The 144,179-nt window shown below is 44.9% G+C and overlaps 2 long non-coding RNA genes across 7 annotated transcripts; one reads left to right on the top strand and one right to left on the bottom strand.

The window, feature by feature from the left end:
- Positions 1-5,882: 5,882 nt before the first annotated feature.
- LOC140458926 (uncharacterized) lies at positions 5,883-58,944 on the top strand. Of its 6 annotated transcripts, XR_011953769.1 has the most exons (7): positions 5,883-5,946; positions 7,729-7,835; positions 16,422-16,530; positions 22,851-22,957; positions 52,822-52,891; positions 55,562-55,654; positions 57,781-58,944. It is a non-coding gene; the product is annotated as an uncharacterized lncRNA (long non-coding RNA). The 6 variants fall into 6 exon arrangements; XR_011953767.1 differs by lacking the exon at positions 55,562-55,654; XR_011953766.1 differs by lacking the exon at positions 57,781-58,944 and having other exon boundaries at positions 55,562-56,229.
- A 22,511-nt stretch (positions 58,945-81,455) lies between these two features.
- LOC140458928 (uncharacterized) lies at positions 81,456-102,435 on the bottom strand. Its single transcript, XR_011953772.1, has 3 exons — positions 102,386-102,435; positions 101,226-101,332; positions 81,456-82,191 (listed from the first exon to the last, which is right to left on the bottom strand). It is a non-coding gene; the product is annotated as an uncharacterized lncRNA (long non-coding RNA).
- Positions 102,436-144,179: the final 41,744 nt, after the last annotated feature.

Consider the following 144,179-nt stretch of genomic DNA (forward strand, 5'->3'; position numbering starts at 1 on the left):
ACTAGGGCCTCCAAGCCCTCCATTTGTTCCTCTCCAGACGTCCCCAACAGTAACCTTCAACCGATACTCTCATTCGTTTGGCTGAACTGGTCCTCATCCTGAACAATTTCTCCTTTGAATCCTCCCACTTCCTCCAGACCAAAGAGGTAGCCATGGGCACACGTATGGGTTCCAACTATGCCTGTCTCTTTGTTGGCTACGTAGAGCAGTTGATCTTCCGTAATTACACCGGCACCACTCCCCACCTCTTCCTCCGCTACATTGATGACTGCATTGGCGCCACCTCGTGCTCCCGCGAGGAGGTTGAGCAATTCATCAACTTCACCAACACATTCCACCCTAAAATTAAAGTTACCTGGACCATCTCTGACACCTCCCTCCCCTTCCTGGACCTCTCCATCTCTATTAATGACGACCGACTTGACACTGACATTTTTTACAAACCCACCGACTCCCACAGCTACCTGGATTACACCTCTTCCCACCCTACCTCTTGCAAAAATGCCATCCCGTATTCCCAATTCCTCCGTCTCCGCCGAATCTGTTCCCAGGAGGACCAGTTCCACCACAGTACACACCAGATTGCCTCCTTCTTTAGAGACCGCAATTTCCCTTCCCACGTGGTTAAAGATGCCCTCCAACGCATCGCATCCACATCACGCACCTCTGCCCTCAGACCCCACCCCTCCAACCGTAACAAGGACAGAACGCCCCTGGTGCTCACCTTCCACCCTAACAACCTTCGCATAAACCAAATCATCCGCCGACATTTCTGCCACCTCCAAACAGACCCCACTACCAGGGATATATTTCCCTCCCCACCCCTTTCCACAAAAACCGTTCCCTCTGCGATTACCTCGTCAGGTCCACGCCCCCAATCAACCCACCCTCCAATCCTGGCACTTTCCCCTGCCACCGCAGGAACTATAAAACCTGCGCCCACACCTCCTCCCTCACCTCTATCCAAGGCCCTAAAGGAGACTTCCACATCCATGAAAGTTTTACTTGCACATCCACTAATATCATTTATTGTATCCGTTGCTCCCGATGCGGTCTCCTCTACATTGGGGAGACTGGGCGCCTCCTAGCAGAGCAGTTTAGGGAACATCTCCGGGACACCCGCACCAATCAACCACACCGCCACGTGGCCCAACATTTCAACTCCCCTTTCCACTCTGCTGAGGACATGGAGGTCCTGGGCCTCCTTCACCGCCGCTCCCTCACCACCAGACGCCTGGAGGAAGAACGCCTCATCTTCCGCCTCGGAACACTTCAACCCCAGGGCATCAATGTGAACTTCAACAGTTTCCTCATTTCCCCTTCCCCCACCTCACCTTAGTTCTAAACTTCTAGCTCAGGAACTGTCCCCTTGACTTGCCCGGACTTGTCCGACCTGCCTATCTTCTTTTCCACCTAACCACTCCATCCTCTCCTCCTTGACCTATCACCTTCATCTCCTCTCCCACTCACCCATTGTACTCTGTGCTACTCTCTCCCCACCCCCACCCTCCTCTAGTTTATCTCTCCACGCTTCAGGTTCACTGCCTTTATTCCCGATGAAGAGCTTTTGTCCGAAATGTCGATTTCGCTGCTCGTTGGATGCTGCCTGAACTGCTGTGCTCTTCCAGCACCATTAATCTAGTATTTGGTTTTCAGCATCTGCAGTCATTGTTTTTACCTCGCAGTAATACCACTCGGCCATCAGCTCCCTCCTGTGATCTTCATTATTTGTTGTTTTCAGTTCTCAAGAAATATGTTCTGCATTAATTTTGAACTCTGTAAAAGCATCCACAGTGAACACAAAAGCCCACCTCCAGTCATGATGTTTGAGTCTGTATGACTCAGTCAGACTGGCTAATGAGGCGGAGTTACGCATTTTAATATCTGGCAGTTTCGGCTGGCGTTGGGCTGCTCTCATTCCTTCTGCGATGAAATGAAGAAATGACAGTCGATACTCCCCACTAAGTGTCTAAATTCAGTTGCACCACAACCAAAGTAATTCATTTTAATTCAAAAATGTTTCAGTGAAAGGCATTCCAGGAAGCTCACCACCACCTGTCTCAGTTTAATGGGAAATGGGATCAATTTTGTAGCGCCTACTGTCCCAGTGGAAAAGGCCACTGGTTTAAGCCCTTGAACAGGTTATCAGCTGATCTGAGTTTTCAATCTTGTTCTTTGACAGATTGCAACATGTTTTGCACAAGGGGGCATGCAGACAGGACAAACTTCAATTATATTCAACACAAGAAAAGGCAATTCCATTTAAATGAGGCAGATTAATTGAGATCAGGCCTCAGGTGAGGATACAAATCAGTCAAGTTTGGAATTTTCAGAGACCATCAAGATTGTCCATTCAATTACTGAAGTTTGTCTCAATATTGCTTTCCCAATCAAACTATTTCAATGCATTATGACACCTCTGGAGCAGGTGGGACAGTTCCAGGCCTTCTGGCTCAAAGTTGGAGTCACTACCACAGAATCACAAGAGCACTGTGTTTTAGGCTGAGTAACTGGTGGGTTAATTTGCCCAATTAACTTACTAATCCGGAAGATACTGTTACCATCCTAATGCTGGGAAATAAGCAAGGTATTAATGGGAGCAAAGATGTTACAACAGACTCTCTGACAAGGGACAAAATATCTCCCATCTGTTGTTTTGTTCATCCTTCGATAGTTTGAAATTTTTAAACTTTCTTGTCTACCATCATCTTTGCAGTTTTGTACATCTTTTCTTTCAATTTGATGTCACTCATAATTCCCTCAGCTATGTACCGCTGTTCATCGTGCATTTCTTTTACAAGTTAATATATATTGTTGAGAATAATAAAATAACTGAATATATTCTTCTGCTTTGACATTCTAACTAGAGTCCCATTCCAGTTTAGCGAACTACTACCGTGTGGGCGGCACGGTGGCACAGTGGTTAGCACTGCTGCCTCACAGTGCCGGAGACCCGGGTTCAATTCACGCCTCAGGCGATTGACTGTGTGGAGTTTGCATGTTCTCCCCGTGTCTGCGTGGGTTTCTTCCGGGTGCTCCGGTTTCCTCCCACAGTCCAAAGATGTGCAGGTCAGGTGAATTGGCCATGCTAAATTGCCCGTAGTGTTAGGTAAGGGGTTGATGTAGTTGTAGATGTAGGGGTATGGGTGGGTACGCTTCGGCGGGGCGGTGTTGACTTGTTGGGCCGAAGGGCCTGTTTCCACACTGTAAGTATTCTAATCTACCTTATCACCATGTCACTGCCTTTAAGTTTAGATACCAGTTGAAGAGCCAAATTCCTCACCCTAAAGCTAAATTCTATCATGCTGCATTGCATCTTACCAAAAGGGTCTTTTACTTTGAGCTCATTAATCAATCATATTATCAGGTCTAAAATAGCTGTTCCATGATTGGTTCCAGAGCATCTGTTCTGTAAAATTGCACAGAGCAGTCTACCTCAAACTGCTTCAGAAGGTAACATAAGCTGAGTGCACAATACTATTTTAACTAACAGAGAACCCTCTGAATACCAGGATTCTGTTAGATCCCCAAAATTACTCATAGCAAGGAATCCCTACGTTGTGGAAACACACCCTTCAGCCCAACAAATCCACACCAACCCTGCAAAGACTATCCCAACCAAACCTATTCCTCAATGTTTACCCCTGATTAATGCACTGAAACTGTGCATCGCTGGACACTATGGCAATTTAGCATGACCAATTCACCTAACCTGCAGTTCTTCGGATTGTGGGTTTGCAGCCCTGGTTCGCAGTTGCTTCGTGAAGTCTGACTGTTGTTACCTCTATTAGTCCAACAGCACTGTCACTGACACAGGAGCTGTTCCCCCAAATCAGTTTGTGGCAGTCAGAGATCCTGCTACAACCTGCGCACATGCCAACCCAGTCATCTCAATCAGAAAGAATGAGGACAGCACAGATTAGAAGACAAATTGGATCACATTGTGCTTTTGAAATCAGAGGCTTTTGAAATGTTACAACAGCCTTTGTTACAAGGGACAAAGTATTGACCAACTAATAGGACTAAAGGCAGACAGGACCTAATGGCCTGGATCAAACACTTTTAGGGCAACTGACTGCAGAGATATTCAAGGCATCGATTGGAATATTCCAGAATCAGGGGATACAGGAAAAATCCAGTGGATTGATGCACCTGTTCAAGAAGGGAAGGGAGACAGAAATCAGGAAACTATAGACTAGTTAGTTTAATATCTGTTTTTGTAATAAAGCAGAGTCGAATATTAAAGTAATAAATAGCACGACATTTAGAAAAGCTTATCATTAAACATGGTAGACTGGGTTTTGTGAAAGTGACACTATGACGAATTTGCGACAGTTCATTGAGGAGATAACAAGCAGGGCTGATAAAGGGCAATCCAATGATATTCTGTATTTGGATTTTAAAAATGCAAATGATAAGGTGCTACAGAAAAGTTAATTGCATAACACAGGAGCTCACTGTGTCAGGGGTGACGTATTTGCATGGAGTGAGGATTGGTTTACCACACCGGCTGTTGCCGAGACCTCACTTGGAGTACTGTACGCAATGTTAGCTCCCATATTTAATAAGGGATAAACCAGTATTGGAGACCATTCAAAAAAAGATTCAGCTAGCTACTTCGATGACAAAAAGGTTGACCTATCAAGAATAGCTAAACAGGTTAGGTCATTATACAATAGAATCTCAACAAACAGATTACATACAGTGTGGAAACAGGCCCTTTGGCCCAACAAGTCCACACCGATCCGCCGAAGCACAACCCACCAAGACCCATTCCCCTACATTTACCCCTTCACCTAAAACTACAGGCAATTTAGCATTGCCAATTCACCTAACCTGCACTTTTTTTTGGATTGTGGGAGGATACCAGAGCACCCAGAGGAAAGCCACGCAGACAACGTGCAAACTCCACACAGAGAGTCACTTGAGGCAGGAATTAAACCCAGGTCTCTGGCACTGTGAGACATCAGTGCTAACCACTGTGCCACCCACATAATATAAGGGGTGATCTTATGGAAACAAGATTCTGAGGAGCTTGACAGGGTAGATGTTGACGAGATCTTCTAGCACCAATGAAGTCTCAAACCAAGGGACATTACATAAGGGAACATTCATTTTCTAGAAAATGTAAAGATTTATTTTCTCTCAGTGAATGGCTAGAATTTTATACCCCAAACAATTATGAAAGTTAAATGTGGTAGGGGAATGGATCTGGTTGGGTTACTCTTCAGAGGGTTGTGTGGCTTGTTGGGCCGAAGGGCCTGTTTCCACACAGTAGGGAATTTATGATTCTATCTCAAATTATTCTAAAAGAGGGCAGATAGATTTTTGAAGTATTGAGCAGTTGAGGGCTCTGCAGATCAAGCATAAAAGAGGTGTTGAGATCTGGGTTGGCCCAGCCATGATCTGATAGAATGGGGGAACAAGCTGGAGGGGATGAATGCCCTACTCCTGCTCCGATTCCTTGAGGCTCCATTTCATGCTTGTTTTATCTCCAAAGAAGAGTGTGATACAATGTGCTGAACATCTCAGATGTTGTGAAAATGGGGTGTTTATGTACTGGTTCATTTGGCATTGGTTCATCAATCACAGCGATACAGTCATGAGTAGGAAGGCAATTCCCTCCATGAATAAAGGAAATCTACTGCAGAGCTCACACAAAGGGATCCTTCCCCTCAGTGAACTGACCCATCACATTACCCAACATATCAGCAAAAGCAGGACGCACTGCGCATGCTCTAGCCTACAAAGGGATCCCGGTGATTGATGTCAGCACCGGACCAATGAAAGGACGGTGAGCGGAGCTGGAGGACCTAGCGAGCGGTTGGTCCTCCAACCAATCAAAGTGAACGAGGGGCAGAACTAGACTAAACATGTGATCACCCTCGCGCGCGGCCTAGAGTAGCTGTAATGAATGCTCGGGAAGTTATGGAGTGAAAGGAGACGGTAAGGAAAGAAATAAATAAACAGAGGGAAACGTGAGAAAGACTGTTGCTATGAGCGGAGAGTTTTTACAAACATGTTGTGCACGTCGGAAAACACAAATTTGAACATCCCAGTCCCGTGTTTGGAGTAAACGGGGCTGCAGGCCTGAGTGAGTGCTGGCATCTTTATGTGGGGCAACGATTCAGTGGACACGTGCGCAGCCGCCATCTTTGTAGGGGGCAAGGTGCAGCCAGGCGGATGTGCAGCCTTTCTCTGGAACAGAGTCATTGGGCAGAATTTATACAGAGCACATTCAATCTCAGAGAATTGGATGTTTATTTCTAGATTTGTTTCGTCATTCATTTAAATGGCTTGCTGTCGTAACTGAGTTTGCATGTCATTCAAAATTGGAGGTATTGTGCATAGTGAAGAAGGTTACTTCAGGTTCCAGTGAGATATTGATCAGATACGGATTAATTTAGATAAATGTGAGATGCTGCATTTTGGAAAAGCAAGTCAGGGCAGGACTTCTACACTAGGGGAAAGTGAAGACTGCAGATGCTGGAGATCAGAGCTGAAAAATGTGTTGCTGGAAAGTCACAACAGGTCAAGCAGCATCAAGGGCTCATGTCCGAAACGTCTATTCTCCTGATCTTTGGATGCTGCCTGACCTGCTGTGCTTTTCCAGCAACACATTTTTCAGCCCAGGACTTATACACTGAATCGCAAGGCCATGGAGACGCTTGCAGAACAAAGAGACCTTGGACTGCAGGATCATAGTCTTTGCAAGTCAAGTTGCAAGTAGATAGGATGATGAAGAAGATGTTCAGTGTATTTTCCTTTATTGGTTAGAGCATTGAGTATAGGATGTGGGAGGTCATGTTGTTGTACAGGACATTCGTTAGGTCACTTTTGGAATATTGTGTGCAATTCTGACCTGCCTCCTGTCGAAAGGGTGCTGTGAAAATTGAAAGTTTTCATAAAAGACTTACAAGGATGTTGTTAGGGTTGGAGGATTTGAGTTGTAGGGTGAGGCATAAAAGGCTGCGGCTGTTTTCCCTGTAGTGCCATAGGCTGAGTGGTGATGTTATGGAGGTTTATACAATCATGAAGAGCATGAACAGAGTAAATGAACAAGATGTTTTCCCTGGAGTAGTGGTGTCCAAAAGTAGAGGACATTGCATTAGGGTGAACGGGGCAAAAATTCAAAGGGGCCTAAAGGAAAACTCTTTTATGCAGTGGGTGGAATGAGCTGCCAGAGGAAGTGGTGGAGGCTAGTACAATTAAAACTTGTTGAAGGCATCTAAATAGACACATGATCTGATTAGGAAGCGTTTACAGGGATATGGGCCAAGTGCTGGCAAATGGGAATAGATTAGGTTCGGATACTTGGTTGGCATGGATGAGTTAAACCGAAGGGTCTGTGTCAGTGCTATACATCTCGATGACTGTGGGATCATAACAGCTTCTACAGCTCTACTTCATCTCTGGGCTCCCTTATGAGCACTTTGTCAATATCTAACTTGCTCAGTATCGAACAATGGGTGTATTTTTGGTCTGTTTAGTATTTTACGATTACTTTTACAGACGTTTTTGTAAGTTAATTTTTCACTGCCGCCCAGCTCCTGACCATGTGCTGCTTATTAGTTATTTTCTGGAAAATCTTTGACAGTCAAGAATTCTTTTTTTCAATAAGCAAGTGCATTTTCCTTCCATTTCTAACTATCAAATTCTGCACAATTTTCATTCCCTGTAATCCATTTTGCACTCCCTGAAACATCAACTGTGTTTCTCCTTCCACAGAAACCAGTGATTAATGTCAAAGCCCTGCTGTCTGTGGAGAGGGTGATGTTTGACTTTCTTGTACAGCTGCAGTTTGTGTGGTGAAGGTGCTCCCACAATGTGGTTGGGTAAGAGACATTACAGAGTATTCATTACAGCAACAGTGATGATTTGAAGATAATGTCCAAATCAAGAACAGTTTGTAGTTTTATTATCCTGCCTATAATTTCACAAAAATATTATTGGGAACTTTAGACATAAGGCCAGAGAAGGATGATATTCAGTCAAGTGACCAAAAGCATTGCCAAATAAGCAGGTTTTGAGGAATGTCTTAAAGGGGGAAAGCAGACCTGTGAGGTTTTAGCTGCGAATTTCAGACCTTGTTGCTTTGGCAACTGTAAAAGCAGCCACACAGGTGCAGTAATGAATTAACAGGTCATTGAGAGTCTCGAACAGAATGGGTTGTCGAGGTCTCAAAGGGTTGAGATGCATCGAGCTAGGGATGATCACAACCACGAATTAAATCAAGAGTGAGAATTTTAAATTGAGGGATGTGGGCCGGATGCTGGCAGGTGAGACGAGATTGGGTTGGGATATCTGGTCAGCATGGACGGGTTGGATTGAAGGGTCTGTTTCCATGCTGTACATCTCTGTGGCTTTATGTTGTTGATTATGAATAGGAGCCTTTTGATGGATCAACAAGTTTTGGTACGAGGGAGTACTTGGGCACCAGAGATTTAGTTTTTCTTGAGATTACAGGGAGGTTGAATGTGGGAAGCTGGCCAGGAGTATGTGTGGATAATGAAGTCTGGAGATAACACAAGATGGATGAGAGTATATGAGCTGAGACAAGGGTAGAATCAGCTAGAATTAGTGATCTTGGAATGGGACTGGGCTGTCACCCTCACCTCGCCTCTGGGATTCAGCTGGTTGTCAGGTTGTGAATCAGGGCCGTAACACAATCCGGAGCTGAGTGGCCCTGGTGGAGCCTAAAATGAGTGTCGCTCAGCTTACTGTTGCTGAGCAGCTGCTGGTTGGTAGCCCTGTTGATGACATTTTCCATCACTTTACTGCTGATCGAGTGTGGACTGATGGAGGGAAATTGGCTGGGTTGGATTGCCCTGTGTTTTTGTGTTGAACATCCCTGGGCAATGTTCCACATTGTCGGTAGATGCCAGTGCAGGAGCGGTACGTGACTTGGTGGGTGGCAAGTTCTGGAGCACAAACTATCAGTATTATTGCCAGAATGTTAGCAGGACCCATAGCCTTTGCACTACTTAACCATTTCCTGATGTTATTCAAACTCAACCGAACTGGCTTCAAACTCACATCTGTGATGTTAGAAACCACTGGAGAAGGCTAAGATGGATCATCCCACTTTGCACTTCTGGCTGAAGATTGCAGCAAATGCTGTTGTCTTATCTGTTGCATGGGTGTGTGAGGCCCCTCCATCAGTAAGGGTGGGGATATCTGTGATGCTTCCTCCAGTGAGTTGTTTAATTGTCCATCACCGTTCACAACTGGGTGTGGCAGAACTGCAGAGCTCCGATCTGTTCCGTTGGATGTAGGATCCCTTAGCTCTGTTGCTTGCTGCTGATGCTGTTTGATATGCAGGTAGTTCTGTTTGGTAGCTTCAACAGGTTGGCACTTCATTTTTAGGTCTGCCTGGTGCTGCTCATGGCATGCCCTCCTTTCCTGTCCATTGTAATGGGTGAGTGCGGGATTTACAAACCCATGAGATTACAGATTGTGCTGGAGTACAGTTCTGCTGCTGTTGATGTCCCACAGTCCCTCAGAGATATCCAGTTTGAGATCCTGCATCTCTTCAAAGTCTGTCCCAATTAGAACGATTATAGTATCACTCAACACAATGGAGGTTTTTCTCAACTTTAAGGCAAGACTTTGTCTCCAAGAGGAATGTGTGATGGTCGCTCGTACTGATACTGTCATGGCCAGATGGATCTGCCGCTGGTCAATTCATAACAATGAGATCAAGTATGTTTTTCCCTCTTGTTGGTTCCCTCACCACCTGCTGCAGATTCAGTTGAGCAGCTATGTCCTTTAGGACCTGGCCAGCTCAGTCAGTAATTCTGTTGCAGAGCTAGTCTCGATTGTGGACATTGAAATCCTGTACCCAGAGTACATTTGACACTATTTTATTGCCTCAGTGCTTCCTCCAAATGTTGTTCAACATGAAGGAGAAGTGATTCATCAGCCAAGGGTGGATGGGACGTGGTAATCAGCAGGAGCCATGAGACTTCCTGGTCTCTGGAGTCAATGCTGTGTCCTCCCAGGACAAATCCTCCCTGTCTGTACACCACTGTGCCACCACCTCTGCCTGGTCTGTCCTGCCTGTGGGACAGGACATATCCAGAGATTTCAGGAGAAAGTGAAGACTGCAGATGCTGAAGATCAGAGTCAAGAGTGTGGTGCTGGAAAAGCACAGCAGGTCAGGCTGATGAAGTGTTTCGGCTCGAAACGTCGATTCTCCTTCTCCTCGGATGCTGCCTGACCTGTTGCGCTTTTCCATCACCACACACTCAATATCTTGGGATGGTGATGGTGGTGTCTGGTCATTGTCTGTAAGTGTTGATTTCATGTGTATGAGTATGTCAGGCTGTTCCTTGATTGTTCTGTGAGACAGCTCTCCACATTTTGGCACCAAACTCCAGATGTTAGTGAGGAGAACGTTGCACCATCGAGAGGGCTGATTCTGTGGTTGTATTAAATGGTGCCTTCTGAGATGCCGAGTGGTCCATCCAGTTGCATTCCTTTGTTGAGACTTTGCAGTGATTAATACAGTGAGTAGTTTGCTGGGCCACTGTCAGGTTGGCAGGATGTTTTTCACCATTGACAATGGTTCTATAGAGATCAGGAGATTCCTAATTCCAGTTATTTTTTCTTGAATTCAGATTCCACCATCTGCCAAAATGGGATTCAAACCAGGACTTCAGTCGTTTGTTTTAATATTTTGGTTAAAATTTAAAGACATTAGGTTTGTTCACTCACTTTAAGTATCACTTACCCAGGTTTTGTTTCTTTGTGAAACACTGTCCATCATTCTGTCTCCTCCATCCTTCTCTCCAACAACAAGAGTTTGGAGCGCATGGAGTTTCTCTGTCACTAAGACTGAGATAATCCGATCTGGAGCTTCCCTCCCTCCCACTAGCCCGCCAAGCCTAACTGCGTCACGTAGTGTTCCTAGTTTTTGTCCTAAACCTACATCTTCCTCCAGTCTCCTGTCAAGCCTTATCAGAGCTCACCTTGACCCTTTACCCTAATCTCACTAAACTACAGACTTTCCAACTCTCTTTCCTCCTCCTCATCAGTCCCCCTCACCGATTCACAGACATTGTTCCTTGTTCTGTCTTTTCTGGTTATGTCCTTCTCTTCCAAGATCCTGCTACATCTCCACTCTCCCTTTCCTTTCTGAATTCCTTGTATTTGGTGTCCTTGGTCCCTTCTGTATCTCACGTACATACTGCCAGGAGGTGACATTGTGCAAAAGTACCATGTTGAGTTTCACATGTACACTGACGATGCCCAGCTTACCCTCCCCATCATCCCTCTCCACTACTCCACTGTTATTCAGTTATCAAACTGCTTACCACATTCCCACTACTCGATTAGGTGCAGTTTCCTCCAATGAAACATTGTAGTGGTTAAACCCATTGCCTGACAAATTCCTTTCCCTAACTGCTGAGCCTCTCCCTCTCACTGGGAACTATGCAGCAGATCTACACCCTTCACAGTATTGCAGTTATATCTGACCCCAAGCTAACCTTCTGATCAGACATCTACACAATCCCAAACACCAGGAATTCCAATCTCTTAAACGTTGCTTGTCTCCACCTTACCCCAGCTCCATTGCGACTGAAACCCCTTACCCGTGTCTGTGTTGCCTTAAACGTGACGAATCTGAAACAGAACCCTTGATTCTGTGACTGACTCAGAATCTGGTTTCAAACTCCCCTCTCAGTATTTACCCTCAGACACATCAGTATTTATTCTGTCAAACCCCTTAAGAATCTGGTGGTGTGGTCTGATCGTAGATGGTGGAAATGGCAGAGGATGATGTGTTGTATCTGGGTGGAAGGTAAGGACTGGGGGGGGTGGGGGGGGAGGGGGGAGGTGTTCTATCCTTGTTGCAGTTGGAGGTGTGGGTTTCAAAGGCAGAGGTGCGGGAAGTGGAGGGGATATAGTGGATGGTGTTGACCACATGGGAGGGGAAATTGCAGTCCTTGAAATACGGGGCCATTTGGTATGTTCTGGCCTCACTGGCATACTGCAGTAAGCATGAGACAGAGATGTTGGCCAGGGAACAGGCTCGTGTGTTAAAGTGGTAGGCAGCTGGAAGCTCAGGGTCTGTTTTTGCAGCAGAACATAGATCATCAGTCGCCATTTCCGCCACCTCCACTGAGATGCTGCCAGACACGGGTTCCTGTCCCCTCCATTAACAGATATGCACCCTCCCAGCCAGATCGTAATCCACTCCTTTGTCTTTCCAAATGTTCTGATCTCTCTTTTGGTTCTGTCCCTGCCTATTATTTACTCTTTAACCCCTATCTCCTGCAGTATAAAGATCTGCAGGTTAGTTGAATTGGCCAAGCTAAATTTCCCATAATGCTCAGGAAATTAGGTTCATTAGTCAGGAGAAATATACAGTAATATGGCAGGGGAATGGGTCTGGGTGGGATACCCTTCGGAGAGACGCTGTGGACCTTTTGGGCCGAATAGCCTGTTTCCACAGTGTCAGGATTCTAATTTTCCCAGCTCCCATCGGTTCTGAGGAAGGGCCACTGGACAGATTTCTGTTCCCAGATGCTGCCAGACCTGCTGAGCATTCCCACCAGCTTCTGCTTGTTGTTCCTGATTGACACCATCCATACACCTTCTGGGTTTGATTCAGACAGGGGGAGGATCCCACCACTGACCTCACAATGGGGTCCAGCTGATTGATGGAAGTTTCGGACCAATAGGAAAAGGTGGTGGGACTGGTGGACCAAGTGGAACCAGCTGGTCATCCAAACAATGGGAGTGAATGAGGGGCGTGGCCAGTGGGATGACACGTCACCAGTAACTCTGCCTGTGCAGCGCCACGTGACTCGGCCGTTGGTGAATGTGGGAGTCGCAAACAGGGAAGGGGAGAGTGGCCTCAGAGACAGGGAGATAATGAGTCACTTTAGACTGGGAAGTTTTAATTACACACTGTGCAGTTCGTAAATCTGAATTAGAAACTCTTAATCCCGCATTTGCAGCAGATGGGAAAATGGCTGCGGCCCTCAGGCGGTGAAAGGTCCTGGGATATGGCCGCTATTTTTATTGGGGGTAAGGTACAGTGAGGCGCATGTGCATGTCCCCTTCCTAGGATTTGTGGGGGAGGGGGCATGCAACTTGAAGAGAGGCATTTACACATCAAGCACATACCAAGAAAAAAATATGTCTTTATATTCTTCCTGCACTGACTGAGAGTTTTGTTTTGTGAATTCATTGCATAGGATATTAAATCAGAATAATTGAGGCTGGGATATCAAAAGCAAGTTTTTACAGTCAATGGAGTCATCAGGATCTGAAAACCATTGGCATTTAAGTGTGGAAGGAGAAAGGTTTATCTGTTCTGTTTGTGAGAAATATCTCCAATATTTTTGTTAAGCTGAAAGATGTACAAATTCGTGGTTGGATCATCCTTTGGATGTGTGCTCTGTTCTGGGCCCTGCAGCTGAGGAAGGAGGTATTGGCCTGAGAGGGAGCACAGATTTATCCAAATTCTCTTTGTAAGAACACTCAGATTTAGACCTAATCACCCACTTCATGATGTTAACCTGTAAACTTCATATTTTCAATTACCTGCCAACTTCCCATTAAAGGTCCTTTTGGACTCAAATTCCAGTACCTTTTCATTTGGAATGTTCCAGCTTCTGACAACTGTCTGTTCATCCAGAAACTGCTGAGGTCCATGTTGACTCTGGGGTTACAAAGGGCTGAGCTGAAAGATGAGGTGCTGTCCCTGAGCTCCCATTGAGATGCATTGGAACAGGACAGGAGGCTGAGGGCAGTGTAGGTGTGAGCAGACAATGAAAATGACAGGGCTGCACTGTGAGGGCTGCTTGGCTCAATGAGAGTGTTTTGGAGTTGGGTGTAAACAGAGTGAGGTGAGACAGGGAGAAGGTGAAGCTGAAACTCCGTTTTAGTTCAGGCCGCTCAGAAATTCACAGTCCCAATGGGAACAGCCAGTTTTTAAGTGATACCTGCAGAGTATTTGTTAACAGATTTTAAAGTACTTTTCTTGAGGGCAGTTGAGAGTTAACCACATTGCTGTGGGTCTGGAGTCACATGTAGGCCAGACCAGGTGAGGATGACCGTTTCCTTCCCTACAGGACATTAGTGAACCAGATGGGTTTTCTAACAATTGACGATAGTTTCATGGTCATCATTCGCCTTTTCATTCTAGATTGTATTGAATTCCGATGCCACCATCAGCCATGTTGGGATTCTAACCCTAATCCTCGGAACACTGTACATATCACCCATTTGGCAGGAATACCATTAAGCCATTGCCTCCCTTTTTAGCAATGTTTAAAAGAATGTACACGTAGAATAATGGAACTACGTGAGATAAAATACTGCAACATCCATGTGTCAGCCTCTCCAAAAGGTCAATCAACAGAAATTTGTTTGGGGGCGAAATATTTCATTTTTTGGGGGGGGGGAGGGGTTTATTAAACAAAAATGAATCCAAATAAAAATCTTACGTCACGGCCATGTAATTTCTGAGGGGGATTACAGAGCCGGAGGGGGATTACAGAGACAGGGAGGGTTGTGGGGCCAGAGGGGGATTGTTGTCCAAACATCACTGTGGTGTACATGGACTGCAGCATTTCAGGGAGGCGGTTAACCACCACTTTCTCCAAGACAAATAAAGTTGGCCAATAAATACTGGTTTGGGCAGCAAAGGCAACCCCCAGTGAATAAAACCAAGCAGTGACCTCTCTGAGCTGACTGGCTGTGAAGTTAAAAATCTCTCTGGAAAATGTAGTGGGCAGAGAAGAGAAACAGTGACATTTCACAGCTGCCCTCAGAGAGACCTCACCCTTGGAAGTACTCAGAGCCGGGGATCAGCTCAGTGAGGTTCAGTCTATTCAAATATCAATCTTAGTCGGTTTTATTTTATTCAATCGACAATAGTGAGGAAGGTGAGGATTTCTTTTTAATGACTTAGGGTCTCTTGATTAAATGTTTTAGATATAAAACATAAGCATTAAGTTATTCTCGGGCAGTATTTTTCGAGCAGTTAGACTGTGCCTTTGTCTTGGTCTGTAGATTGTTAAGGCGGAGAGCTGGCCTGTTGTAGAGTGGCGTGCTGTTCCTGACGGATGTGGGAGATTAGGGAGAGTTTTGATGACCCTGATGATGATGTCTGCAGGAAGTGTGATTGCAAATCCTATTGGAACGCATGGATTGGTGGATGAGTGATTAAAGGCAGTGAGGAATTGACAGGAGCCTGGGGGTGTGATAAGGGGCAGTCTCAGGATTGCAGGATATTGCAGATACAGTCAGGTAGATGGGTTACCTCCAGGAAAGCTTGGAGGGGTAGGTCGGTACTACAGGAGTCTCCTGTGGCTATCCCCATCTCAGACATACTGTTTTGGAAAATGTAGGTGGTAATATACTTTCAGGGGAATGTAGCACTGACAGCCAAGTTACTGGTACAGAGACTGGCTTCGAACATAATGTGAGGTATATCCAGTTCCACAGGATTAATGGTGATAGAGGATTCTCTAGTCAGGGGCACAGTCTGCCATTTCTGCAGCTGACAGTGAGAGATCAGAATGGGTGGTGCTGCCCTGGTGCCAGTGTCAAGGATGTCTCACAGAGGGAGAATAATATTCTCAAAAGGGAAAATAACCAGTGGGAAGACATTGTACATTGGTACCAATTTCATAGGAAGGGGAAAGCCTGGGGTCCTGACGAGCAGGGAGATTTGCTCGTGCCACTTGGGAGGCATTAAACCAGTGAGGGAGTCGGGGTAATCCTAAAGAGATAGCGAGAAAGGAGGTGAGTCTGAGGCTGGAACTGTTCACCAGTCAGACTGTCAAGGCAGGCAAGAGCAAGTCACAGAATGAGGTGCGACGGACCAGTTACACTGCATTTATTTCAGTGCAAGAGACCTGACAGGTCAGGCAGGTAGGCTCAGAGTATGGTTTTGAATATGGCAGCAATATTACAGCAATTACAGAGGCATCACTCAGGGATGGATAGGACTAGCAGCTTAATGTTCCAGGGTAGATGCTATAGCAAGGATAGAAAGGGGCCAACAGAGCAGGGAGAGAGGTGTTTTTGATTAGGGATAACATTATGGCTGGGCTTCAGGAGGATATTCCTGGGAGTACATCCAGACAAGTTATTTGGTTGGTACTGAGAAATAAGAAAGGGATGACCGTCTTACTGGGATTGTATTAGAGATTCTCTCCCAATCGTCAGCGGGGAATTGAGACACAACTTTACCAGGAGACCTCAGTTATCTGTAAGAATAATATGGCTGCAATGACAAGTGGTTTTAATTTTACCAACATTGCCTCGGAGTGCTGTAGTGTTAAGGGCTTGGATGGAAAGGTATTTGTTCAGTGTGTACGAGAACATTTCTGATTCAGCTTGTAGGATGTACTTACTAGAGAAGGAACAAAACCTGACCTCTTTTCTTTATTCATTCACAGGATGAGGCTGTCACTGGCTCGGCCAGCATTTATTGCTGCGTTTACCCAGAGGGCAGTTAAGAGTCAACCACGTTGCTATAGATCTGGAGTCCCATGCAGACCAGACCAGGTAAGGATGGCATTTTCCTTCCCTAAAGGTCATTAGTGAACCGCATTGGTTTTTCCAACAATTGACAATGGATTCCTTGTCGTCACTAGATTATTTTTTCCAGATATTTATTGTATTCACGTTCCAAAATCTGCCATGATGGGATTCAAACCCGGGTCCCCAGAAAGTTATCTGGATCTCTCGATTAACTATCTAGCGATAATTTCACTCCGTCATCACTGCCACTTCGGAAATGAGGCAGGGTGAGTGACTGAGGTATCAGTGGGCCAGCGCATTAACACCAAAGATCCCACAGTCTTGTGGCTCAGTGGTTAGCGCTGCTTCCTCAGCACCAGGGACCTGGGTTTGATTCCAGCCTCAGGCGACTGTCTGTGTTGGAGTTGGCACATTCTCCCCAGTGTCTGTAAGGGTTTCCTTCAGGTGTTCCAGTTTGCTCCCACAGTCCAAAAATGTGTAGGTTAGTTGGATGAACCACGTTAAATTTCCCATAGTGTCTAGATGCAGTATATGAGGTTTTGGGATGTGCAGGCAAATCTCTGCCTGATGTGAAAAGATCCTTTTGGGGTTTTGGACAGAGGTCAGAGGGAGGTGTGGCCGCATGTTTTACATCTCCCATGGCGGTAAGGGAGGGTCAAGGGTGTGGAGGGTGGGTTGGTGGGAGGGTGTGGACCGAACAAGGAAGGCGCAGAGGGAATGGTCTCTGCGGAACACAGATAGGGGTTGGAGAGGTAAATATGTCTCTGGTGGTAGGGTCTGACTTTAGGTAGCAGAAATAACAGAGGTTAATGCGCTGTATCTGGAGATTAGTGGGGTGGAAGGTGAAGAGCGCAGGGTTATATTCTTTATTGTGGCTGGAGGGGTGGGGTAAAGGCGGAGGTGCGGGAAGTGGAGGGTATGTGTTGGAGGGCATTGTTGATCAAGTCAGAGGAAAATTATGGTCCTTGAAGTAGGCCGTTCTGGGATGTCCTGGAGTAGGATCCAAAGAGATTAAACAAATATATCACAGACAAAAGATTAACTGGACCAGAGAATGGGACCCCTTAAAGGTCAACAAGGCTGTCTATGGAACCACAGGGGGTGCGAAAGATATACAAATATTTCACGTCGTTTTTACTGGAGAAGTATATGGAAGCTCGAGAGTTTGGAGAAATAAACAGTGATAACTTGAAAAGTGTCCATGTTACAGAGGAGATGGGACTGGATGTCTTAAATCGCATCAAGGTGGATAAAGCCCTGGAACCTGATCAGGTGTATCCTGGAACTTTCTGGAAATCCAGGGAAGTGATTGTTGGGCCTCTCCTGAGGTATTTGTATCATTGATAGTGACAGGTGAGGTGCCATTATTTTTAAAAGGTGGTAAGGAGAGGCCATGGAACAAGAGAACAGTGAGCCTGAAGTCAGTGGCAGGCAAGTTGTTGGAAGGGATTCTGAGGGACAGGATATCCATGTGTTTGGAAAGGTAAGGAATGATCAGGGAGAGTCAATGTGGCTTTGTACATGCACAATTGTGTCTCACTAACTTGAGTGAGTGTTTTGAAGTGACAAAGAAAATTGATTAAGCCAGGCGGTGAACGTTGTTTATATGGACGTTCAACAAGGTTCCACAAAGCAGACTGGTTCGCAGGGTTAGATAACATGGAATGGAGGGAGAGCAAGCCATTACAAAACTACCTTGATGGTAGGAGACAGAGGATGATAATGATGGAGGGTTGCTTTGCAGACTGGAGGCCTGTGAGCAGCAATGTACTGCAAGAATGGATATTGGGCCCTGAAATAAATGACTTGGATGTGAATATATGAGGTATGGTCAGTAGGTTTACAGAAGACACCAAAATTGGAGGTGTAGTGGATAGTGAAGAAGGTTGGTTCAGAATACAACAGGATCTTGATCAGATGGACCATTGGAGCAAGAAATGGCAGATGGAGTTAAATTTAGATAAATGTGAGCTGTTGTATTTTGGAAAGGCAAATCAGGGCAGGACTTATACATTTAATGGTAAAGTCCTGGGGAACATTGCTGAACAAAGGGACCTTGGAGTGCAGGTTCATAGTTCGTTGAAAGTAGAGTCACGGGTAGGCAGGGGAGTGAATGCAGCATTTGGTACGCTCCCCGTTATTGGTCAATGCATTGAATGCAGTTGTTGTGATGTCATATTGTGGCTGGACAGGGCACTGATTACAGCTCTTCTGGAATTCTGTTTTCAGTTCCCTGTTATCCCTGTTCTTGGAATAATGTTGAGAAACTTGAAAGGGTTCAGAAAACATTTGCAGGGACTTTGCCAGGGTTGGACGGTTTGAGCTTATTGGGCAAGGCTGAATAGGCTGGGAATATTTTCCCTGGAGGGTTGGAGACTGAGAGGTGATCTTATAAAATCATGAAGGGCACAGATAAGGTGAGCAGTCAGGGACTTTTTCCCAAGTTCGGTGGGTCCAGAACTACAGGGTACAGGCTTAAGGTGAGAGGGAAAAGATTTAAAAGTGATCTAAGGGGCATCTTGTTCATGTTGAGGGCATTGCATTTATGGAATGAATTGCCAGAGAAGGGGTGGAGGCTAGTACAATTGCAGCATTTAAAAGGCATCTGATTGGGTACTTGAAGAGGGAGGATTTAGAGGGATAAGGGTGAACCGCTGGCAAATGGGACTCCATTAATGCTCTCCGTTATTGGTCAATGCATTGAATACAGAAGCTGGGGCGCCATATTGTGGCTGGACAGGACATTGATTAAGCCACTTCTGGAATTCTGTTTTCAGTTTGAATTACTCTGTTCTGGGAAGGATGTTGTGAAACTTGAAAAGGTTTGGACAAGATTTACAAAAACGTTGCCAGGATTGGAGGATTTGGCCTACAGGGAGAGGCTGAATAGGCTGGGGTTAATTTCTCTGGAGAGTCAAAGACTGAGAGGTGACTTCATGGAGATTTATAAAATCACGAGGGGTGTGAATAAGGTGAGCAGCCGGGGTCCTATTTCCTCAGGTTAGGTGGGTCCAAAACTAGAGCACCTGGGTTTAAGTTGAGAGGGCAAAGATTTAAAAGGGATCTAAATGGCAACGTTTTCAAGCTGAGTGTGGTGTGTGTATGGGAGGGGCGACCAGATGAAGTAGTGGAGGCTGATAAAATCACAACATTTAAAAGGCTTCCAATTGGGTACATGAGTAGGAAGGGTTTTGATGGATTAGTGGTGCTGGAAGAGCACAGCAGTTCAGGCAGCATCCAAGTAGCTTCGAAATCGAAGTTTCGGGCAAAAGCCCTTCATCAGGAATAAACGCAGTGAGCCTGAAGCATCGAGAGATAAGCTAGAGGAGGGTGGGGGTGGGGAGAAAGTAGCATAGAGTACAATGGGTGAGTGGGGGAGGGGATGAAAGTGATAGGTAAAGGAGGAGAGGGTGGAGTGGATAGGTGTAAAAGGAGATAGGCAGGTCGGACAAGTCAAGGGGACAATTACTGAGCTGAAAGTTTAGAACTAGGGTGAGGTGGGGGAAGGGGAAATGAGGAAACTGTTGAAGTCCACATTGATGCCCTGGGGTTGAAGTATTCCGAGGAGGAAGATGAGGCGTTCTTCCTCCAGGTGTCTGGTGGTGAGGGAGTGGCGGTGAAGGAGGCCCAGGACCTCCATGTCCTCAGCAGAGTGGGAGGGGGAGTTGAAATGTTGGGCCACGGGGCAGTGTGGTTGATTGGTGCGGGTGTCCCGGAGATGTTCCCTAAAGTGCTCTGCTCGGAGGTGCCCAGTCTCACCAATGTAGAGGAGACCGCATCGGGAGCAACGGATACAATAAATGATATTAGTGGATGTGCAAGTAAAACTTTGGATGTGGAAGGCTCCTTTAGGGCCTTGGATAGAGGTGAGGGAGGAGGTGTGGGCACAGGTTTTACAGTTCCTGCGGTGACAGGGGAAAGTGCCAGGATTGGAGGGTGGGTTGTTTGGGGGCGTGGACCTGACCAGGTAGTCGCGGAGGGAACGGTCTTTACGGAAGGTGGAAAGGGGTGGGGAGGGAAATATATCCCTGGTAGTGCGGTCTGTTTGGAGGTGGCGGAAATGTCGGTGGATGATTTGGTTTATGCGAAGGTTGGTAAGGTGGAAGGTGAGCACCAGGGGCCTTCTGTCCATGTTACAGTTGGAGGGGTGGGGTCTGAGGTCAGAGGTGCGGGATGTGGACGAGATGTGTTGGAGGGCATCTTTAACCCCGTGGGAAGGGAAATTGCAGTCTCTAAAGAAGGAGGCCAACTGGTGTGTTCTGTGGTGGAACTGGTCCTCCTGGGAGCAGATCCGGCGGAGGCGGAGGAATTGGGAATACGGGATGGCATTTTTGCAAGAGGTAGGGTGGGAAGAGGTGTAATCCAGGTAGCTGTGGGAGTCAGTGGGTTTGTAAAAAATGTCAGTGTCAAGTCAGTCGTCATTAATGGAGATGGAGAGGTCCAGGAAGGGGAGGGAGGTGTCAGAGAAAGTCCAGGTAAATTTAAGGTCAGGGTGGAATGTGTTGGTGAAGTTGATGAATTGTTCAACCTCCTCGCGGGAGCACGAGGTGGCGCCAATGCAGTCATCAATGTAGCAGAGGAAGAGGTGGGGAGTGGTGCCGATGTAATTACAGAAGATCAACTGTTCAAAGGATTCAAAGGAGAAATTGTTAAGGTGGGAGGATTCAAAGGATCCTCCCACTTCCTCCAGACCAAAGGGGTAGCCATGGGCACACGTATGGGCCCCAGCTATGCCTGTCTCTTTGTTGGCTATTTTCCTCAATAAGTTCTGAGCATCTGGAACAGTCTGAACGACACAGATTCAGCAGGTATTCTGAAACAGACTTGGAACTTTACTTTTTAAGGAAAGATTTGGGGGGCCGTGGGCACATGGGAGGGGACTTGGGACAGACTTGCAGCATCTCCAAAGGGAGAGAGAACAGCCCCGATGGGCTGAATAGCCCCCAGGCCCTGCGCTCTTTGATACTGCCCCATTCACTGTGAATGATGAAGCTCATCCCAGGGCAGAGAGAGGGATGAGCCCTCCACACTCATCACAATGGGGCCCGGCTGATTGATGGCAGCTCCAGACCAATGGGAGGAGAGTCTGTGTGGTCTTGCAACCAATGGGAGTGAATGAGGGGTGTGGCCAGCAAGACAACACATGTCCATGAGCTGTGCAGGTGCAGTGTCACTGTTTGGGGTTGGGAGAGACAGCAGAGACTGGGACAGAGGCTGTGGGACCTGAATTACAAACTCCCGGTAAATTAAAACCAAAAGAACTGAGGAAGATGTAAATCAGAAACAACAACCAGGAGGTTCTGGAAAAGCTCAGCAGGTCTGGCAGCATCTGTGATGAGAAATCAGAGTTAAAGTTTCAGACCCAGTGTCCCTTCCTCAGGACAGATGTTACTGAGAAAAAAAGTCAGTTTATGTGCAGAAGATAGTGTGGGGAGGGGAGGATAAAAGGAGTAAAGGATAGGTGGGGATAGAGTGAGAAGAACGGTTGGATAAAGGAGTGGATAACGATCTGGCTGGGGGAAGGTGATTAGCTGTTAATGGAGACTGTTAGTGGCTAACCATAGGTAGTGTGTAATGACAGGCTGTGAGAACGAGGCCTGGTGTGTGGGGTAGGGGGGCTAGGACACGAGGTTGTTAACTTATGGTTAGCCACTAACTGTCTCCATTGTAAGCTGTTGCCCACCTATATCACTCCACGATTGGAGCTGCTGAGGACACAAACCTTTGGAATATCTTCCCTAAACCCCTCTGTCCGCCTTAAAGATGTATCTAAGAATCGTTCTCTTTAATCAACGTTTCCATCATGCGTGAATCATTTTAGGAGAATTGTCAATGTGAAAGGCTGCATACTATGCAGGTAATTGTTGGTATTGTCTGACATCAGGAGAAACAGGGATGAGCCCTCTCTCTCTCTTATACCTGATGAACAGCAGCAAAAGCAGGAAGCACTGAGCATGCTCCAGCCCACAATGGGCCTTGGATTATTGATGTCAGCGCAGGACCAATAAGAGTGGGGGAAAGGGGGCTAGAGGTGCGAGTTGGTCCTTCAACCAATTGGAGTAAATGAGGGGCGGGACAATACTCAACCACGTAATAAACTTCACGAACAGCACAGGGTTGTTGTGACCAAGGCATTGGAAATGTGTGAAGGTGAAAGGTAGGGGAAAGGAAAGATATTGACCAGGAAGAGAAGGAAATTTTCATGGTATGGGATGAGAGGTTTTACAGAACTTAGTGCACGTTGTAAAACACAAATTTGAAAATCCAAATTCTGTACCATTTTCCCTCCCTATAATGCATTTTGCACTCCCTGAAATATCAACTGTGTGTTTCTCTCTCCACAGATACCATTGATCAGTGCCAAAGCCCCATTGCCTGTGGAGAAGGTGATGTTTGACTTCCTTGTACAGCTGCAGTTCGTGTGGTGAAGGTGTTCCCACAATATGTTTGGGTAAGAGCTGTTATAGATTATTCACTCAGTGACAGTGAAGAGTTGACAATGTGTGTGCAAATCAACAACATTTTTTTTAATCATATTTATAATTCCACAGAAATACTGTTGAGAACTTCTGACATAAGGCCACAGATGGGGATATTAGGTCAGGTGATCAAAAGAATTGCCAAATAAGCAGGTTTTCAAGAATACCTTAAAGGAGGAAAGCAGGTCTGAGGGCGTTAGGGTGGGAGTTCCAGACCGAGTTGCCTTGGCAACAGTAGAAACAGCCAGACAGGTGAAGCAATGAATAAACTCATCGTTGGGAGTCTGAAAGAAAATGAGTTGTCGAGGTCTCACAGGTTGTGTGGTGCAGGGAGACAGGGATGTTCACAGCCAGGAATTACATCAAGGGGGAGAATTTTAAATTGTTGCTTGTTAATAGGGGCCTTTTGATGGATCAACAAGTTTTGGTACAAGTGAGCACTTGGGCAGTAGGGTTTTAGATACTCTTGAGATTACATGTAAGTTGAATGTGGGAGGCTGGCCAGGAGTGTGTTTGGATAATGAAGTCTGGAGATAACACAGGGATGGACGAGTGTTTCAGTAAATGAGCTGAGACTAGGGTGGAGTTGGGTGATGTCACTAATGTAGGAATACTACTTTAGGAGTTGGGCTGCTCCTCCTCCTCCTCACTCCCCCTCACCAATTCACAGATATTGTTCCTTGTTCTATCTGTCTCTTTTCTGGTTATGTCCTTCTCTCCCTTTCTGCGACAAACTAATATTTGAACCCACCATTGTTTGAAAAACCTACTCCATCCCAACTCTCCCTTTCCTTTCTGAATTCCTTGTATTTGGTGTCCCTTAAGGATCTCTCCTTGGTCCCTCCTGTTTCTCACCTACATACTGCCAGGAAGTGACATCGTCCAAAAGCACCGTGTTAGGTTTCACATGTACACTGACAATGCCCAGCTCCCCCTCCCCATCATCCCTCTCCATTACTCAGTTATAAAACTGCTCATCACACTCTCACTGTGCGATTGGCTGCAATTTCCTGCAACGGAACGTTGCAATGGTTAAACCCATTGCCTTCAGTTGCTATTACAAATTACTTTCCCTTACTGCTGAGCCCCTCTCTCTCCCTAGGAACTGTCTGAGGCAGAACCACACTCTTCACAATATTGCTCTCATATCTGACCCCAAGGTGACCTTCTGATCAGACATCTACAAAATCACAAACACCAGGAATTCCAATCTTTTAAATGTTGCTTGTCTCCACCTCACCCCAGCTCCATTGCTACTGAAACCCCTGACCCGTGTCGGTGTTGCCTTAAACTTGACGAATCCAAAACAGAACCCGTGATTCTGCGACTATCCCAGAATCTGGTTCCAGATTCCCTCATGATGGGGAACATCCTCTCCGTATTTACCCTGTCAAACTCCTTAAGAATCCTACATGTTACAATGAGATCACCTCTCATTCTTCCCAAATCCAGTGAGTAGAGTCCCAACTTCAGCCTTTTCTTAAAAGATAATCCCTACAAACCAGGGTTCATCCCAGTCAATCTTCTATGAAATGCCTCTGATGGAATGATGTATTTCCTTAAATAAAGGGACCAAACCTTCTGTCATTACTCCAGATGTGGTCTCACTCGCACTTTATAAAGTTCCCCTCAGGTATATACTCCAAACAACTCCCTTTAAACTTGCACAGATGTTGTTGGAAATGCTCAGCAAGTCATGCAGCATCTGTGAAGAAAAATCAGTTCAAGTTTCGGGTCTGGTCACCCTTCCTCAGATACGTTAACTCTAATTTCTTTTCACAGATGCTGCTAGACCTGCTGAGCTTTTCCAGAAACTCCTGTTTCTCTTCCTGGTTTACAGCATCTTCAGTTGTTTCGGTTTTCATATCCTTTAAACTTGCCATCTCTCTTCTAGAATTTGTTATTTCCACCTTGGAAAAAAGATGCACATTTGTTTGGACTCCCCTACTCTGGGGAAAAAAGAAACCATGACTAGTCACCCTATCATTGCTCCTCATAATTTTATAAAGTTCAATAAAGCCACCTAAAGTGTCCAGTGCTGCAGGGAAATAGCCTCAGCCTATTCAGCCTCTCCCTATGGTTCACATATTCCAATACTGGAAACACCCTAGTAAAACTTTTCTGAACTCTTGCAAGTTTTCCAACATCTTTCGTGTAGCAGGGAGACTGGAATTGAAAGCACTCTGGGGATTCCAAAAGTGGCCGAGCCAATAAACTGTACAACCGGAACATGATCTCCTGACTCCTATCCTCAGTGCACTGCCCAATAACAACAAGCATACCGCATACCACCTTCACCGACCTGTCTACCTTCAACCACACTTTCAAGGAACTATCAACCCACACTGCACGGTCTGTTTGTCTGTCAACACTTCCCAGGAACTTGTCATTAAGAGGTTGAGTCCTATTCTGGTAACATCTTTCTGAAATCAGGGAGACCACAATTGAATACAGTATTCTAAAACTGGCCTCCCCAATGCCCTACTCAGCCACAACGTGCCCTCCTAATCCCTATACTCAGTGACAGAATCCCTACAGTGTGGAAGTAGGCCTTTCGGCCCATGAGACCATACCAACCATCGGAACAGCATTCCACCCTAACTCTGTAACCTACCATTACCCAAAGCTCATCCAGCTAACCTGCATGTCTTTGGATTTGTGGGAGGAAATTAAGAGCACCCAGAGGAAGCCCACGCAGACACACAGGGAGAATGTGTAAAGACCGCACAGACAGTGGAATCGAATCGAATCAGCGCATTCTATTCAATGTTAGTGTCCCAAATGCCACGTTCAGCACCTGATCTCCCTGAAACCCTACTTTCCAAGAACTATGCAGTTGTTCTGAGCCCTTCAGAGGGAATTAAGGTGAGGAGGAGAAAACAGGAACAGGATGGGGATGGAGTTGTAGATCTAATATAATAACTCTCCATCTTCCCCCTCTGTTTCCCCCGTCTCCCCCCACTCTGTCTGTCCCTCCTCTTCTCCCCCCCCCCCCATCAGCCTGTTCCCCTCCTCTATCCGTCTGTTCCCCCATTCACCCCCCCCCGTCTCTTCCCCCCTTTAGTTGGTTGCCTCCACCACCACCCCCAGGTCTGTTCCCCCTTTGTCAGTCGCACCCCCCCATTCCCCTCCTCTCTAATCCCACTTTCTGTCCCCACCTGTCTCTGTGCCACCCCTCTCTATCCCCCCTCTCTTTCCCCACCCATTTCTGTCCCACCCCCCTCGATCCATCGATGCCCTGTCTGCCTACACTCCCTCCCAGTACTACCCCCCCCCCACCCCACTGCAGGGCAAATATCTTGTCTATTTACCCTATCCATGCCCAACCTGATTTTTAAAATCTCTTTCAGGTCACCACTCAGCCTCTGACGCTCCAGGGAAAACAGCCTATCCAACCCTGGCAACATGCTATAATTCTTTTCTGATCTCTTTAAAGTTTAAGAACATCCGTCTGATAGGAAGGAGAACAGAATTCTATGGAATATTGATTCGGCAACTTTTGCAATGTCCTGTACAGCCGCAATATGACCTCCCAACCTCTATACTCTATGCTCTGAGCAGTAAAGACAAGCAGACCAACTGCCGCCTTCACTATCCTATCTACTTGCTACTCTACTGTCAAGGAACTATAAACCTACAGTCCAAGGACTCTTTGTTTAGCAGCACTCCCCAGGAACTTAGTATTAACTGTATAAGTCCTGCTAAAGTTTGCGTTTCCAAAATGCAGCAGCTCGCATTTTTCTAAACTGAACTACTCAGCCCATTCACCCATCTGATCCAGATCCTCTTGTACTCTGAGGTAATCTTTTTCACTGTCTACTACACCTCCAATTTTGGTGTCATCTGCAAACTTACTTACAATACCTCTTATGTTCACATCTAAATCATGGATATAAATGGCGAAAAGTAGTGGATCCAGCATCGATCCTTGTGAGACTCCACTGGTCACTGGCCTCCAGCCTGAAAAGCCCCCTCTGCCTTCTACCTTCGGGCCAGTTCTGTACTCCATGCGATCTAACCTTGCTGACCAGTCTCCCATGAGGAACCTTGTCAAACACGTTACTGAAGTCCATGTAGATCATGTCCATGCTCTGACCTCAGCAATCCTCTTTGTTACTTCTTCAAAAAAACTGAGTCAAATTCATGAGATATGATTTCCCATGCACAAAGCTGTTATTAGTATCCAGGATTTAACTCTGTATGTTGGGGTCTGCGTTGCCCAGTTATAGGTGTTAATATTCTGGATGAAGTTCAAGTACACCAGCATTTTGTCAGTGAGTCTGTATTGAGTCTTGTTAATGTCACCAATACAGGTGAGTTCTTTTTGAAAGGCAGTCCCTTTATCCCTTGCCCACCAGGAGGGTGTGTCCTTACCTCTGGACTAGGAGGATCAGGCTCAGAGTTGAGTAACAGCATCTTTGAAGAGACTGATTAGTAAACCTGCCCAAGCCACCAGGCCATACTGTCTCCCAGCTGTCCCTGCCTGAGCCTCCAAACAGAACCTTCGTGTAGTTTCTCTCCTGTCAGACTCTCCCATTGCTCAGTTTGTCCAGGATCCCCTCCTGCTGCACTGCTCCTGTCCCTCACTGACCTGTCCATCCCCCAGTGTCCTCCACATTCATTCACTGTTTACAATCCCGTTGTCCCAGTCCTCCAGCCCCCCCCCCTCCTTCTATAGAGACGGCTCAGTGGTTGGCACTGCTGCCTCACAGCACCAGGTACCCGGGTTCGATTCCGGCTATGGGCGACTGTATGGAGTTTGCGCATTCTCCCCGTGTCTGAGCGGATTTCCTCCGGGTGCTCCGATTTCCTCCCACAATCCAAAGATGTGCAGGGCAGGTGAATTGGCCATTCTAAATTGCCCATAGTATAAGTTACATTAGTTAGGGGGAATGGGTCTGTGTAAGTTACTGTTTGGAGGGTCAGTATGGACTTGTTTGGCCGAAGGGCCTGTTTACATACTGTAGGGATTCTGATATATTGGGCAGCAGCTGCTGTCAATCACCCGGACTCCTATATGATCGGGAGCTCGTGCTGTAGGAGGGGAGACAAGTGCACAAGCACAGTGCTGACCAATTGTGGGACTATGTGCAGTATAGGTCAGTACCTGGGAAGGAGGCTGTGGGTGTGAGGGGTTAATCTATCATTAGCAGCTTCATCCCTCTGGGAGCAGGACCCAGGGGAACGGCCCCTTCTCTTGCTACCCTGACATGTGATCAGACTATCAGTGGTGCAGCGTTTTGCAGAAAGTTATCAGAACTCTTTTGTGAAGATTCAGAGTTGTTATGGAAAGGGACAAGGATGGGCCTGCAATTCGAATTCTAATTTGGCTCGTTTTAGTCAGATGGGTCTTGGCCAGAGTGTGCAGGAAGCAGTGTATGCAGGATGGTTCTCATCAGGAGCAAGGAAACGGAATTCGAAGAGAGTGTGTGAGAGAACTGGGTGTGGAGGAAAGGAGTGGGGGGATTGGTTTGGATTTCAGTTCACAGAAGAGAGAAATTGTGAGACTGAGATTTAAATCTTTGGGGGAACAAGGAAACTACAGTTTAATACTACAATTGTTTTATGAATTTCCATCCTGTATTAACAGTGGTAACTTATGTGCTCTGTTGTATGGTACTGAAAGGGTGGATTTGCGGATGAGAAAGACAAATTGAACTTCATGTTCCGATCTGATGGTTACTTGATCCGTGCTGATCTGAATATCATTGGCCTTTTCATCTGGAAGGAAAGGTGTGCATTCTGTCCATGGGCAAATATTTCAAATCTCAGTGTGACTGCAAAAGTACTGAGACACAGCCAAGTCCATGTCAGCATGGTGAGGGTGGAGAGAGAGGTTTCATTTGTTTTTGAAATTCTGGAAAATCATGGCACATTTCCCAGGAACAATGAAGCCACAACTTTGCTTTGTAGAAGGACAAGTCTTTAATTAACCATGCAACCAGAAAGACACAAGGATACCTGCACCATGGGGAACACTATGAAAACGGGATTGTTGTAAAGGAGTTCATTCTCGATCATGGATTGTAATCCATTGGCATTGTCCCGTCGGTTCCAGCCCCGCGGGGAAATACTGGAAATATGAGGAATGTAATGGAGGTTTCAGTTATTAAACTGTAAAAAGTGCAGAACAATTTACAAGGATGTTGCCAGGGCTCAGGGGTCTGAGTTATAGGGAGAGGTTGGACAAGTGAGGATTTTATGTTTAAAGCAGAGGAAACTGAGGGGGTTCTTTTCTAGAAGTGTATAAGACCATGAGAGGCATGGATAAGGTGAAAGCACTCAGTCTTTTTCCCAGGAACTGGAGGATTGGACGGCTTGATTGGATCAGTTTAAGGTTAGAGGAGAAAGAATAAAAGGGAAGCTGAGGGGCAACTGTTTTACACAGAGGGTGGTATGTGTATGGAATGAGCTGGCAGTGGAAGTGGTTCAGGCAGGAATACTCACAACAGGTAAAAGGCATTTGGACATATACATGGATAGGAAAGGGACAGAAGCAAATGGACCAAGTGCAGGGAAATGGGGTTAGCGTGGATGGACATTCTGGTCGGCATGGGCCAAAGGGCCTGTCTCTGCTATTGGATTCTATGACTCTAAGTGCATTTGCTCTTTCTCCCCCTAACTCTGTTGGTATCCTGGGATGTATTCCATCAGGGCAATGAGACTTGTCTACCTTTAGCTCCATTAACTTGCCCAGCTCTAGCTCTTTCACGATAATGGTTATTATCTCGGGCCTCACCCTCCTCAGTCTCCTTATCAATTACTGCCATGTTCTTCGTATCCTCCACTGTGAAGACTGACTGCTGTGTGCTCATATTCCTGAACCCTGCTGGATAGGAATACCCAGGCACAGAACTCTGAGAGGTCTTCTTTGAGTCTTTATTGATGAGACATGGCAGTTGTATGAATAGTGTACATACAAAACACCTCCAGGCAGCATCAGGTAACTCCCCGCCTGTCCGATGTACAGCTCCAATTCTTATACCTTTGTGGTTTGGGACTTTGAATAGAGACTGTCTCTCAGTATTATCTCCATGGCAATGGCAGTTAGAAAGTCTAATTCAGTTCAGCACTTTGTGGTTAAACCACACACCCCTCCCCCACACCCCCGTGGCTCCCTCAAGTATCTGACAGGCACTTCAGTTTCAGTGGGGTATCTATCAGGATTCTGATGTGGAGAAGCCGGTGTTGGGGTGGACAAAGTTTAAAAACCACACATCACCAGGTTATAGTCCAACAGGATTATTTGCAAGTACAAGCTTTTGGGGTGTGCTGTGATTTTTAATTTGATCAGGATTATCTCTATGGTAACAGTTAAATACTTAACAATTACAGAGGCCATATGTTCCCCACACAATAGGTTCCCCTCTAGCAGTGTAAACTGCTATTCTGTCCCTGGGGATAGCTACTCATCACTTTTCTCCCCCAATCCCATCTCGCTTTCTGTTGATCTTTAAAGTTTTTCTAAGCTCCTAGTTTCTCCTTGGTCTTTGCCAATCTGTGTGCATTCTATTTCAGTTTGATAAACTCCCTTATTTCCTGAGCCACCCACAGCAGATTATTCCTTTTCCTACAGTCCTTCCTTTTCCCTGATATATACTTTTGCTGAGCATTTCAAAAAATTGCTTTGATATTCCCGCACTGTCCGTCAACTTTCCCACCATAAAGTCTTTGTTTCCAGTCTACATTAGCCAACTCCTGCCTCATCCTATTGTAGTCTCGTTTTGTTTAAGCACTGGATCTTGGGAGTGGATTTAATCTTCCAGCTTTCCATCTGTGTTCTAAGTTCAACCATACTTCTCAGAATTCTTTTATCAGATTACGATGGGAGGCGATGTTTCCTGGGTGTTTTGGTTTTCATTGTCAGTGACCTTGGCCTTGTAATAAAGTACAGGATAGATATTCACAACAGAGTATTCTGGACACTGCGAATGTACGACACAGTCTAAAACCATAAATCACTGTCTCCCCTCAGTTTAAAATTCCAAAATCATTATCTCCTACACACTTCCTCACTATCTAAGCTTGGAATGCTAATCCACCTGACTATCTGTCATTTTCCGAAAATCTCCTTTGGTGAAGGAGGTGAATTTTGGATTCAGCTTTCCAGTTATTACCGTAAGAAGATAAGCCCTGGGCACAGGAGAACCAGCCCCACCATTTAATACGGTGATGATTGAGCTCACCTCGGTCTCAGCTGGATTTTCCCGCCTGCTCTCTCTCGCCCTTCAACCCATTGTAAATTCAACATCTGTATCTCTTCATTAAATTGGCTCATTGTCCTGGCATCCACCACATTTTCAATAGGGAATTCCACAGATTCACAGCACATTGAGATAAGTACATTCTTCCTCATGAGAATAGAATAGAGTCCCTATAGTGCAGAAACAGGGTATTCATCCATCGAGTCCACACCAACCCTATGATGAGCATCCCATTCAGACCCACTCGTTCCCTGTAACATTCCATTTCCCATGGCTAATTGTCTAACCGGCACGGGCATGGACACTGTCAGCAATTTAGCATGGGCAATCCACCTAACCTGCACATCTTTGGACTGTGTGAGGAAACTGGTAAACTGCACGAAACCATGCAAACATGGGGAGAATGTGTAAACTCCACACAGTCGCCTAAGGTCTCTGACGCTGTGAGGCAGCAGTGCTCGCCACTGAGCAACCTCTGCTTAAAACCAACTGCACCTTATTAACCTCCCTATCCCCCAATTGGCTGAATCTATGTTCCTTACGTCAGAAATCAGGTTGTCTAAGCGGATGTCTCAGGAAATCCCAGTGACAGCCCACATGTCCCATGTGTCTGAATGGGGATCCAATACACAACATCCTCCATCCCACACTTTTCATTCACGTTCCAGAGACAGGGCTCCAACTCCCAAATTCCGAGGCAGGGACCGCACATCTGTGGGGAAACCTGGCACTGCACAAGTACAGAATGTGGGTGAGTTTTGGAGCATGTGCTTTGGGGTAACTAGTGGAAAGTATTTCACACTGTGATTGTCTGGAGTAGGAACATATTTGCTTGTAGTATTAATCTGTTGGAGTGTCAAAGTGTCACCACACCCTCATGGGACCAAGTTCCATCCCCAACTTGTCATAACACAGGAATCGACCAATGAGAAACAAAGGATGTGATCCATTCTCCCAGACTGAAGGTTCCTCTTCTGTCCAGGATCTGCCACCTCCCTTTCTGTTTCCTTTTGTTTCATTCTGCTGTTACATTATTGACTTGCAGCAACTGAAGGGAAAGGCAGTGAATCCAGAAAGGGTGCAGAGTCTAAACAGAGACGGGAAGTGGTGGCATAGACCTGTTTATCAACAACTCCATGAGAATGGGGAGGGTGTACATTAGGGGGTAGTAGAGCCAGAATGGTGAGAGAGAGTAAGTGGGCTGGAGGGTTACAGCTTTGGGGGAAGAAAGGGGAAAAAGACATTTCAGAGAAACTAGAATTGTCTGTTCTGAATTTCTAATCTGTACATATTCCTTTACACTGGGTGTTAAATGGTGAAGATTTGCAAACTGAAATCTCAAAATCATGTGACGATCGTGATTAAGTTACCCAGCATTTGAAGAACCAAAGATGGAGAATCACTCGGCCAAAATCCTGCAACACTCTCCTCCCGGCATTGTCGGTCTCTCTGCGCCAAATGGACTGTGAATGGTTCAAGACAGCAGCTCCCTACCATCTTCTCAAGGGTAACTAGAGATGGGGAATAAATGCTGGCTGAGCCCGTGATGCCCATATCCTGGAAATGGGTTCGATCTCTCGTTGCTGAAACCCAGTTGATGTTACTGCAGGATGATGAGGGACGCTGAGTGCATCCTCCAGGAGGCAGCACCATCACATTACCCCTGCCTACATCCACACAGTAACACCGCAACACCACTGGAATAAAAGGCAGTGAAGCCCAAGGAGGACTGAGATATAGTTCTTCAAGGTAAAGTCATGAAAGAGGATTGGAACAGAGCAGGATCAGGAGACTGAGCTGGATGGTCAGCTGCTTCCCATTGAATGGTGGAGCAGGATTGAAAGGCTGAATGGTCTCCTCCTGCTGCTATCTCCCAGGTATGTATATAGTCATGGAGCCCGGGTAGGAAGGAGGGGGCAGGGATTCTCCAGGAGATTGCACTTCCACAACAGTTCTCAGTGAGGGCTGGTTTGATGGATTTTATTTAACATTTGTCTTTAACACAAGGTTTGTGAATTTGGTTTTAAAATATTGTAGCTATTTATTCCACAATAAATAAAACTAAAAGAAAAGAAATGAAACGATCTGAATATAGCAGTTTTTAAAAATTTCAAATGCCTTTTAAAACAAAATCCTGTCTATTCCTGGACACCATCTCTTTCCAGTTACTCAAACTCCAGGGAAATATTCCCTCCCTGTCTGAACCTTTGGTTAGATTTAACTGCTTTTCAGTTCTCCTTCTGTGAGCTGTGAAGCGTTCTTTTTTCCCCCCATTTCTCCTACCCAGAAGTGTTATCTCACACAGCTGAGCAACCTTCCCACGTTCATCATTATGCCATTTTAGGTTTTGTTAATATATAATCACCAGCAGTAAACCACCCGTGTAACCAATTGAATATTTACAAACAAAACCCATTAAGGGCAAAGCAAACCATTACAAATGACAGAGTGGGAAGAGACCAAATCAAAGTAGAGTTAGGGGTGAGGGGGCAGCAGTGGAGATAAAGCACTGTATCCCCTGCGATGCCCACCTCTATCTAAAGGCATCGACAGCATTGATACATACCACATGCTCCTCTCCAAGGGCACCCTGCTTTATCCTCAATCATAGAATAGAATCCCAACTGTGTGGCAGGAGAGCATTGGCCCATCAAACCCCACTGACCATCCAAAGAGCATCCCACCTGGAGCACTCCATCCTTGTAACACTGCGTTTCCCATGGCTGATCCACCGAGTCTGCACAATCCTGGACACTGTGGACAATTTTGCACAACTGATCCACCTAATGCACAAATATTTGAACTGTGGGAGGAAACCAGAGCACCTGGAGGGGGCCCACACAATCATAGGGGAATGTGCAAACTCCACACAGGCTGTTGACTAAGGCTGGACTCCAACCTTGTACCTGGTGCTGTGAAGCAGCCGTGCTCCAGTCACAATTTAAATCAAAACAGATGATCCCTGCTCATTGTCACATTGCTGTTTGTGGAGACTTACTGCCCAGAGAGACATCCTGAGATTCACAAAGAGACAATATAAATTCAGTCAACTCCAGCTGAGTTAATGTGATTAACAACAACATCAATACTCTAACAGTGCCATCAGACCTCATTTACGATTTTTAATCCATGGAAAGTTTGTTACCAGCTTCGATGACAGCCATAATGCTCTGACCACTTTGACGGAGCCAGTGCAAGTCAGTTCTAATAGTTATCAACAGATTAAACAGGATGCCCCACAACAGGAGGTGCTCTGACACTCAATGCCTGTAAGTCAAGGTCATTTTCCTTAAACCACTCACGTCTGACAATACCATTGAAGATATTTTATACAGTAACCTTTCAGTCTCAATTGTCAGTTCCAGTCCATGAAGCAGCCAGTAACATGCACCAGTGAATTGAAATCTAACAGCAGCATTGCCCTGGCAGGAGAGATTGAGGAGCTTGAAGCTGTCTTCTCTGGAGTATCTAAACATGAAACACTTCAAAAGAACAAAACTCTTCAAGAGCTCGAGAGGATAGATACAGGAAGGATGTGCTCCTAGGCTGGTGTGCCTGGAATAAAATAAACACTAACTAAGGTATCTTTACCCAGCATCCCCTTTAGCTGCAAAAATGTTTAAGATTTATTTGCTGCTTTAATTACACTCCCAGTTTTAACTGCTGTAATGTTGATGACTATGCAAATGTATAAAATATAATTTAATCCATCCCAAAACCTCTCTGTCCCTGTGTCTCCCTTGTGTTCACCGAGACACTCATTCAATCTGACCTCTTTACAAACCCTGCCCTGATATTTCCTTAGAGGGCTCAGAATGAGATATTCACTGTATTATTACCGTGCAAAAGGAGGCTGATTGGCTCATCAGCTCTCCAAAGGATTACCTCACTGAATGCTATTCTTCTCCTTTTACCCCATAAACCTTCCCATTCGTCCCCTTCCAATAACACCGGTGAGTACACAAGTATCCACAGTGATTGGATTTGTTTTGTTTGTTAATGGGATCATGACATCACTTGCTGGGTCAGCATTTGTCATCCATTCTAACTGCCCAAGAGATGGTTCAGAGTCAACCACGTTACTCAGTGTCTGGATTCACATGGAGGTTGGACCAGGTCAGAATTAACAGTTTCCCAGACCCAATGACATGAAGAGTTGATTTCTGGCCTATTATCTTATTTCTGAAATGATAATGAATAATTTTTGCAGCTGAATTAAAAGTGAAAGACCAAAATGGGTTTTATTCTGATTGAGCACTTCCTCCTATTTTCTCAGTTGTTATTGACAGTCTCATTCCCCTCGCACCAGAATCTGTTCCAAAGAGTGTTCCAGAAAAGGCAGAATGGTCAGCTGCAGCTGGTCCCCTGACCGGTCACTGGACCCAAAGGTTCACTCTCCACAGATGCTGCCAGATCTGCTGATTTTTTTTTTTCCCCAGTAATTTCTGTTTTTATTCCTGATTTCCCAGCATTTGCCGATGTTTCGTTTTTGAATATTGATCTTGTCTGTTGCAGAGGAGTTTATTGATGAGTTTAGAGAGTTTTGAACATTGCAACTTAGTCCACAAATCAGCCATGATCTATTGAATGGCAGAGCAGGATTGAAGGGCTGAATGGCCTCCTCCTGTTCCAATGAAAGTGATCCATCTGCAGCTTGTGGTAACATTTCCCGTCACTGCTCCCTTCCCCTCCATGTCTAACACACTGTTACCGACTGAACAAACCTCCTGTGTTTGAACTAAACCTGCTCATGTTCAGTGACTCCCTCTACTGCCACCCGGATTTAACACTCATCATGGGATGCTGTCTCGTGTTACTGCGGGAATGCCCATAAGGAATAATCCTGGAGTCTGTTTCCCGTGGGATCCAAAAATCCCATTTATTTCTTTCTTCTTATTTCATTCTGCCTATTGAACTCTCGGTTTCAATCCATTCTCCTGTCATGCTCTTCAACATGCCCATGTGGGTGGGCTAGAGGCAAATGGCACCTGAGATTGTGGGGGGAAGCAGATTCAATCAGGGATTTGGGAAAACACTCAGACAATGACATATCCATCTGATTGTTGACTCAGACAGATAGGCAGAAAGAAAGATGCACATTTAGATAGCACCTTTGCCCCAGGTTATCAATGAAACATGCTTTCAACCTCAAATCTCTGAAAACACAGACACAAAACTTCCTACTTGTACCAGGTTGTCTCTCAGCCTCCTCTTTTTGTAAGAAAAGAGTTTTAAGCTGTTAAGCCTTTCCTGGTGATTATAGCTACTGTGTTTCTGTCAGATTTGTGACTGAACCTTTATTTTCCTGTTGTGAGTGATGCTTGTTGCAGAAACAGTTCCTGACTTGTGAGGGGTTTCGGTTGGAGTATTTATATTTACACATTCATTCCCTCACATACAGTGTGAAATTGATGTAAAACAGAAGGAAAGGATTGCATGAGCACCCACAGAAACACAAAGGCAGCATGTGTACCTGAGTTGAATGAACCTGGACTTAGGAAAATGTGACAACAATCACAACTAGTTAGAATTACAGAATCCCTTGGGCGCACAAAGAGACTATTCGGTCCATCTAGTCTGCAATGACCTGCTGTCCTACCTTACCTCCATAACCCCACATTTACCATGGCTAACCCAACCCACCTAACCTACACACTACAGGCCATGTTAGCACAGCCAATCCATCAAACCTGCACATCTGTGGGAGGGTCTCAATTTATGTCTAAGTGCTCAGAATTGTGGATGAAGGCTCAAAATACTTGACTCTGACGCAAATCCTCTTTTTTTTTTCAAAACAAAATCTAGGGGAAACTGCAGCCAGAAAGCTTTCTGATTATCTCATGAGGAAGAGAATTCAAAACTCATGCCCCTGACCCGGGGGCGCAGTGAAATCAGAGGTCTGGGAACCATCAGAAATGTAACAGGTTGTGAGCAAGGTGGGAGTGAGACAAGGACAAAAAGACAGTCTGTCACACGGGGGAAGGCAGGAGAGATTAAACAACAGGAATGGTCGTCCCTCAAGGCCATGGGGAATGGAGTTGGGGCTGGGAAAGAAACCAGGAAACAAAGTGTGCAGCTGTCAAAGAAATACATTGAAAAAACAGATTATAACAACATAGAGGGCAGAGTACACAGTCTGAAATTGTTGCTCTCATTGGTGAGTACAGAACGCTGTAAAGCCTGGGTCATTCTATTAAAGCCAACATATGCAGGATAGGCCAAGTGGCCTCGATCTGTGCTGTAACTTTCTGATAAACTTATTCTGACATTTGGAATTCAGGTTGGATGATGTTCATAAATTCTCCAATTGGACTGTAGTTGAATATTCTGGAGAAATGTTAAATAAATCACAATGATCCCATTCTGCAGACTTTAGTCCACAGCCCTGCATGTTCCAGCATCTCAGTTACATCCATGTCCTTTTATTCTAATGTGATGCTGGTTACTGCCTCTACCACCCATCAATGAGTTCCTGCTCCCCACCATCTCCGAGTGAAATGAATTCTTCCCTCCCCTTCTTTCTGAGAATTAGTTTCAATCTCAATCCTCCAGTTTCTGACCTCTCAGTTAATGAATAGCTCCTTCCTATCCACTCGATCTGGATTCCTCAGCATTTTATCACTTCAATTAAATCTCAGCTCATCCTCCTCTGAAATCATCCCCAGCCTATCCAACCTTTCCTCAGAGCAGAAATTCTCCAATTGTAGAATCATTCTGATCAGTCTCCTCTGTACCCTCTCTGGTGTGATCACATCAACCCTGGAATAAGGGGATCAGAAATGTGGGCAGTACTTTAACCGCAGTCAAACGAGTGTCCCTGACATTTCCCATGTCACCTCCGTGTTCTTGTGGTTGTCACTCACACAAGAAGTGTCCTGGTTTTCCCACATGGAACTGGATGTGCATTCCATGGGGCTGGGATTCCCTACCAGGTGTTTATTTGTTAATTAATCCTAAATTAATTTCAGATTAAAACAAGATTATCAGATACCTACCAATCAACTTCTTCCGTTATACTCAAGTCACCTTACTTTTTAAAATCTCTTTAAAATTATTACTATCTAAACACAACAGGCTTTAATTTGCTGATCAAGTATTCAGATGTCTCCGCTGTTACAATCACTTGAAGATTATCTTTACCTTCAGCTACATTTGGTGAATTGAACACTAATTGTAAATATATGAATATCAAACGGACTTGAGTTTTATGGTAATTAATCCAGTCTGACATTCATGTTGGTTAATATCTTGAAGAGAACTGTCCTCAGAACTCCAGCTGTGCTCTGACTTCATTCACAACTGGATGTGGCTGGACTGCAGATCTTAGATCTGTTCTGTTGTTTCCCGGATTGTTTTGCCTGTCTATCACTTGCTGCTTTTGCTGTTTGGAACACAATTAATCCTCTTTGGGAACTTCATCAGGTTAACACCTCATTTTTAGGTATTCATGCTGCTGTTACTGACATGCTCTCCTGAATTCTCTCAGTTGAATGAGGATTGCTACTCAGGTTTGATGGTAAGAGGCAAGTTGGGGGCATGCGGGGCGGTGATTCTGTAAGTTTTGTTGGAGTACAATTCTACTGTTGTTGTTGGAAGGAAAGAGCTAAACCCTTGCACTGTAAGCCATATATGTAAGAAGCTACATGCAGTGTCATGAACACTGATAGGCCAAGACATGAAATACGAGTCACACTGTACAATGATGCAGGATCACATCTGCAGCAAGGGGAGATTAAGATCCAACTTGACATAGGAGTAGGGAAAGAAGCAGCTGATCACATTGTCTCATTCATAAACATAAAGAGACTCTGAGATTATTGTATTGTTGGAGTGAGGATGGAGGAGGTTGGGGAGATGGAGAGGCCTTCAAAAGAAACTAATCTGTCTGAGAGTTATGGGATCGACTTGATTGCCATGCATTTAATAGAAAGCTAATTGAAACTGTTTTTATCCCCAAAAGATAACAAGACAATAGAAACAACCCCCAGAATACATGGTTCAGAGATGGATGTCAATGGCCCATCAACATCCAACTCCTGCAATTATTCAGCAAACGTATGTGTGATTACCCTGTTCTGATGAACCAGAAAACCGCTGTTCACTCTGTGCAGATGGACAGCGATGTGGGGAAGGATTGGCCGAGTGGTATTGTCGCGAGACAGTTAATCCAAAACCACAGATAAAGTTCTGGAGACCTGGGTTCAAAGCCTGCTGCAGCACTTGGGGGAATTTGAATTCAATAAAAAAAGCTCTGGAATTTAAGAGTTTAATGATGACCATTAATCGATTGTCAGAAAAACCCAAGGAAGCTGCCATCCTTCCCTGGTCTGGCCTACATTGTGACTTCAGACCCACAGTAATGTGGTCAACTCTTACCTGCCCTCTGGGCAATTAGGGATGGGCAGTAAATGCTGCCGTGCCAGCGACACCCCCATCCTGTGAATGAATAAAGGAAAATAAAAGTCTCTACCCAGTGTGAATCTGTACATGTTCAAGATGTTGTGAACATTTCCAAAAGAAAGTTCTCTATATGCAAAACTTTATGAGCTGCCAAAACCATTGTTCATTACTTGGTGTGAACAAGAGAAAAGAAATGGGCGGCACGGTGGCACAGTGGTTAGCACTGCTGCCTCACAGCACCAGAGACCCAGGTTCAATTCCCGCCTCAGGCGACTGACTGTGTGGAGTTTGCACGCTCTCCCCGTGTCACCGTGGGTTTCCTCCAGGTGCTCCGGTTTCCTCCCACAGACCAAATATGTGCCGGTCAGGTGAATTGGCCATGCTAAATTGCTCGTAGTGTTAGGTAAGGGGTAGATGTAGGGGTATGGGTGGGTTGCGCTTCGGCGGGGCGGTGTGGACTTGTTGGGCCGAAGGGCCTGTTTCCACACTGTAAGTAATCTAATCTAATCTAAAAGTAATCTAATCTAAAATTCTTCAACTTGTGGTTATGAGTAAATTCACTGGTGTCTCAGCAGGATGGATGCCTGAGTGAATCCCCCCCCCCCCCCCCCCCCACACACACACAGCAGGTGAACAGCTTCTCCCCAGTCTGACTGGTTTGGCCAGTTTCCAGGTGGGATGGGTAAAGAATTCCCTTCTGGCATTCCCCACATTTCCAGAGTCGATCCCTAGTGTGGCTGCACTGGTGTTTTGCCATTTCAGATAAATGCTAGCAGACTGTCACACACACCGTTACACCTCCCCCCCCCCCCCCACCCCCCCCACCCCCCCCAACCCCCAATCCCCCACGACCCCCAGAATCCAGAATAAAGCAGTAAACATTATCTCTTGCTGTGGAGGGACAGCCTGTATTGGTCTGTGTAGGAACACTGAGCAGATTTACCTCAATGACAATTTAATCAGTGACCAGAGCAAGTTAAGCTAGTCCAAATAAAATGCATTCTAGCACAGAAAGAGGCCCATCAAATCCAAGCTGGTGCTCTGTAGCAGAATCCAACATTCTCATTCCCCATCCGTCCCCTAAACTCTGTGATTTTATTTCCCTCAGATCTGATATAATTGTTATTATCAATCATTGATCTTCTCTACTTGCACCACCATAATAGGCAGCATGTTCTGCATATTTCCAGCCAATACAGTCAGCAGAGACACTTACTCATCTCCCGCTGTCTCAAAACCTCACCTCTGATCTTAATTCTTGTGCCATCACCTATCAAATACAGATATTTTTGTCTGCTATATCTAGGTCTGTTATAATCTTATACAGCTCTATCAAAAATATATTTAACTTGTTTATTTCAAAGAAAATAGCAATCTCTTCAAATGAATCCAGTGACTGCATTTTCTTCATCAGTGAACCACTCCAGTAAGTCTGTACTCCATACTCTGAAGATCACTCATATCCTTCCTTGTTAATGTCTGTTTTGTTCCACAAATCCAGACAACACAAGTTTTCTCTACAACAGCAGTAGCTTTATTATCGGACAGCTGGCAAGAATTTCAAAGCATCTCTAAAGTAGCCGAGTGTCTACTTGTACAGACTCATCTTCACGAATCTCTGCCTTACCCCCAGAGATAGTATATTTAATAAGAATTAGACAGAGGCATATCAGTCACATGGGCGATTGCCATTACATAGTTTAAAACTGGTAATTATGAATTTACAAAGCTTGATTTGAATGGCGATGTCCTGTGATAATGTGTGATGGATTACAGAAACTGATTATCGTATTGTCCATGATTATGTGTTGATGGGAAGAGATTAAGGCAGAAGGGTTCTTCTTTCAGTAAATGGGGGATTCACTTACCTGTGCTCATATGGAGGGGAGGTAAGACAATGGGAGCAGGAGGCAGTTTAACAGGATTGTGCACAGGGCTCTCCGTCTTGTCTGGAAAGGGCAAATTGCTCTATCTGGGGTTATGGTGGAATCCACATGTGTGGCTCCAAGAGGTTCTGTTTCAAAGATACGGTCTGCCTCACCCCTACTGAGGTGTTCAGTCTGTATTGGAAGAGTACAGGCCTTGTACTCTTACAATACCACAGCAAGACCTTTGGCAGGAGAATGTTTAACCCTTGAGTCGCCAATGCATCCTGAAAGAGAAGCAAAGTATGGAACAGGCCCCTCTGTGGTATTTTAACTTCCTCATCCTGACCAGGAATCTGTTGACCACAATTGGATGTAATGATTGACTGTGACCTAACTAGAACTTTGTCAACGGTCAGCATCTTTTCCATGAGTATGTTATCATTCCCTCTATTAATGAAGCCCAGCATCCTATATGTTTACTCAAAACACTTTATGTTCTCTCTCCTTTAAGGATTTGTACACATTATCCCCCATTCCTGCTGTCCTGCTCTCTATGTCTGTGCCATTCAAATATATGTTCCCTTTCTACATTGCTTCTCTCAAAATGCATTAACTTACTGTGTGTTCTATAGAAGAGACATATTATACTCAAAATATTATCTCTCGCTCCACACATTCTCCCCCCGGAAAACAGAACAGGACAGCACCGGAATAATCGGCCCACCATGTCTGTGTGGATCATGATGCCATTCCAAACTGATTCCAGCTGCCTGTACATGATCCATATCCCTGCCAACCCAGACCTGCTTATCTGTCTGTCCAAATGCCTCTTAAACATTGTGATTGTTTCTGCTTTTACCATCTCTCAGGCAAGTACATTCTCGTCACTGACCACCTCCTGCATAAGAAACTTGTCTGACACAACTCCCTTTAAACTTGCACAGATATTGTTGAAAATGCTCAGCAGGTCATGCAGCATCTGTGAAGAAAAATCTGTTAATGTTTCGGGTCCGGTCCCCCTTCCTCAGAAATGTTAACTAATTTCTCTTCACAGATGCTGCTAGAACTGCTGAGCTTTTTCAGAAACTTCTGTTTTTCTTTCTGGTTTACAGCATCTGCTGTTCTTTCAGTTTTCATTTCCTTTAAACTTGCCCCCTCTCCCATTAAATCTATGGCCTGTGGAATTGGTAATTTCCACTTGGAAAAAGATTCAGATTATTCACTCTGTCTGTGCCTCTCGGAGCACTCCACAGCCACTGACTTTCCAAAGACAACAATCCAAGATTTTCCAACCTCTCCCAATTCAGGCAACATCCTGGTAAACCCATTTCCACCCTCTCCAAAGCCTCCACATCCTCCTTATAATGCGGTGCCCAACACAGCCCACAATCCCCCAAAGGTGGGCCTAATGACAGTTTTATATTCACTCCCCTGACAGAAGAAGGCAAGCCTGCCATCCACCTCCTTCACCACATTCAGGGAGCTGTGAACTTGCACCTGAAGATCCCTCTGTATATCAATGCTGCTCAGGGCACTTCCTTTTAGTGTATACATTCCTCTTACAATGAGCCGCCCAAAACGCATCACGTCACACTTGTCTGAATTAAAATCTATCTGCAATTTCTCCGCATAACCTTCCAACTGATCTCGTCCTTGATGTTTCCTTTGACAACATTCTTCACGATTCACAACTTCTTCACTTTGTGCCATCTACAAACTTGCTAATTAAATCTTTTACATTTTCAGGCTAATCATTTATATTTATTACAAACGACAGATGTCCCAGCTCTGACCCTCGTGGAACAGAGGCACTGGTCACAGACCTCCAGCCACCAACATACCCCTGCACAACTGTTACTGGGAGAAATATCAAAGAGGAGCCTTGAGTTCTGTGCTGAGCACCACGACCAATGTTTATTCAGAGCTCCTTACTAATGCAGGATGGAAGAGTTCCCTCTCTGGAATTCTGTGGATCCCCCAGCCATGTCCAGCATTTGGATGTGTTTCTTTCATACGTTCCACTAATATTTCCCCCCCCGACCCGATCTCCTGGGTTCGGGATGTCAGCTCGGATGTTTATGAACTCCCTTTCCCAGTCTCTGATTCTCTGTCCGTCTGCAACTTCCCCTCTCAGCTCATGCAGTTGCTTTGCCAGTTCTTTCACAAATTGTTTCCCCCTATCCCTGCCATTGTACATCTCCTGCCCTCCCACTACCATACCCTCTGGCAGCTGCACGGTCCATCCGGTCACTAATTCAAAGGGGGATTGCTCTGTTCCCTTTGCTGGGGTTGACGTCAGTTTCATTAGGATTGTGGGGAGTACACTAACCCATCCCGGCCTGTCTCTGTCAGGGCCTTAGTCAGACTAGCGTTCAGTGTCTGCTTCATTCCTTCTACTGTCCCTGAGCTCTGGGGGTGGTATGTGAGATGGGATTTCTGCTCAATACCAAACTGGCCACAGAGCGGCTTAACTTCGTTTCCTGGAGCATATGTCGCTTGGTCAGAATCTGCAGGGGCATGTTTCCACCCACTGAGTAAACCTGTTTATTAAGACCCAGCAGGATTTCCTTCCCTGGGATTGGGATGGGGGTGTGTGTAAAATCCATCTGTAATTGTTCCCATGAGCCCCTGGGTCCCTGCGGCTGCCTCCATTTTATCCTGATTCTCTTCCCTGGCTCACACTGTGTACAGACTACACCCCTTCGACAAAACCTTCTTGTTCCAGAACACTCCTGTAGTTGATCATCTGATATTGCATTTTATCCTGCTCAATATGGGCCAGCCCATGATATGTTTTTAATCATGTTTGCCTTATACAGTGGCACTGCTGGATCATCCTATGTCCTATTACTGCCCCACCCTTTTCCCATTCCTGTTTCTCCTGCTATGGGACTGTTTCTGGAAATGTCTTTAAACTTTCCTTTCTCGCTTCTGTAGCTACTGCCACTGCATCCTCCTCAAATGTCTGCACTGTTTCAGTAAGTATGCTCACCCATGCTCACCAATTACCACGTTGGTGTGGGGTTTCTACTTTCCTGTGAGCTCTAATCTTCATTATTGCTGCTTCACTGGGAAAGTTAGCTGCTTCCACTAACTCTCTGCCCTGTTCTTTATGCTCAATGTGGCCCCCAGACAGGGTGATGTACTTTCACCGAGCCCAGTCATGAACTATACCAAAGGCATGCTGACTGTGTGCATTTTGCCTCCCTCACCCCTGGTTAATGTCCGCACTTCTGCCAGGGCTCATGATGGTTCTCTATTTCTGGAGAATTCCCCACAAAATTCCCACAATAATTAGACAATCCTAAAGTTTGCCTGATCCATTTACGGTGTGTGGGTAGATAATTTTATAATCATAGTTTTTGTTCCCGCTGGGACTGTTCCCTCTCCCTTCCTGATTTGATCTCCCCAATATGATCTCCCAGTTCCGTCTCTCCCTACCTTCCCAGTTACACTCTCTGTGCGTTAATTTTCAGCCTGGCCTGGCTAACCTGATCCAATACTCTGTCTAATATCTGGATATGTTCTTTCTCACTGCTTGAGGTGATGAAGTGTTGTGGTTCAATCAGTGTGACGAAATCCATCAAACACACATCGGTGGGATATACTGGAATATTGCGGGATCCCTGAGGTAATAGTATCCTGGTGGACTGTTCTCCTCGGTCAGTAAACACCACTCTCTTCTGCCATTCAATGTCCACAGGTATGGACCCAGACTATTTCCAGCTTCTGTCAATCTATCACCGTCACAATTACTGCCTCTTCAGCCCCAGCTTTGATGAGATCCCATTTGTGTGGGGAGTGAGAGGGCCCTCGATCTCTACAGAGTCGATAGACAACATCCCACTTTCCTGTTTGAGTTACGCACACCGCTGAGTGGGTCCGAGCTATAACCCACCAGATTCTCTGACTGTCCCAGTCTCCCTGCAATGTACCTACTCCGGAGAGGTTGCCTCTCCTTTTCTTTCTGTCCCAGTCCTGGCTGGAGCATCCTCATGTTTAAATTCAGGTGTTGATGTCAATAGTTGCCATTTTAGAATAAATAGGAGCAACTCCCAGAATGGTCCCTTCTTGAGTGTCACACCTCCATATCTGAATATATTTTGTCATACTCCCAGTCTACATCGGGGCAGGTTTGCTTCATCCAGCTTCCTAGATTCCCTCTCCGACTGCTCTCATTTTAGTAATTGAGGGGGTGAGGGGTAAATCCTTATCGGTAACTGACAAAGATGCTCCGGTGTTAGAATCATGCAAGTGTTGGCCCCTTAACAGCACGTCAATGAATATTCATGGACTATGCATATACCTACATGAACACAAGCCACTCACAATATGAACACCTATCTCCCACTCTGTGCCTACGTTCATTGTCTATGTGCCCTTTCCTGCTTCCCTTGTAACATTGTGGGTCTGATTACTCTCCCTGTACTGCAGCTATTCCCCTGTGTTTCTGTGTTTGCCTCAGCTCTCATGGCCCAATTCAGAATGTGGTTAGAATTATCTCTCACAGAGAGTTCCATATTTTATAATTACAGTTAAATGGGGTCCCATGTCATCTTTTAAATGCATCAAACCGATTTCATCATCACATGTTAGGGTTTGGTAATCCCCTGTGGTCCTTCCACACCTCAGGCTTCCTCTCTGTATGATCCTCGATATTACCCTTGGGTTGCTGAGTCACCAAGGTTCTTTTAGCCCATTCAGCCTGTCCCCGCCCCAGTGTGTCCCTGTAATATCTGTAAAGGCCACTGATCAGCTGTACTCTTGGGGGGAACCGGCTCACACCCCATCCTCTCATTGCAGGTACAGTTTCTGCTGTACACTTCAGGGCATCTTGGGCCGAGGGAGGGTCCGTACATCACCTTCGGTGAGACTGTGTACCTCTACTAATTCATCCATATTGTCCCAATAAGGCCCATTATTACCATTTCTCTATCAGGCTTGTGTTCATTCACCAACATCTGTTATTCAGCAGGTGAGCGGTTCAGGTTTGGTTTCCATCAGTTCCCTTTGTTGCTCCCTGCTGTCTGTCTAAGTTGAGCTTTGATGCCCAGTTGTGCCATAGACACGACCTTCTGGACCTTATAGGGCGGTGGGTCATCCCACCCATTGCCGTCCCTCTGTCCATACGTGGGTGCTTTGTCATCAAACCCGTTCCAGTCAGTGTCACCATCCTCACTGCCTTCTGAGGAGAGCGGGGCACTAGGTACCTCCCCCACTGTAACTACCACCTGGCCCTTTGGCTTTAAGGCCTCCCGTCTGAGAGTCACCACCTTCACTTGTTCCTGTTTCCCATAATAATTCAACACATCCTGTCATTCCTGGATTCAAACAGAGCAAAATGTGAATTTGGTTTTACTTGAAATATTAATAATTTGACATTCACTTTACATATCTATAGAGGTGAAAATTCGACTGTGATTATTTAAGTGAATTTAAGGTGATCATACAATGAAGATAACTGATAGTTAATGACAATGAATGAACTGAATAATATGTGATTATTTGTACAAGTTCTTGCAATAAAAATTCAATTTTATTTAATGTTTGTCACCTATTACACCATGGGCATTGTTATTAGGGAATAAAGTAACGAAGGATATCAGAGAAAATAAATAGACTTTAATTTTAGCTTCACTGCAATAATGAACCAAAACAATATTTGGAAATATGGTTAAACTACATAACAAAGTTTCCAGTGTCATTATTGACATGAAAACTCTTTTAGTTTGCAAGTTGTTTTGAACTAAGAATAATTGAAAATGAATTGTGATTTGGAATACACCATTTAAAATATATTTTGAAGAGAATAATCAGATACATTTTTTGGAGGAAATTAGGAATGGAAATAAATATATATTCATTGATATTAATAGTTTTAAAATGTTGAGAAGTTGACTGGGATTGTTTTAATTGAGAGAGGCTGCATGATCATAAAGACTAATTCACCATTTTCATTGCACTGTTGGTTTCACTAGAATCTGTTGTGGTCTAAGCTCTTGTTGTGTGCAATGGACTGTCATTAATAGCTTAATTAACCTGCGAGTTCCTGATCAGGTTTCCTTTGTCTGTAAGTCAGTCTGTAAGTGAGCAACACACCTCCTTTTGTGAGGGGAAATAAGTGGCAGTTCACACTGAGAATGGTTTCTAGCACACACCATCAGCAGGGAAGGGTTTTTTCTAAAGATTTCCAATCTCTATCTACAAATCTGATTTGTCAGTTTGTGGAGTTTTCAGCCCCTTTGTGCTGAGCTGTTTTTATACAAGCAGTTGGTTCATTCTGTCTTTGCCAAGAATGTTGTTTACTTTTCCCTTTTACTGTGATTCTGCAGGTTAGAATATTCTGTGAGTCAATAGTGTTCAGTAACTGAACATTGAATGATTTTGACTCTAACAGAGCAGTGGCCTTGTTTTCAGCTAATTATTCACTTTCCATTTCCTGGTTGTATTGAATGTTCCAGAACCAGACTCTGAGCAATGTTTCCATTCACTTGTGTTGGAGTCACTGACAGCCACATGGTCAGTCAGTTTCAGCAGTTTGAATTCAATAATCTTCTAGAATTATGAGTCTATTAATGAAATTATTCTCGATTGTCACGAAAAACCCATCTCGGTCACTGATGTCCTTTAGGGAATGAAGCTGCTATCCTCACCTGATCTAGTCTACATGTGACCCCTGACCCACAGCAATGTGGTTGACTCTTACCTGCCCTCTGGGTAAGAAATGCTGCCCATAGCCAGTGGCACCTACATCTAGTGAATGAATTTTCAACAAAGCTCTTAGTCCGGTGTCATGTGAAAAAGAAGCAGAAGGTGACCATTTGGCCTCTCAAGTCCACTCCATCATTCAATAAGGCCAGGCCTGATCTGTTAGTGATTTATATTCCATCTTCCCCCAACAAGAATCTATCAACCTGTGTCTTAAAAATATTCATTGAGCTCACCTTCTGGGGCAGAGAGTTCCAAAGTTGCACAACCCTCTGAGAGGAAATAAATCTCCTCATCTCTGTCCTGAAGGGGTGAATCTAATTTTAAAGCAGTTCTCTCGAGTTCACGTATGACCCACAAGAGGAAACATCCTTTCAACATCCTACTTAACAAACCATTCAGGATCTTAGACACTTCAGTCATGTCACCCCTCACTCTCCCAAACTCTGGCTGTAACAAATCCAGCCTGTCCAACCGATCCACATTTTATTACTGTCACACCGGGTTGAAATGTTGTGTTGTGTTTATTATGCAGTGAATGTGTCGTTCCACTGTGTGGGGTCTAAGAGTCAACGTGAGCCATACTAGCTTTCCTGTCTCACTGTGTTACATATATCTTACATCACTGTGGTGATCCAATCCCTCCCTACCTCATATAACCAAAAAGAATGGCAGAGACAGATCAAGAAAAGTTGTTCAAAAATTTGTTGTTGCCTAAAAGGTACTTGGTCTGTTTGTAGAGATTGCATTGTAATTGAAGTAACCAGTTAATGAAAAGTTACTGACAAAATATTTGAAGCGGAGTTGCTGCTGGTGATGGAAATGCTGCTGGTTGGTATAAGAGAGGGCTGGGGAATACTGTACTGATGAGAAAGTGGAGCAAGGTAACCTTTTATCATTGACAATAAGAAGAGGCAGAGATTGCAGCTAGGACAGTGTTGGAGCTGTTTTGATCTAACAGACATTAGTTTAATATTTATTTGATGTGATTTGGTTGTCACTGGCTAGGCCCAGCATTTATTGCCCGTCCCTAGTTACCCTTGAGAAATTGGTGCTGAGCTGTCTTCTTGAACCGCTGCAGTCTACCTGCTGTGGGTTGACCCACGATGCCATTGGCGTGGGGATTTCCAGGACATTCACCCACCGACAGTGAAGGAATGGCAACATATTCCCAAGTCAGGGTGGGTTAGTACCTTGGAGGGGAACTTGAAGGTAGTTGTATTTCCATCTAGCTGCTGCCTTTGTCCTTCGAGATGGAAGTGGCCATGGGATCCTTGAGTGTTGTTAGGGCGGCACTAATCCAGGCAAGTGGGGAGTATTCCATCACACTCCTGACTTGTGCCTGGTAGCTGTTGGGCAGGCTTTCAGGAGCCAGGAGTTGAATTACTCTTGTAGCCACTGTGTTTGTGTAGTGAGACCAATTCAGTTTCTGATCAATGATTATCCCCAGGATAATGTTGATAGTGGGTGTTCAGTGATGGTAACAGCATTGAATGTCAAGTGATGGTGGTTAGGTCATTTCTTATACGTGATGGTCACAGCCTGCATTTGTGTGGCAGGTATGTTACTTGCCCCTTGTCAGCCCAAACCTGGATATTGTCCAGATCTTGTTGTTCTTGGGGTTAGACTGCTTCAGTACCTGAGGAGTTAATTGGTTATCAATGTTCAATAATTACAAAATTGTGCAAATTCCTTTTTCTATCAAATGTCATGGACTGTATCTTGTGGTCACTCTGATATTAAATTTCGTTATCTCCTTATTTTCTTCCTAATTCAGACACAAATGTTTGAACATCGATCAGGATAAAATTAAATAATTTAAAAACATACGTTTCTACATGTAAACTAATTAAATGAAATACATTCCTTCTGTATTGTCTGCATTTTGAGCAAAAGTCATTTCTTTTCAATCATTACCGAATGGCTCATTTATTGTCCTCAATCCATCAATCCAGCTGTTAGATTTTAGTCTGCAGTTTACCGATCTTAATGATGTCGAATCAACATCAGAGCAAAGTGCTTTTAAAATGTTGAGTCAACTTATTTTTTCTGATTACAACAATTATTATGAAGTCATTATCCTTATAATAATTACAGAATAATTTGTTTGTCATTCTAACATGTATAGTCAGATCCATATTTTAATTTAATCCATTGTTTCATTTAATCCATTGTAACAATACTATTGTATTCAGGTCAAGTATCCCACAATGGAACCAATGATTTTGCATCCAGCATGCTTTGAAAACTGACTTTTGCTCATTTGAATAATCACAGTAATCTCAGCCTTATAAATTCAGAGAACTGTAATTACTTTTCACTGCAATGATTGCTGTTCTTGTCTACACATTGCACAGTCACATAGCAACATTAAATATCTCCTTCTTTGAAGTGCACTGATATATTTTCAAAAATCTATGTGTTGCTAATATGTAACTATTGTTCAGTTCAGTAAGGGGTATAAATGTGCAATAATAGCTCAGTACGTGAACTGATGTGAATATATTGCAGTGTACAAACTCACAATCATTGTGAAAATCAATTGTTGTTTTAACCATGGAAACACAGTTGAATTAATTCAATTAAATTTCACTTTAATGCTCGCATTCATTGTATTTCTAATCACAATGAGAGTGAACTATTTCATGTGACACAATTATTTAAAATTCATGTCACTTTTTTATGGACACAAACTAGAATTAATACCCGTTTTTGCTTTCCCTTACCTATCACAGTCAAGTTTGAATTGTAGAAAGTTAGACTGATACAGCACGGAAACAGGCCATTCAGCCCAAATTGGCATTCCGGCCAGGTTTCCGAAACTAAACTAGTCCCATTTTCCTGTGTTTGTCCCATATCCCTCTGGATGTTTTCTGTCCATGTAACTGTCCGAAAGTCTTTTAGATGTTGTAATTGTACCAGCCGCTGACTTTCCTCTCACATCTCATCTCAATATGCCAAACACACGTTGTGAAAAGAGTTGCCCCTCAGATGCCTTTTAAAACTTTCCCCCTTACCTTAATAACATTTATACTTTAATCAGTGACCTGAAGCAAATAAATTCAAGATATTGTGACCATTATAATCAACAACAGTTGAGAAAATGTTGGATTGAAAAGTAATTCAATTGACACTTAGATATTTTCTAATCAACTCTGAGGTGCTTTGACACATCTCTGTTTAAGGTAGGAATTGAACGCCTGCCTCCTGGTCTATTAGTACAGACATTACCAGAACCCTCCATAATGTTCCCATGCAGGAAGGGCAGGACTATAATCACATACTTTCTGTGGTTACTCACAGGGAAAACTGCTCAGATATTTATCGTGATAATTGGACTAGGATTATATTAGACACTTCCAGTGTGTTATGGATAAAAAGAATTCCTAATTTCTAATAATGATGGAACGAAGCGACAATGATCTTAAATAAATATAAGTCTCATGATAATCAAATAATTCAATATGTTTGTTGCAGTTATTCATACACATAAATTAACATTGACCTGCTTTGTAACTCACATGATTTGGAAACAAAGCATTCGCCATTCAACGTGACTACTCAGCGAAAGACAACTTTCCTCAGTTTCACAAAATTGTGATTTCTAAGAATTCAAGATTTATTGTAAAAGAATAGATCAAACATTTGTTAATTCTGGTTTGTGTACACAAGAAACACATGAAATTTAAATAATGTTTAATGTGAAAAATAGTTAGCTCTTTTGTAATAATCAGAAATATAGAAATGTTAGCATTGAAGTGAAATACAATCAGTACAAGAACGCAAAAAACTGTGGATGCTGGAACTCAGAAACAAAATCAGTAATTGCTGGAAAACAACACAGCAGGTCTGGCAGCATCTGTGGGAAACATTCAGTGTTAATACTTTGGGTCCAGTGACCCTTCCTCAGAATGTATTTTTGCTCACAGCCAATTCAATCCAACTAAGCTTCTGCACTGAAAATTATTTTGCTAAGATTACGAGATTGTAGAGTGCAATATTGTTTGTCAGTTGATGTATTGAGTCATTGTTCCACATCGACAGCTGGATATATTGCATTTAAACAATGATTACCAGTTAGACATTAGCAATAATTAGTTTTAAAATGGCTGCAACCAAATTTAAGGTTGATAAGAAAATCCTTATTGCAATGTAATTGTGCAGTATATCTGAAAAAACTGAAATATTGAAGTGAAAAATAATTAGCCATCTCTTAATTGATAAGGCTGATTAATAATCCTTCCATTAATACGAGAATTCAAATGAAAGAGAATGAGATAGTTACTATGAGTGTTGGGTGAGAAAACTCTGGTTGATTGCAGGTGTGTTGACCTGAAAAGAATGTTAATATTTCATTATGATACTGGCACGAAGAAATAATGGATTCAACTAAAATGTGAATCTCATGATGGTGTGAGAATTGAAATGATAATCAAATAATAATTAATGTTAGAAATCAACACTTAAAATGATTCAATATATTCAAAGCAGTTTGTACTGGATATTCATTAAGATCAGTAAACTGAGAATTAAAATATTGGGTTAATTTAAAACAAAAATCACAACTTCAGAGATTATTCATCAGAATTGTTTTGTCATTGAAAAAAACACATTTATTCAAGAAATTTCCCTCATTTTCTGTCTTTTTTTCCACAGGGATCTGTACTGGAACCCTTCTGGTTACGACACAAATATATAGAAGTGACATGAATTAAAACCTAATTGGGTGAGTTAATAAGCTTGCAGATGATACAAAGTTCAGTGCAGTTGTGAATAATGTAGAAGGTTGTCAAAGAATGCAGCAGGAAAAAGATAAACTGCAGCTATGGGCAGAGAAATTAAAGGTAAAGCTTAATCCATACAAGTGTGAGGTGTCACACTTTGGGAGCTCAAATATTAAGGAAAAGTAGATAGTTAATGGCAGGACCCTGAACAGCTTTGTTTTTCAAAGGGATGTTGGTTTTGAAGACCATGGCTCCCTGAAAGTGTCCATGCAAGTAGATAGGGTGGTAAGGAAGGCAAATGGCATGCTTGCCTTTATTCGTCAGGGAACTGGTTACAAGAGTCAGGATATCATTTTGCAACTTTGTAAGACTTTGGTTAAGGCATACTTAAAGTATTGTATTCACTTCTGTTCGCCACATTTCAGGAAGGGTATGGAGGCTTTGGAGATGGCACAGAGGGCGTTTACCAGGATGTTGCCTGGATTTGGAGAGGCTGCTTTTTTGTGGAGTGGTGGTGGCTGAGGGGAAGAATTGATTGAAGTCTATGCAATCAGGAGATACATAGGTAGCGTTGTCAGTCAGGAAGTTTCTCCCCAGAGTTGAAACGTCAAAACTATGAGGCATGCATTTAAGGTTGGGGGGGGGGGGGGAGTTCAAGGGGCATGTGAGGGGCATTTACTTTTTACACAGGGAGTGGTAGGTGTCTGGAATGAACTTCAAGGGTTGGTGGTGGAGGCAGATACATTAAGGCTATTTAATGTTCATTTAGATAATTTGGACGGATATGGACCAAGGATAGGCAGAAGGGATGAGTTTCTTTTGCATTATATTCAGCACAACGTTACGGGCCAAAGGACCCATTCCTGTGCTGCACAGATCTTTCAGAGAAATCTAATACCTCACTCATACGACATTTTAATCTAATCAATATTTAGCCACTGGTGTCAGAAATAGGAAGAAAATAAGTAGAGAACAAACTTGACGATAATCTAAAGATAGAGTCAATGACATTTACAGAGGTAATTTTTTGATTTTTTTAAATTATAAGATTAATAACTTTGGAGATGTGTTGAAAATATTTGCAGTTATTGATGTGCTGAGCCAAAATTACCCTTTTTAAATTGAAGATTGGCCTAGAAACCTGTTAGAAAACTTGAAAATATTCAGTAAGGTGTGATGCGCATCATAATTTAATCCATTGATTATTACTGCCAATACTACAATAAAAAAAATTTCAGCTCTACACCAAAAAGCATCAATTTCCCATCCAATGCTCATTGGAAATATTGGAATACTACTCATTTCAACAATCAAAGTAATCACAGCCTCATCGATTAAGAGATATCTAATGACATTTCACCAATTTTGTTTATTTTGTTTATTTTGTCACATTGCTCGTTCAAACGGCAATGTGAAGTTTCTCATTAATATTCAGTTCACTGACAGCATATTAATAATTTAGTTATTGCTAATATCTAACCATTGATCAATCCAGTCAGGGATAGAAAAGTGGAAATATGGCTCAGTACATAAACTGATTATTGTGAATATTGATGTATATTTTGATTTGATTTGATTATATTTTTCTTCAACACAAAGATTTATTGTAATTCTGATCACAGTAAGCTTATTTAAATTTGTGACTTTTTTGTAAACAAAAAATAGAATTTACAGGTGTTTGCTCTTTCCTTTATCAATTAGAATACATTTGGAATTGTTGCAAGTTATACATTTGTGGAAGGAAGAGAAGATGTCTGCAGCTAAATAGTTACAGTGAATGACATTTTCTTCCGATTCCATCCGACTGCTAAACATTCTCATTATAGAACATAGAACATAGAACATAGAACATAGAACAATACAGCACAGAACAGGCCCTTCGGCCCACGATGTTGTGCCGAACTTCTAACCTAGATTAAGCACCCATCCATGTACCTATCCAAATGCTGTTTAAAGGTCGCCAATGATTCTGACTCTACCACTCCCACGGGCAGCGCATTCCATGCCCCCACCACTCTCTGGGTAAAGAACCCACCCCTGGCATCTCCCCTATACCTTCCACCCATCACCTTAAATTTATATCACCTTGTAACACTCTGTTGTATCTTTTTCTTTATAAGAAAAACTGCTTTAAACATATTCAGCAGTTGTATTTTTTATGAATTTTCAATAAGCTCATGCCGATTTATCTTGCTTCCAATTATTCTGATATTAATTTGTAAGTAAGAGCATATGTGCTTAGTACCATTATTATAGTGAATTACTATTTCATTCTCAGTCCATTACACAGAAACAGTCGAATTAATTCCCAGCCCAATTATCGGAATGAACACTGGTTAGTTTTCATCTGAGTAATCCCATTGATTATAATCCCAACCTTCCTTGTTGGGACGATAATGAAAGGCACTTGTGTATCTCTAGTAGTGTCTCTCCTAAAAGACCAGATCACCTGATGCAGAGCCATAGCCTTGAAAGCTAGTGCTTATAAATAAACCTGTTGGACTATAGCCTAGTGTCATGTGATTTTTAACTTTGTCCACCCTAGTCCAATACCGAGATCTCCAAATTATTGTTGCACAAAGGAATTCTCGTAATTTTTAAAAGAAAATATGACTTTAATTAAGATCTTTAACACACGATTATTAATCCCTTCCTATATTCTTAAAATATAGTTGCAATTGAAAAAAATGCTCACTGAACACGGCACACACAGCTGCACAAATGTCTTCCTGGTCATCTAATTACTGCTCCAGAGTTAAACCTGAGTAAGTATCTTATTGTTTCTGAGAACAAGAACCACAATAAACATTTGGTGAGCAGTTTCATCCAATAAATGCACTTGATTTCTTACATATCACTTCAGTAATTGCACATGAAATATTTCACTAAAACCAATAACAATGCTTTATTACAAATGAGCGAGGACGCTAACGTCAGCATACATAGCAGATTTCCAATCCAGTTGAAGTATCGCAAAATAAAATGATGTATTTTGGCTTAGTACAACCTGTAGGTGAAAACATTTTGAGCTTGCACCTTTAAAATCTTTATCTGCTTATTCAGAGAAAATAATGAAAGATGGCACTGTAAATTTATTTTGACTTTCACTCATGAAAATACTCATGTGAATCGCTTCTCATTTTCTTCCGAGTTCTGATACAAATGTCGAAATATTTACGATAATAAAACTTTAGGAATAATAAGAGTGTTCTTTGCAAGAACGACATGAAGATGTTCAAGGTCCTCGAATTCCTGTTGAGTAGAATACCCTTCATAAGGGTCTCATTGTCTCGCGCCGATGTTTTTTGTGACTGGTGACTGATGCGTTTTCAAATCATGTACACTGTAGAATGATTTTTTTTAAATTTTCAATTTGTTATGAGCAAAAAAACTGCTTTGAACATGTTGATTTACTTTTTTTACTCCAAAGTTATTTATCAATGTACAATCATCACAAAATTATGGAAGTTCCCTGTATCTTACGTTCACTGTCATACGTACTTTCACTATCTACTTATTAACATCCTACTTCTGACAGGAATATCGAAACATTGGTCATGATCAAAAGTATATAAATTAAAAGTACGTCTCAAGAAGCAAACCAATGGATGGTAACATGTCATTCTTGTAATCCTTCATGTTTGACCCAAAAACAATTCTGCTGAATAATAACTGAAATGCTCATTTTTGTGAATCCATAAAGCTAGCCATTATATTGTATTCCTCAGTTTAACGATCTTAATGAATATCCAATAATCATCACAGCAAAGTGCTTTTAGAATATTAAATCAATTTATTTTTTCAGATTATAATGTTATTTTTCCAGTCACTGCCATTACGATAATTGCACAATTATTGGAGTTAATCTTTCTAACAAATATAGTGAGAATCGCATTTTAATTGCATCAATTGTTTCTGAGTATGAACCCTACAATATAAAAATCAATTTACTGTTCAGCTGAACGATCCCATAATGGAACCAATGACTTCCCATTCGATGCCTCATTGTAAATATTTGATGATTGCTCATTTGAATGATCACGGTAATCTCAGCCTGAAGCGTTCAGAAAACTGTAATGACTTTTCATTAGAATAATTCCTGGTCGTTTCTCCGCATTGTTCAGTGAAATAATCAACTAAGATTTCTCAGTATTCTTAAATTAGAATTTAATAGAATTTTGACAATCCAATTGCTGCTATTATCTAATCATTGTTCAATATAGTTCAGGGTATATCTGTGGAATTATGGCTCATGCATGAAATAATGTAAAGATTTGCAGTGTGTGTTGTAAATATCAATTTTTATTTTAACCCTAACAAAAGTTGAATTGATTTAATTATGTTTCGCTTACATGTTAACATTTACTGTATTTATAAACACGATACAAGTTAATCATTTTTCATGGAACAAAATAATTTAAAATTCTTGTGACGTTTTGAAGTTCAACAAAAGGAGCTAATATCTCTATTGTTCCATGAAATAGTCACAGTACATTTTGAACTTTGGGAATTTGAACATTTTGGGAAAGAAGGGAAGTTGTCTTCGGATGAATAATCATATTGTGTGACAAATTCATTTATTTTCCTATTCATTTATGTTGCAAAAGCATTTTAATTTTCTTTTTATTCTGTGAAAACTTGCTTTGAACATATGGAACTATTTTATTGATTTTTGTTCATCAGTGTACAATGATCAAATGATTAGGCTTCTTTTCCTCTCATGGATCTTCATGAGATTCATATTTAATTAAAGTCATTATTGCTTTGTTACAACTTTACTGTAAATTACTAATTCATTTTGTCAGTTCATTACACACAGGAAATATGTAATTAATTCCCATACAAATTATTACAATAAACATCTGATTTGTTTTCATTTGTGTTGCCACAGTTAGCATGTGACTATGGTCCTACCCTTCCGGGGTGGGGACATTATGAAGGGTCCGTGTGGAGCTCTAACAGTGTCTCTACGACAAGATCAGGAGGAATGATTTCAATTCCCACCTTCAGCAGAGACGTGTCAGAGCAGCTCCAAATATTCATGAGAAAATACCTGGCAGAGATTGAACTGCTTTTCAAAACAACATGAAATATACTTCAATCTGCAGTGCATTTCAATCATCACCATATCTACTACTTATTTTCTTCAGGTCACTAATAAAACGTATCATATCTGCTAGTTCAACATTCCTTGAAAAAGTAATTGAGAATGTTGCAATCTTAAAGTTGGAAGAGTCTAAGAAATGATACTCACTGATTTTTTTTTTCTCTGTTTGAAAGAACCTAGTTCAGACATTTCAAGCACATAAATCCTTATTCTCTAGTGTTATAAAGATGAAAAAATAAACAGTCAAAATTCCTCTTCAGCAAAATAACCAAATGCAACTTCATATTATTCATTGGTCAGTTGATCACCTACAATTGTAACTAAATATTGCAATTCATCTAAATATTGTTATGTGCTTTGAACAAATTAAATTTCTTATCACTATTCATTCTTGAATTGTCAGGAATTTGTTTTTATTTTCCATCCACCAATTCATAATTCATAAGATTGATATGCTTTCAAAATATCGACGTGTTCATTTTAACATTTAATTTGTCTCTCTCTCTCACTTATCTCACTTCATGCATGATAGCTTCAATGCATTTTGCTAATTAACTCTACAAAACTTAAAAATGTTGTTGACTGTGCTTCTTTTGTACGCAAGAAAACAATGAAGGTACACCCATTTGTTCATTAGCTCAAATAACACTAAATTTTAAATTATTGAAAAGACTACACTGGGGGAAAAAGAACGATTCTTCATCTCAAATATCACATTAAATGACACTTTTTTCAAATCGATACAAAATGATTTGTATTTTAATTTCATTATAAGAAAAAAAACCAGCTTTGGAAATGTTAGAATCTGTTCCTTTTACTTCCAGCATTAGTTGTCAATGAACAGTAATCACGTAATTATCAGTCATTTTGTGCAAAATAATTTTCTGTACCAAATGTCATTTATCTGACCTTTTGTTCACAATAGTACTCACTTTCCTGGTCTAATTATTTTCTTCCTTATTCTGTCATAGATGTCTAAACATTTATCATGATAAAAATTAAAAAAATAAACATGACTCAACAAAAAAACCCAATGTTGAACGGTGTCAATTGTTTGAGTATTTTTTATAATTATTAAAGCGACTTTTTATACATTAATTTCCTGTTTATCAATCTTAATTATGACGCAATTGATGTCAGAACAAAGTGCTTTCAAAATATTAAGTTAGTTTATCTATCAATATTCTAGAAACAATTAACAATTACAATAATTACACAGCACTTTGTGCTTGTTACGAAGTCTAAGTTAGCATGTTATTAATATTTTCCATATTTCGTATTGTGAATGCTACAATATAAAAACCTGTTTGGTCGGGCCAATACACCCAGAAAAGACCAATAACTGCCCTTGCGACATCCTTTGTAAATATCTGACTTTTGCTCATTTGAAAGATCACAGTCATCTCAGGCATTGATATTCAGAGAACACCAGTTACTTTACACTGCAATATTTCTCTTCATTTCTGCACATTACTCAGTGGAATAGTAAGATGAGATACCTCATTATTCTTAAATTCATTAATAGTAGTTTTAAAATCAATTTGTTGCTAATATCAAATAATTGTTCAATTTGGCGAAGGATGTAAGTGTGGAATTATGGTTCCATATAATAACTATTGCAAGAACTTATCAATGTAGAATCTCTCAATCATTGTGAATATTGCTTTTCATTTTAAACTTGGAAACACTCCTGAAATGATTTGATTTTAATTCACTTCAATGTTAACATTTATTGTGCTTCCAATCACAATAATAGTTGAATATTTTTCTTGTGCAAAATTATTTAAATTCCAATGAATTTTTTTGAAGTACACAAAAAAAGGATTGAGATCTTTCTTGTTTCATTAAACAATCACAGGAAATGGTGACTTCTTAGAAATCAGACATTTTCAGAAACAATGAAAGTTGTCTTCAGCTGATTACTCCCATTGACTGACCAAGTCATCATTTTGTTCCAATTTATGTGTAGAACAAACAAAATTTACGTTGCATTTTATAAAATGAGAAACTATTATGAACATGTAGAATGATTGTATTCATTTTTATTTATCAATTTACAGTAATCACACAAATCTGTCAAGTTGTCATTCCACAAATTATCATAAAAATCATATTTAATTAAGACATCTGTTAACTCCCATCATTATTGTAAATTACTATTTAATTTTAAGTACATTACACACAGGATCCATCCATTTAATTCCAATCCAATTATCACAATAAACATCTGATTATTTTTCACTTGAGTAACCACAGTGAGCATGTGATTATAGACCTGCCCAGCCTGGTTGGGAACATTATGAAGGAATGTTGTACAGCTCTGATAGTGTCTCTGTTACCAGACCAGGAGGTACAGTTTCAATTCCCACCTTGCACAGAGTTGTGCCAGAGCAGCTCTCAATGTTGATTAGAAAATATCTAAGAATCAAATGAATTGCCTTTCAATTCAATATTAGATATGCTTCCATCTGTTGTTCATTCCAATAATCACAGTATTTGCTATTAATTTTCTTCAGGTCACTAATAACAGAATGTATCTAATTCCACTCAATCAATATTCGTTGGAAAATATTTCAGAATGTTGCAGTCATACAGATGAAATATACAAAGTAATGATATTAATTTATTTTCTTTTGTTCTGAAGAGCTGAGTTCAAACAGTACATAGAACTTGATGCTCCAGTGCTATAAAAATGAGGAGAAAAAATACATTTCTTGTTCAGTCAAATAAACAAATGCCAATTCTTTTTATTTATTAATTTTTAAGTATTGATGTTTATGAATTGTGTGAAATTTGTTTTTTCATTTTCTACTCACCTATTATTTTTAATGTGAGATTGAACTGCTGTGAAAATATCCAAGTGCATTCATTTGAAATTTGACTTTGCATATTTATCACTGTGGGATACATGTAAAGCACTGTTACTTCTGCAATCATAATTGTTTATTCAAGGTAAATGAACTCGCACCAGTGTATAATTGTTTCAGCCAAGAGCTGAGTTAACAAGAATGAAAACTATGTGAAGGAAATATATTATTGCTTTTGTATTAGCTAAAATGTGCATACAAGAATGAAATGTGTCTGCAAATAACGGGAGATGTTATAGACAAATAGTTAAGGTGCTGCGAGGGGAGGGGTGCAGGTTAAGCTAGATATACCTGTACAAACAGTTACAAGCATCTGTTTCCCGCGTCAGCAGGAACAATATAACACCATAAAAAGGTCATAAGACTCGGTGTAAATAAAGAATAAAAAGAAATTATGCTTTGGTTAGCATGGAAATAGATGGCAGTGAAGAAGGATAAATAACAATAATACCACAGAGGGAGGTGGTCAAACGGCCTTGTGAGGCCAGAGATAAACATTTTGTCAGGGACGAGGCTGGATGAGTTCAGAGATAAACAGCCGGTTTAGATTAGAAATAGTTGTAAACAGGGGAGGAGCAATGGGAGGAGGGAAGAGAAACGAATTACATAAATATTGTGTACTCGTTAAATTCAGTGTGTGTGTGTGCCTTGTGGACAGTGGACACCACACCCCTCTTGCAACAGCGTAATAAACGATACTACTGATTCAGGTCTTGTTCCGGACTGAAGTTATTGAAGTGACTGAACTTCATTTCTCATAATCACTTATCTCATTTATTGCATGATGTCTGAAGTGTGTTTTGCTCAGCAATTCTATCAACTATTTAAAAAGTCTAATCTTAAATAAGATCCTTAACACCCAATTACCAATCTCTTCCTAATTCATGTAAATATCTCAATTTTCTTGAAGTCAATGTTCACACAAAACAGTGCACATAAAGTGACACAAAGATATTCATCATCAGCTGATTACTGTTCAGTGGAATAACCTGAGTATCTTATTGTTCCTGAGACTAATGACAACAGTAAGCATTTGTTTACTCGTCCATGCAGTAAGTGCATTTGATATCTTATATTTCAGTTCAATCGTTAATGACAATTTATGTTGTTTAAACCAATAATTTTAATTTATCATGGATATTGACTGTAATACAATAACACTGGAAACATTTTTTAAAAATATTCTAACAATCTTTAAGCTCCTCTTCTGTTGTGTGTGTGCAAAAGATAATTCAAATTATAACCATTTTTGTTGCAAATTCAACAAATGCTACATTTTGAATTTATGAACTTCTTACAGTTTTGCAAAAAAGTTAGTCCACTGTATGTCATATTAAGACTGCTTTTTCCAATCATGCATGCTACAAAATGATTATTGCTTTCATTGCATTGTAAGAAAAGAAGTGTTGAATTTTTTGTTGTTTCAATTCCAACATTATTCATCATTGTACAATAATGACACAATTATTACAATCGCTTCATATACCACCCAGCAGTGACTTCATTGTTTGTTTATTTTCATGCTCATTTTCATGATCTATTAATTCTCTTCCTAATTCTGACACTTTGATTATAATATTAATCAACGTACCATCTCTACAAGGAATACAGTGAAAGAAATTCGCAATTTGTATATTGCATATATTTTTGAGTTCAGAAAAGAATTTTGTTCAATAATCACTGAATGTCTCATTTTTTCTTTAATACGTAAAGCTAGCTACTATGTTTTATTCCTTAGTTCACTGATCTTAATAAATATTCAATCGACATCACAGTAAAGTGCTTTTGAAATATTGAATCATGTTAATTCTTCATATGTATTGCAGTGTACAATCTCTCATTCATTGTAACAATCAATATTTATTTTACCTGTTGAAACATAGTTGTATTCATGTAAATATATTTCACTTCAATGCTAACACTTAAGACTTAAGCATTTTTCATGCAACAAAATCCAATGAAAAAGCATCAGCATCTCTTTATTGTTTCATTAAACAATGACAATAAATTTTGAATTTTTGAAAGTTGAACATTTTTAGAAAGAAGGAATGTTGTCTTCAGTTGAATGTTCGCATTGAATGACTTCTTCACAGGATCTGCTGTTTATTCTCTTCTTCGGGTTCCCAAGAAAAGAAATTAACTAGTTCTGCTGGTTCTAAATTCCTGAAAAATATTTGAGAATGTTGCGGTCTTAAAGGTAAAAAGCTAAGTGATTAGTTTTTTGTTCGAAAGAGCTCGATTCAAACATTTCGGACATTCACATTTTTATTCTGCTGTGTTACAAGGGTGGAAAACAAGTCGCTTTCTTCGTCTGTAAAGTACACATATGACACTTCCAATTATTCATTAGTCAGCTAATTACCTACATTTGTTATTAAAAATTGCAATTCATCTAAATATTGGAATGACCTTTGATCAAATTAAATTTCTAATTATTTTTCATTCGTGAATTCTTGAAGTTTTTTTTGTTTTCCATTCATCTATTCGTATTGAATGTAAACTTTACATGCTTTGACAATAGCGGAGGGTGTTTATTTGAAATTTGTCTTTGCATACCTTTCACTGATTTTACTTATTGCATGTAATTCCACAGTGGCTCAGTCATTAACAATGCTGCCTCACAGTTCCAGGGATCTCGGTTTGATCCCATCCTCGGTGACTGTCTTTGTGTACTTCACCCATTCTCCCCAAGTCTATGTAACTTTGCTGTGGTTTCCTCCAACAATCCAAAGACGTGCAGGTTAGGTGAGCAGACCATAATAAATTGCACATTGTGTTCAGGGATGTGTATTTTAGTCAGCAGTAAATGTAGAGGAATATGGTTGGGAAAGTGTTTGGCTGGGTTACTCTTTGGAGGGTCATTTTTTTAAACGAAATGACCTGTTACCACACTGTGCTAACAGGGATTCTACAATAGTTTAATTGCGTTTCTCTAAGCAATTCTAACTTTTTAAAAGTTGACTTTAGTTAATACCTTTAACACTTGATTATCAGTGTTCCTAAATCTTGTAAAATATCTCAATATTTTTTAAATCATTGCTCACACAAAACACTAAACATGAGGCCACACAAAGGTCTTCATGACCATCTAATTACTGTTCAGTGGAATAATCAGAGTAACTATCTGATTGTTGCTGAGATCAATCCCCACTGCCACAGTAAGGATTTGGTTATCATTCCCTCCAATAAATGCAGACGTTGTCCTCTGGTATTTCAGTTCAGTAATTACACACGATACTGGTTGTTCAAAGCAGTGGTTATTCTTTATTATGAATGGCAAAGGATTCCAACGGAAGAGGTGTTCATATGTCCTAAAGTGTTGCATGATCACAAACAATTTTCAATCCAAATATTGCACAAAAAAGTGTAAATTTGGTTTTGTTCAACTGCCGAGGCTAACATTTTCAGTTCATGTCCATTACAAATATTTGGAAAGTGAGGAAAGTAGATGCTGGAGATCAGAGTAAAGAATGTGGTGCTGGAATAGCACAGAATGTCAGGCAGCATCTGAGGAGCAGGAGAAACCATGTTTCAGGCATAAGCCTTCATCGGGAATCTCCGGCTCTATGGATGCTGCCTGGTCTACTGTGTTTTTCCACCACCGCACTTTCGACATAAAAAAAAATTTGCTTATTTGGAGCAAATACTCTCTGTTTCCTCTGTAATTTAAATCTACTGTGCTTTCTATTCACTCAAGTTCTCATTTTAATAGCTCCTCGTTTTCTTCTTAATCTGATACAAATCTCAAAACTCTGGGCACAATAAAAGCAATATGAATTATAAAGTAGCATCTGGACAAGAGAACCAATGAACACCTACATAGACCTCTTGAACAACAAAGATATTAGAATGAAAAAGCAATGCCTTCCAAAAAAATCTCTGTACGTCTGTATCCTTTTTCAATTCATTAATCCTGCAAATAGCTTATCATTGTCAGTTGATCTCTCTTAATGACTATCTAATCAATGTCATTGTAAACCACTGATAAAATTGAAACATTTTATTTGTTAAAATGCAAAGATTCATTCTCAATTCGTTATTACAACAATAAGTGAACCATATTTTATCTGTCTGCTAAGGTCAAGTGACCTGTGGCCCATAATTGAACTTTCTAAATATTCCCACAGCTGGGGAAAGCAGAGCTAAAAAGGTCAAATGAAAGGAAACAGAAGACAAAGTAACCAGCTCCAGAAAACAGTGGAAAGCCCAGTCAAAGAGCTCAGAAAGGTTCGGTAGATCCTGTTACAACCAGCCCAAGAGCTGTGTTTTGGAGAGGTTGAAGCAGACTTCCTGGCACCTTGACTTCCAGCCAGTGCCTGAGTCATTAGACACCTCACTTGAGAATGACGACAAGTGAAGGGTGTTTACACAATACTCATTGAATGCTTACAATCCAGAATTTTGGTAAAATGTTGTGAAACATTTCCCAGATCATGGAAATCAGCTCAACATTATTGAAATCAAAGTACTTGTAATGGTCTTCAAGACCACCTAATTACTGTTCGGTGAAAAACACTTTGTACGTGTCTAATTGTTCTCAGGATGAATAATCATAGCAAACATCACAGTCTCACCAGATCCAGACATATGTAAGAGACACCTTATTATAATTTACACACTACGTCTTTCCCAGATTATTGATAACACCTTATTACTTATGCCTGAGGATACCACGTGTAACATGTATCGAGATGAAGCAAGTCCTGAATGTAAGATTTTTTTTCTGATAAATTTCCAATCCAAAAATTATGATAAAAATGATATTGTGGTTCATTACATTGTCAACAGATCCCCATTAAACATATTTAACTGTTTATTCAGAGACAATATTGAAACAAATACGTTGATAAATGCTGTTGACTGTATGCTTCTGTGAAAATAAATCTTCCTTATTGACTTATTTTCATTATAATTCTGACTCAAATGTCTAAATATTGATGATATGAAAAATTGTATGAATTAAACACAATGCAGAATTTGTTCTTATTATATATTATATTTCTCCAGAAGAAAAGTAGAGAAACCAAATATAGAAATCTTGAAGATCTGAGAATGTTGAATGACAAACCATTTCTGATTAACGTTCACTGAATGTCTAATGTCTTTCCATGTCATCATGGCAGAATTTGCATTCTCAGCTGACAGATGAAGAAATATCTAGTCATCATCAGAGCAAATCCATTTGAAAATATTGAATCATTTATTTTGCCAAAGTTCTAAAATTAATTATCAATTCATTGCCATTCCAAAAATCACATAGTAATTCAGTTTAGGTTTTGTAACAAACATCATCAAATTCACATTTTAATTTAATCCATTATTTCTTAGTGTCAATATTAAAAGAAGAATAATAGTTCTCTTATTCCAGGATAACACAAACACAAACTAATTAATGATTCCCTATCCAACACTCACAGATAATATCTGTTCCCTTCTCATCTGAATGTTCCCAGAATTCATTGGATTAATATTCGGCCTTACATATTAAGAGACTTTATAATTAATGAGCAGTCAACATCATTCCGTAAAAGTTAATTCCTAAAACTAGCTAACTTCAAATCCCAGTCTAAATGCTTTTTCCATAATGTTTTTAGTAGGCATTGGTTACATATATCAAACTTATGTTGCAAATTTCCCCTATTATACTCAAGAATCTGTACTTAGAACCTATATTTAATATTCTGAGTAACTGTAAAATAATAACTATATCTGACAAATGAACTTTTCTGTTGTCATGATAGCTGCTTAGTGAGTTAACTGGGCTGTACCCTGCAGCTGCTGTTTTACACTCCAATAAATGCTGCTCATTTTTACACATGACGGGCAGCTATATGAGATTTCTAATCATTTTTAAGTTTGCTATGAAATGTTTTTAAGATTAATTGTTGCTTGTATCTAATATTTAAGAATTGATCAAATCCAGTCTATCCAGCTTTAAGTGTGAAATTAAGGCTCAGAAACGTAAACGTCTTGCATTGTACAGAAACCAATGGAAGTGAATGGTGATTTTTATTTTAATACTTGAATCTTAGTTGATTTACTGTTCTGGGCAAGGCCTGCCCCCACCTGGAATAGAATGGTCCATATTGGCTCATACAAAATGCCTGACATTTAAATACAGGCAGCCTACCTTCGAACTAAAATACAAGGTGTCAGGGGGGTGATAAACTCGACTAACATTCTGTTCCAGCCTTAAATTAAAAGAAATCACACTACCAATGGACCTACTCCAACGCCAGGACGACAGCATTCCTGACATTTCTTGATAAGAGCATGCCGACATACAGATAAATGACCAATCCTGATCTTCATAATTGAAAGGATAATTGTCCCAGTAAATGAATAAACAGCAGCTGCAGGGTGCAGCACAGTTAACTCACTAAACAGCTATTGTCAGATATAGTTATTATTTTACAGTTACTCAGAATATTAAATATAGGTTCTAATTACAGATTCTTGAGTATAATAGGGGAAATTTGCAACATAGGTTTGATATATGTAACAAATGCCTACTAAAAACATTATGGAAAAAACATTTAGACTGTGAGTTGAAGTTAGCTAGTTTTAGGAATTAACTTCACGGTATGATGTTGACTGCTCATTAATTATAAAGTCCTGACAGAAAGAGTAGCTGTATAATTTTACACAATATAACAAACTTTATAACACAAGTCATATTACTAATCTTATAGCAAGTAAGCGAAAATCAACTGTCTTTTCTATTTTTTTGTACATATATAATTAAGACAGTGAACGATATGAGGAGTAATTGGCTTTGATAAAATAAAATTAAATGAATGGCAGAACTCAAAATGTCTCAACTGATACGGTATCCTGAGATGCCCGAGGGAGTTCAGGAATACCTTTGGAATCTAAGTCAATAAGATGCATGGAAAGATCCCAACAGGAATCTGGGGAGGTCCATTAGAATGCCCATCTGCGATTATGTGTTTCAATTGGGTGGCTAGATGAGGAGGGAAGGGCTGTAATCACATTGCACGTGGCCATTGTGATGCAGAAAGTCCATAAAAATGCTGCTTTTTACTGTACATGTTACAGTGTGTTATGGATCTCCCTTCCGAGATTGGCCTCGGGGGACGATCCCTTCATTAACTGGTTGCTGCATGAGTAAACATCTTCCACATGCCTGAGCTCAGATTCCTGAGTCCTCATTTCCTGCCAGTGAAAACAATTCGACAGCTATGATGACATTTCAATTCAACACATACATTTATTGTGTGAAATGATTACATTCAGAGCGATATAATTTTCATGATAAAATTGCTTTACATTTACTTTTTTTGGTGTACAAGAAAACATTTCGATTATATCCATTTGTTCTTTTGTTCAACCAACACTAAGCTTTAAATTAATTTAAAGACTACAATTGGGGGAAACGGGAACGAGTTTTCAGCTCAAATGTCATATGAAATGACTGTTTCCTTTTTTCAAACAAATTGCCCTACAAAATTATTTTTATTTTCATTTCATTATAAGAAAAAAATTGCTTGGAAATGTTGACAATTCTCTTTTTCCTCCCATAGTAGATGTCAGTGAACAATAATCACACAATTATGAGAATTCCTTTCCGTATCAAATGTTAGTGACTTTATATTTTGTTCACAGTAATAGTCACTTTTATGGCCTAATTCTTTTCCTCCTAATTCTGAAATAAATATTGGAACATTTATTGTGGTAAAAATTACACCAACAAAATTGACATGAAAACTATTGGAAGCATATAAATCTTGCATTGCCTGCATTTTTAAACAAAATCATTTTTTTCAGTTGCTGCTGAATGATTTTTTTCACACCATCCAGCTAAGTTTTCTGCTTTAATTTTCAGTTTCTTAATTTTAATGAATATTCAATCAACATCAGAGCAAAGTGTTTTCAAAATATTAAGTCAATTTATCTGTCAGGATTCTAAAAGCAATGATCAATTACAGTAATTGCACAGCAATTTAACATAGACTTTGTAAAAATGCAGTGTTTTTTTGAAAATTTCATTCATTATTTCTTATTGTCAATGCTACTATATTAATACCTATTTGTTCAGGCCCATGCACATACCAAACGACCAATAATATCCCTTGCAAAATTCTTTGTAAATATCTGATTTTTGCTCAGGTGAAATATAACAATTATCTCAGCCTTTGAAATTCAGAGAACTCCAATTCCTTTTCCCTGCGATATTACTCTTCATTTCTACATATTACTCAGTCTAATATCAAGATGAGATATCTCATTATTCTCAAATTCACGAATATATATATTAAAATTCCGTTTGTTGCTAATATATCTTATATCTAATAATTGTGCAATCCAGTAAGGGCTACAAATGTGGAATTATGCTTCTGTACAATAAATACTGCAAGGACATTACAATGTACAATCTCTCAATCATTGTGAATATTGTATTCATTTTAAACTTGGAAACATTTTTGAATTGATTTGATTGTAATTTACTTTGATTCTGACATTTACTATATATCCAATCACAATATCAGTAGATTATTTGGAGGTATGATCGTCCATTCCAATAATCACACTTTCTGCTATATACTTTCTTCTAGTCACTCATAGCAAAATGTATCTAATTCCACTCAATCAATATTCCTCAGAAAATATTTGAGAATGTTGCAGTCATAAAGCTGAAATATGCAAAGTCATGATAGTCATTAATTTTCTCTTGTTCTGTAGATCTTAGTTAAAACAACACAGAATTTTATGCTCCCGTGCTATAAATATGAGAAAAGATCAATTACTTCTCAGTAAAATAAACAAATGTGACTTGCTATTATTTATCAATTTTTGGTTATTGGTCAGTTTATGAATTGTGTGAGATTTGTTTTTAGATTTCCAGTCATCTATTTATATTGAATGTGACATTGAAATGGCGTGAAAATATCAGGGTGTGTTCATTTGAAAGTTCAATTTGCATATCTCTCACTTATCCCATTGATTGCATGATGGTTTAAGAACGTTTCATTCAGCAATCCTGGTAAATATCATAAACTGTCTGATTTTAAATCAGATCATTCACACCCAATTATCACTCTGTTCCTAATTCATGCAAATACCTCAATTTTATCAAACCCAATGTTCACACTAAACAATACACATAAAGCAACAGAAAGACATCCATCACCATCTGATTATTGTTCAGTAGAATAACCTGAGGAAGTAACTTATTGCTCCCGAAACCAATGTCAACAGTAAGCATTTTTTTACTATTCCGTGCAACAAGTGGAACTGATATCTTCTATTTCAGTTCAGTAGTTAATGATGATTTATGTTGCTTAAAACAATGCTTCTACTTTATCACAGATAGTGACTGTAATACAATCATGCAAACAACAAACGTTTTGTGATTCTAAAAATCTTTAAGTTTACTTATTTTAAATTTGTGTGCAATAGATATTTCAAATTGCAACCGTTTTTGTTGTATAATTCAGCAAACCTAAGTTTTGAATTTGGGAAAGTCTCCATTTTTGCAAAATGGAAGTAGTTTTCAGTTTATATAACACAGTAAATGACTGTTTTTTTTTTCCAAATCACGTGCTTTGCAAAATGATTATTGGTTTCATTTAATTGTAAGAAAAGAACTGTTTTAAACATGTTAATTCTTTTTGTCTTTTCTATTCCAACATTATTCATCACTGTACAATAATAAACAATTATTATAATTCCTTTATGTACCAAATGTCATTGACTGTATCGTTCACTTTCATGCTCACTTTCATTATCTATTAACTTTCTTCCAAATTCTGACACAAATGTCTGAACTCTGACCATAATATTAATCATCTAAATTAAAATAACATGTCTCTATGATGAAACCATTTGATAGAAATTCGTATTTCTTGTGTTACCTTCATTTTTTAGTAAAGAATGAAAAAAATTTTCTATAATCACTTAATGGCTCATTTTTTCTTCAATTCATAAAACTAAATTCACAGACCTGCAATTAATTTTCATTGCAATAATTCCTGTTTGTTTGCACATATTCCTCAGTCACATAGCAAAACGAGATTTCTCATTATTTCTAAATTCATTGATCGAATTTTATAAGTCAATTGTTGCTCATACCTAATAATTATTCAATCCAGTACGTGCTGTGAACGTGGAATTACGGCTCTTTACATGAATAACTAATATAGTGTGCAATCTCTCAATCATTGTTAATATTAATTCTTATTTTACCCGCAGAAACATAATTGAATTCATTTAAATATATTTCACTTTGATGCGAACATTTACTGTATTTCTCATCATCATAAGATTGAAGTATTTTTCATGACACAAACTTATGTAAAATTCCTGCGTTTTTTTAAGTCAAATGGAAAAGAGTTAACATTTCTGTATTGTTTCATTTAACAATGAGAATGCATTTTGAATTTTTCGAAGTTGAGCATTTTTGCAAAGAAAGGATGTTGTCTTCAGCTGAATAATCACATTGAGTGACTAATTTACAGAATCTGCTGTTTATTCTCTTCGAGTTTCCAAGCAACCAAATTAACTAATTCTGCTGGTTCTAAATTCCTGGAAAGTATTTGATGTTGTTGCAGTCTTAAAGATGAAGAAGTCAATGTGATTTTACTGATTTTTTTTATTGGGAAGAGCTTAATTCAAACATTTCAGGCACATAAATTGCTATTCTGCAGTGTTACGAAGATGAAAAGCAAGTCAATTTCTTCATGAGTGAAGTAAACAAATGTCACTTCCCATTATTCATTAGTTAGCCCTTTCCCAAATTTGTAATTAAACAATGCAATTCATCTGAATTTTGTTTGCCCTTTGATCATATTAATTTTCTAATTATTGTTCATTCATGATTTGTCAGGAATTTCTATTTTTTGTTTTCGATTCACCTATTCATATTGAATGTAAGATTGATACGCTTTGGCAACATCAGAGAGTGTTCATTTGAAATTTGACTTTGCACATCTCTCACTTATCTCACTTCTTGCATGGGGTTAGACATTGAGAACAGAGGATCAGTGGTTAGCACTCGTGTCTTACAGTGCTATGCACTTGGGTTTGATTCCATCCTCGGCCACATGTTTGCGTGGAGTTTGCATGTTCTGGTTTTCTCCCACAATCCAAAGATATGCAGGTTAGATAAATTGACCATGCTAAGCTGCACGCTCTGTTCAGGGATGTGTAGGTTATGTGCATTAGTCAGGGGTAAATGTCCAGTAATCTGAGAGCAGAATGGTGCTGAGTGGATTATTCTTTAGAACATAGAACATAGAACATAGAACAATACAGCACAGAACAGGCCCTTCGGCCCACGATGTTGTGCTGAACTTCTATCCAAGATTAAGCACCCATCCATGTACCTATCCAAATGCCGCTTAAAGGTTGCCAATGAATCTGACTCTACCACTCCCTCGGGCAGCGCATTCCATGCCCCCACCACTCTCTGGGTAAAGAACCCACCCCTGACATCTCCCCTATACCTTCCACCCTTCACCTTAAATTTATGTCCCCTTGTAACACTCTGTTGTACCCGGGGAAAAAGTTTCTGACTGTCTACTCTATCTATTCCTCTGATCATCTTATAAACCTCTATCAAGTCACCCCTCATCCTTCGCCGTTCCAACGAGAAAAGGCCGAGAACTCTCAACCTATCCTCGTACGACCTACTCTCCATTCCAGGCAACATCCTGGTAAATCTTCTCTGCACCCTCTCCAAAGCTTCCACATCTTTCCTAAAGTGTGGCGACCAGAACTGCACACAGTACTCCAAATGTGGCCTAACCAAAGTCCTGTACAGCTGCAACATCACCTCACGACTCTTGAATTCAATCCCTCTGCTAATGAACGATAATACTCCATAGGCCTTCTTACAAACTCTATCCACCTGAGTGGCAACCTTCAAAGATCTATGTACATAGACCCCAAGATCCCTCTGTTCCTCCACCTGACCAAGAACCCTACCATTAACCCTGTATTCCGCAGTGTAGACCTGTTGGATCAAATGGCCTGTTTCCACACAGTAGGGATGGTATAAACTTAGAATTGTGTTTTTCTAAACAAAACTGAGTTTTTTTAAATGTTGCATTTAAAACTTATCTTTAACTGTTAATTGTCAATCTTGTAAAATATCTCAATGTTACTGAAATCAATGTTCACACAAAACACTGCACATTAAGCCACACAAATATCTTCATGACCATCTAATTACTGTTCAGTGGAATAATCACAGTAAAATTTTATTGTTTCTGAGATCAATCACCATTATCACATAAAGGATCTGGTTATCATTCCCCCCAATAAATGCAATCGTTGTCTACTGGCATTTCAGTTCAGTAGTAATACACCATACTGGTTGTTCAAAGCATGGTTATACTTTATTATGAATGGCCAAGGGTTCTCATGGCAAGAGATGTTGTTTGATCTGATTTGTTGCATGTTCTCAAACAGGTTTTCACTATAAATATTGCAAAAGAATGTGTTAATTTGGTCTTGTTCAACTGCTGATGCGAACATTTTCAGTTTGTGTTCATTAAACATATTTGGAGAAAGTGAGGAAATCTGTAGCATTGGAAAAGGGCAGGCACATCCAAAGAGCAGGTGTATCAACCTGTCAGGCATTAGGCCATCATCAGAAAAGATTCCTGATGAAGGGCTCATTCCCAAAACGTCGATTCTGCTTCTCCTCGAATGCTGCCTGACCTGCTGTGCTTTTCCAGCACCACTCTCTTTTGACATTAGAAATATTTGACTGAATGTTCAGAGATAATACTAAATGTTGCCTCTGTCAATTTAATTTACTGTGCTTTCTATTCACTGAAGTTTCCATGTTAATTCTTCCTCTTTTTCTTCTTAAATCTGATGCAAATTTCAAAATACGAACACATTAGAATTCACATGAATTATAAATTTGATTTCTCGACAAGAAAACCAGTGAAAGGCGATATAGAATTCTTGAAAAGCCTACACATTTGAATGAAAAAGCAATTCCTTCCAAACAATGTTTGCACGTCTGAATATTTCTTTCAATTCAATAAGTCTGCAAATAGTTTATAATTGTCAGTTGATCTCTCTGAATGAGTACCTAATCAATGTCAATGTAACCAGCTGAAACATTAACATCAGATTGATAACTGGGTGTTAAAGACCTTATTTGAATTGAACAAATGTTTGGAATTTACTTGAATTCCACCAGAAAACATTCTTGAATCATAATACAAGAAATGAGATATGTGAGAGATGTGCAAACCTTATTTTTAAATGAACGAACTCCAATATTTTCAAGGCATTTCAATCTTACGGTCAAAATGAACAGGTGAATGGAAAAATAAAAAAAAAACAAGTATCTGACAATTCATAAACTGAACAACAATTACAAATTCACTTTGATCAAAGGACAGAGTAATATTTAGATGAATCACAACATTTAGTTACAAAGTAGGCAATCAACTGACTGACAAGTAATTGATTGTAGAGTTTGTTAGTTTACTGAAGAAGGTATCAACTTTATTTCAAATTTATAGCATGAGAGAACAATGTTTAATGTGTTTCAATTGTTTGGACTTGCCCCTTTGCAACAAAAAAAAATCAATCTAATTACTTAGACATCGTAATCTTGAATTCTGCAGCATTTTCAAATATTTTCCAGGAACGTATAAGCCACAGAATTAGATACAGGTATCCCCACTATCCGAAAGTAAAGCGTTATTATGAAACCTTACATAATCTGAAAAGGCGTCGAAGAAGCATTAATTTATATGGGAAACATGTCCTCTTTTTTCGTAAAAGTGAAAATCCTCTTCATATTTCTTTCAGTTAAAGAAAACAGGGACAGATGAAAGTCTTTTGTAAATGCAAAGTGGCTGAAGCGAATTTTCCAACACATATTTCTTGGTAACCTGGTAATCTGATAAGTATCAGATTTTGTGATGATTGATATAATAGATAAAAGCAGATCTAATGTTGTATTGAATAGCAATTCAGTCTGTGTTTAGGTACTCTCTCATCAACATTCAGATAGCTCTTGGTATATTTCTGTTGGAGGTGTGAGTTGAAACCTTCCCTCGGGTCTAGTAATAGAGACACTACCACAGCTCCACAAGCTCCTTTCATAATGTTCCCACTCAGGACGGCAGGACTGCAATATTGTGTCTCATTGTAGTTTCTCAAATGAAAACTAATCAGCTGTTTATTGTTGTAATTTGAATGGAAATTAATTCGGTAGTTTCTGTGTGTAATGGACTGGAAATTAAACAATATTTTACAATAACAATAGAATAAATGAATAATAGTCTTAAATAAACAGGAATCTCATGACAATTCTTTGAAAGACAAATTGACAAAACTGCGTGATCATTGTACTTTGATTTAAAAATGCATCAGTCATTCAATGTGAATATTCAGCTGAAGACAATTTCCCTTCCTTTCAACAACGTACAACTTCCACAAATTCAAAATGAACAGTCATTGAAAAAGGAAGGAACAAGCAGATGGTAATTCTATTGTCTGTACATAAACGTGCGATGAATTTTAAGTTTTATATATGTAAAAATGAAACTCTTATTGCGGTTTGAAATACAATAAACATTAGCATGATGTGAAATATAATCAAATCAATTCAACTGTGTTTTCTCAGTTAAAATACAGTTCAATATTCAAAGTAATCGAGTGATTACACTGCAATATCTTTACATTAATTCAGTGCTGAGGCATAATTCCACATTTATATCCCTTATAGTGAAGCAAGCTTGTGCCAGGAGTCTGAGAGGGTAGGGGAGGTCTTTACTGAGTGCTTTGCTTCAGTATTTACGAGTGAGTGGGACGTTGTTCTTTGTGAGGACAGCGTGAAACAGGCTGATATGGTCGAACAGGTCAATGTTAAGTCTGAGAATGTGCTGAAAATATTGAAAAGTCATGGGGATAGATAAGTCCCCGGTCCAGAAAGGATATAACTTAGGTTGTTATGGGAAGGGAGGGAAGAGATTACTGTATTTTGGCAATGATCTTTGCATCCTCACTGTCCACCGGAGTCAGACCAGATGATTGGAGGGTGGCAAAGGTTATTCCCTTATTCAAGAAAGACAATTGAGATAATCCTGGGAATCATCGATGAGTCAGTCTTACATCAGTTGTGGGCAATTATTGGAGAGGATTCTGAGAGACAGGATTTATGATTATTTGAAAAAGCATTGATTGATTAGAGATGGTCAGCATGGCTTTATGAGTGGCAGGTTATGCCTCACAAGCCTTATTGAAATATATGAGGATGTGACAAGCACATTGGTGAGGACAGAGTAGTGGATGTGGTGTATATGGATTTTAGCAAGGTGTTTGATAAGGTTCCCCATGGTGGGCTCATTTAGAAAGTAATGAGGCAAGGGATACAGGGAAACCTGCCTGGTTAGATAATAAATTTGCTGGCCCATAGAAGACAGGGTGAGATTACATCGATAGTTTTCAGCTTGGAGCACGGTGACCAGTGGTGTTCCGAAGGGATTAGTTCTGGGACCTCTGCTCTTTGTGATTTTTACAAATGACTTGGATGATGAAGTGGAAGGGTGAGTTCGGAGGTTTGCCAATGACATGAGGGTTGGTGGAGTTGTGGGTCGTGTGGAGGGCATTGGTAGGTTGCTAGAGGACATTGACAGGATGCAGAGCTGGGCTGAGAAGTGGCAGATGGAGTTCAACCGGGGAAAATGTGAAGTTATTCATTTTTGAATTTCAAATTTGAATGCATATTTTCAGATTAAATGCAGGATTCTTGGCAATGTGGAGGAACAGTGGGATCGTGGGGTCCACGTCCATAGATCCCTCATACCTGACATCCAAGATGATAGTGTTATTAAAACGGTGCATGGTGTGTTGGCTTTCATTAGCAGGGAGATTGAGTTTAAGAGTGACGAGGTTATGCTGCAGCTCTATGGGTCCCTGGTGAGACTACTCTTGGAATATTGTGTTCGGTTCTGATCACCTCATTACACATTGGATGTGGATGCTTTAGAGAAGGTGTAGATGAGATTTATCAAGATGTTGCCTGGACTGGAAGGCATGTCTTATGAAGAAAGGTTGAGGGAGATGGGGCTTTGGTCATTGCAGTGAAAGAGGATGAGAGTTTACTTGATGGCTTTGTGTAAGATGATGAGAGGCATAGATAGAATGGATAATGAAAGACGTTTCCCCACAAAATGGCATAATTTTAAGGTGAATGGGGGAAGTTGTGGGGAGATGTCAGAGATAGTTTCTTTATAGATAGTGATGGGTGCGTGGAATGCACTGCCAGTGGTGGTAGTAGATTCAGATCTATCAGGGACATCTAAGCGACTCTTGGATAGGCACATGGATGATAGTAAATGAAGGGCATGTTGGTTAGTTTGATCTTAGAGTAGGATAAAAGGTCGGAACAACATCGTGGCCAAAGGGCCTGTACTGTGCTGTACTGTTCTATATTCTATGGACGGAAATGATCATTTATATATTAGCAACATATAGATTTTCAAAATTGTATTAGCATACTTAAGAATAATGATAAATTTCATCTTGCTATTTGACTGTGCTATATGCAAAAATAAACAGGAATTGTTGCAGGGAAAAGTAATTAGGTTTTTCTAAATTTATAAGGCTAGGATTACACAGATCATTCAAATGAGCAAAAGTCATATTTTTAACAGTGTGTTGCATCAGAAATAATGGATTCTTTTGTAGGTGTGTTGATTGGAAATAAAATGGATTTTTATATTACTTTATAGGTATGAGGGAAGATTGGATTAAATTCAAATATAAACTTCACTGTAGTTGTTAGCAAGATAAACTAAACCATATAATAATTATTGTCATGCAAATTCTTTAATAATTTCTGTTAGAATCCTGAAAAAATGATATACTGTACCATTTTTCAAACAGTCAATAAATTAAATTGTGAACCTCAGTATACTTATTACCCAAACCAATTATTATGCAATTATTGTAATGGCAATGACTTAATAACTAATGCTAAAACCTAAACAGATACATTGGTTCAATACTTTGTAAGCATGTTGCTCTGAAATTGATTGGATATTTATTAAGATCGGTAAACTGAGGGATCAAATAGCTCACTTGATAGAATTGAAGGGAAAAAATGAGAGTGTTTATTGAACAGGATTGTTTTTGTTTAAAAATGCAGTTGATGCAAGAATAATATATTTTCCTCCATTGGTTTTCTTGTAGAGACATGTTCTTTTAAAAAAAATGTCATGAGTCAATGTTGACACTTGTGTCAGAGTCTGCAAAGTGGAGAGTAAGAGAGAAAGGAATTTTTTTAAAAGGAGAAAAGAAAGGAACTGGCGAGAAGAGGAGTTCCAACTGTAGTGTCTCACCCTACTAACATCTTATTGGGTGAACTGCAATGCAGACTAGTCAAGCAACAAGCTGACACAATCATACGCACAGAATCATAGCTTACAATGACCTAGACACCATCGTCACCATCCCTGTACGTCCCATCCCACCAGCAGGACATGGATGTCACTGAAATGCTGGAACATGCAGGGTAATGGACTAAGATCTGCAGAATGTGATCAATGTGATTTATTTGACACGTCTCCAGAATATTAAACTCCAGTCCAATTTGAAAAGTTACGAGCGTCATCAGACTTTAACGACAAATGTCAGAAAAAAAAAGTTATCAGAAAGTTACAGCACAGTTCGAGCCCATTTGGCCAATCCTGAGTATGTGTTGGCTGTAAACACCCCAGGCTTTACAGCTTTTTGTACTCACCATTGAGAGCAACAATTTCAGACTGTACTCTGCCCTCTATGCTTTTATAATCTGTTTTTAACATATTTCTTTGACAGCTGCACACCTTGTTTCTTTCCCAGCCCTAATTCTATCCCCCGTGACCTTGGGGGGGGGGGGGGGGGTCGACCATTTCTGCTGTTTAATCTCTCTTGCCTTCGGCCGTGTGACAGAGTGTCTTTATGTCCTTGTCTCACCCCCACCTTGCTCACAACCTGTTACATTTCTGATGGTTCCTAGACCTCTGTAACTATCACTGCGCCCCCTGGGTCAATGGCATGAGTTTTGAATTCTCTTCCTCCTGAGATAATCAGAAATCTTTCCGGTTGCAGTTTCCCCCTGATTTTATTTTGAAAAGCAGAGCATTTGTGTCAGAGTCAAGTATTTGTGAACCTTCATCCACAATTCCGAGCATTTGGATGTAATTTGTGACCCTCCCACAGATGTGTAACGTTACTGGATTGGCTATGCTAACATGGTCGCAGTGTGCAATTTAGGTGGGTTGGGCTAGCCATGGTTAATGTGGGGTTATGGGGGTACGGTGGGTGAGCAGGTCATTGCAGACACGATGGGCAGAATAGACTCTTTCTGCACCCACTAGATTCTGTGATTCTAACTAGTTGTGAGTGTTGTCCCATTTTCCTCATGCCAGGTTCATTCAACTCACACATATGATTCTGTGGGTGCTCACTCACTCCTTCCCTTCAGTTTTACATCAATTTCACACTGTATGTGAGGGTGGGAATGGATTTGTAAATATAAATACTCCAACCAAAACCCCTCACAGGTCAGGAACTGTTTCTGCTCCTTTCATCACTCACAAGGAACAGGAAAGTAAAGGTTCAGTCACAAATCCTACAGGAACATAGCGGTTATAATCACCAGAAAAGGCTGAACAGCTCAAAACGCTTTTCTCAAGAAAAGAGGAGGCTCAGAGACAGCCTGGTACAAGTAGAAAGCTTTGTGTTTGTGTTTTCAGAGATTTGTGGTTGAAGTCATTGGGTTGGAAGCATGTTTCATTGCACTAGATCATCAAAGCTGCTATCTAAATGTGCATCTTTCTATCTATCTATCTGAGTTAACAATCAGATGGACAGGTCATTGTCTGAGTGTCTTACCAAATCCCTGATTGAATCTGCCTCCCCCCACAATCTCAGGTGCCTCACCACTCACTGTGTCACGGAGAAACTCTGCCGTTACAATGAGAACTGTCTTTGCTGTCACCTCTCCTCGTGTTTCCGCCTAATCCCCACTTCCCTTCATTAAATCCCAGCTGCCTCTAGCCCACCCACATGGACATGTTGAAGAGCATGACAGGAGAAAGGATTGAAACCGAGAGTTCAATAGCCCGAATGAAAGTGGAAGAAGGAAATAAACGGGGATTGTGGATCCCAGGGGATACAGACTCAGTGATTCATCCACCCCCCGAGACTCCAGCGGGTTCACACTGGGTAGGAGCTGTTCACCCCTCTGTGTGACAAGGGATTTGCTGCGTCTTCAACACGATTGAGAGCCCAGTGAGTGCACACAGGGAAGTGGTCATCACCCTGCTCCATGTGGACTGCAGGACTCTGATTCTGATGTTACTGTCCATCAGAGTCAGGAGTGGACCTTGTACATGATGACACTGTTGGAGTATTGATGTTGTTGTTAACCACATTAACTGGGCTGGAGGTGACTGAACTTACATTGCCACTTTCTGAACCTCAGGATGTCTCTCTGGGCAGTAAGTCTCCACAAACAGCACTGTGACAATGAGCAGGGATCATCTGTTTTGATTTAAATTGGTATTATAGCACGGCTGCTTCACAGCACCAGGTACAAGGTTGGAGTTCAGCCTTGTCCAACGGCCCGTGTGGAGTTCCCACATTCTCTCCATGATAGTGTGGGTCCCCTTCAGGTGCTCTGGTTTCCTCCCACAGCCCAAAGATGTGCAGGTTAGGTGGATCAGTCGTGCTAAATTGTTCACAGGATCCAGGATTGTGCAGACAAGGTGGATCAGCCGTGGGAAATGCAGTGTTACAGTGATGGAGTGCTCTGGGCGTGATGTTCTTTGGATGGTCGGTGGGGTCTGATGGGCCAATGCTCTCCTCCCACACTGTAGGGATTTTATTCTATGATTTTATTCTAAGGCTACACAGCAGGGTGTCCTTGGAGAAGGAGCATGTAGTGTGGATCAATGCTCTCGATGCCTTTAGATAGAGGTGGGCACCGCAGGGGATATAATGCTTTATCTCCACCGCTGCCCCCTCCCCACAACTCTACTTTGATTTAGTCCCTTCTCACTCTGTCACTTGTAATGGTTTGCTTGACCCGTAATAGGCTTTGTTAGGAAATATTCTATTGGTTACACAAATGGTTTACTGCTGGTGATGATATGTCTAGATTAGAGTGGTGCTGGAAAAGCACAGCAGGTCAGGCAGGATCCGAGGAGCTGGAAAATCAACGTTTTGGCAAAAGCCCTTTTCCAGCACCCCTCTAATCTAGGCTCTGGTTTCCAGCATCTGCGGTCCTCACTTTTGCACTGCTGGTGATTATAGGTTAACCAACCAAAATGGTGTAATGATGATTTTGATGGTGGGAAGGTTGCTGTGATAACATTTCTGGATCGGAAAAATGAGGAAAAAGAACGCTTTACAGCTCATAGAACGAGAACTGAAAAGCTGTTAAATCAAACCAAAGGTTCAGACAGGGAGGGAATATTTCCCTGGAGTTTGAGGAGCTGGAAAGTGATGGCGTCTGGGAATAGACAGGATTTTGTTTTACAGGAGGTTGAAAGCTTTAAAACTGTTATATTCAAACAGTTCAATTTATTTTCTTTAATTTTGCTTGCGGTGCAAAAAGCTCTTACAATGTTTTAAAACCAAAATTTACAAAGCTTGTGTTAAAGATAAATGTTAAATAAAATCCATCAAACTATCCCTCACTGAAAACTGTTGTGGAAGTGCAATCTCCTGGAGAATCCCTGCCCACTCCTTCCTACCCGGGCTCCATGACTATATACATACCTGGGAGATAGCAGCAGGAGGAGACCATTCAGCCTTTCAATCCTGCTCCACCATTCAATGGGAAACAGCTGACCATCCTGCTCAGTCTCCTGTTCCTGCTCTGTTCCAATCCCCTTTCATGACTTTACCTCGAAGAACGATATCTAAGTCCTCCTTTGGCTTCACTGCCTTTTGTTCCAATGACGTTGCTGTGTGGGTGTAGGCGGGGGTAATGTGATGGTGCTGCCTCCTGGAGGATACACTCAGCATCCCTCATCATCCTGCAGTAACATCAACTGGGTTTCAGCAACTAGAGATAGAAACCGTTTCCAGGATATGGGCATCACTGGCTCAGTCAGCATTTATTCCCCATCTCTAGTTACCCTTCAGAAGATGGGAACCTCTGCTGTCTTGAACCATTCACAGTCCATTTGGCGCAGATAGACCGACAATGCTGGGAGAGAGAGTGTTACAGGATTTTGGCCGAGTGATTCTCCATCTTTGGTTCTTCAAATGTTGTTTAACATAATCACAATCTGCACATGATTTTGAGATTTCAGTCTGCAAATCTTCACTATCTAGCACCCTGTATAAAGGATTATGTACAGATTAGAAATTCAGAACAGACAATTCTAGTTTCTCTGGAATATCTATTTCCCCTTTCTTCCCCCAAAGCTGCAACCCTCCAGCCCACTTACTCTCTCCCACCATTCTGACTCTACTGCCCCTAATGTACACCCTCCACATTCTCATGGAGTAACTGATAAACAGATCCACGGCACCACTTCCCATCCCTGGTTAGTCTGCACCCTTTCTGGGTTCACTTCCTTTCCCTTCAGTTGCTGCAAGTCAATAATACAACAGCAGAATGAAACAAAATAAAACAGAAAGGGAGGTGGCAGATCCTGGACAGAAGAGGAACCTTCAGACTGGGAGAATGGGTCAGATTCTTCCTTGTTTCCCATTGGTCAATTCCCAGTGTTATGACAAGTTGCGAATGGAACTTGGTCCCATCTGGGCGTAGTGATACTTTGCCCCACCCGCCCAACTGATCAATACTATAGGCAGATGCATCCCTTCTCCAGCCAATCAGTGTGAAATGCTTTCCACTAGTTAACCCAAAGAACATGCTCCAAAACCCACCCACATTCTGTACATATACAGAATATACATATATTTCCCCACACACATGTGGTCCCTGCCTCAGGGACTGTGGGAGTTGTAGTCCCCATGATGCCTCTGGAGACCTGTCCCTGGAAAGTGAGAGAAAGTGTGGGCTGGAGGGTGTTGTGTATCGGATATCTATTCAGACATACAGGACATGGGCTGTCACTGGGATTTACCGAGACATCCGCTTAGACACCTCGATTTCTGACGTAAGGAATATACATTCAGCCAATTGCGGGGTGGGGAGGTTAATAAGGGGCAGCAGATTTTAAGCAGAGGTGGCTCAGTGGCTAGCACTGCTGCCTCACAGCGTCAGGGACCCGGGTTTGAATCCAGCGTTAGGCAACTGTGTGGAGTTTACACATTCTCCCCACGTCTGCATGGTTTTGTTCGGTGCTCCAGTTTCCTCCCACAGTCCAAAGATGTGCAGGTTAGGTGGATTGGTCAGGCCAAATTGCTCACAGGGTCCATGCATGTGCTGGTTAGGCAATTAGCCACGGGAAATGTAGGGTTACAGGGAATGGGTGGGTCTGAATGGGATGCTCATCATAGGGTTGGTGTGGACTCGATGGATGAATACCCTGTTTCTGCACTATAGGGATTCTATTCTATTCTCATGAGGAAGAATGTACTTATCTCAATGTGTTGTGAATCTGTGGAATTTCCTATTCAAAATGCGGTGGATGCCAGGACAATGAGCCAATTTAATGAAGAGATACAGATGCTGAATTTGCAATGAGTTGAAGTGTGAGAGAGAGCAGGTGGGAAAATCCAGCTGAGACCGAGGTGAGCTCAATCATCACCATATTAAATGGTGGAGCTGGTTCGAAGGGCTGCATTGCCTCTCCTGTGCCCAGGGCTTATCTTCATACGGTAATAACCAGAAAGATGAATCAAAAACTCACCACCTTCACCAAAGGAGATTTTCAGAAACAGCAGGATAGTCAGGTGGATTAGCGTTCCAAACATAGGTAGTGAGGAAGCGTGTAGGAGATAATGATTTTGCAATTTTAAACTGAGGGGTGACAGTGATTTATGGTTTTAGACTGTGTAGTACATTCACACCGTCCAGAATACTCTGCTGTGAATATCTATCCTGTACTTTTTTACAAAGCCAAGGTCACTGACAATGAAACCAAAACACCCAGGAAACATCGCCTCCCCTCGTAATCTGATAAGACTTGTCATTAATCTGGTTGAATTTAGAACACAGATGGAAAGCGGGAAGATATAATCCAATCCCAAGATACTGTGCTTAAACAAAGGAGACTACAATAGGGTGAGGCAGGAGTTGGCTAATGCAGACTGGAAGCAAAGACTTTACTGTGGGACAGTTCTCAGACAGTGGAGGAATATCAAAGTAATTTTTCAAATTTCTCAGCAAAAATATATATCAGTGAAAAGGAAGGACCAGGAAAAGGAGTAATCTGCCATGTCTAAGGAAATAAGGGAGTCTATGAAATTGAAGTCGAAGGCATACAAATTGGCAAAGACCAAGGATAAATTCGGAGATTGGAAAAACTTCCAAGCTCAACAGAAAGTGTGATGGAATTGGGGATAAAAAGTGATGAGTAGCTCTCCCCAGGGACAGAATAGCAGTTTACCCTGCTAGAGGGGAACCTATTTTGTGGGGAACATATGGCCTCTGTAATTGTTGAAGCACGTAACTGTTACCATAGAGATAATCCTGATCAAGTTAAAAATCACAGCACACCCCAAAAGCTTGTACTTCCAATAATCCTGTTGGACTATAACCTGGTGTTGTGTGGTTTTTAACTTTGTCCACCCCACCCCAACCCCGGCACCTGCACATCAGAATCCTGAGAGATACCCCACTGAAACTGAAGCACCTGTCAGGTACTTGAGGGAGCCACGGGGGCGTGGGGGAGGGCTGTGTGGTTTAACCACAGAGTCCTGAACTGAACTAGACTTTTGAACTGCCGTTGCCATGGAGATAATATTGAGAGTCTGTATTCAAAGTTACAAACCACAAAAGGTATAAGAAGGGGAGCCATATATCGGACAGGCGGGGAGTTACCTGATGCTGCCTGGAGGTGTTTTGCATGTACACTATCCATGTAACTGCCATGTCTCATCAATAAAGACTCAAAGAAGACCTCTCAGAGTTCTGTGCCCAGTTATTCCTATCCAGCAGGGTTCAGGAATATGAGCACACAGCAGTCAGTCTTCACAGTGGAGAACACGAAGAGCATGCCAGTAATTGATAAGGAGACTGAGGAATGTGAAGACCAAGAAACAACCATTATCACGAAAGAGTGAGAGCTGGGCAAGCTAATGGAGCTAAAGATAAACAAGTCTCATTGCCCTGATGGAATACATCCCAGGATACCAACAGAGTTAGGGGGAAAATGAGAAAATGCACTTAGAGTTGTAACGTCCTGCAGCAGAGACAGGCCCTTTGGCACAAACTGGCCCATGCCAATCAGATTGTCCATCCACACTAACCCCATTTCCCTGCACTTGGCCCATCTGCTTCTGAAACTTTCCTATCCATGTATTTGTCCAAATGTCTTTTACATGTTGTTAATATACCCACCTCAACCACTTCCACTGGCAGCTCATTCCATATACATACCATCTTTGTGTAGAACAGTTGCCCCTCAGGTTCTCTTGTATTCTTTCTCCTCTACCTTTAACCTGATGCCCTCCAATCCTTGAGTCCCTGTGAAAAAGACCGAGTGCATTCACCTTACCCATGCCTCTCATGGTCTTATACACTTCTATAAAATATTCCCCCGCAGTTTCCTCTGCTAAATAAAAGTGTCCTCACTTGTCCAACCTCTCCCTGTAACTCAGACCCCTGAGACCTGGCATCATCCTTGTAAATTTCTTCTTCACCTTTCCAGTTGAATAACTGAAACCTACACTGCACTCATCAAATTTCCCGTGTTTCCCCACGGCGCTGGAACCGATGTGACAACGCCAATGGATTACAATCAATGATCGATAATTCACTCCATTACAACAATCCCATTTTCATAGCTTTTTCCATGATGCAGGAATCCTTTTGTCTTTTTGGTTTCATGGCTAATTGTCCTCATACAAAACCAATCTGTGGCTTACCTGTTCCAGGGAAATGTGCCATGATTGTTTAGACTTTCAAAAACCAATGAAATCTCTCTCCATAGTCCCCACACTTACATGGACTTCGCTGTCTCAGTACTTTTTCCAGTCACTCAGACATTTGAAATATTCACCCACGGACAGAATACACCACCTTTCCATCCAGATGAAAAGGTCAATGATATTCAGATCGGCATGGATCCAGTAACATGAAGTTCAATTTGAATTTCTCAACTGCAAATCCCCCCTTTCAGTACTCTATAACAGAGAAAACAGAAAGTGCTGGAGATCCTCAGCAGGTCTGGCAGCATCTGAAATGGTAACAGATGCAGGAAACATTGCAGCCTTGAAGAAGTGTTTAGATGATCACACCAGGCACGTGCGCTTGATGACCATTATGGAGAAGATGGGGACAGGGATCCCTTTCTGGAAGAGCCTTGGTGAGACCACACCTGGAGTACTGTATACACCTTTGTTCCCCTTTTCCAAGGAAGGCTCTCCTGCTTATTGAGAGAGTGTAAAGGAGGTTAACCAGATGAGTCCTGGGATGTGAAGATAGTTAAGGACTGCAGATGCTGGAAGTCAGAGTCTGTACAATATGGACCTGGGGAGGTGCAGGTCAGGCAACATCAGAGGAGCAGGAAGGTTGATGTTTTGGGTCAGGACCCTTTGTCAGTCTTGATAAATAGCCCTGACTGAAACGTCAACTTTCCAGCCCCATCGTATTCATGCTGGTCATCAAGCACCTATTTATGCTAGTCCCACGTTCTGGCACTCAGCGTGTAATCGATATTGTCCTGCTTGGTGTGATCATCTAAACACTTCTTCAAGGCTGCAATGTTTCCTGCATCTGTCACCATTTCAGATGCTGACAGATTTGCTGAGGATCTCCAGCACTTTGTTTTTATTGCAGATTTCCCCCATTTTGCTGAAGCACAGAGTCATAGACATGTAAACAGCTCCAGATTTTGTTGACTCACCTTCCTGGGATGTCAGGACTGATGGATGAAGAGGGACTCAATCTTCGTTTAATCCTCCTTTCCTTTGGCTTTCTGAGCCGCTAACTACATCACTAATATTCTACCTCCCATTCCCTGTCCTGAATCTGACCCATATAAGCCTACACTTTCGTTCCCATCTCCCTGCCAGTCTAGTTACAAACTCACCAATCGAACTGGCAAAATCCCCCACCAGATTTGTCTCAGCTCTGCCCAGGGGTAACCGGTCAGGCTGGTACAGGTCCCACCCAGAAACAGTCCCAGTGCCTGAAGAATCATAACCCTTCTGCGGTACACCATTTCCCCAGTCACACATCCAGCAGATCTACCTTCTCATTCCTGCTCTCATTAGCACATGGCACTGGAAGTAAGTCTGACATTATTACATTTCAGGAGCTACATTTTAATGCATCTCTGCTCTCCCTATGTCCATCTTTCAGGCCCTCAGCCCTCTGTTTAGCAATGTCCTTGGTATCTGTGTGTTGCACGACCATGGACTGTTTACCCTCCAGCTGCAGAATGTCCTGCAGCCACTCCATGATATCATGGATCTTGGCACCAGGGAGATTACATCCCATCCTGGATCCTTGTCTGTGGGCACAGAAGTGCCTGGCTGTACCCCTGATTATTGAATCCCCTGTCACTATAGCCCTGCCACTCTCAGTCCTCTTGTTCTGATCAGCAGAGCTCTCTGTGGTGTCATGAACCTGGCTGATGCTGATTTCCCGAGAAGCCACCCCACCCATTCCTGCCCTTACAGAATCCCAAGTGGTATACAGTATCTGTATGAGAAGGGGATAACAACAGGGGACTCCTGTACTCACTTCCTGAGCCTTTTACTTGATCTGATGTTCACCCATTCCCTTTCTGCCTGTGTAACCCTCACCTGCAGTGTGACTAACTCACTAAACGTGCTGTCCATAACATTCTCAGTATTGCAGATGCTCCACAGTGAGTCCACTTTCAGCTCCAGCTCTGAAAGGCAGTTTCCCAGTAGCTGCAGATGGGAACCCTTCCTGCACAAATAGCCGTCAGGGACACTGGAAGCTGCCCTTATTTCCCACATTGTGCAAGAGGAACACACCACGGGTCTGAGGGCTCCTGTCATAACGTCTCTCGACATTCATCTAGTTACTCCCATTAAGAGAATTTAAATGAGTGAGTAACCTTCCTTCACTTCAAACATGTCCATTATAATAACAAAAAATATCTTTACTTAAGCTGATATGTCATACTTTAAAAACTTAAATACTCCACAGGTATCACTGACAAATTGGCTATTCCCATTGGGACTGTGAATTTCTGAAAGGCCTGAACTAAAACGGAGTTTCAGCTTCACCTTCTCCCTGTCTCACCTCACTATTTACACCCAACTCCAGAACACTCTCATTGAGCCAAGCAGCCCTCACAGTGCAGCCCTGTCATTTTCATTGTCTGCTCACACCTACACTGCCCTCAGCCTCCTGTACTGTTCCAATGCATCTCAATGGGAGCTCAGACCAGCATTGCATCTTTCAATTCAGCCCTTTGTAACCCCAGAGTCAAAATGGACTTCAGCAGTTTCTGAATGAACAGACAGTTGTCAGAATCTGGAACGTTCCACCTGAAATGGTGCTGGAATTTGATTCCACGAGAAATTTGCAGAGAATTAGAAGTAGGGTGTTTACAGATTAACATTATAAAGTGGATGATTGAGACTAAATCTGACAGTTCCTGCAAAAAGACGAGGTGGAATTTGGTTAAATCTGTGCTCTCTCTCACGCCAATACCTCCTTCCACAGCTGCAGGGCCAAGGATTGAACACACAGCCCAAGGGTGATCCAACCATGAACTTGAACATCTTTCTGCTTTTGGCTTGACAAAAATATTGAAGATATTTTCCCACAGACAGAACAGACAAACCTTTCTCATTCCACAGTTAAATGCCAATGATATTCAGATCCTGAGGACTCCGCTGACTGTAGAACCTTGTTTTTTTGAGATCCCAGTCTCAATTATTCTCAATTAATATCCTATAAAATGAATTCACAAAACAAAGCTCACAGTCAGTGCAAGATGAATAGTGAAGACAAACACTTCTCTCGGTATGTGTTTGATGTGTAAATGCTCCTCTTCAAATCACCCCGCCCCCACCCAGGAAGAGGACACGTGCATGCTCCTTGCTGTACCTTGCCCCAAATAACGATGGCGGCTATAACCCAGGACTTCTCACTACCTGAGGCCCAAGCCATCTTCCCCTTTGCTGCAAACGTGGGACCAAGAGTTTCTAATTCAGACTAACGACTTGCAGAGTGTAAATAAACCCTCCCAGTCTACACGGATAAATTTCATCTGGTTTCTGCTGCCACTCTCCCCTTTCCTCCTCCTGCACACACCATGGGTTATCACGGGTCCAGTGACCCTTCCTCAGAACAGATGACAGCTGGGAAAATTAGAATCCCTTCAGGAAACAGGCCCTTTGGCCCAACAATTCCACACCCACCCTCCGAAGTTTATCCCACCCAGACCCATTCTCCTATTCTATTACTCTCTATTTCCCCCGAACTAATACACATCCCTGAACACTACAGGAACCTTAGCTGGGCCAATTCACCGAACCTACAGATCTTTGGGCTACAGGAGATAGGGGTTAAAGAGTAAATAATAGGTGGGGACAGAGCCCAAAGAGAGACAGGAACATTTGGAAAGATAAAGGAGTGGGAAGTTGTAAAGCTGTTAATGGAGGAGACAGGAACCTTCCAGCATCTCAGTGGCGGTGATGGAAATGGTGGCTGATGATCTACATTGTGCCTGCAAAAAAAGACCCTGAGCTTCCAGTTGCCTGCTCATTAACACACAAGACTGTTCCCTGTCCAACATCTCTGTCTCATGCTTACTGCAGTGTTCCAGTGAAGCTTGATGCAAGCTGGAAGAACACTTCAGAACATACCAAATGGCTTCCTATTTCAAGGACTGCAATTTCCCCTCACATATGGTTAACAATGCCCTCCAGTGTATCTCCTCCACTTCCCACACCACTGCCCTTGAACCCCACCCCTCCAAATGCAACAAAGATGGAATCCCACCATCCTCACCTTCCACCCAGATACAATGCATCATCCTCTGCTATTTCCACCATCAGATCCAACCCCCTGAGATATATTTCCCCTCCCCACCCCTTTCAGCATTCCACAGAGACCATACCTTCTGTGACTTCCACGTTAGATCCACGGTCCCCACCAACCCACCCTCCACCCAAAGCACCTTCGCTTGCCACTGCAAGAGGTGGAAAACCTGTGCCCACACCTTCCCTTTAACTCCATCCAAGGCACCACTGGATCCTCCCACATCCAGCAGAGATTTCCCTGCCCACCCAAACACCTCACCTATTGTGTCCCTTACTCTCAGGATGCCAAATTTTGGAATATTTCAGGGAACATTTCTGGGACACATGCACCAACCAACCCCACCGCCCTGTGATCGACCATTTCGCCTACCCCCCACCCCATCCACCACCACGCTGACAAGGACATGCAAGTCCTCCATCCCCAAATCCGAGCCACCCGACACCTGGAGGAAGAACACCTCATCTTCCACTTTGGGAACTTTCAAACACATGACATCAAGGTTTCCTCATCTCCCCCTCCCCCAACTTATCTCAGATTCAACCCTCCAACTCGGCACTGGTCTCTTGAACAGTCCCACCTGCCCATCTTCCTTCCCAATTATCCATTCCACCCTCTCACCACGACCCTCCATCTACAACCACCTATTGCCTCCGAGCTCGCTTTCCCCAACCCCAAACACCCCTCCCTATTTATCTCTCAGCCGTATTCCACCACCCACATTTCTGATGAAGTGCTGACATTCCCAATACGTCAATTCTCCTGCTCCTTGGATGCTGCCTGACCTGCTGTGCTTTTCCAGCAGCACACTTTAACACAAGCTGGAAGAACGACACCTCATCTTCCACTTGGGGACCCTGCAACCCTCTGGCTTCAACATCAAATTCAATAATTTTAGGTCCTGAACTCTCCCACGTCCTTGTGTCTTTGCCCCCTACCCCACATACCAGGCCTTGTTGTTGCATAGCCTTCCAGTACACACTACCTATGGTTAGTCACTAACAGTCCCCATAAACAGCTATTCACCCTCCCCCCCGTCCGATCATTATTCACTCCTTTGTCCAACTGCTCCTATCTCTCTCTTTGGACTCTATCCCCACTTATCATTTACTCCTTAACCCCAACCTTCTGCATAAAAACAGACTTTTTTTTTCTCAGTAACGTCAGTTCCTGAGGAAGTGTCACGATCGAAAATGCGAACTGATTTCTTTTCACAGATGCTGCCAGATCTGCTGAGCTTTTCCAGTACCTTCTGGTTGTTGTGTGTGATTTACAGCATCCGCAGTTCTTTTGGTTCTAATTTACCCGGAGTATCTAATTCAGGTCCAACAGACTGAAACAGTGTTTAATCAACCTTCCCAGTCCACACTAACTCCATCTCTCTCCCAGTATCTGCTGTCTCTCCCACTCCTTCACATTCTGTCCCCCCTCACAGTGACACTGCGCCTGCAAAGCTGATGGTCAGGTGTTGGCCTGCTGGACCCACCCCTCATTCACTCCCATTGGCTGGAGGATCATGCCAACTCTCCTATTGGTCTGAAGCTATGTCAATCAGCCAGGCCCCATTGTGACCTGAGTGGTGGGATCCTCCCAGGTGCATCAGAGGCTGAGGGGTGACCTCATAGAGGTTTATAAAACCATGAGGGGCCTGGGTAGGATAAATAGACAAGGTCATTTCCCTGGGGTCGGGGAGTACAGAATGAGGGGGCATAGGTTTAAGGTGAGAGGGGAAGAATTTAAAATGGATCTGAGGGGCAATTTTTTTTCCCCACTGAGGTTGGTGCGTGTATGGAATCTTCTGTCAGGAAGTGGACGATGTTGGTACAATTAAACCATTTGGCATTTGGATGGGTATATGAATAGGAAGGGTGTAGAGTGATATGTGCCAAGTGTTGGCAAATGGGTCTAGATTAGGTTGGGATATCTGGTCAGCATGGACCAGTTTAACCAAAGGGTTTATTTTCATGCTGTACATCTCAACGGCTCTGCCCTGTGATGGGCTTCATCATTCACAGTGAATGGGTCAGTATCACAGAACACAGGGACTGGAGGCTATTCAGCCCATTGGGGCTGTACTCTCTCCCTCTGGAGATGGTGCCAGTCTATCCCAACTCACCTCCCATTTGGACATAGCCCTCCAAATCCTTCCTTAAAAAAGTTACATTTCCAATTTGTTTTGACAATAACTACTGTATCTGCATCCAGCTGTCTTTTAAACTATTCCAGATGCTCAGAACTTAGTGAGTAAAATAATCTTCACATTTTTCCTCTGCATTATTTGCCAGTTACCTGAAAATAGTTACTAAAAATTGTGACGTTAAAAATTTCTCACTCTGTCTCTCTGTAAATGAAATATCCTGGAAACAAATCAACTCCTGGTCGAAATCACTGCTTAACCTTCTCAGCTCCAAGGAGAATTGTCAGACCTTCTGCTAACTCTCCATAAAAGAGAAACCTATCTTAATTTTAAGTTATTAGTGCCAGAGAGATGTACAGCACAGAAACAGACCCTTCAGTCCAACTTGTCCATGCTGACCAGATATCCTAAATTAATCTCGTCCCACATGCCAGCCCTTGGCCCATAGACTTCGAAACCTTTCCCAATCACATATCCAGTGAGATGGCTTTTAAATGTTGTAACTGTACCAGCCTCCACACTTTCTCTGGCAGCTCATTCCATACACGTGCCACGTTCAGCTTGAAACTTTGCCCCTAATATCCCTTTTCAATCTTTTCCCTCACTCCTGTGCTTTCTGGTTTTGGACTCACCTAAACAGGAATAAGACCCTGGCTGTTTACACTATCCATGCCCCTAACGATTTTATCAACCTCTATTGTCACCTCTCAGCATCCGATTCTCCAGTGAGAACAGCCTCAGTCTATTCAGCCTCTCCCTATAAGCTCAATCCCTCAACCCTGGCAACATCTTTGCATCTTTTCTGAATCCTTTCAAGTTTCACAATATCATTCCAATAGCAGGGAGACCAGGAATGAAAGCAGAATTCCAGAAGTGGCTGAATGAATGTCCCGTACAGCCGCAAAATGACGTCACAACACCTGTACTCAATGCACTGACCAGTAAAGGCAATTACACCAAACATTTACTTCACTACCCTGCCGATCTATGGTTCCACTTTGAAGGAACTATGAACCTGCACTCCAAGATCTCTTATTTCAGCAACACTCCCCAGGGCCTTCCCATTAAGTGTAGAAGTCCTGCCTTGATTTGCTTTTCCAAAATGCAGAACCTCACATATATCTAAATTAAACTGAATCTGCCACTCCTCAGCCCATTTGATCGGAGTCTCATTGTACTTTCTGGTAACCTTGCTGTCCACTGCACCTCCAATTTTGGTGTCTATTGTAAACCTACTAACCATAGCTCCTATATTCACATAGAAATCATTTATATAAATGGCAAAAAGCAGTGGACCCAGCACCCAATCTAACAGCATATTGCTCATCACAGGCTTCCAGTCCAAAAAGTACCCTCCACTATGACACTGACTGCTCAGTGAGGTTAGAGCTCATGGAATACAGGGAGATCTAACCATTTGGATACAGAACTGGCTCAAAGACAGAAGACAGAGGGTGGTGATGGAGGGTCGCTTTTCAGACTGGAGGCCTGTGACGAGTGGAGTGTTACAAGGTTCAGTGTTGGATCCACTACCTTTCATAATTTATATCAATGACTTGGATGTGAACATAGGAGGTTTAGTTAGTGAGATGACACCAAAACTGGAGGTGTAGTGGACAGTGAAAAAGGTTACCTCAGAGTACAATGGGATCTTGATCAGATGGGTGAATGGGCTGAGGAGTGGTATTTTGGGAAAGCAAATCTTAGCAAGACGTATACACTTAATGATAAGGTCCTGAGGAGTGTTACTGAATAAAGAGACCTTGGAGTGCAGGTAGATAGGATAGTGAAGGTGGCATTTGGTATGCTTTCCTTTAATCGGACAAAGTATACAGTACAGGAGGTGAGGTCATGTTGTGGCTATACAGGATATTGGTTCGGCCACTTTTGGAACGTTGCGTACAAATCTGGTCACCCTCCTATTGGAAGGATTTTGTGAAACTTGAAAGGGTTCAGGAAAGATTTACAAGAATGTTGCCAGGATTGGAGGATTTGAGCTCGGCTGGGGGTTGAATAGAGGTTGAATAGATTGGGGCTGTTTTCCCTGCAGCGTCGGAGGCTGAGAGGTGATCTTATCGATGCATATCAAAACATGAGGTGCATGGATAGGATAAATAGACAAAGTCTTTTCCCTGGCATGGGGGATCCCAGCACGAGAGGGCATAGGTTTATGGTACGAGGGGAAAGACTTTAAAGAGACTTGAGAGAGAACGTTTTCACACAGAGGGTGGTACGTGTCTGGAATGAGCTGTCAGAGAAAGTGGTGGAGGCCATTACGATTGCAACATTTAAAAGGCATCTTCATGTGTATATGAATAGGAAGGATATGGGCCGGGTGCTGACAGTGGGGACTAGATTACATTGGGATATCTGATCAGCATGTACTGGTTGGACTGACGGGTCTCTGTTTCTGTGCTGTCCATCTATGACTCTTTGACCTTCCAGCCAATTCCGTATCCAAACAGCTAGTTCCGCCAGAATTCTATGGTACTGAACCTGCTAACCAGTGTGTTATGTGAAACTCTGTCTTTCTCAAGTCCAAGTTACTGATTTCAATGCACAGAGCCATGCTGACTCTCCCTAATTATTTCTTGCCTTTCCAATGACATGTAAATCCTGTCCCTGAGAATCCCTTCCAACAACTTCTCTGCCACTGACTTCAGGCTCACCTGTTTATAGTTCCCTGGCTTTTCCTTACCACATCTCTCAAATAATGGCGCCAGTCTTCCAGCACCTCACTTGTGGTGTTTGATGATACAAGTATCGCAGCGAGGGGCCCAGCAAAAGCTTTTCTAATTACCCACAAAGTTCTGGGATACACCTGATCAGATTCCAGGGATTAATCTACCTTTATGCATTTTAAGTCATCCAGTACCTCATCCCCTGTAACATGTACACTTGCCAAGTTATCACTATTTATTTCTCCAACTTCTCTAACTTTCATATCCCCTTTCAGTAAAATCTGACATGAAATACTTAGAATCTCTCCCACCTCCTGCTGTTCCATAGACAGTCTTGTTGATCTTTGAGGTTCGCTATTCTCTGCCTCCTTATTCTTTTGTCTTTAGTGTATTTGTAGATTCTCTTTGGTTTTTCCTTAAACCTATTTCCCAAAGCTATCTCATGTCCTCTTTTCTGCATCCTGGTTTCCTGCGAGTATACTCCTACTGCCCTTATAGTCCTCTAGGGACTCACTCAAACCACATGGTCTGTACCTGCCTTATCCTTTCTTCATTTTCTTGATCAGAGCTTCAATTTCTCAGATCACGCAGCATTATCGACGCCTCCCAGCCTTGGCCTTAACGGGAACTTACTATCTGCGTACTCTCATTGCAGCAGGCCTATGGAGGCAATGGCAGATGATGACAGAGAAACAATCATTATCAGTAAAGAGGTCGGGTTGGGAAAGGGAACAACTCATCCTTATCTCTATAATTCCTCTCTAGCCTCAGAACTATCACGATCTCTGGTATCAAAAACATCTCAATCAATGCAACATCTTCCAATCTCAAATCTCCTCCAGTCTCAACACCCTCCCTATCTTTAATCTTGTCCACCCTCTCAAATCTCTGCGATGTGCCTTTCTTTAATTCCAACCTTCAGGATAACCCATTTTTATTTCAGATTCCTGAACCCTGAGCTCCACAATGTCCCGCTTAACCTCTGTCACATTTTCCTCCAAAAAAAAAACATTAATCAATCATGTATTCTAATATCACCTTCTCTGACCTGGTTTCTATTGTGGCTTGTCATATTCCTATATTATGCATCTGTGGTCGACATGACAGAAAACGTTTTTGTGGTCCATTGGGTTTATGCTGTAAAGAAACCTCCCAGCTCACTATTTTAATCCCATTTTCCAGCACTGAGCCCATAGACCTGTCAGCCTTGGCCTTGCAAGTATGTTCCTAAATATATCTGAAATGCCATCGGGATTTCTGTCTCTCACTCACTTCCAGACAGTGAGGTTTAGTGGGACTTTTGCTCTATGATATCACCCACAGGAACACAGAGCAGCTGGGTCTGTGCGAACCACAGATCGCCCACACATTGGGAAGGATGGCAGGGTCCCTGAGAGGGAGCACAGGAGAGTTACCAGGATAGTTCAAGGAATGGGGGATTTTAGTTGGAGAATTTGTGGGGCTTTTTTAACATTAATTACTCATGTGACATGTGTGTTGCTAATACACATCAAGAATAACCATCCACAATTAATGGACTCTCCTTTTCAACCTATCCCCTTTCTTGCGCTGTGGTAACCTTCAGGTTAACCACCACCGACATCTCTCTAATGAGAGAGCAGTCCTATGGTCTGGGAGGACAATGCTGACTTGATCTTTCACACAGAGATGCCACTGTCCCTCGAGGGTGGGGAGAGAGAATGCTGAAGGTGGTGGATGGGAAAACACTCAGGTACAGTGCTTTATCATGGAGGATGTTCAATTTCTTTAATATTGTTGCGCGGGGGGGGGGGGGGGGGTGCACTGATGCAGGCAAGTGGAGAATGTTCCAACACAATCCTGATGTGTACCTTATAGAGAGCAAACAGACATTGGGGAATCAGCGGTTTGGAAAAACAGAGTATTATCCTTGTAGCAAAGGAAATTGTGGGGAGCTGTGACAGAGCGGTTTACAAAAGTTACACATTATAATAATAAACCTTACACGCGTCAGCTCATTATACAAGGATTACAGGACACATGTTGAAGATTTGGGAAGATCTATTGAGAGGATGGTTTGATTCAAAGGAGAACTTTTATTCAGCAAATGGTATTGATCTGGAACACAATACCCTCACACAATATGAATATCCAGGTCCTGAAGTATTGAGTAATTCTGTCAGAGTTTGGCGTTACAATGACTGAGATGACCATCTGAATGTACACCTGTAATACAAGTTTGTAAAATCCGTCACTGTCAGTTCAAGTTTGAAACTTATACAATCCCCTCCTCCTGGCATAGGATGATTAGATTACTTACAGTGTGGAAACAGGCCTTTCAGCCCAACAAGTCCACACTGACGCACAACCCACCCATTCCCCTACATTTACCCCTTTACCTAACAATATGGGCAATTTAGCATGGCCAATTCACCTGACCTGCACATCTTTGGACTGTGGGAGGAAACCAGAGCACCCAGAGGAAACCACACAGACACGGGGAGAATGTGCAAACTCCACAGAGTCAGTCACCTGAGGCGGGAATTGTACCTGAGTCTCTGGCGCTGTGAGGCAGGAGTGCTAACCACTGTGCCACCATGCCGTCCTGACTGTACACATTACCCCTGGTGGAGGTCAGCAGGCAATTCAGGGGCAAATCTGTGTGGGTTTCTATGAGTTTCCACCTTGGGACTTCATGTGACTGAACATGAGACAGAATGATCCAAGATTCAGTCAGATATGGAGAGCAGGATTTGCTTCCTTTTCTTTCTTCTGTGCTGCCGCTGTGCCTCCACAATAAGACATGGGGTGTGAAAGGCCCATGCACCTTGATGGGCAAGTTGTCTCCATGCTCACCAAGGGGCAGCAAGCTCCTCCCAGTCATTAAACAGAGTATCCCTGAAAACATAGCAACTGAGCATGATTCCCACTGCCCAGTGCTCCCAGTAAATGTTTCAAATAATGAGGGGGAAAATCTAGAAAAGGCATAACAGGAATGTTCCAAGAGGATTATAAACAGTTTACAGAGAGATATTCACAGGAAAAGTGTGCAACAAGTTGGCAAATGGAGCATAACTTGGGATAAACTGTAGAAAGCTGCACCAGAATGGGACGGGGGGGGGGGGGGGGGGGAGGGGGGGGAATGAACAGGAAACACAAAGCTAGCACACAGTTACAACGTGGAATCAGGAAAGGGAATGGAATACTGTCCCTTATTTCAAAGAGTTTTCAATATAAGAGTTTGGAGTATATACCTTAGGGCAACTAAACAAATGGCGAGTGAGAACACAACTGGAGTAACATGAACAGATTTGGTCGCTTTAGTTAACGAAACAGAGCAGTTTATTGGAGGCATTTGAGAGAAGATCCTTTTTGAAGGGATTATCCTGTAAATAAAGGCTGAACAAGTTGGGAATCTACTCACTGGACTTTGAGAGCTGATCTCTGAAACATACAGGATTCTGTCGAGGTTTGACAGGGTAAATATGGAGAGGATGTGTCCCATTACAGGTGAGTCTTGAACCAGATTCTGGATCAGTCGCGGAATCAAGGGCTCTGTTTCAGATTTGTCAAGTTAAAGGCAACACCGACACAGGTTAGGGTTTCAGTAGCAATGGAGCTGGGGTGAGAAGGAGATAAGCAACGTTTAAGAGATTGGAATTCCTGATGTTTGTGATTGTATAGATGTCTGATCAGAAGGTCACCTTGGGGTCAGATATGAAAACAATATTGTGAAGAATGTAGTTCTGCCTCAGCCACCTCCCAGTGAGAGGGAGGGACACAGCAGTAAGGGAAATGAATTTGGAATAACAACTGAAGGCAATGGGTTTAACAATTACAGTGTTTCATTGGAGTGAATTGCAGCTAATCGAAGCGTGGTAAGCAGTTTGATAACTGAGTAACAGTGGAGTAATGGAGAGGGATGATGGGGAGGGAGAGCTGGACATTGTCAGTGTACATGTGAAACCTAACAGTGCTTTTGGGCGATGTTATCTCCTGGCAGTATGTAGGTGAGAAACAGGACGGACCAAGGATAGATCCTGGAGGGACACCAAATACAATGAATTCAGAAAGGAAAGGGAGAGTGGAGACGGAGCAGGATTTTCCAATGATGGTGACGCCAAATATTAGGATTTAGCAGAATGGGAGAGAAGGACCTAACCAAAAAAGACAGACAGACAGATCATGGAACAATATCTGTGAATTGCAAGGTGGGGGTGCGGGGGGTGTGGGGTGGTCACAAGCAGGAGGATTAGACAGAGATTTGGAATGTCCATGATTTAGCTACACTAGGGTAAATGGTCAAGATGACCTCTAATAAGGCTTTACAAAGGACTCGAGGAAATGCAAGTTTAGGACTAAAATGAGGAGCACCCTTGTGAGGCAGTTTGGCTTGGTGGGCGAGTGGAGAGGGAGTGAAGAAGCAGAGGCAGCTGATCGGATTATCTCAATGTTATTGACAGAGAAACTCCATGTGCTCCTCACTCTTGTTGTTGGAGGGGAGGATGGAGGAGACAGGATAATGGACAGTGTTTTTATGTCCAAAACAATAAACAAAACCTGTGATAGTGATTCTAAAAATAAGTGAACAAACCTGTCGTATTTATCATTTATCAAGAATATTAAAATATACAACTGAAGTTCAGGTTTGAATCCCAAAATCGGTAGAGGTTGGCTCTGAAGTCAAGAAAAGGATAACTGGAATGAAGAATCTACTGTTTGCCATGGAACCATTGGGGATGTTTTTCTACCATTGACAATGTCCTTGAGGGAAAGAAACCCGACAGTGGCCCATCAAGTCACTTATTGTATTAATCACTACACAGTCTCAACAAAGGAATGAAACTGGATGGACCACATTACATCTACCAATGCACTAGCAAATACAACCACAAAATCAGCCCGCTTGACCCTGCAACTTCTGCCTCACTGCGGGCCAACAACAGCAGAACTGTACTCCAGCCCAATCTGAAATCTCATGGCCTGATATCCACCACTCAACCATTAACATCAAGCCTGGGGAACCAACCCTGGTTCAATGGTGAATGCAGGAGGGCATGCCAGGAGCAGTACAAGGCATACCTAAAAATGAGGTGCCAACCTGGTGCAGCGACCAAACCTGCATGCCAAACAGCACAAGCAACACCAAATAGAACTAAGTGATCCCATAACCAACAGATGAGATCGGAGTTCTGCAGTTCTGCCACACCAAGTCAAGAATAGTGATGGACAATTAAACAACTCACTGGAGGAAGCATCACAGATATCCCCACCCTTACAGATGGAGGGGTCTCACACATTCATGCAACAGATAAGAGGACAGCATTAGCAGCGATTTTCAGCCAGCAGTGCCAAGTGGATGAGCCTTCTCCATTGGTCCCTGACATCACAGATATGAATCGACTTGGTTGAAAACTCATTTCCAATCAGATCAAGAAATGGATAAGCAGTGTAAAGGTATGGGCCCTGCCAATATTCTGGCAATAATACTGTTGGCTGTGCTCCAGAAATTGCTGCCCACCAAGGCAAGTACTGCTCCAACATTGGCACCTACTGACTTTGTGGAACATTGCTCAGGCATGTTCCAACACAAAAACACAGGGCAGATCCAACTCAGCCAATTCCCCTCCATCAGCCCACACTCGCTCAGCAGTGAAGTGATGGAAGGTGTCATCAACACTGCTGTCAAGCAACTGCTCAGCAATAACCTGCTCAGCGATGCCCAGTTTGGGTTCTGCCAGGGCCACTCAGTTCCTGAGCTCGTTACAGACTTGATTCACAAACTGATAAACAGCTGAATGAGGTGAGGCTGAGGCCAGACCCCCTCCAAGACCACTATTTCAACTTCAGTGATATCACCTGACCTCACCACAGTCTCGGCTCATTTGCTGAAACTCTCATTCATTCCTTTTGTTAATCTAGATTTCATTATCTAAACCCACTCCTGGCCAGCATCCCACATTCACCCTCCCTATAATCTCCAGAATATTGAAAACTCTACTGCCGATGTGCTCACTTGTACCAAAACTGATCATTGCTGATCAATCAAAAGACTCCCATTTGCAAGCAACAACAATTTACTTTCGCACCTTTGAATTAATTCCTGGCTGTAATCATTCCTATCTCCCTGCACCACACACCCTTTCATATCTCAATAACTCATTTTAGTTCAGACTCTCAATGATGTGTTTATTTTTGAGTTCACCTGTGTGACTGTTTCTACAGATTCCAAGGGAACATGGTGTGGAATCCCCACTCTAACTCTCTAAGATCTACTTTCTTCCTTTAAGGCATTCTTGAAAAACTGCTTATTTGGCAATCGTTTTGGTCACTGGACACAATATTCTCCAGCTGTAGCCTTATGTCAAAACTTCTCAATAATATTTTTGTGAAATTAAAACCATGATGATTTGTACAGATATCTTCTACTCTTCAATATCGCTGAGTGAATAATCTGTAATGACTCTTACCCAACCACGTTGTGGGAGCACCTTCACCATACAAACTGCAGCAGTACAAGGCAGTCAAACATCACCCTCTCCACAGGCAACAAGGCTTTGGCATTGATCACCGGTTTCTGTGGAAGGAGAAATACACAGTTGATGTTTCAGGGAGTGCAATATGAATTACAGGGAATGAAAATGGTGCAGAATTTGACTGTTAAATTGAAGGAAAATGCACTCGCTTATTGGAAAAAAGAATTCTTGACTGTCAAAGATATTGTGGAAAAAATAACCTGATAATGGAACAGCATATGGTCAGGAGCCGGGCAGCAGTGGACAATTCATTTACATTCCTGAAGAAGGGCTTATGCCCAAAACGTTGATACGCCTGCTCCTCGGATGCTGCCTGGCCTGCTGTGTTTTTCCAGCTCTACATTTTTCAATTCATTTACAAAACAGCTGTGAAAGTAATAGTAAAATACTATACAGAGCAAAAATACAAACATGAGAGACTGAGGAAGCTAGATACTGAACAAGTGGACATCAGAGAACCCAGAGGTGAACCAGAGCAGAGTTCACTTTTATGATCCCACAGTCAAAGATGTCGAGCACAGAAATAGACTTTTTTCGGTCCAACCTATGCCAACCAGATATCCTAACCTAATCAACCTAAATTAAATCCTTTTTGCCACTTCTCAGCCCATTGGCCCATCTGATCAATATCCCACTGTAGTCGGAGATAACCTCCTTCATTGTCCACAATACCTCCAATTTTGGTGTCACCTGCAAACTTACTAACTATACGGCCTCTATTCACATCCAAATCATTTAAATGAATGACGAAACAAATCCAGAAAAAAGTCAATTTCTCTGGGTTTGAATGTGCTCTGTGTAAATCCTGCCCTATGACTCTTTTTACCAGGGAAGGCTGTACATACATCCCTCTGAACTTTGCCCCCCACAAAGCTGGCGGCCGCGCACGTGTCCAGTGAATCATTGCCCCCAATAAAGATGGCGGCGCTCACTCGGGCAGATGACTCAACGAGACATATTCCCGTTTGCTGCAAAAACGGAACTGTAAAGTTTCAAATTTGTATTTTCCGATGTGTACCAAATGATTGTAAAACCTCTCAGACCATACCAACACCATTTCCCTCCCGCTTCCTGCTGTTTATTTCTTTCCTTACCGACAGCTCTCCGCACACACACACTCTGTACATCCGCGCCCACCGCGAGGATAATCACGTGGTATAGTCTAGTCCCGCCCTCATTCACTGATTGGTCGGAGGACCAACTGCCCCGCCAGGTCCTCCAACTCCGCCCCTGCCTTTCCATTGGTCCGCCGCTGACATCAATCACTTCTTCGGTCCAACCTGTCTATGACAACCAGCTGTCCGAACCTAATCTATCTAAATTAAATCCTATCTGCCACTCCTCAGCCCACTGGCCCATCTGATCAATATCCCACTGTACTCTGAGATAACCTTCTTCATTGTCCACAAACCAACTGTTGGCTGGAGCTTGCACACGGCTTTTGTTGCTGTTTATCAGTTACAAGAGTGAGGGACAAAGTTAAAAATCACACAACCACCTGATGAAGGACCAGCAACATAGTGCTTCCAAATTAACCTGTTGGACTATAACCTGGTGTTCTGTGAATTTTAATTTTGTCCCTCCTAATCCAACACCAGCCCCTGCAACAAGCACCAAGACGTGGCTTGGCTGGCGGTGAGAAGGGCTCTGCCTGTGAGATCCTTTATGCACGCGCGGACTCTCTGCCGCACCGCACGCTGTCCTCGAAGTGGCTGCGGGGGGGAAGAGACTGTCACACACCTCCTTCTGGAATGTGCCTATGCAGAGGAAGTCTGGAGAGGAATGCAGTGGTGCTTGTCGAGGTTCGTCCCGAGCAGCGCCGTGACGCATGACTCCGTGCTCTACAGCCTGTTCCCCGGGACTCACACCGAGACGAACATTAACTGCGCCTAGAGGATCATCAACTCAGTGAAGGACGCTCTCTGGGCGGTCCGAAACCTGTTGATCTTCCAGCTGAAGGAGTTGACCCTGACCGAGTGTTGCAGACTGGCACAGTCCAAGGTCCAAGACTACGTGTTGAGGGACACGCTGAAGCTTGGGGCAGCTGCCGCCAAGGTGCGGTGGGGAAAGACCACCGTGTAAGATCGGCCTGCCTAAAGAAGAACAGGGGGCCCATGCGGACGTTTTTTTGGGCTCTGCTGATGCCTCAGCCAAAAATATGTACAAGATTGAAAAATGCACAGGATTGTAAATGACAAGGATAAATTCGAATCTGTGTTTGTAAATGTGGACATATGTATGGCATGATCAAATGTACAGACCATCAAATCATTTTATGAATAAAGTATATTTTTGAAATAAAAAAAAACACCAGCCCCTCCAAGTCACGAGTGACGGAAGCATGCATAACATAAGAACAAAAGATCGAGGAAAAGGAGAAGGCCATCCTGCCCTTCGAGCCTGCTCTACCATTCAATAAGATCATGGCTGATCATTTCGTGGATGCAGAACCATTTACCCACGTTCTCACCGTGTTCCTTAATTAATTATTTCTTTTAAAAAAAACTAACTTATCTTTAAAAACGTTCATTGAACCAGCATCAAATGCTTCCCTGGGCAATGCACTCCATCAAGGTCAAGACGTTCCTTCTCAATTCACTCCTAAATTTGCTGCCTCTAACCTTGTGGTGATGCCCTCTTGTCCTAGCTTCACCTGCCAGTGGAAACATCCTCTCTACTTCTATTTTATTCGTTCCATTCATTATTTTATATCTATCCATTCTTCTGAATTCCAATTAATATAATCTCAATCTACTCAGTCTCTGTTAAGTCAAACCTCTCACCTCTGTAATCAACATAGTTATCCTCCTCTGCACCCCCTCTAGTGCCGGTACATCCTTGAGCAAGAAAGGAGACAGAAACTGCATGCAGTACTCCAGGTGTGGCCTCACCAGCACCCAATACAGCTGGAACATAACCTCTGCTTTTAAACACGATCCCTTCAGCAATGAAGGCCAAAATTCCATTTGCTTTCTGAATTGATTGTTGTACCTGGTGACTAACCCTCCTGCAGAAGGATGTTCAGGTGCCTCTGCATAGCAAATAATGTAACTTTTTTAAAATTCAAGTAATAATCGTTTTATTAATGTTACTCCAACCAAAGAATATGACTTTACATTTATGAATATAATATTTCACTTGCCAAACCATTGCCCACTCACATGTATCTATGTTCCCCTGCAAAGTTTCCCAGTCCTCCACACACTTTGTCCTGCTACTCATCTTAGTCTCATATGCAAACTTTGACACCCTACATGTGGTCCCCAACTCCAAATCATCTGAATCACTTCTAAATAATTGCAGTCCCAACACTGATCCGAGAGGCACGCTACTAGTTACTGATTGCCAGCCAGAAAAAGGCTTATTTATCCCCACTCTTTGCTTCCTGTTAGTCAACCAATCTTGTATCCATGCTAATACTCTATCCCATGCACCCTTATATAAAGCAACAGCCACTTGCGTGGCACACTGTTGAAGGCCTTTTGGAAATCCACGTACACCGCATCCACTGGGTCACTGTTGTCCACCTTGTTCAAAATGTCTTCATAGATTTCCAAACGATTTGTCAAGCATGACCTGCCCTTTGTGAATCCATGCTCTGTCTGCCCAATGGGACAATTTGTATCGGGATTCCCTGCTATTTCTTCCTTGATAATAGACCCAAACATCTTTCCAACTGCAGAGAATAAACTAACTAGTGTAGAATTCCCTATCTTTTGTCCACCGCCTTTTCTTACAGTCCTTCCTTTTCACTGGAATATGCCTTTGCTGAACACTTCCTAAAATGTCTTTGAAAATCTTTCACTGCTCATCAACTGTTCCACCATAAAATGTTTGTTTCCAGTCTACTTTATCCAGGTTCTCCCTCATTCTATTTTAGTTCCCCATGTTCAAGCACTGGACCAAGGTATTAGATTTTATCTTCGCACTGGAGAAGAAAGTGAGGACTGCAGATGCTGGAGCTCAGAGCTGAAAATGTGTTGCTGGAAAAGCGCAGCAGGTCAGGCAGCATCCAAGGAACAGGAGAATCGACGTTTTGGGCATAAGCCCTTCTTCAGGAATGAGGAAAGTGTGTCCAGCAGGCTAAGATAAAAGGTAGGGAGGAGGGATTTGGGGAAGGGGCGTTGGAAATGCGATAGGTGGAAGGAGGTCAAAGTGAGGGTGATAGGCCGGAGTGGGGGTGGGGGCGGAGAGGTCAGGAAAAAGTTTGCAGGCTAGGAAGGCGGAGCTGAGTTCGAGGGATTTGACTGAGAGAAGGTGGGGGGAGGAGAAATGAGGAAACTGGAGAAATCGGAATTCATCCCTTGTGGTTGGAGGGTTCCTAGGCGGAAGATGGGGTGCTCTTCCTCCAACCGTCGTGTTGCTATGGTCTGACAATGGAGGAGTCCAAGGACCTGCATGTGCTTGGAGTGGGAGGGAGAGTTGAAGTGTTGAGCCACAGTGGTTGTGTTGGTTGGTCCAGGTGTCCCAGAGGTGTTTTCTGAAACGTTCCGCAAGTAGGCGGCCTGTCTCCCCAATATAGAGGAGGCCACATCGGGTGCAACGGATGCAGTAAATGATGTGTGTGGAGGTGCAGGTGAATTTGTGGTGGATATGTAAGTATCCCTTGGGGCCTTGGAGGGAAGTAAGGGGTGGGGGGTGGGAGGTGTGGGCGCAGGTTTTGCATTTCTTGCGGTTGCAGGGGAAGGTGCTGGGAGTGGAGGTTGGGTTGGTGGGGGGTGTGGACCTGACGAGGGAGTCATGGAGGGAGTGGTCTTTTCGGAACGCTGATAGGGGAGGGGAGGGAAATATATCCCTGGGCGTGGGGTCCATTTGGAGGTGGCTGAAATGATGACGGTTGATACGCTGTATATGGAGGTTGGTGGGGTGTTAGGTGAGGACCAGTGGGGTTCTGTCCTGGTGGTGGTTGGAGGGGCGGGGCTCAAGGGTGGAGGAGCAGGAAGTGGAGGAGATGCGGTGTAGGGCATCGTCGACCACATCTGGGGGGAAATTGCGGTCTTTGAAGAAGGAGGCCATCTGGGTTGTACGGTATTGGAACTGGTCCTCCTGGGAGCAGATGCGGTGGAGACGAAGGAATTTGGAATATGGGATGGCGTTTTTTACAGGGGTCAGGGTGGGAGGAGGTGTAGTCTAGGTAGCTGTGGGAGTCGGTCGGTTTATAGTAAATGTCCGTGTTGATTCGGTCGCCCGAGATAGAAATGGAAAGATCTAGGAAGGGGAGGGAGGAGTCTGAGACAGTCCAGGTGAATTTGAGGTCGGTGTGGAAGGTGCTGGTAAAGTGGATGAACTGTTCAACTTCCTCGTGGGAGCATGAGGCAGCACCGATACAGTCATCGATGTAGCGGAGGAAAAGGTGGAGAGTAGTGCCAGTGTAGTTGCGGAAGATGGACTGTTCCACATATCCTACGAAGAAGCAGGCATAGCTGGGGCCATGCGGGTGCTCATGGCTACTCCTTTGGTTTGGAGGAAATGGGAAGATTGGAAAGAGAAGTTGTTCAGGGTGAGGACCAGTTCAGTCAGTCGAAGGAGGGTGTCAGTGGAAGGATACTGGTTGGAACAGTGGGAAAGGAAGAAGCGGAGGGCTTTGAGTTCTTCGTGACGGGGAATGGAGGTGTATAGGAACTGGTGAAGATAAGGCGTTGGGGGCCGGGGAAACGAAAATCATGGAGGAGGTAGAGGGCGTGGGTGGTGTCCCGAACATAGGTGGGGAGTTCTTGGACTAAGGGGGACAGGACCGTGTCGAGGTATGCAGAGATGAGTTCGGTGGGGTAGAATCAGTCTGAGACAATGAGTCGGCCGGGGCAGTCATGTTTGTGGATTTTGAGCAGGAGGTAGAAACTGGCAGTGTGGGGTTGAGGGACTATGGGGTTGGAGGCAGTGGATGGGAGATCCCCTGAGGTGATGAGGTTATGGATGGTCTAGGAGATGATGGTTTGGTGGTGGGAGGTGGGGTCATGTTCAAGAGGGCAGTAGGAGGAGGTGTCCACAAGCTGGCGTTTAGCCTCAGCGGTCTAAAGGTCGGTGCGCCAAACTACTACTCCCTTGTCTGCCAGTTTGATAGTGAGGTTGGGGTTGGAACGGATGGAGTGGAAGGCTGCACGTCCCGAGGTGAGAGGTTGGAGTGGGTGAGAGGGGTGGAGAAGTTGAGGCGGTTAATGTCGCAGCGGCAGTTGGCTATGAAGAGATCGAGGGCAGGTAATTTATCTTCACACCTCTCCATATGTATTCTAACTTCAACTATACAGTGATCACTTCTTCCAAGAGGATTCCTAATTCTGAGGTCATTAATTATTACTGTCTCATTGCACAGGGGCCAGATCTTGGATAGCTTGCTCCTTGTCGGTTACATTTCATACTGTTCAAAAAAACTATCATGTATACACTTAATGAACTCCTCAAGGCTACCCTGACTGAGCTGGTTCGACCAATCTACATGTAGATTAAAATCACCCATGGTAATAGACATGCCATTTTTACAGGCATCAGTTATTTCTTTGTTTATTGTCCATCCCAATGTGATGTTATTATTTGGCCGACACACTGCGCCTATCAGTGACTTTCTTGTTAGAATTTTGAAAGCATCATTCCTGTTTCCCCTAATGTACAGCAATAACAACAACTACTTGCTTTATATGGAATCTTTCACAATGGCAAATCTCCTAAGGTGTTTCATGGATGATCAAAACATTGATTAAGGAGAATGATTTTAAAATACATCTTAAAAGAGGCTAGAGAAGGTTAGGGAGGGTATTCCACAGACTTCTGCCCTTGACAGCTCCAATTGTGGAGTGATGCAGGTGGGGTGGGGTGGGGTGGGTTGAAAAGGGAACGTGCAAAAGGGAAATGGAGGAGCGTAGGCAGTGCATAAGGTCTTAAGGACAGAGGAGGTTCCAGACTGAGTCTGTCTGTCATAGAGAGTATGGCTGCCTCATGGAATTTGAAGCACCGCAATTGGCCCATGGATGTCATGTTAGTCAAGGATAGTATAACGGTGGCTGAGGGAACATTTGGTGAGGACTTGTCTACTGAAGTAGCGTGGGCTGAGGTTAGAAACAGGAGAGGGGAGGTCACATTGCTTGGATTTTTTATAGGCCACCACAGAGTTCCAGGGAGGGGGAAGAGAGGATTAGGAAAATTACTCTGGGTAGGAGTGAAAGTAACATGGTGGTGGTTATGGAAGACTTTAACTTCCCCAACATTGACTGGAAATGCTATAACTCTAGTACATTGGATGGATTAGTTTTTGTCCAATGTGTACAGGAGGGTTTCCTGACACAGTATGTCAAAGTGCTGACAAGAGGGGAGGCCACATTGGATCTGGTGCTTGGTCATGAACCAGACTCGGTGTTTGATTTAGGTGTAGGTGAGCACTTTGGAGAGAGTGATCATAATTCAGTTATGTTTAGTTTAGCAATGAAAATGGATAGGTACATGCCACAGGTGAAGACTTATCAATGGGGCAGTGGCAATTATAATGCGATTCTGCAAGAATTCGGATGCATAGGATGGGGTAGCGAAATGCAGTGGATGCAGACAATGGAAATGTGGAGCTGGTTTAAGGAACAGATATTGTGTGTCCTTGATAGGTATGTCCCTGTCAGGCAGGGAGGAAGTGATAAGGTAAGGGAACCGTGGTTTACCACAGAAATTGCATCTCTTGTTAAGAAGAAATTGGAGGCTAATGTGTTGATGAGACAAATGGTACAGATGAGGTGATGGAGACTTACAGATCAGCTCGGGAGGATTTAAAGAGAGTTAAGAAGAGCAAAGAGAGGACATGAACAGTCTTTAGCAAATAGAATAAAGGAGAACCCTAAAGCTTTCTATAGGTATGTGAGGAATAAACGATAGGGTAGGAATAGGGCCAATCAAAGACAGAAGTGGGAAGTTGAGTGTGGACACTGTGGAAATCGGAGAGGTGCTAAACAAACATTTCTCATTGGTTTTCACTCAGGAAAATTAGAATATTGTAGAAAATAATGAGGTAGAAGATGTTAGACTAGAAAGGATCGAGGTAGTTACGAACAGATGTTATCAATTCCAGAAGGATTGAAAGTAGACAAGTCCCCTGGGCTAGATGGGATTTATCCGTAGATTGTCTGGGAAGCTAGGGAGAAGTTAGCAAAGACTTCAGCTTTGATATTGAGTTGTCATTGCCTACAGGTTCAGTACCAGAGGACTGGATGATTGCAAATGTTATGCCCTTGATCAAGAAGGGCAGTAGAGATGACCCAGGTAATTATATACCAGTGAGCCTTACTTCTGTTGTAGGATAGGTTTTGGAAAGGATTATAAGAGACACTATTTGTAATCATCTGGCAAACAACAATATGATTTCAGATCGTCAATATGGTTTCGTCAAGGGCAGGTCGTGTCTCACAAACCTCATTGAGTTTTTCGAGAAACACACAGAGTAATAGACATGTAAACAGCTCCATATTTTGTTGACTCACATTTCTGGGATGTCAGGACTGATGGCTGAACAGGGACTCAATCTTCGTTTAATCCTCCTTTCCTTTGGCTTTCTGAGCCGCTAACTACATCACTAATATTCTACCTCCTATTCCCTGTCCTGAATCTGACCCATCTAAGCCTACACTTTAGTTCCCAACCCCTGCCAGACTAGTTACAAACTCACCAATAGAACTGGCAAAAGCCCCCACCAGATTTGTCTCAGCTCTGCCCAGGGGTAAACGGTCAGGCTGGTACAGGTCCCATCCAGAAACAGTCCCAGTGCCTGAAGAATCAAAACCCTTCTCTGGTACACCATTTCCCCAGCCACACATCCAGCTGATCTACCTTCTCATTCCTGCTCTCATTACCACATGGCACTGGGAGTAAGTCTGACATTATTACATTTCAGGAGCTACATTTTAATGTATCTCTGCTCTCCCTATGTCCAGCTTTCAGGCCGTCATCCCTCTGTTTAGAGATGTTGTTGGTATCTGTGTGTTGCACCACCACGGCCTGTTTACCCTCCAGCTCCAGAATGTCCTGCAGCCACTCCATGATATCATGGATCTTGGCCCCAGGGAGAATACATACCATCCTCGATTCATGTCTGTGGGCACAGAAGTGCCTGGCTGTACCCCTGAATATTGAATCCCCTGTCACTATAGCCCTGCCACTCTCAGTCCTCTTGTTCTGAGCAGAGCTCTCTGTGGTGTCATGAACCTGGCTGTTGCTGATTTCCCGAGAAGCCACCCCACCCATTCCTGCCCTTACAGAATCCCAAGTGGTATACAGTATCTGTATGAGAAGGGGATAACAACAGGGGACTCCTGTACTCACTTCCTGAGCCTTTTACTTGATCTGATGTTCACCCATTCCCTTTCTGCCTGTGTAACCCTCACCTTCAGTGTGACTAACTCACTAAACGTGCTGTCCATAACATTCTCAGTATTGAAGATGCTCCACAGTGAGTCCACTCCAAGCTCCAGCTTTGAAAAGCAGTTTCCCAGTAGCTGCAGACGGGAACCCTTGCTGCACAAATAGCCGTCAGGGACACTGGAAGCGGCCCTTATTTCCCACATTGTGCAAGAGGAGCACACCACGGGTCTGAGGGCTCCTGTCACAACGTCTCTCTACATTCATCTAGTTACTCCCATTAAGAGAATTTAAATGAGTGAGTAACCTTCCTTCACTTCAAACATGTCCATTATAATAACAAAAAAAAATCTTTACTTAAGCTGATATGTCATACTTTAAACACTTAAATACTCCACAGGTACAGATTACAGATTAACATTATAAAGTGGATGATTGAGACTAAATCTGACAGTTCCTGCAAAAAGACGAGGTGTAATTTGGATAAATCTGTGCTCTCTCTCAGGCCAATACCTCCTTCCACAGCTAGGGGGCCAAGAATTGAACACACAGCCCAAGGGTGATCCAACCATGAACTCGAACATCTTTCTGCTTTTGGCTTGACAAAAATATTGAAGATATTTTCCCACAAACAGAACAGACAAACCTTTCTCGTTCCACAGTGAAATCCCAATGATATTCAGATCCTGAGGACTCTGCTGATTGTAGAAACTTGTTTATTGAGATCCCAGTCTCAATTATTCTCAATTAATATCCTATAAAATGAATTCACAAAACAAAGCTCACAGTCAGTGCAAGATGAATAGTGAAGACAAACACTTCTCTTCGTACGTGTTTAATGTGTAAATGCTCCTCTTTAAATCACCCCTCCCCCACCCAGGAAGAGGACACGTTCATGCTCCTTGCTGTACCTTGCCCCAAATAAAGATGGTGGCTAAAACCCAGGACCTCTCACTGCCTGAGGCCCTTTGCTGCAAATGTGGGACCAAGAGTTTCTAATTCAGACTAACGACCTGCCCAGAGTGTAACTAAACCCACCCAGTCTACACTGATACATTCCATCCGGTTTCTGCTGCCACTCTCCCCTTTCCCCTTTCCGCCTCCTACACACACCATGGGTTACCGCGGGTCCAGTGACCCTTCCTCAGAACCGATGACAGCTGGGAATATTAGAATCCCTTCAGGAAACAGGCCCTTTGGCCCAACAATTCCACACCCACCCTCCGAAGTTTATCCCACCCAGACCCATTCTCCTATTCTATTACTCTCCATTTCCCCCGAACTAATGCACATCCCTGAACCCTACGGGAACCTTAGCTGGGCCAATTCACCGAACCTACAGATCTTTGGGCTACAGGAGATAGGGGTTAAAGAGTAAATAATAGGTGGGGACAGAGCCCAAAGAGACACAGGAACATTTGGAAAGATAAAGGAGTGGGAAGGTGGAAAGTTGTTAATGGAGGAGACAGGAACCTTCTAGCATTTCAGTGGCGGTGGTGGAAATGGTAGCTACATTGTGCCTGCAAAAAAGACCCTGAGCTTCCAGTTGCCTGCTCTTTAACACACAAGACTGTTCCCTGTCCAACATCTCTGTCTCATGCTTACTGCAGTGTTCCAGTGAAGCTTGATGCAAGCTGGAAGAACACTTCAGAACATACCCAAATGGCTTCCTATTTCAAGGACTGCAATTTCCCCTCACATGTGGTCAACAATGCCCTCCAGTGTATCTCCTCCACTTCCCACACCACTGCCCTTGAACCCCACCCCTCCAAATGCAACAAAGATGGAATCCCACCATCCTCACCTTCCACCCATAAACAACGCGTCATCCTCTGCTCTTTCCACCATCAGATCCAACCCCCTGAGATATATTTCCCTCCCCTCCCCTTTCAGCATTCCACAGAGACCATACCTTCTGTGACTTCCACGTTAGATCCACAGTCCCCACCAACCCACCCTCCACTCCAAGCACCTTCGCTTGTCACTGCAAGAGGTGGAGAACCTGTGCCCACACCTTCCCCTCACCTCCATCCAAGGCACCACTTGATCCTCCTACATCCAGCAGAGATTTCCCTGCCCACCCAAACACCTCACCTATTGTGTCCCTTGCTCTCAGGACGCCAAATTGTGGAATATTTCAGGGAACATTTCTGGGACACATGCACCAACCAACCCCACCTCCCTGTGGCCGACCACTTCGGCTACCCCTCACCCCCTCCGTCACCACGCTGCAAAGGACATGCAAGCCCTCCATCCCAAATCCGAGCCACCCGACACCTGGAGGAAGAACTCCTCATCTTCCATCTTGGGAACTTTCAACCACACGGCATCAAGGTTTCCTCATCTCCCACCCCCCAACTTATCTCCGATTCAACCCTCAAACTCAGCACTGGTCTCTTGAACAGTCCCACCTGCCCATCTTCCTTCCCAATTATTTATTCCACCCTCTCACCACGACCCTCCATCCACAACCACCTATTGCCTCCCTAGCTCGCTTCCCCCAACCCCAAACACCCCTCCCTATTTATCTCTCAGCCATATTCCACCACCCACATTTCTGATGAAGTGCTGACATTCCCAATACGTCAATTCTCCTGCTCCTTGGATGCTGCCTGACCTGCTGTGCTTTTCCAGCGCCACACTTTAACACAAGCTGGAAGAACAACACTTCATCTCCCACTCGGGGACCCTGCAACCCTCTGGCTTCAACATCAAATTCAATAAGTTTAGGTCCTGAACTCTCCCACGTCCTAGTGTCTTTGCCCCCTACCCCACATACCAGGCCTTGTTATTACGTAGCCTGCCAGTACACATTACCTATGGTTAGCCACTAACAGTCCCCATAAACAGCTATTCATCCTCCCCCCGTCAGATCGTTATTCACTCCTTTGTCCAACTGCTCCTATCTCTCTCTTCGGACTCTATCCCCACCTATCATTTACTCCTTAACCCCTACCTTCTGCATAAAAACAGACTTTTTTTCTTAGTAACATCAGTTCCTGAGGAAGCGTCACTGGATTGAAAATGTGAACTGATTTCTTTTCACAGATGCTGCCAGATCTGTTGAGCTTTTCCAGTACCTTCTGGTTGTTGTGTGTGATTTACAGCATCCGCAGTTCTTCTGGTTCTAATTTACCCGGAGTATCTAATTCAGGTCTAGCAGACTGAAACAGTGTTTATCAACCTTCCCAGTCCACACTAACTCCATCTCTCTCCCAGTATCTGCTGTCTCTCCCACTCCTTCACATTCAGTCCCCCCTCACAGTGACACTGCGCCTGCAAAGCTGATGGTCATGTGTTGGCCTGCTGGACCCACCCCTCATTCACTCCCATTGGCTGGAGGATCACGCCAACTCTCCTATTGGTTTGAAGCTGTGTCAATCAGCCAGGCCCCATTGTGACACGAGTGTTGGGATCCTCCCAGGTGCATCAGAGGCTGAGGGGTGACCTCATAGAGGTTTATAAAACCATGAGGGGCAATGGGTAGGATAAATAGACAAGGTCATTTCCCTGGGGTCGGGGAGTCCAGAATGAGGGGGCATAGGTTTAAGGTGAGAGGGGAAGAGTTTAAAATGGATCGGAGGGGCAGTTTTTTTCCCCCACTGAGGTTGGTGCATGTATGGAGTCTTCTGTCAGGAAGTGGAGGATGTTGGTACAATTAAACCATTTGGCATCTGGATGGGTACATGAACAGGAAGGGTGTAGAGTGATATGTACCAAGTGTTGGCAAATGGGTCTAGATTAGGTTGGGATATCTGGTCAGCATGGACCAGTTTAACCAAAGGGTTTATTTTCATGCTGTACATCTCTACGGCTCTGCCCTGGGATGAGCTTCATCATTCACAGTGAATGGGTCAGTATCACAGAGCACAGGGGCTGGAGGCTATTCAGCCCATTGGGACTGTACTCTCTCCCTCTGGAGATGGTGCCAATCTATCCCAACTCACCTCCCATTTGGACATAGCCCTCCAAATCCTTCCTTAAAAAAGTTAAATTTCAAATTTGTTTTGACAATAACTACTGAATCTGCATCCAGCTGTCGGTCATACTGTTGCAGATGCTCAGAACTTAGTGAGCAAAATAATCTTCACATTTTTCTTTGCATTATTTGCCAGTTACCTGAAAATAGTTACTAAAAATTGTGACATTAAAAATTTCTCACTCTATACCCTAGAAACAAATCAACTCCTGGTCGAAATCACTGCTTAACCTTCTCAGTTCCAAGGAGAATTGTCTGGCCTTCTGCTAACTCTCCTTAAAAGAGAAACCTATATTAATTTTAATTTATTAGTGCCATAGAGATGTACAGCACCGAAACAGACCCTTCAGTTCAACTTGTCCATGCCAACCAGATATCCTAAATTAATCTCATCCCATATGTCAGCCCTTGGCCCATAGCCTTCTAAATCTTTCCCAATCACATATCCAGTGAGATGCCTTTTAAATGTTGTAACTGTACCGGCCTCCACACTTTCTCTGGCAGCTCATTCCATACACATACTACATTCAGCTTGAAACTTTGCCCCTAATATCCCTTTTCAATCTTTTCCCTCATGCCTATACTTTCTGGTTTTGGACTCACCTAAACAGGAATAAGACCCTGGCTGTTTACCCTATCCATGTCCCTCACGATTTTATCAACCTCTATGGTCACCTCTCAGCATCCGATTCTCCAGTGAAAACAGCCTCAGTCTATTCAGCCTCTCCCTATAGCTCAATCCCTCAACCCTGGCAACATCTTTGCATCTTTTCTGAATCCTTTCAAGTTTCACAATATCATTCCGATAGCGGGGAGACCAGGACTGAAAGCAGAATTCCAGAAGTGGCTGAATGAATGTCCTGTACAGCTGCACACTGATGTCACAACTCCTGTACTCAATGCACAGACCAATAAAGGCAAGTACACCAAACACTTTCTTCACTACCCTGCCTATCTATGATTCCACTTTCAAGGAATTATGAACCTGCACTCCAAGATCTCTTTGTTCAGCAACACTCACCAGGACCTTCCCATTAAGTGTAGAAGTCCCACCCTGATTTGCTTTTCCAAAATGCTGATCCTCACATATATCTGAATTAAACTTCATTTGCCACTCCTCAGCCCATTTGATCAGAGTCTCATTGTACTTTCAGGTAACTTTGCTGTCCACTGCACCTCCAATTTTGGTGTCTATTGTAAACCTACTAACCATAGCTCCTATATTCACATAGAAATCATTTATATAAATGGCAAAAAGCAGTGGACCCAGTACCCAGCCTGACAGCATATTTCTCATCACAGGCTTCCAGTCCAAAAAGCATCCTACACTATGACACTGACTGCTCAGCAAGGTTAGAGCTCATGGCATATAGGGAGATCTAACAATTTGGATACAGAACTGGCTCAAAGGCAGAAGACAGAGGGTGGTGATGGAGGGTCGCTTTTCAGAGTGGAGGCCTGTGACTAGTGGAGTGTTACAAGGATCACTGCTGGATCCACTACCTTTCTTCATTTATATCAATGAGTTAGATGTGAACATCGGAGGTATAGTTAGTGAGATGGCACCAAAACTGGAGGTGTAGTGGACAGTGAAAAAGATTACCTCAGAGTATAATGGGATCTTGATCAGATGGGTGAATGGCTGAGGAGTGGCATTTTGGGAAAACAAATTTTAGTAGGAATTATACACTTAATGGTAAGGTCCTGAGGAGTGTTACTGAACAAAGAGACCTTGGAGTGCAGGTAGATAGGATAGTGAAGGCGCCATTTGGTATGCTTGCCTTTATCGGACTAAGTATTGGTTACAGGAGTTATGAGATCATGTTGCAGCTGTACAGGACATTGGTTAGGCCACTTTTGGAATGTTGCGTACAAATCTGGTCTCCCTCCTATTGGAAGGATGTTGTGAAACTTGAAAGGGTTCAGAAAAGATTTACAAGAATGTTGCCAGGGTTGGAGGATTTGAGCTAGGCTGGGGGTTGAATAGAGGTTGAATTGACTGGGGCTGTTTTCCCTGCAGAGTCGGAGGCTGAGAGGTGATCTTATCGATGTATATAAAAACAAGAGGAGCATGGATAGGATAAATAGACAAAGTCTTTTCCCTGGCGTGGGGGATCCCAGCACTAGAAGACATAGGTTTATAGTACGAGGGCAAGACTTTAAAGAGACTTGAGAGGCAACGTTTTCACACAGAGGGTGGGACGTGTATGGAATGAGCTGCCAGAGGAAGTGGTAGAGTCCATTACGATTGCAACATTTAAAAGGCATCTTCATGTGTATATGAATAGGAAGGATACGGGCCGGGTGCTGACAGGTGGGACTAGATTACATTGGGATATCTGATCAGCATGTACTGGTTGGACCGACGGGTCTCTGTTTCTGTGCTGTCCATCTATGACTGACCTTCCAGCCAATTCCGTATTCAAACAGCTAGTTCCGCCAGAATTCTATGGTACTGAACCTGCTAACCAGTGTGTTATGTGAAACCTTGTGTCTTTCTCAAGTCCAAGGTACTGATTTCAATGCACAAAGCTATGCTGACTCTCCCTAATATTTTCTTGCTTTTCCAATGACACGTAAATCCTGTCCCTGAGAATCCCTTCCAACAACTTCTCTGCCACTGACTTCAGGCTCACCAGTCTATAGTTCCCTGGCTTTTCCTTACCACCTTTCTCAAATAATGGCACCCATCTTCCAGCACCTCACCTGTGGCGATCGATGATACAAATATCGCAGCGAGGGGCCCGGCAAAAGCTTCCCTATTTACCCACAAAGTTCTGGGATACACCTGATCAGATTCAGGGATTTATCCATCTTTATGCATTTTAAGACATCCAGTACCACCTCCTCTGTAATATGTACACTTGCCAAGTTATCACTATTTATTTCTCCAACTTCTCGAACTTTCATATCCCCTTTCAGTAAAATCTGACATCAAATACTAAGAATCTCTCCCACCTCCTGCTGTTCCATAGACAGTCTTGTTGATCTTTGAGGGTCGCTATTCTCTGCCTAGTTATTCTTTTGTCTTTAGTGTATTTGTAGAATCTCTTTGGATTCTCCTTAAACCTATTTCCCAAAGCTATGTCATGTCCCCTTTTTTGCCTCCTGGTTTTCTGCGAGTATACTCCTACTTCTCTTATCATCCTCTATGGATTCACACAAACACAGTGGGGTCTGTACCTGACATATCCTTCCTTCATTTTCTTGACCAGAGCCTCAATTTCTCAGGTCATGCAGCATTCTCGATGCCTCCCAGCCTTGGCCTTAACGGGAACATACTATCTGCATACTCTCATTGTCACAGGCCTATTGAGGCAATGGCAGATGAGGACAGAGAAACAATCATTATCAGTAAAGAGGTAGTGTCGGGAAAACTAACAACTCATCCTTTTCTCTATAATTCATCTCTAGCCTCAGAACTATCACTATCTCTGTATCAAAGACATCTTAAAATCTCTGCAACATCCTCCAATCTCTAATCTCCTCCAGTCTCAACACACTTTCTATCTTTAATCTTGTCCACCCTCTCAAATCTCTGTGATGTGCCTTTCTTTAATTCCAGCTTTCAGGATAACCCATTTTTATTTCAGATTCCTGCACCCAGAGCTCCACAATGTCCTGCTTAACCTCTGTCACATTTCCTCCAATAGACATTAATCAATCACGTATCATCTATTCTAATATCACCTTCTCTGACCTGGTTTCTATTGTGGCTTGTCATATTCCTATACTACGTGTCTGTGGTCTACATGACCGAAAACGGTTTTGTGGTCCATTGGGTTTATGCTGTAAAGAAATCTCCCAGCTAACTATTTTAATCCCATTTTCCAGCACAGAGCCCATCGACCTGTCAGCCTTGGGCTTGCAAGTATGTTCCTAAATAGATTTTAAATGCCTTCAGGATTTCGGTCTCTCACTCTCTTCCAGACAGTGAGGTTTAGTGCAACTGTTGCTCTATGCTATCACCCACACAGTTCAGAGCAGCTGGGTCTGTGCGAACCACAGATCGCCCACACATTGTGAAGGATGGCAGGGTCCCTGAGACAGGGCACAGGAGATTAACCAGGATGGTTCAAGGAATGGGGGATTTTAGTTGCAGAATTTGTGGGGCTTTTTTAACATTAATTGTTCACGTGACATCTGTGTTGCTAATACACATCAAGAATAACCATCCGTAATCAATGGACTCTCCTTTTCAACCTCTCCCCTTGCATGTGCTGTGGTAATATTCAGGTTAACCACTACCAGACATCTCTCTCTAATGAGAGAGCAGTCCTATGGTCAGGTAGGACAATGCTGACTTGATCTTTTACACAGTGATGCCACTGTGCCTCGAGGTTCGGGAGAGGGAATGCTGAAGGCGGTGGATGGGAAACCGCTCGGGTACAGTACTTTCCCTTGGAGGATGTTCACTTTCCTTAATATTGTTGGGTGGTGGGGAGGGGGTGCACTGATGCAGGCAAGTGGAGAATGTTCCAACACAATCCTGATGTGTACCTTATAGAGAGCAAACAGACATTGGGGAATCAGGGCTTTGGGGAAACTGAGGTGTTCTCCTTGTAGCAAAGGAAATTTGGGGAGCTGTGACAAAGCGGTTTACAAAAGTTACACGTTGTAATAATAAACCTTACACCCATCAGCTCATTATACAAGGGTTACAGGACACATGTTGAAGATTTGGGAAGATCTATTGAGAGGATGGTTTGATTCAAAGGAGAACTTTTATTCAGCAAATGGTATTGATCTGGAACACAATACTCTCACACAATATGAATATCCAGGTCCTGATGTATTGAGTAATTCTGTCAGAGTTTGGCGTTACAATGACTGAGATTTCCATCTGAATATCTGCCTGTAATACAAGTTTATAACATCCGTCACTGTCAGTTCAAGTTTGAAACTCATACAATCCCCTCCTCCTGGCCCAGGAGGACTGTACACATTACCCCTGGTGGAGGTTAGCAGGAACTTCAAGGACAAATCTATGTGAGTTTCTATGAGTTTCCACCTTGGGACTTCATGTGAATGAACATGAGACAGAATGTCCCAAGATTCAGTGAGATGTGGAGAGCAGGATTTCCTTCCTTTTCTTTCCTTCCATTCTGCCGCTGAGCCTCCTCAATAAGACATGGGGTGTGAAAGGCTCATGCACCTTGATGGGCAAGATGTCTCCATTCTGACCAAGGGGCAGCAAGATCCTCCCAGTCATGAAACAGATTATCCCTGAAAGATAGCAACTGTGCATGCTTCCCACTGCCCAGTGCTCTTAGTACATGTTTCGAATTATGAGGGGGGAATCTCCTAGAAAAGGCATAACAGGAAAGTTCCAAAAGGTTATAAACAGTTTACAGAGAGAAATTCACAGGAAACCTGGGCAACTAGTTGGCAAATAAAGTATAACTTGGGATAAACTGTAGAAAGCTGCACCACAAGGGGACTGGGGGAAAATGAGCAGGAAACACAGAAAGCGAGCACACAGTTACAACATGGAATCAGGAAGGGGAATGGAATGCTGTCCCTTATTTCAAAGAGTTTGCAATATAAGAGTTTGGAGTATATACCTTAGGGCAACTAAACAAATGACAAGTGAGACCACAACTGGAGTAACGTGAACAGATTTGGTCACTTTAGTTCATGAAATAGAGCAGTTTATTGGAGGCATTTCAGAGAAGATCCATTGGGATGATCCCTGTTTTGAAGGGATTATCCTGTAAGCAAAGGCTGAATAAGTTGGGAATATACTCACTGGACTTTGGAAGAATGAGAGGAGATCTCTTTGAAACATACAGGATTCTGTCAAGGTTTGACAGGGTAAATATGGAGAGGATGTGTCCCATATCGGGTGAGTCTTGAACCAGATTCTGGGTCAGTTGCGGAATCAAGGGTTCTGTTTCAGATTTGTCAAGTTCAAGGCAACACCGACACAGGTTAGGGTTTCAGTAGCAATTGAGCTGGGGTGAGAAGGAGACAAGCAATGTTTTAGAGATTGGAATTCCTGGTGTTTGTGATTGCATAGATGTCTGATCAGAAGGTCACCTTGGGGTCAGATATGAAAACAATATTGTGAAGAATGTAGTTCTGCCTCAGACACTTCCCAGTGAAAGGGAGGGACACAGCAGTAAGGGAAATGAATTTGGAATAGCAACTGAAGGCAATGGGTTTAACAATGACAGTGTATCATTGGAGTGAATTGCAGCTAATCGAAGCGTGGTAAGCAGTTTGATAACGGAGTAATAGTGGAGTAATGGAGAGGGATGATGGGGAGGGAGAGCTGGACATTGTCAGTGTACATGTGAAACTCAACAGTGCTTTTGGGCAATGTTACCTCCTGGCAGTATGTAGGTCAGAAACAGGACGGACCAAGGATAGACCCTGGAGGGACACCAAATACAAGGAATTCAGAAAGGAAAGGGAGAGTGGAGATGGAGCAGGATTTTCCAACGATGGTGAGGTCAAATATTAGGTTTTAGCAGAATGGGAGAGAAGGACATAACCAGAAAAGACAGACAGACAGATCATGGAACAATATCTGTGAATTGTGAGGGGGAGTTGGGAGGGCGGTGACAAGCAGGAGGATGAGACAGAGATTTGGAATGTCCATGATTTAGCTACACTAGGGTAAATGGTCAAGATGACCTCTAATAAGGCTTGACAAGGGACTCGAGGAAATGCAAGTTTAGGACTAAAATGAGGAGCACCCTTGTGAGGCAGTTTGGCTCGGTGGGCTCGTGGAGAGGGAGGAAAGAAGCAGAGGCAGCTGATCGGATTGTCTCAATGTTATGGACAGAGAAACTCCATGTGCCCCTCACTCTTGTTGGAGGGGAGGATGGAGGAGACAGGATAATGGACAGTGTTTTTATTTCCAAAACAATAAACAAAACCTTGATAGTGATTCTAAAAATAAGTGAACAAACCTGTCGTATTTATCATTTATCAAGAATATTAAAATATACAACTGAAGTTCAGGTTTGAATCCCAAATCGGTAGAGGGTGGCTCTGAATTCAAGAAAAAAAATAACTGGAATGAAGAATCTACCGTTTGCCATGGAACCATTGGGGATGTTTTTCTGCCATTGACAATGTCCTTGAGGGAAAGAAACCCGACAGTAAGCCATCAAATCACTCATTGTATTAATCACTGCACAGTCTCAACAAAGGAATGAAACTGGATGGACCACATTACATCTACCAATGCACTGGAAAATACAACCACACAATCAGCCCTCTTGACCCTGCAACTTCCGCCTCACTGTGGGCCAACAACAGCAGCAGAACTGTACTCCAGCTCAATCTGAAATCTCATGGCCTGATATCCACCACTCAACCATTAACATCAAGCCAGGGGAATCAACCCTGGTTCAATGGTGAATGCAGGAGGGCATGCCAGGAGCAGTACCAGTCATACCTAAAAATGAGGTGCCAACCTGGTGAAGCTACCAAACCTGCATGCCAAATAGCACAAGCAACACTAAATAGAACTAAGTGATCCCATAGCCAATAGATTAGATGTGAGTTCTGCAGTTCTGCCACACCTAGTCAAGAATAGTGATGGACAATTAAACAACTCACTGGAGGAAGCATCACAGATATCCCCACCCTTACTGATGGAGGGGTCTCACACATTCATGCAACAGATAAGAGGACAGCATTAGCAGCGCTTTTCAGCCAGCAGTGCCAGGTGGATGAGCCTTCTCCATTGGTCCCTCACATCACAGATATGAATCGACTTGGTTGAAAACTCATTTCAAATCAGATCAAGAAATGGATAAGCAGTGTAAAGGTATGGGCCCTGCCAATATTTTGGCAATAATACTGTTGGCTGTGCTCCAGAACCTGCTGCCCACCAAGGCAAGTACTGCTCCAGCACTGGCACCGACTGACTTTGTGGAACATTGCTCAGGGATGTTCCAACACAAAAACACAGGGCAGATCCAACTCAGGCAATTCCCCTCCATCAGTCCACACTCACTCAGCAGTGAAGTGATGGAAGGCTGATGCACCTGCTCAGCATTAACCTACTCAGCGATGCCCAGTTTGGGTTCTGCCAGGGCCACTCAGTTCCTGAGCTTGTTACAGACTTGATTCACAAACTGACAAACAGCTGAATGAGGTGAGGATGACAGGCCAGACCCCCTCCAAGCCCACTATTTCGACTTCAGTGATATCACCAGACCTTACCACAGTCTCAGCTCATTTGCTGAAAATCTCATTCATTCCATTTATTAACTCTAGATTTCATTATCTAAACCAACATCCCACATTCACCCTCCCGATAATCTCAAGAATATTGAAAACTCTACTGCCGAAGTGCTCACTTGTACCAAAACTTGCTGATCAATCAAAAGACTCCCATTTATAAGCAACAACAATTTACTTTCGCACCTTTGAATTAATTCCTGGCTGTAATCATTCCTATCTCCCTGCACCACACACCCTTTCATATCTCAATAACTCATTTTAGTTCAGACTCTCAATGATGTGTTTATTTTTGAGTTCACCTGTGTGACTGTTTCTATAGATTGCAAGGGAACATGGTCTGGAATCCCTTCTCTAACCCCCTAAGATCTGCTTTCTTCCGTTAAGGCATTCTTGAAAAACTGCTTATTTGGCAATGGTTGTGGTCACTGGACACAATATTCTCCATCTGTAGCCTTATGTCAAAACTTCTCAATAATATTTTTGTGAAATTAAAACCATGATGATTTGTACAGATATCTTCTACTCTTCAATATCGCTGAGTGAATAATCTGTAATGTCTCTTACCCAACCACCTTCACCATACAAAGTGCAGCAGTACAAGGCAGTCAAACATCACCCTCTCCACAGGCAACAAGGCTTTGCCATTGTTTACTGGTTTCTGTGGAAGGGGAAATACACAGTTGATGTTTGAGGGAGTACAATATGAATTACAGGGAATGAAAATGGTGCAGAATTTGACTGTCAGAAATTGAAGGAAAATGCACTCGCTTATTGGAAAAAAGGATTCTTGACTGTCAAAGATATTGTGGAAAAAATAACCTGATAATGGAACAGCGTATGGTCAGGAGCCAAGCAGCAGGGGACAATTCATTTACATTCCTGAAGAAGGGCTTCTGCCCAAAACGTTGATACTCCTGCTCCTCAAACTCTGCCTGGCCTGCTCGACATTTTTCAATTAATTTACAAAACAGCTGTGAAAGTCATAGTAAAATACTATACCGAGCAAAAATACACCCATGAGAGACTGAGGAAGCTAGATAATGAACAAGTGGATATCAGAGAACCCAGAGGTGAACCAGAGCAGAGTTTACTTTTATGATCCCACAGTCAAAGATGTGCGAGCAGCAGCTAAGGTAAGACTGTTTGTTTTAGAAGTACTTACCGGTAGCGGGCAGCGGTGTTTTTTTTTCACTCTCTCTTCACAGAAAGAGCAGGAGCAGCAGGGGGAAGTGACGATGACCAGAGAGGCAGCCGAGACCCGGAAGCAGGTAGAGCGTAAGCTTACCTGGGTAGGTTTGTTTCCCCTTTAAAAGCACGCAGCTGAAGATGGCAGATGGATGGGTGACAGTGAGGGGGACTGGGAGGAAGCAGCCAGTGCAGGGACCCCCTGTGGTCGTTCCCCTCAAGAACAAGTATACCGTTTTGGATACTTGTGGGGGGGTGGGGGGACTTACCAGGGGTAAGTAACGGGGCTCAGGCCTCTGGCACGGAGCCTGTCCCCGCTACTCAGAAGGGAAGGGTGGAGAAGAGCAGAGCAATAATAATTGGGGACTCGATAGTTCGGGGCACAGATAGGCGGTTTTGTGGGAACGAAAGACTCACGTTTGGTATGTTGCCTCCCAGGTGCAAGGGTACGTGATGTCTCTGATCGTGTTTTCCGGGTCCTTAAGGGGGAGGGGGAGCAGCCTGAAGTCGTGGTCCATATTGGCACCAATGACATAGGTAGGAAAAGGGCTGAGGATGTTAGACAGGCTTTTAGGGAGCTAGGTTGGAAGCTCAGAGTTAGAACGAACAGAGTTGTTGTCTCTGGTTTGTTACCCGTGCCACGTGATAGAGAGTCGAGGAATAGGGAGAGAGAACAGTTAAATGTGTGGCTACAGAGATGGTGCAGGAGGGAGGGATTTCGGTACTTGGATAACTGGGGTTCTTTCTGGGGAAGGTGGGACCTCTATAAACAGGATGGTCTGCACCTGAACCTGATGGGCACCAGTATCCTTGGGGGGAGGTTTGCTAGTGCTCTTGGGGGGGGGGGGGTTTAAACTAACTCTGCAGGGGCATGGGAACCCAGACTGTAGCTTTTGGGTGCAGGACCTGGAGTGTAGGGAGGTTAGGAATATGGCATCAATATTAAAGGAGGGTGCCTGTAAACAGAAGAGTGGCTTGAAGTGTGTATACTTTAATGCCAGAAGTATACGAAATAAGGTAGGTGAACTCTCAGCGTGGGTTGGTACCTGGGACTTCGATGTTGTGGCTATTACGGAGACGTGGCTAGATCAGGGACAGGATTGGCTGTTGCAGGTTCCAGGGTTTAAATGTTTTAGTAGGGTCAGAGGTGGGGGTAAAAGAGGGGGGGGGTGTGTGGCTTTGCTTGTCAAAGATAGTATTACAGCGGTGGAAAGGAAGATGGACGAAGATTTGCCATCTGAGGTAGTTTGGGTTGAGGTTAGGAATACGAGAGGTGAGGTCACCCAGTTAGGAGTCTTTTACAGGCCTCCTCATAGTCCTCGAATCGTTGAAGAAAGGATTGCGAAGATGATTCAGGAGAAGAGTGACAGTAATAGGGTGATTGTTATGGGAGACTTTAACTTTCCTAATATTGATTGGGAAAGCTATAGCTCAAGTTCGTTAGATGGGTCAGTGTTTGTGCAATGTGTGCAGGAGAGTTTCCTGACACAATATGTAGATAAGCCAACAAGAGGTGAGGCCATACTGGATTTGGTTCTGGGTAACGAACCAGGCCAGGTATTAGAACTAGAGGTAGGTGAGCACTTTGGGGACAGTGACCACAATTCGGTGATTTTTACTCTAGTGATGGAGAGGGATAAGTGTGTACTACAGGGCAAGAGTTATAGCTGGGGGCAGGGAAATTATGATGCGTTGAGGCATGACTTAGGATGTGTGGATTGGAAAAGTAGATTCCAAGGCAAGAGCGTAATTGATATGTGGAACTTGTTCAAGGAGCAACGATTGAGTGTCCTTGATAAGTACGTACCTATCAGGCAGGGAGGAAAGGGTCGTGTGAGGGAGCCGTGGTTTAATAAGGAATTGGAATCCCTTGTTAAATGGAAGAGGGCGGCCTTTGTAAAGATGAGGTGTGAAGGTTCAATAGGGGCGATTGAGAGTTATAAGGTAGCCCGGAAGGACCTGAAGAGAGAGCTAAGTGCAGCAAGGAGGGGACATGAAAGGTCCTTAGTTGGTAGGATTAGGGAAAACCCTAAGGCTTTCTATAGATATGTTAGGAATAAAAGAATGACTAGGGAAGGAATAGGTCCAATCAAGGATAGTAATCGGAAGTTGCGTGTGGAGGCTGAAGAGATTGGGGAGGCACTGAATGAATACTTTTCGTCAGTATTCACTCAGGAACAGGACATGGTTGTCGATATGAATACTGAGGCACGATTAAGTAGAATGGATGGTTTTGACATATGTAGAGAAGAGGTGTTGGAAATTCTGGCAAGGGTGAAAATAGATAAGTCCCCTGGGCCTGATGGCATTTATCCTAGGATTCTCTGGGAAGCAAGGGAGGAGATTGCAGAGCCATTGGCCTTGATTTTTGTGTCCTCTTTGTCTACAGGAGTAGTGCCAGAGGACTGGAGGCTAGCAAACGTGGTTCCCTTGTTCAAGAAGGGGAGTAGGGATAATCCTAGTAACTATAGGCCAGTGAGTCTCACTTCTGTTGTGGGCAAAGTCTGAGAGAGAATTGTAAGGGATAGGATTTATGCACATCTGGATAAGAATGATGTGATCAAGGATAGTCAGCATGGTTTTGTGAAGAGCAGGTCGTGCCTCACAAACCTTATTGAATTCTTTGAGAAGGTGACTAAGGAGGTAGATGAGGGGAAAGCGGTAGATGTGGTATATATGGATTTTAGTAAGGCGTTTGATAAGGTCCCCCATGGTAGGCTACTGCAGAAAATACAGAGATATGGCATTGAGGGTGAGTTGGAGGTTTGGATTAGGAATTGGCTGGCTGGAAGAAGACAGAGGGTAGTAGTTGATGGCAAAGGTTCATCTTGGAGTGCCGTCACTAGCGGTGTTCCGCAAGGATCTGTTTTGGGACCATTGCTGTTTCTCATTTTTATAAATGACCTGGAGGAAGGGTTAGAAGGTTGGGTCAGCAAGTTTGCGGATGATACAAAAGTCGGAGGAGTTGTAGACAGTGAGGAAGGATATGGCAGGTTACAGCGGGATATAGAGAAGCTGCAGAGCTGGGCAGAAAGGTGGCAAATGGAGTTCAATGTAGCTAAGTGTGAGGTGATTCACTTTGGTAAGAGTAACAAAAAGATGGGGTACTGGGCTAATGGTAGACTACTTGGTCGTGTGGAAGAGCAGAGGGATCTTGGTGTCCATGTACACAGATCTCTGAAAGTTGCCACCCAGGTAAATAGTGCAGTGAAGAAGGCATATGGCGTACTGGCTATTAGTGGTAGAGGAATTGAGTTCCGGAGTCCTGAGGTCATGCTGCAGTTGTATAAGACTCTGGTGCGGCCGCATCTGGAATATTGTGTGCAGTTTTGGTCGCCATACTATAGGAAGGATGTGGAGGCACTGGAACGGGTGCAGAGGAAGTTTACCAGGATGTTGCCTGGTATGGTAGGAAGATCCTATGAGGAAAGGCTGAGGCACTTGGGGTTGTTTTCATTGGAGAAAAGAAGGTTTAGGGGTGACTTGATAGAGGTGTACAAGATGATTAGGGGGTTAGATAGGGTTGACAGTGAGAACCTTTTTCCACGTATGGAGTCAGCTATTACAAGGGGGCATAGCTTTAAATTAAGGGGGGGGGGTAGATATTGGACTGATGTTAGGGGTAGGTTCTTCACTCTGCGAGTCGTAAGCTCATGGAATGTCCTGCCAGTAGCAGTAGTGGACTCTCCCTCTTTATAGGTATTTAAGCGGGCATTGGATAGGTATATGGAGGATAGTGGGTTAGTGTAGGTTAGGTGGGCTTGGATCGGCGCAACATCGAGGGCCGAAGGGCCTGTACTGCGCTGTATTCTTCTATGTTCTATGTTCTCTCTCTCTCCACCCATCTCTCTCCACCCATCTCTCTCTCCACATCACTCTCCATCCATCTCTCTCCCCCTCTCTCCCCCCTCTCTAACCCCCTCCCCCTCTCTCTCTCCCCATCCCACGCCCACTACCTTCCCCTCTGTCTCCGCCCCCTCTCTCCCCCTCCCCGTCTCCCTTCCGTCTCTCTCTCTCCCCACCTCTCTCTCCCTTCCTCTTTCTCCCCACCTCTCTTCCCGTCTCTCCCTGACTCTCTCCCCATCTCTCTCCCCATAATTTCTTCCCTAGCCCCCTTTCTAGCTCCATACTCTCTCGCCACTCTCTCCCCACTCACTCTCCTCTCTCTCTCTTTCTCTCTCTCCCCACTCACTCTCCTCTCTCTCTCTCCCCCGTCTCTCCCCCTCTCTCCCCCATCTCTCCCCCTCTCTCCCCACTCTCTCTCCCCCTCTCTCTCCTCCCTCTCTACCCCCTCTCTCTCCTCCCTCTCTACCCCCTCTCCCCCTCTTCCCCCTCCCTCCCCCTCTCTCTCCCCCCTTTCTCCCCCTCTCTCTCCCCCCTCTCTCCCTCTCTCTTCCCGCTCTTTCTCCCCCCACCCTCACCCCCATTCTGTCCTCCTGTCTCCCTCTCCCTCCCTCTCTCTCTCCCCCTCTTCCCCCCACTCTCATGTCTCTGTCCCCCGCTCTCCTGTCTCTCTACCATCTCTCTCTCCCACTTCTCTCTCCCCCTCTCTCCCACCCTCTCTCTCCCCTTCTCTCTCCCCCCTCTCTACACCCCACTTTCTCCACCCCACTGTCTCCACCCTCTCCCCCCTCTCTCTCCCCACACTCTCTATCCCCGCTCCTCACCCTCTCTCTCTCACCCCCCGCTCTCTCACCCCCACTCTCTCATCCCGCTCTCTCACCCCGCTCTATCAAACCACCCTCTCCCTCTCTCTACCTCTCTCTCTCCCCCTCACTCTCCCCCTCACTCTCCCCCTCACTCTCCCCCTCACTCTCCCCCTCACTCTCCCCCTCACTCTCCCCCTCACTCTCCCCCCTCTCTCTTCCCCCTTTTTATCCCTCCGCTCTCTGCCCCCTCTCTCTCTCCATTGCCTCTCTCTCTCTCTAACCCCTCTCTCCCCACGATTCTCTACCGATCTCCACCCACTCTCCCCACACCCCCTCTCTCCCCTCCCTCTCTCTCCCTCCTTGCCTCCTCTCTCTCTCTCTCCTCTCTCTCTCTCTTCCTCTCTCCCCCCTCTCCCTTGTCTCCTCTCCCTACCCTCTTTCGCCCTCCCTCTCTAGCCCCTCTCTCTCTACCCCTCACGCTGCCCTCTCTCTCTCTCTTTTCACTCTGTCACCTCACTCTCCCTCCCTCTCTCTCACTCTGTCCCCCAATCTCACTCACCATCTTTCTCTCCCCCTTTCCCTCCCCCCTTTTTCTGCCCTCTCTCTCTCCCCCCAACCCCCACAATTCCCCCGACCTCTCTCTCTCACCCCCTCTCTCTCACCCCTTTCTCTCTCACCCCTCTCTCTCACCCCCCCTCTCTCACCCCCTCTCTCCCCTTCTCTCTCACCCCCTCTCTCTCACCCCTCTCACTCGCCCCACTCTCGCGTGGTCGCTCTCTCAACCCCAGTCTCTCCCCCTCTCTCACCCCCTCTCATACACCCTCTCTCTCACACCCTCTGTCTCACCCATCTCCCCACTCTCTCTCCCTTTACGCAAACCTCTCTCTCCCCCACTCTCCCAAACACCCTCTCTCCCTCTCTTCCCCCTCTCTCCCCCTCTCTCTCGCCTCTCTCTCTCACCCCCTCTCTCTGCACCCTCTCTCGACCCCCTCTCTCTCGCCCGCTCTCGCTTGTCCCCCTCTTTCACACCCTCTGTCTCGTCCCCTCTGTCCCCCGTCTCACCCACTCTCTCGCCTTTTTCTCTCTCTCCCCTTTCCCTCCCCTCTCTTTCTCACCTCCTCTCTCCACCCCTTTCTCTCCATCTCTCTCGCTTCACTAGCTCCCTCCCCTTACTCTGTCACCTCACTCTCCCTCCGGCTCTCACTCCATCCCTTTCTCCCTCCCTCCCTCTCACTCTCCCCTCTCTCACCCCCACTCACTCGCCTGTCTCACCCCCACTCACTCCCCTCTCTCTCTCCCCCCTCTCTCCCCCTCTCTCCCCCTCTCTCTCTCCCCCTCTCTCTCAAAACGCCTCCATCACTCCCTCTCTCTACCCTCTTTCTCCACCCCGCTCACTCCCTCTCTCTACACATCAATCTCTTTCTCCCCTCTCTCTGTCCACTAACTCTCTCCCCCACCCTGTCACCTAAATCTCTCCCCTCTCTTACCCTCCCTCTCTCACTCCCTCCATCTCTCCCCCTCTTACTCTCCCCTCTCTCCCCGCTGTCTTTCCCCAATCTCTCCCCAATATCTTCCCCCACTCTCACCGCCATCGCACTCCCCTCTCTCCCTCTCCCTCTTTCTCTCTCCCCCTCTTTTCCCTCTCTCTCCACCCTCTTTCTCCCCATCCCTCTCTCACCCTCTCACTCTCCCTCTCTGTCTCTCAATTGCTCCCTACTCTCTCCCCCAATCTCACTCCCCCACTTTCTCTCCCCATCTCTGCCCCTTTCTGTCCTCCTTTCTCTGCCCCCATCTCTCTCCCCTACATCCCACTTTTCCCTCCCTCTCTGTCCCCCACTATCTCTTTTCCTCCCTCTCTGCCCCCCTCGCTCTGTCCCCCCTCGCTCTGTCCCCCTGCCCTCTGCTCCCCTCCTCTGTGTCCCCCCTTCCTCTCTGTTCCCCCCCTTCTATCTGTCCCCCTCTCTCTCCCCTTCTCTCTGTCCCCCTCTCTCTCTCTGCCTCCCTCTCTTTGTCCCCCTCTTTCTGTCCCCCTCTGTCCCCCCAGTCTCCCTCTCTCTGTCCCTCTCTCTCTGACCCCCCTCTTTTTGCCACCTCCCTCTTATTCCCCACCCCCCTCTGTCCCCCTCTCTCTGTCCCCCTCTCTCTGTCCCCAATCTTTGACTCCCCCTCTCTCTGTCATTCTCTCCCTCTCCCCCGTCCCCCTCTCTCTTCCCCCCTTCTGTCCCCCCCTCTCTGTCCCCCCTCTGTCTGTCCCCCTCTCTCTTCCCCACTTCTGTCCACCCCTTTTTTCCCCTCTCTCTGTCCCCCCTCTCTCTGCCCCCCTCTCTGCCACTCTCTCTGTCCACCCTCCCTGTCCGCTGTCTCTCAGTCTCCCCCTCGCTCTGTCACCTCCTCGCTCTGTCGCCCCCTCGGTCTGTCCCTCTGCTCTCTACCCCCCTCCTCTCTGTCCCCCAATTCCACTCTGTTCCCCCGTCTCTGTGTCCTCCCTCTTCCTGAACCCCTATGACCCACTCTCTCTGTCCCCGTCTCTGTGTCCCCATCTCTGTCCCTTTATCTCTGTCCCCCTCTTTCTGACTTCCCTCTCTCTGTCCTCACTCTCTCTGTCCCCCACTCTCTATCCCTGTCTCTCTCTGTCCCCACTCTCTGTCCCCCTCTCTCTACCCCACTCTGTCCCCCACATTCTGTCGCCCCCACTCTGTGCCCCGCTCTCTGTCCCCCTCTGTCCCCCCTTTCTATTCCCCTCTTTCTGACCCCCACTCTGTCTGCACTCTCTCTCTCCGCCCTCTTTCTCCGCCCTCTCTCTCTGTCCCCATCTCTCTGTCCCCATCTCTCTGTCCCCATCTCTCTGTCCCCATCTCTCTGTCACCCTCTCTCTGTCCGCACTCTCTCTCTCCGCCCTCTTTCTCCGCCCTTTCTCTCTGTCCTCATCTCTCTGTCCCCATCTCTCTGTCCCCATCTCTCTGTCCGCACTCTCTTTCTCCGCCCTCTTTCTCCGCCCTCTCTCTCTGTCCCCATCTCTCTGTCCCCATCTCTCTGTCACCCTCTCTCTGTCCGCCTCTCTCTTTCCCCCTCTCGTTGTCCCCCTCTCTGTGTCCCCCCCACTCTGTGTCCCCCTTGCTCTGTGCCCCCCTCGCTGCACCCCTTGCCCACTTCTCTCTGTCCCCTTCTCTCTGTTCCCTTCTCTCTGTCCTCCTTCTCTCTGTCCCCCCTCATTCTCCCTCACTCTCTGCCCACTCTCTCTGCTCCCTGTGACACCCATCTCTCTGTCCCCCATATCTCTGTCCCCCATCTCTCTGTACCCACCCTCTGTTCCCCCCTCTGTCCCCGTCCCTCCTCTTTCTGTTCCCCTCTTTCTGTCCCCCCTGTTTTCCCCCCGTCCCCCCCTCTGTCCACCCCTCTCTGGCCCCCCTCGCTGTCCCTCACTCTCTCTGCTCCCCATGTCCCCCTTTCTCTGTCCCCGTCTCTCTGGTCCCCGTCTCTCTGTCCCCCGTCTCTCTGTCCCCTGTCTCTCTGTCCCCGTCTCTCTGTCCCCATCTCTGTCTCCCTCTCTGTCCCACCTCTCTGTCCACACCCTCTGTCCCCCCCTCTGTCACCCCATCCCTCCTCTTTCTGTCCCCCTCTCTCTGTCCCCCTCTTTCTGTCCCGCTCTCTCTGTCCCCCCTCTCTCTGCTCCGCTCTCCCTCTGCCCCCTCTCTTTCCTCCTCTCCGTGTCCCACTCTCTATGTCCCCTCTCTCTATCCCCCTGTCTCTGACCCCCTCTCTCTGTCACCCCTTTCGCTATCCCTCTCTCTGCGTCTCCCTCTCTGTCCCTTTCTCTCTGTTCCCTTCTCTCTGTTCCCGCTCTCTCTGTACCCCACTCTCTGTCCCTCCTCTGTCTGCCCCCTCTGTCCCCTTCTCTCTGCCCCAGTCACCCTCTTTCTGTCCATCTGTCTCTCTGTCCCCCCTCTCTCTGACCCCACTCTCTCTGTCCCCCTCTCTCTGTCCCGCTCTCTCTGTCCCCCCTCTCTCCCTGTCCCCCCCCTCTCTCTGTCCCCCCCCTCTCTCTGTCCCCCCCCTCTCTCTGTCCCCCCCCTCTCTCTGTCCCCCCCTCTCTCTGTCCCCTCTCTCTCTGTCCCGCTCTCTCTGTCCCCCCTCTCTCCCTGTCCCCACTCTCTCTCTGTCCCCCCTCTCTCTGTCCCCCCTCTCTGTCCCCAGCCTCTGTTACCCCTTCCTCTTTCTGTTCCCCTCTTTCTGTCCCCCTGTCTGCCCACCCTCTCTCTGTCCGCGCTCTTTCTCTGTCCCTCTCTCTCTTTTCCCCTCTCTCAGCACCCTCTCTGGGTCCCGACTCTCTCTGTCCGCTCTCTCTCACTGTCCCCCCCCTCTCTGCCCCCTCTCTCTTTCGTCCTCTCCGTGTCCCACTCTCCTTATTCCCTCTCTCTATCCCCCTGTCTCTGTCCCCCCTCTCTCTGTCACCCCCTCTCTGTCCCTCTCTCTGTCCCTTTCTCTCTGTCCCTTTCTCTCTGTTCCCGCTCTCTCTGTACCCCACTCTCTGTCACCCCTCTGTCTCTCCCGCCATCTGTCCCCCTCTCTCTGTCCCCTCTCTCTCTCTGACCCCCCTCTCTCTGACTTAATCTCTCTGACCGCCTCTTTCTGTCCCCCCTCTCCCTGAACACCCCTCTCAGCCCCCTATGACCCCCTTTCTCTGTCAGCCGTCTCTCTGTCCCCATCTCTGTCCACATCTTGTTCCTTTCTATCTGTACCCCCTCTCTGTACACCACTCTCTGTCCCCCCTCTCTGTCCCCACTCTCCCCGTCCCCCACTCTCTGTCCCTGTCTCTCTTGTCCCCCTTCTGTCCACCTTTCAATTTCCTCCCTCTCTCTGCCCCCAATCTCTGCTCCCCCGCCCCCTCTCTCTGAACCCCTCCCACAGTCGACCTCTCTGTACCCACTCTTTCTGTCCCCCTCTCTCTGTCCCCCCTCTCTCTGTCCCCCACTCTCTGTACCCCCTCTCTGTCTCCCCCCCCCGCACTCCCCCCCGTACCACCCCCTCTGTCCCCTATCTCTGTCCCTTCTCTCTCTGTCCCCCCGTTCCCCTCTCTCTGTAGCCCCTCTCTCTGTCCCCCTCTCACTATTCCTGCTCTCTCTGTCCCCCTCCCGTTGTCCCCCGCTCTCTGTCCCCCCTCTCTGTCTCCCCTCTTTCTGTTGCCCATCTCTTTGTCCGTCTCTCTATTCCTGCTCTCTCTCTCCTCCTCTCTCTCTCCCTCCTCTCTCTGTCCCCCGATCTCTGTCCCCCGATCTCTGTCCCCCGCTCTCTGTTCCCCCCTCTCTGTCGCCCCTCTTTCTGTCGCCCCTCTCTCTGTCCCTCTCCCTATCCCTTTCTCTGTCCCTCCTCTCTCTTTCCCCCTCTCTCTGCCCCCTTCTCTCTCTCCCCGCTCTCTGTCCCCCCCTCTTTCTGTCTCCCCTCTCTTTGTCCCTCTCTCTATTCATGCTCTCTCTCTCCTCCTCTCTCTGTCCCTTCTCTCTCTGTCCCACTCTCTCTGTCCCACTCTCTCTGCCCGCCCTATCTGTTCCCCCCCTCTCTGTCCCCGTCTCTCTGTTCCCCTCTCTATTGTTCCCTCCCTATTTCCCCCTCTCTCTGCCCCTCTCTCTGCCCCTCTCTCTGCTCCCCCTCTCTCTGCACCCCTCACTCTGTCCCCCTCCTCTCTGTCACCCTGCTCTCTGTCCCCCGCTCTCTGTCCCCCGCTCTCTGTCCCCCGCTCTCTGTCACCTCCTCTCTGCCCCCTCCTCTGACCCCCTCCTCTGACCCCCTCTCTATTTCCCCCTCTCTATTTCCCCCTCTCTATTTCCCCCTCTCTATTTCCCCCTCTCTATTTCCCCCTCTCTCTGTCCCCCTCTCTCTGTCCCCCTCTCTCTGTCCCCCTTACTCTGTCCCCCTTACTCTGTCCCCCTTACTCTGTCCCCCTTACTCTGTCCCCCTTACTCTGTCCCTCTCTATCTGTCCAGCTCATCTCTGTCCCCCTCCTCTCTGTCCCCCGCTCTCTGTTTCCCCGCTCTGTCCCCCTCTATCTGTCCAGCTCCTCTCTGTCCCCTTGCTCTCTGTCCCCCTCTCTCTCTGCCCCCCTTTCTATATCCCCATCTCTATGTTCCCGCGCTCTATGTCCACCCTCTCTCTGTCCCCCTCTCCGTCCCTCCTCTCTCTGTCAATCTCTCTCTGTCCCCCCTCTCTCTTCAACCTCTCTGCACCCCTCTCTCTGTCCCCCCATCTCTCTATCCCCATCTCTCTGTTCCAGCGCTCTCTGTCCCCCGTTTCACTGTCCCCCTCTTTGTCTCTCCTCTCTATATCCCCCTCTCTCTGCCTCTCTCTCTGCCCCTCTGTCTGCCCCACATCTCTGACCCATCTTTCTGTCCCCTCTTTCTGCCCCCTCTTTCTGCACACTCTTTCTGTCCCCTCTCTCTGCCCCCCCTCTCTCTGCCCCCCTCTCTCTGTCTGCACTCTCTCTGTCCCCCCTCTCTCTGTCCACCCTCACTCTGTCCCCATCTCTCTGTCCCCGTCTCTCTGACCCCCGTCTCTCTGTCTTCCCACTCTCTGTCCCCACTGCCTCTGTCCCTGCGCTCTCTATCTCCCCTCTCTCTATCCCCCTCTCTCTGTCCGCCCTCTCCCTGTCCCCCTCTGTCTCCCACTCTCTCTTTCTCCACCTCTCTGTCTCCCCTCTCTGCCCCCCGTCCTCACGTCTCTCTGTCCCCCTAAGTCTGTCGCCTCTCTCTCTGTCATCCTTCTCTCTGTCCCACCCGATCTCTGCCCGCTCGCTCTGTCCACCCTTCCTGTCCCACTGTCTCTCTGTCGCCTCTCTCTGTCCCCCTCTGTTCCCTCTCTCTGTCCCTCTCTCACTGTCCCCCTCTCTCTCTGCCCCCCGCCACCTCTATCTATCCCCCCTCCCTGTCCCCTTGTCTCTGTCCTACCATCCCTGTCCCCTGACTCTCTGTCACCCCCCCTCTCTGCCCCCTATCTCTCGCCCCCCGCCCCCTCGCTCTGTCCACCCTCCCTGTCCCCTTGTCTCTCTGTCCACTCTCGCTCGCTCACCCCTCTCCATCCCCCTTCACTCTGCCCCCCCTCTCTCTGTCCCCACGGTTCTCTGTTCCCCAGGTCTGTCCCCCCTCTCTCTGTCCCCCCTCTCTCTGTCCCCTTCTCTCTGTCCCCTTCTCTCTGTCCCCTTCTCTCTGTCCCCTTCTCTCTGTACCCTGCTCTCTGTTCCCTTCTCTCTGTCCCCACTCTCTGTCCCTCACTCTTTGTCCCTTTCTCCCTCTGCCCCCTCTCTCTGTCCCCATTCTCTCTGTCCCCCTCTCACTGTCCCCCTCTGTATGTCCCCCTCTCTCTGTCCCTGTCTCACTCTGTCCCCTCTCTCTCTGACCCCCCTCTCTCTGTCCACCTCTCACTCTGTCCACCTCTCTCTGCACCTCCTCTCTGCCCCCTCTCTCTGCCCACCCTCTCTCTGCCTCCCTCTCTCTGACCCTCTCTCTCTGACCCTCTCTCTCTGCCCTCCCTCTCTCTGCCCACTCTCTCTGCCCCTCTCTCTGTGACCCTCTCTCAGCACCCTCCCTGAAACCCTCTCTCTGCCCCCCTATGACCTCCTCTCTTTGTCACTCATCTCTCTGTTCCCCCCTCTCTCTTTCCCCCTCTCTCTTTCCCCCTCTTTCTGTCCCCCTCTCTCTGTCTACCCTCTCTCTGTCCCCACTCTCTCTGTCCCCCTCTCCTTGTCCCCACTCTCTCTGTCCCCACTCTCTCTGTCCCCCATCCCTCTGCCCCCCATCTCTCTGTGCTCACTCTCTCTGTCCAACTCTCTCTGTCCATCTCTCACTGTACCACGCTCTTTGGCCCTGTCCCTCTGTCCCCGTCTCTCTGTACCCTGTCTCTCTATCCCCCCTCTCTCTGTCACCCCTCTCTCTGTCCCCCTCTCTCTGCCCCCCTCTCTGTCACCCTCTTTCTGTCCTCCCAACTCTCTGCCACCTCTCTCTGTTCACTCTTCCTGTCCCTCTGTTTCTCTGTCCTCCCCTCTCTCTGTCCCACTCTCTTTTTGTTCCCCTCTCTCTCTGTCCCTCTGTCTCTCTATCCCCCACTCTCTCTGTTCCCATCTCCCTGTCTCCATCTCTCTGTTCTCCTCTCTCTGTGCCCCCCCTCTCTGTCCCCTATCTCTCTGTCCCCTATCTCTCTGTCCCCTATCTCTCTGTCCCCTATCTCTCTGTCCCCAATCTCTCTGTCCCCCCTCTCGTTCCCCCCTCTCTGTCGCCCCCGTCTCCCCCTCACTGTCCCCCTCTCTGTCCCCCCCTCTCTCTCTGTTCCCCCCCTCTCTCCCCCTCTCTCACTCCGTCTCTGTCTCTCACCTCTCTCTCTTCCCCTTTCTCTCTCCCCCTCTCTCTGTTCCCCTCTCTCTGTCCCACCTCTGTCTGTCCCCTCTCTCTGTCCCCCCTCTCTCTGTCGCTCTCTGTCCCTTTGTCTCTGTCCCCCCTCTCTGTCCCCCACTCTCTCTGACCACACATCTCTGTCCCCTTCTCTCTGTCCCACTCTCTCTGTCCCCCGCTCTCTGTCCCCCTCTCTCTGACCAACTCACTCTGACCACCTCACTCTGTCCCGCTCACTCTGTCCCCCTCTCGCTGTCCCCCTCTCGCTGTCCCCCTCTCGCTGTCCCCCACTCTCTGACCCCCTCTCTGACCCCCTCACTCTGAACCCCCTCTCTCTGTCCCCTATCTCTGCTCCTCCTCTTTCTCTGTACCCCTTTCACTCTCCCCCCATCCCCCCTCTCGCTGCCCCCCTCTCTCTGTCCCCCAGTTTCTGACCATTCCTCCCTCTGTCCGCCCGTCCACCCCCTCTCTGTCCATCCTTCACTCTGCCCCCCTCTCGCTGTCCCCCTCTCGCTGTCCCGCTCTCTCTGACCCCCTCTCTCTGACCCCCTCACTCTGACACCCCACTCTCTCTCTCTGTCCACCCCTCACGCTGTCCCCCTCTCTATGTCCCGCTATTTCTGCTCCTCCTCTCTTTCTGTCCCCCTTTCACTATCCCCCTCTCTGTCCCCCCCTCTCGCTGTTCCCCCAACCTTCGACCTCTCTCTGCCCCCTCACTCTGTCCCCCCTCTCTCTGACGCTCTCTGTCCCTTTGTCTCTGTCCCTCCTCTCTGTCCCCCACTCTCTCTGACCACACATCTCTGTTCCCTTCTCTCTGTCCCACTCTCTCTGTCCCCTGCTCTGTGTCACCCCCCTCTGACCCTCTCTCTCTGACCCCCTCACTCTGTCACGCTCACTCTGTCACGCTCACTCTGTCCCCCTCTCTCTGTCCCCCTCTCTCTGCCCCCCTCTATCTGCCCCCCTCTCTCTGCCCCCTCTCTCTGCCCCCCTCTCTCTGTCACCCTCCTCTCTGTCCCCTCCTCTCTATCCCTTCCTCTCTGTCCCCCTATCTCTGCTCGTCTTCTCTCTCTGTCCCCATTTCTCTTTCTCACCTTTCTGACCCCTTCTCGCTGTCCCACTCTCTCTTCTCCCCCCGTCCCCCAGTCTCTGACCATCCTCTCTTTGTCCGCCCGTCCACCCCCTCTCTGTCCACCCCTCGCTCTGTTCCCCCCTCTCTCTGTCTACCTATCAATATTCCCCTCTCTCTGTTCCCCTCTCTCTGTCCCCCTCTTTCAGTTCCTTCTCTCTGACCGCCCTCTCACTGACCCCCTCTCTCTGTCGGCCTTTCTCTATCCCCCCTCTCTCTGTCTCCCCTCACGCTGCCGCCCCGTCCCCTAGTCACTGACCATCCCTCTCTCTGTCCGCCCGTTCACCCCCTCTCTGTCGACCCCTCGCTCTGTCCCTCTCTCTCTGTCCCCCCCTCTCTGCCCCTCCTTTCTCTCTGTCCCCTTTCACTATCCCCCGTCCCCCCTCTCTGTCCCCCGCTCTCTGTCGCCCCTCTGTCTGTCGTTCCTCTCTTTGTCCCTCTCTCTATTCCTGTTCTCTGTCCTTCTCTCTCTGTCCCCCGACTCTCTGTCTCCCGCTCTCAGTCCCCATCTCTCTGTTCCCATGCTCTCTGTCCACCCTCTCTGACCCCACCCTCTCTGTCCCCCTCTCTCTGTCCCCTCTCCCTCTGTCCCCACTCTCTCTGTCACCCATGTCTCTCACCCCCATTTGTCCCCGTCTCTCTGTGCCCCTCTCTCTCTCCCCTCTCTCTGTCCCCCTCTCTCTGTCCCCACTTTCTCTGTCCCCCTCTCTCTGTGACCTTCTCTCCGTGCCCCTCTCTGTGCCCCCTCTCTCTGCCCCCCATGATCCCCTCTCTCTGTCCCCCCACTCTCTGCCCCCCGTCCCCCCTCTCTCTGTCCCACCTCTCTCTGTCCCCCCTCTTTCTATCCCCGCTCGCTCTGTTACCCATTTCTCTGCCCCCCCCATCTATCCCTCTCTCTCTGTACCCTTCTCTCTGTCGCCCTCTCTCTGTCGCCACTTTCTCTGTACCCTTCTCTCTGTCGCCCTCTCTCTGTCCCCCTCTCTCTCTGTACCCTTCTCTCTGTCGCCCTCTCTCTGTCCCCCTCTCTCTGTGACCTTCTCTCCGTGCCCCTCTCTGTCCCCCCTCTCTCTGCCCCCCATGATCCCCTCTCTCTGTCCCCCCACTCTCTGCCCCCCGTCCCCACTCTCTCTGTCCCACCTCTCTCTGTCCCCCCACTCTCTGCCCCCCGTCCCCACTCTCTCTGTCCCCACTCTCTCTGTCCCAACTCTCTCTGTCCCACCTCTCTCTGTCCCCCCTCTTTCTATCCCCGCTCGCTCTGTTACCCATTTCTCTGCCCCCCCATCTATCCCTCTCTCTCTGTACCCTTCTCTCTGTCGCCCTCTCTCTGTCCCCCTCTCTCTGTCCCTCTCTCTCTGTACCCTTCTCTCTGTCGCCCTCTCTCTGTCGCCCTCTCTCTGTCCCTCTCTCTCTGTACCCTTCTCTCTGTCGCCCTCTCTCTGTCCCCCTCTCTCTGTCCCCCTCTCTCTGTCCCCCTCTCTCTGTACCCTTCTCTCTGTCGCCCTCTCTCTGTCCCCCTCTCTCTGTCCCCCTCTCTCTGTCCCCCTCTCTCTGTACCCTTCTCTCTGTCGCCCTCTCTCTGTCCCCACTTTCTCTGTGTCCTTCTCTCTGTGCCCGTCTCTGTGCCCCTCTCTCTGTCCCCACCCTCTCTGCCCCCCTCTCTCTTTGACCCTCACTCTGTTACCCCTCTCCCTGCCCACCATGACCCCCTCTCTCTGTCCCCGTCTCTCTGTTGCCATCTCTCTGTTCCCACGCTCTCTGTCCCACCATTCTCTGTCCCCCTCTCTTTACCCCTCTCTCTGTCCCCCTCTCTCTGTCCCCCCCTCTCTGTCTGCCCTCTCTCTGTTACCCCCCTCTGCCCCCCTCTCTCTTTGCCCCTCTCTCTGTCCCCTCCCTGAAGCCCTCTCTCTGCCCTTCTATGACCTCCTCTCTATGTCCCTCATCTTTCTGTACCCCCTCTGTCCCTCCTCTCTCTGTCCCTCCTCTCTCTGTCCCACTCTCTCTGTCCCCCTCTCTCTGTCTCCACTCTCACTGTCCACCTCTCACTGCCTCCTTCTCGCTCTGTCCCCCGTCTGTGACCCCATCTCTCTGTCCCCCTCTCGCTGTCCCCCCCCTCTGTCCCCCTCCTCTCTGTCCCCCTCCTCTCTGTCCCCTACTCTCTGTCCCCTACTCTCTGTCCCCCTCTCTCTGTCCCCGTGTCTCTGTCCCCCCTCTCGGTCCCCCTTCTCTGTTCCCCCCTCTGTCCCCCTCACTGTTTCCTCTCTCTCTGTCCCCCTCTCTCTGTCCCCCTCTCTCTGTCCACCTCTCTCTGTCCCCCCTCTCTGTCCCCCCTCTCTGTCCCCCTTCTCTGTTCTCCCCTCTGTCCCCCTCACTGTCTCCCCTCTCTCTGTCCCCGACTTTCTGTCCCCACCCCCCGTCCCGCCTCTCTGTCCCGCCTCTCTGTCCCACATCACTGCCCCTCCTGCCCCCCCTGTACATCCACCCCGGACCCCCCACTCGCGGTCCACCCTCTCTCGGTCCCCCCTCTCTCTGTCCCCAGTCTCTCTGTCCACCCCTCTGTCCCTTTCTCTCTGTACCCCATCTCTGTCCCCCAACTCTCTGTACCCCCTCTCTCTCTCCGCCCTCTCTAAGTTCCCACGCTCTCTGTCCCGCCTCTCTCTGTCCCCCTCTCTCTGTCCCCTCTCTCTGTCCACCATCTCTCTGTCCCTCCTCCCTGTCTCCCTCGCTCTGTCTCCCTGAACACCTCTCTGCCCCCCGTCCCCCTCTCTCTGTCCCCACTCTGTGTCCCATGCTCACTGTTCCCTTCTCTCTCTCTGCCCCCTCTCTCTGCCCCCTCTCTCTGCTCCCCTCTCTCTCTATCCCCCACTCTCTGTCCCTGTCTCTCTGCCTCCCTCTCTCTGCCCCTCTCTCTCCCGCTCCTCTCTGTCCCCCTCCTCTCTGTCACTCTCTCTCTGTCCCCACTCTCTCTGTCCCCCCTCTCTCTGAACTCCCTTGCTCTGACCCGCTCTCCATGAACCTCTCTCTCTGCCCCTTATTACGCCCTCTCTCTCTCTGTGCCCCCTCTCTCTGCCCCCTAACTCTGTCCCCACTCTCTGTCCCCCACTTTCTATCCCACCTCCCTCTGTACCCCTCTCTCAGTCCCCCTTCTCACTGACCACCTTCTCGCTGCTCCCCCTTCTTACTGTCCCCCCCTTCCTGTCCCCCACTCTCGCTGACCCCCTCTCTGCTCCCCCGTAACCCCTCACTCGGTCGCCCCTCTCTCTGTCGCCCTCTCACTGTTCCCCTCTCTCTGACCCCCCTTGCTTTGTCCCTCCTCTCTCTGTCCCGCTCTCTCTGGCCCCCTCTCTCTGTCCCCCCCTCTCTCTGCCCCCCCGATCTGTCCCCACTCTCTGTCCCCTCTCTTGCTGTTCCCCCCTCCCCGTACCCCCTCTCTCTGTTGCCCCTCTCTCTGTCGCCCCTCTCTGTCGCCCTCTCACTGTTCCTCTCTCTCTGCCCCCCTTGCTCTCTCCTCCCTCTCTCTGTCCCCCTCTCTCTGCTCCCCTCTCTCTGTCCACCTCTCTCTGTCGCCCCAACTCTGTCCCCCTGTCTCTGTCCCCCTCACTCTGTCCCACCTTGCTCTCTGCCCTGTCTCTCTCTGCCCCCTCTCTCTGCCCCCTCTCTCTGCCCCACCTCTCTCTGGCCCCTCTCTGTCCCCCTATCTCTGTCCCAACTCTCTGTACCCCCCGTCCCTCTCTTTCTGCAACCCTTTCTCTGTCCCACTCCTCTCTGTCCCTCTCTCTCAGTCCCCCTCTCTTCGCCCACCCGTCCCTCCTCTCGCTGTCCCCCTCTCTCTGTCCCCCACTCTCTGTCACCCTTCTCTCTGTTCCACCTCTCTCTATCCCCCCTCTCTCTGTCCCCCTCTCTCTGCCCACTCTCTCTCTCCCCGTCCGTCTCTCTCTGTTCCCCCATCTCTCTGTCAGCCCTATCTCTATCCCCCCTCTCTCTCTGTCCCTCTCTCTCTGCCCCCGTCCCTCTCTCTCTGTCCCCCCACCTCTCTTTCCCCCAACTTTCTGTCCCCCAACACTGTCCACAACTCTCTGCACCCCCTCTCTCTGTCCCCCTCTCTCTGTCCCCCTCTCTCTGTTCCACGTTCTCTGTCCCTCTCTCTCTGCCCTCCTTTCCCTGTCCCCTTCTCTCTGTCCACCCCTCGCTCAGTCCCCCTTTCACGCTCCCCGCTATCTGTCACCCGTCTCTCTGTCCCCCACTCTCTGCCTCCTCTATCTATCGATCCTCTCTCTTTCGCCCACTCTCTGTACCCTCTTTGTTCCCCTATCTCTATTCCCCCCTGTCCCCCCCGGCCCGCCTCTCACTGTTCCCCTCTCTCTGTACCCCATCTCTGTTTCCCCTCTCTGTTCCCCCCTCTCTGTCCCCGCTCTCAATGTCTACCCTCTCTCTGCCCCCAACTCTCTGTCCCACCACTCTCTGTACACCTCTCTTCCCGCCTCTCTGCCCCCCTCTCTATACAACTTTCTCTGTCCCCCTCTCACTGTCCCCCCTCTCTCTGCACCCCCGGCCTCCTCTCGCGTTACCCCCTCTCTCTGTCGCCCCTCTCTCTTTCGTCCCTCTCTCTGTCGTCCCTCTCTCTGTCGCCCTCTCATTTTCCACCCTCCACCCTCTCTCTGCCCCCCCCTCTCTGCACCCCCTCTCTCTGTCCGCCCTCTGTCTGTTCCCACGCTCTCTGCCCCCTCTCTCTGAGCCCCCTCTCTCTGACCCCCCTCTCTGACCCCACTCTCTCTGACACCACTCTCTCTGCCCCCTCTCTCTGTCTTCCCTCTCTCTGTCCCCCCTCTCTCTATCCCACCATGTCTCTGTCCCCCTGCCTCTGTACCATCTGTCTCTGTACCCCATCTCTGTCCCCCCTCGCTCTTTGCCCCCTCTCTCCCCCCCTCTCTCTATCCCTCTGTCTCTGTCCCAACTCCCTGTTCTGCCTTTCTCTGTCCCTCTCCTCTCTGTCCCCCTCTCTCTGTCCCCCTTTCCTCTGTTCCCCCTCTCTCTATCACCCCTCTCTCTGTGCCGCTCTCTCTGCCCCCAGTCCGTCTCTCTCTATCCCCCATCTCTCTGTCAGCCCTCTCTCTATCCCCGCTCTCTCTATCCCCCTACTCCCTGAACACCCTCTCTCTGTCCACCCTCTCTTTGTTCCCACGCTGTCTGTCCCCTTTTCTCTGCCCACTCTGACTGTCCACCCTCTCTCTGACCCCACTCTCTCTGACCCCACTCTCTCTGACCCCACTCTCTCTGTCCCCACTCTCTCTGTCCCCCCTCTCTCAGTCCCCCTCTCTCTGTCCCCCTCTCTCTGTCCCCTTCTCACTGTCCCAATCTCTCTCTGTCCTCTCTCTCTCTGTCCCCTTCTCACTGTCCCCATCTCTCTCTGTCCCCCTCTCTCTGTCCCCCTCTCTCTGTACCCCCCATCCCCCTCTTCTCTGACCCCCTCTGTCCTCTCCCTCTCTGTTCCCACTCTCTCTGTCCCCCCACTCTCTCTGTCCCTCCTCTCTCTCTCTGTTCCCCATCTCTCTCTCTCCGCTCTCTCTGTCCCCCCTCTCTGTACCCCCCTCTCTGTCGCCCCTCTCTCTGTATTCCTCTCTCTGTCCCCCCTCTTGTACCCCACTCTCTGCCCCCCCGTCCGCCATCTCTCTGTCTCCCCCTCTCTGTACACCCCTCTCTGTCCCCCTCTCAGTCCCCCTCTTCTCTGTCCCCCTTCTGTCCCTTTCCTCTCTATCTCCCCTCTCTGTGCCCCTCTCTCTGTCCGTCCTATGTCTGTTCCCGCGCTCTCTGCCCCGTCTCTCTGCCCTCCTCTCTCTGTCCCCACTCTCTGTCCGCCCTCTGTCTGTTCCCGCGCTTTCTGCCCCCTCTCTCTGCCCCCTCTTTATGTCCCCCTCTCTCTGTCCCCCTCTCTCTTAAACCCCTCTCTCTGCCCCCCTCTCTCTGCCCCCCTCTCTCTGTCCCGCTCTCTCTGTCCCCCCCTCTGTCCCCTCTCTCTGACCCCACTCTCTCTGACCTTCTCTCTCTGTG

The sequence above is a fragment of the Chiloscyllium punctatum genome, chromosome 34, assembly GCF_047496795.1.
Source record: "Chiloscyllium punctatum isolate Juve2018m chromosome 34, sChiPun1.3, whole genome shotgun sequence".
Lineage (NCBI taxonomy): Eukaryota > Metazoa > Chordata > Chondrichthyes > Orectolobiformes > Hemiscylliidae > Chiloscyllium > Chiloscyllium punctatum.